Below are 108,481 nucleotides of genomic sequence, written 5' to 3'. Positions count from 1 at the left end.
ACTTGGCAGGGTCTTGGTCCTCACAGTTTGTTGTCCCTATGTCTTGAAAGTATGTGGAACTGGCAGATGTCATTTTGGTCTTAGAAGCTGACTTGTTTGAAGTTCAATTTTAAATTAAGCTCTTAGTTTGTTCAGCTTGGGGGCCAACTTCAATCTTTATGTTGTATTCTCTCATGTTTACTCAAGGAGGCACCAGCATGATATGGTTGTCCTAGGTTACCATTTGTAAAGGCTGAGGGTATGAGATATTGGTTTCCCTCTCTGACTCTTGGAAACTGGCTGTTCTCCATTGGAATGATGCTTTGTGGAGCCATTGCCTTGAGGTGATAAATAACCAGGCACTTAAAATTGGGCCAGGGACAAGGTGCTTGAGTCTCAGGCTCTGGAAATGCTCAGATTGGTGCGAGTATTCAGTCACTCATTTCATATATTCCAGATGTATTTTTATAATCGTGTGTGAGACAAATATATGTATATATCTGCCCGTGTCTCTCAGGAAGTAGGAAACTAGAAATGGAGAATATTATAACCTCAAAACAAACAAACAAACCCCTTGACCTGGGCGGAAAATTAGGTAAGAGACATTTGCTTATCCGCAAATGAATCATAGTAGAAATATGATCTGGTGTCATCGAGAAACCTTGTTTTCTGGTGAGTACCGGGACAATCATAGATCTTTGGGGTGAGGACTAAGTTGACCCCCTTAAGTTTTTCTGCTTAGCAGACAGGTGTGACAAGTTTTGGCGCCTCTCCCCACTGCTGCATAGGTGAGGCTTGTCCTGAGAACATCCCACAGCAATTTGAGGTCATTCCTGAGGCCTTTAGGATGATCCTGTCTCCAGGGCGGAGTCAGCTGGCGGAGACCGGGGACTACTGAGTAGCCGGTATTGCTACCAGGTTAATGAGCTTGACAGGTTCTTTGTCTCCCCCAATTCTTGTCATGGAGGAAGAACAGCCAGGAAATAATTTCAAGTGTAGTGACTATGCTGACCCAGTGGTGAGCCCCTAGACTCTCTGCCAGTCTCCCTGGTGTATAGTTTAGCTTTAACTTTCAAGGATAGGGTGAGCACCTAGTCCAGGGACTACCCCTTGGCTTCCTTTGCAAAGGCTATGTACTCCATCACTGCTCAGCACTCAGACAGAGCCTCTTACCCATGGCTATGAAGTCAGGACAGTGGACAGGCTCCAGCAACAAGGGAAGACAAGCTCTAATCACAGGCCTTTGTTGCGCCCTGGGGCTTAGTTTGGAATACAAATGAAGGGTTTTTTTTTTTTTTTTTTGTCATTTGTATTTTTTAAATGTAAACTTGATTATTTTATTGATAATTTAAAAATAAATTACTTTATATTGATTGTGAAACAGTTCTGGCTCTATTTCCCTGCAAAATAGTGGTTGGGTGCCACCATGTGGTGGTTTTTGTTTAGGTTTTGGAAAAAGGGTTAAAATCCTTAACCATGTGCCAGACCAGATGGAGCAAAAGTTCTAATTTTTGAAAATGGTTTAACTCTCAAAGAATACATTGAACTACATTTGACTTTCAGGTTTAAGGTACTCCCACCAGGAATTTGGGTCACTCGTCGTGGGTATCTGGCTCTAGGAGAGAAAGGGGATAACTCTCATGTGATGGGATCCAGAAGGCAGAACAACATACTAAACACCCTTAGAGATTGCTGTTGATCTAATTTTGAATCTCTCGCCTGAAAGCAATGCTTCTATTCACATCCTGGGTTCTAGAAGCCAGATCCATCTCCCTTTCCCTTCACATCTTCCTCCATGTCTGGATCCACTTTTGTCTTCCTTCCCTTGCAACTCTGCACAGTGACGCTGCTTCTCACATGCTTTTTCTTTCCTTGTCTGGTTGAGCAGAAGAAGATCATGATCATGATCTGCTGTATTATCCTTGCGATCATCTTAGCTTCTACCATTGGGGGCATATTTGCCTGAAAAAGGTGAGCCAGCTGTGGGGAGGGTGGGAGGTACTTTCACTTACGTTTATGTCCAGAGGGCATTTGTTGTTTGTAGCTGGGTTCCCCAGATTTGGGTGGGATTAGGTGGTAGAATAGATAAAGGCTGGAGAGAACTAAGGAAAAGTTTTCATAGAAAAATGTGTTAATAATGAGTTGGCAGTAGATGGGGAGGCAGGTGGCAGTCTGTTCCATAACCAGGGCTGGTAGCAGAATGCTCTGTTTAGAATGCTTTGTAGAAGGATGTTGATTTCCTGCAGCAAAATCTGGGCAGTGGTGTCTGCGAATGGCTAAAGGAGGAAGAATTAGTTCTTGCATTGGAAGCACCCCAAACTCCTTAGAAGGAGAGAGCCAGCCAGTAAATCCAGAGTAAATTAATTTCCTCTCTTTGAGGGTTCAGACTAGTTAGTGCAGACTCGCTGAGTAGACTCTTTGCCACTGCAGGGGAAGGACTTGGTGATCCTGGCTTCGGACATCCTGTGGTATAACCTGTGATTTTCTTCCCCCTCCGTTCTCTCCTGCAGTCCTCCCTGACGGAGCCTCAGTCGGCATTTTTCATCCTTCTTTCACTTCTGTGGTGCCATCACTTCTCCACTGCAGATTCCTCAACAGCTACTCCTCTTTCCATTATGAAACCTATGACACAGGGTGTCCAACAACCACCTGTTGAAAGTTATGCAAAGGTAGACTTAGGACAGTGCAGAACTGGGTCGGGGCAGGGCTGAAGGAACAGTTTGCACAGCAACATGAGACTGGTTAGAAAGATGGGTGTCCAGGAGGGCTGTGGGCTGGAGAATACGTGCCTGTCCAGGAAATAAAACAGAGCCAGGCAGGTATTGGAGCACACCCAGCTCATCAGCACTTCATTTTCTCTTTGATCAACACCAGGCCCTTGTTACGTCTGCTCTTCAGGTTCTTCTAGGTCTCACCTTTGACCAGCCCTCCATCTACTTCCTTCTTCAGGGTCTAATAGTCTGAAGTGAAGATGATCTAACCATAGGCGCCATGCAGGTCTTGCTCACAGCAGCATCCCCAATGCTTAGCACAGTGCCTGCCACTTACAGGTGTTCAAGTATTAGTTGACTTAATTACCTGTAATTAAGCTCTGATTTCTGCTAACGGTTGAGTCCCTGGGTTTTACTCTGAAACCTTTTAAGGCATCAGTGGTAAATGGGTTTGTTAGTATCAGAGGCTGTGTGCAAATACCTGGGAAGGGGCCGATTCACTTATGCAAAAATAGGGCAGGCCTCCCTTTACTGTGACATATAAGGTCCTTTTTTATGGGTGGTGTTGGAGTTGACAGTCTCTCACTCTGCGAAGATTGGATGGCCCCAGGATTGGGGTTCAGTAACTCTGTGGATCCCAAACAAAAGAAACAGGTTTAAACCACAAATGAACTCCCAACAGTCATCAGCACCATACTCGTGAACCGTAACAGAGATGAGAGGTCAAGTCAGAGAGGTGACAGGTGGCTACCACTCCCATCGTTTCTTAGATGGTTCGTGGTGCTGAAACTGATTTTGTTGGCCAGCAATGTGTGTATAAAACTGTCCCAAACAATGGCCCCAATTCAAGGTTCAGATGTGTTCTAATGCAATCTAGTAATTATATTACAAGAGCTTCACTAAAAATACATTAAGAACCACCATGGACAACTCTTGAGGACCATGTAACTGTTTAGATATCTTTGTACTTTTGAAAGTAGATTACTTTGTGGGACTTTTTAAGAAAGTGGGATTAAACTGGTAAGAACAGGTAACTGTATTTGACCTTAGCCAAAAGTGGGATTAAAAAAAAAAAAAAGCTGATATTTCAAGTCAGTGTGCTGTTTTCTACCCACTTTCAAAAGCAAATGGTTTACTATTTTTATCCATTTGTATTTCTTTCAGTTTTATAGGGGATAGAAAACTGCTGGCTAGCTCTGCAAGAGATGAATCTTGTTAAAGACAGACAGGAAGGTGGAACCATGGGGATCTGAAACACATGGGGCCTTTATTCATCCAACAGTACCTAGTTGAGTGCTGTGTGGCACACTGCACCGTCCTAGAACCTGCAGGGAAGCAAAGGTAGAGCCAAACACTCACCCTCCTCAGAGAATTTCAGACCTAGGAAAGGCCAGACAACAACCTTTATCAAAGTTCCTTGTGTTAAAAGGCAACGGTATGTTCCTTACCGTATTGTCCAACATCCCCCTTTGACTTCCAAGATTGAGAGATGGGTAGCTGGACATAAATAAATATCTGTTCAGTCAATTAACGTATGTACTGCTGTTTTTTTTTGCTTTCCAAAAACGTTTGTAACTATTAAAGATAGCAACTAGCTCCTGTACTATAAAAGGTAGTACAGAATTCTCCCACTGTCCAAAAGTAGAGCATTCCTAAACTGAAATGATGTACAGTGAAGATTTGAGAAAAACAGGTACTGATGTAGCTCTTTGGTAAAAGTGAAGCAATGTGAAGCAGACTTTGACAGCAGGGAAAGCCGTGCAGATATTAAATCCAACTTACACCAGAGGTGGGAGATGGAAGCATTTGTTTCAGCCCTGAAGACATTAATCTTACAGCTGGGGAGAACTGGACCCCCTAACAGTCAGTGAAGCCAGCTTCATAATCATTTAAGGATTAAGAATGACCAATGAAAAGTTACATCCTGAGGTGATACTCAAACTTTGATATAAATATAATGCACTTAAAAAAAAATCAACAGATACTCTACAATTTTTCAGAAATCATTTACTCATATACTGTTCCTTGGTTAGATCTCAGAGCCACCCAAAGACTGTAAGGGTAGCCTGAGGGGAATCAAAATGTAGATTCTTTCTCTTGGTAGCCTTTGTACATTTATGTCTCCCATTCTCACTACACACGTTCAGGCATATAGAACTTGCCCCAGTACCGCCCCTTCTGGGTCAAGTCATACGGGCTCAGGACTTTCCGTATCCCAAGCATGTTGGCAGTGGCTATGCGCTCAAAGGTCCAGGGGTTTTGGTTGTTCTGTTCCCGTTCCTCCTGATCTTTCCGCATCTTCTCAAGAGTCTCACGGCTCACGGCCTTTGCTGGGAAGGGCAACTTGTGGGCAACCTGGTCCAGGAAACCTTGTACCTCTTTAAATTCACAACGCCCACCCATCTCTACTATGAGACGGCCAGCCTTCACAGGAGTCACGTAGTGATCAATGGCACCTTTGCCTCCCCCCATGCGCTGTCCCATACCCTTGCGGGTGATGGGCTTGAAAGGGGCTGGTACTCTCCATAAAGCAAACATGTTCTTGGGGTCCATAGAGCGGTTGATTGTCAGGCGCATCATTTCAAAATGCCCCCAATGGAGGTAACCACCACCCAGTGCCTAAAAGTGGATGAAAGAATTAGAAATATGTGAGGACTTAGTTATCATTCATAGTAACTGTAGCTTCAATGATATACATAAAAATAAAAAATTCTACTACGTACCATGGAGGAAAAGCCTAGGGTACAGTAATAAATGAAAACAAGGTGGACCCATTTCAATGGATAACCAGGGAAGGCCTTTTTGAGGAGGTGATATTTATTTAAAAGATTTTATTTGTCAGACAGCAAGTGAGCGAGAGAGAGCACAAGCAGGGGAAGCAACAGGCAGAGGGAGAAGCAAGCTCCCCGCTGAGCAGGGAGCCCTATGTGGGGCTCAATCCCATGACCTGAGCTGAAGGCAGACGCTTAACCAACTGAGCCACCCAGGCATCCTGAGGAGGTGATATATATTTATTATTATTTTTATTATGTTAATCCTACATCATTAGTTTCTGATGTAGTGTTCCATGATTCATTGTTTGCGTGTAACACCCACTGCTCCATGCAGAACATGCCCTCTTTAATACCCATCACCAGGCTAACCCATCCCCCGACCCCCCTCCCCTCTAGAACCCTCAGCTTGTTTTTCAGAGTCCATAGTCTCTCATGGTTCGTCTACGAGGAGGTGATATTTAAAGCTGAGACGAGAATGGCAGGAACTAGTTAAGGGAAAACACAACAGTTAAAGGCAGAGGAATGGCCTGGTGAGTGTGAGCAGAAGCCAGAGTGGCTGGAGTAGAGTGAGGGACAGGGTGTGGACATGAGAGGCTGCCAGGGGCTGATCAGCAGCCTGTGGGAAGGGCTGTAAAATAATCGCTCTGGCTGCCTAATGGGCAATCAATCCTAGTCCACACCCATTTGTGCAGCTACTGACATCAAGTCTCCAGGGAAGCTACTCTAGGAAGGAAACTGCTATCTCACATCCTAAGTCATGGATAGTTTTATTTTCACCAGAGGCCTAAGAAGATTTCATAGTCTGATTATAGGGGCCAATTAGGTAGCCTTCCTTCTCCTGTTTTTACGTAATTTTCACTTGACATGAAAAAGAAAGACACACAACTCAAAGGTCTACTGGGTAGTGCACATCAGTTTAAACAGCAAATGGTGGCAGTTCAATAAAACCTGTAGAGGATGAGAATGAACTCCAAGGGCATGAGATTTTGCTAGTCCTGGCTTCCATCCTGCAGCTGCTTGACAACTCACTTACCAAGATTGCAAAACTGCCTTCTGTGAACTCAGTAGCTTCAGTAGAAGGTCCCCGGATGTCACTCAAGTTCTTAGGTTCCCTTCTCACTTTTGGCACGAGTGGTACCCTTTCAACAAATCTAAGCTTGGGCTTTTCAGGAATGGAAACATCTAAAAGGAGCACAGACAACCAAGAAGAAATAAAACCACACATCTCAAAGGATCCATTTTCTTCCTAGAAAGATTTCTATCAATCAAGTGGAAATCTTAAAGTTACCACTGAAAAGTAATTTTAAAAGTACATTAGGTTTTTCCTGTGGATGCTTTTTTATTGACACTGGAATCTCTGGGTTATGATGAGTATTAATGGAGAGGTTTCTGAACCTTTGAAGATAATAAAGTTTTAACCTTCAAAGGAAATGCTCTCTGCCTAACACTAGAAAAGAGACCATCTGGGAAGGTACAGAGATTAAGACTGTCACAGATAACACTGGCTAACTTTTTTTTTTCCCAATGTTTACTAAGTGCTAGACATTGAGCTGAATGCTTGATGTGTAGTATCTCAATCTTTAAAACAACTTTATAACCCTGATAATTTTTTAAGGCTTCCCTTTTTAAAAAAATGTTGAACTTCTTAAAGTTTAACATACATAATCAAAGGGCCAAATAAAAAATGTACAAGTCAGGGAATTATCACAAAGTGAATGCATAAACACACCCATATTAACGGTCACCCTGCTCAAGAAACAGAACATTAGGCAAGTACCATTTTAAATCTCCATTTTATAAAAGAGGAACCTGAGGCCCAGAGACATTTTATAATCTGGTCTAGGCCATCCAGTGAAAACAGCAAAGCCAGACAGTATGACTTTTTTTTTTTTTAAATACTACACAGCCTCTCTGGATGTTAACAGAGGTGGTGGAAAGAACACTACACTGTACATGAAAATATCTAAGTTCTGCTCTGCCACATTCTTGTTAGGAAACCTACAACCTAGGAATCCTCTGATCTATGCTGTATTTCTACAGGGGCTTTTCATGCTGACACCTGTAATTTCCTACAATGTGCAACAGCTTACTATGTTGAGGGCTGGTGGATTGAAATGCACACCAGACACGGTACATCTTTCTCATATCGGACATTCTGACAAGTTGGGGGAAAAAATTACTAACTTCTAAGTCATTTAAACATGTCTATGGTAAAAAAGGCATGGCTTTATCATGGAGTCAAATATAAAACAGGAATCTTCAAGGAAATACCAAATTATCAACTGGCTAACAGGCTTATAGAAACTGCCACCTGCTCTCCTCCACTTTTTTTTTTTCAAAGATTTTATTTTATTTTTTTAAAGATTTTATTTATTTATTTGACAGAGAGATAGAGAGCATAAGTAGGCAGAGGGAGAGGGAGAAGCAGGCTCCGCGGGGCTCGATCCCAGGACCCTGGGATCATGACCTGAGCCGAAGGCAGCCCCTTAACCGGCTGGGCCACCCAGGCATCCCTCTCCTCCGGTTTCTATAAGTAGTTACAGAGAAATTTAGTGATGCTGTCTCTCACCTCCAAATCCATATGTACTTCCAGAGCATTCAGTAGTTTCACAATTAGTTGTAGAAGATAAAACCCTCAGAGGTCAAGAACACTTTTGTATTTTTTTGTTTGCTTGTTTTTGTTTCTTAAGATTTCCAATATATTAAAGACATGGTAAATTATATTTACAAAATTGTGGTCTATCTTAACGTTTACACTTAACAAGTGAATGCTTTTCACATACAGTTATATGACTGCATACATGTAACATCCTTTAGGGAGAACATCAGAAGTTCAAATTTGATGGCAATTAGCCCCGGCTCGGGGTGGACCAGCGCCACACAGTGGGAGGCCATAGGGGAGATACCCCATTACACAGTTGCTCGTAACAGCAGGGACCTTTGTGGGTCTCTCGTTCTCTGCTATATCCCGACCGTTTACAACACTTCTTGGCATACAGCATGCCCCCGATACATATCACTGAGCAACTGAACGGAGGAGAGGAAGCAGAAGAACTCGCCTACCGTCTTCCAGGTCCCATCAGAGAAAAGACAAACACGAAAGTGACACGAGTTCTCACCCTCAAAAGTCGGCACCGGGAGCAGCGTCTTTAGGCCAGCACTGGCGGGCAGGACGGCCCAAGAATCTACAAAGGCAAATCAAATTAAAATCCGAAAGCGGTTAAGACCTGGGCCTGGTACGACACAGACCAAAGTCAGTCCTGACGGAGTGCCTCGATGATGGGCCGCGGGTTCAGCTCAACGGGCTCACAGGCCCAGCACCAAGCCCCACCCCAAGGAAGCCAGCAGGGGTCTCCGGGCGTCGACCCCCCGCACGAGTAACCGCGGCGGGGGAGCGCGGCCCCTACTCAGCTCTGCGGCAATGGTCGGCGGAGTCGGCTAGGCGCCGCACTCGGGGTGGGGAGGTCTTCTGAGGGACCGAGGGCCGCCTGACCTGACAGCCGCGCTCTCAGGAGCGGCGCTCCGGCTCGAGCCAGCAGCCGCCACATGACCACGCGAGTCCAGCCGCCACGGGATTCCCAAAGCAAACGCAGCGACTCCCTGGACCCGGCTGGGCCGGAAGTTACGTTCGCACGGGTCCGTTCCCCAGAGAGTCCCGGCGGAAGCGGAAGAAACCGGGCCGCGTCGCCTGCGTTCCCGCGCCGGCGTGTGCTAGCCACGCCCAGCGCCGCTTTAGGCTTCTGGACGTCTCCATACACAGAGGCGTCGCTTCCGGGATGCGGGCAGCGGGGTGGGGATTTCTGCGTTCTTCCTCGCTGAGCGCCGTGTTGGAGAAAGCCTGGCTTCCCTGAGCGGGTCGTGTGCCACAGATCAGTGCTTTACGCCGCGTCTCTAGGGGGCAGCTCAGAGACATTAGGAAAAGCCTATTGACTGACCATTGAGCTTGTTGGCGGGCTTAGAGTTATGTTAGGCGTTCAGTACCTCGTCACTGCGTGTGGTCCTTCAAGGAGTTCAGGGGATAAAGAAGTCGTGACACCCATTTGCAGATAACATACCGAGGGTCAAAGGATTTAATTTACTCAGGGTCACACAGCAGGAAGACGGTAAGATCAGAATTTGAGTCTGTGTCACTCCAGGGACCCCAGAGACTGGACTGTATCAAAACTTGATTATCAAGTTAAAATAATGCATGACTCTTCTGGGAGGATGTTGTGAAAGTGATTTTTATCGGTCTGAAACGTTTTAGCATTTAGAACGAGAGAGGATCTTTCCCCAAGCTTCTAGGACACAAATGGGATTAACAAATTGAGACCGATGTCTGTTGCATTTAAATCACGCTAAATCTGTGTGTGGTCTTTCCCCAGAGATTAATTTCATAAATGGCAACAAATAAAACCTGTAATGCTTGCAAAGCTACTGGGAGAACTTTCTCTGTCCACAGTGTTAGGCACTTCTTGATTATCTGCACACTGAAGCTGTCTCAAAAGAGTTAATGGATTTTATTACAGCCAACCATTTCTGTCCTTTTAGAGCAGTTCTGAAAGGGTTTAACTGTCCCGCCTCCCAAGCCAGTGTCAGATTCTAGACAGCTCTTCCCTGCTCCCTTCCACCCAAAGTGGGAGATCTGAATGTGCTCAGGCATTTAAAAATCTCAAGCTGAATATTGCGTAATTTTGTTTTGGATGGAAAGTAAAGTGTCAGAACAATCTCTTTGATTGGTTCTCTAAGTCTTTTGGTGCCCTCCCTCCTCAACTTCCACCTCGTTGTTTATTTTAAAAGAAAAAAGTGAACTCAAAGTTTTACGTTTAAATAGTAACTATGACAAATGATGTCTATTTTTCTTTGCAAGAGTTGTGCCGGCTACAATGGAGGATACAAAGAGGAAAAACCAGTGATCCTATTCTTTAGGAATTTATATTTAGGTAAGGGCAATGTGATGAGCATACAATTGCTAATGTTGAGATATCAGAAGAGAAGTATGAATCAAGCGTTGTGAAAATGGTAGGAGGGACGTGAGGTCTTCCCTGGTCCCTACAAATGATTTTCCCTCCTTCCGGTTCTCACAGCTCTTTATTTACACTTCTTTTCTGATAGTTCCATTGTATTAATTTGTAGGAAACTATTGTTCTGGGATGAAATGATTTGCCACACAGCTAATATGATACAAAGTAGGGATAAAAACCTTGCTGTTCTTACTTTTACTGGAACGGGTTTGCTAAAATCTCCCAAAAGTTGGTCTTCAGACCACCTGCATCAGATGTTACTGAGACCTTCATATAAATATAAGTATCTCGTCTCTACATACTAAGTCAGAAATTCTGAAGGTGGGGTTCAGGGATTCCTATTGTGAACTAAGCCCCATGGGTGATTCTAATGCCTAAGCAAAGTTGAGAATCAGTCCTCTGAGCACTTCGAAAATTTAAAAAAGCAGAGTAGAGCTGCAAAGCATTGTTTTTGGATCATCCAGGTCTATATCCACTGCGATTTGTATTTGTATTTTTTCCCATCTGTATGAAAGTTACCTGGCATCTCACTTCTTAATCTTTCTTATTTTAAAATCACGAGATAACAGAAACCTGTAGCCTAGCCTAGTTCCAGGTCTGGTTGTTGACGTAAATGGCACCCACACATGTGTTGTCTGTGTCTGTGTACGCGTATGTGTGCCCACTATCTCATTTTAATAAAAAGACTGGGTTTTTGCTTACCAGATTCTAATCATAATATCATAGTGTAATACGTCACCATGGAACTTACTCACCCCAGGAAGTCCACAGAACCTTCTCAAAGGGCTAGTTAGTATTAGCTTCTTCATCAGTGTAGCTTCCATATGGTGTAGATCATTTCTAAAAGCAATGATACTGACATGGTGTTTTGGAGTCCGGGAGCAAACAGGAAAGATTTCTTGAGATGTTTTCAGTGCAGAAAAGGTGGTTTTTGTTAAAGCATGGGGACAGGACCCGTGGGCAGAAAGAACTTCACTGGAGTTGTGAGCAGTGACTGAATATGTACCTGCAAGTTGGGAAGGGGTTAGGGATAGTGTCTCTAAGGTTTCCAGGAGCTTGAGGGGTCATTTACTACTGTCTAGTAAAAACTTAGTCAGGAGACCCTTCAAGTGTAGATCAGTGAGCTAATGATGATTGCTGACATATCTTGAGGGTGTAGGGATAAAGGAAGTTTCGAAAGGGATTGATCTTCACCAACAATGTATCAGAGTGCCTATTAATGCACATCCTTGCTGAGTTTTCTTGCACACATTCTTGTTTAGAGCTCTGCCAATATGAAAGGAGAGAAATGATATCCAATATTATGTTTATAACAGGCTGTTAAAACAGGATTGTGTCTGACTCAGCTTTGCCTGAAGCGCCAGTGTATGTGGTAATCCCCACATTCCAGAGTGAGGTGCTGGGCCTTCTGGACAGGATTGATTGATTGATTTTAGATTTTATTTATTTATTTGAGAGAGAGAGAGAGGGAGAGTGTGAGCGATCAGGGGGAGGTACAGAGGGGGGAAAATCTCAAGCAAACTCCATGAGCTGAATGTGGACTTGATCTCAGGACTCTCAGATCATGACCTGAGCCACAACCAAGAGCTGGAACCTTACCGACTGAGCCACCCAGGTGCCCCCAGGCAGGACTTATAAAGGAGGTGGTAGGAAATGGCTTTATTATTCTTAGCTCTCCATTTTCTTTCAGCCTGTAAAAAGCACTGGGAAGATCAAGAAAAGAAGTAGAGACTGGAGATTACATTAAAGATTTCTTTGGACAGATTTGTTGGTATATTGTGAATTCCACTCTCCGTCTCTAATGGCAATGGATTGGGGTGCTCCATCAAGCTTAATAAGAAACATTTCAAGACCACTCAGCTTGATACGGGACCTCTGTTTGAGGGGGATTGATGTTTGGTAAAAGTCTATGTCTGGAGGTTTGATGCAAAGTAGAGGGCTGCCGTTGGGAAGTAGTTACATTTCCATTGGTAGTGGGTCAAAGGTGTGCATACCTTGTTCATCAGATATGGACCCCCATGCAGTGTGCCAGTTTAGAGTTTTCTTACATCCCGTCTAACAGGACCCCACTGAGGAGTAAGGACAAAGAAGCTGGAAGAGATGTGATGATGGATGTCCAGGGCCTGAGGGAAGACTTGTATGCAACCAGCCAGTCATGCAGCAGAGATGAATTTGCATGCATCAGGATATCCTCGGCAGTTAGGGTAGGTTGTGTGTGTGTGTGTGTGTGTGTGTGTGTGTGTGTGTGTGTGTGTGTGTGTGTGTGTTCTCTGGAGAATCCATAAAGCACCCATGAGAGAAAGAGTATACTTTATACTGGGAACTGAGTCAACTACTGTTGGGTGTTGTATCATTTTGCTAGGGCTGATGTAACCAAGTACCCCAAACTGGGGGTCTTAAACAACAGAAGGTTATTGCCTCACATTTCTGGAGGCCTGAAGTCTGAAATCAAGGTGTCAGCAGGGTTGCTTCCTTCTGAGGGCTGCGAGGAAGGGGCTGTCCCAGGTCTCTGTCCCGGGCTCATGGATGGCCATCTTCTCCCCATCTCTCTTCCCATAGTCTTCCCCTTTATGTGTGTCTTTGTGTCCAAATTTCCCCTTTTGATAAGACAGTAGTCTTATTGGATTAGGGCCCACCCTATTGACCTCATTTTAACTTGATTACCTCTGTAAAGACCCTTTCTCCTAACAATGTCACATTCTGAGGTACAGTGGTTGGGGGGTGGAAGTGGGGAGTAGGGGGGTGAAGGGGTAATTGGGGCTCCAACACATATTGATTGGTGGGGGGATGTGGACATACTTCAACCCTTATCAGGTGCTATGCCAGTCAGTCATCCCAGAGAGGTCAGCAACAGAGGTGAGAGATGAGGGGTAGGGAAGGATCCTACATGACTGGTAAAAGTGCAAAGTGAGGAAATAGAGAACTCCCCCCGCCCGCCGCCGTTTTGTTTCTACTACAATCACCCTATCCAGAACAGGACTGAACTAGCAGAGGGATGCAGCTTCATCTTTAGATGGAATTCAGAATTGTGACTATTACACAGTTTTGGACATTTTAGTTACTGAAATCAGAATGTTTTCTTTTTTCCTTCTTAAATCAGAGAAATGAGCAGAAACCTCTCCAGCCTTACAGAGTTGGTTTGGAGTTTGGGTAAGCAGGAGCAGGGTAAGCTAAAGTTGATTTTTTTTTTAAATCTTTTTTTTTTTTAAGATTTTATTTATTCATTTGAGACACAGAGATACAGAGAGAGAGAGAGAGAGAGAGAGAGCGCATGAGCAGGGTGAGAGGCAGAGGGAGAAGAAGAAGCAGACTCCCCACTGAGCCAGGAGCGCGATGTGGGGCTTGATCCCAGGGCCCTGGGATCATGACCTGAGCCGAAGGCAGACGCTTCACCATCTGAGCCACCCAGGCACCCCTAAAGTTGATTTTTTTTAAAGATTTTATTTTTATATAATCTCTACCCCCAACGTGGGACTCGAACTCAGAACTGCAAGATCAAGAGCCACAGGCTCCACTGACTGTGCCCTCCAGGCACCCGTAAGGTTGATTTCCAATAGTATTCTCTGAGTACTACTTCATATAATTTACACACTGGTTATACATTAGTTTGCAATTTTTCAATGACTAGTGATGTTGAACTTTTTCTCCTACCTTTGTTCTCATATTTTTGTCTATTTGTTTTTTCATATGTGTGATTTGCTTATGTACTTTCTCTATATTTCAATTGTACTGTTTCTTTTTTTATAATTCTAAATGCTTATTGTATATTAATTATATTAACCCTTGTTTGTATATGATTCAATTTTTGTTTACAGTGTTCATTATGTCCTGTAATTTTTTTTTGAGGTAGGACCATTCATAATTTTCATGCAGTAAAATCTTCCAGTTATTTTTTTTTAACAGTTTTTGACTGTGATAATATGCTTATAAGGCCAGAAGTAGGGATGTAGTATAATAACTTTTGTCAAGTTGAAAATTCTCATTTAATATGTGATTTCATGGGGTGCTTGGGTAGCTCAGTCAGTTAAGCGTTGGACTCTTGATTTCAGCTCAGGTCATGATTTCAGGGTCATGAAATGGATTCCTGCGTCGGGCTTCGTGTTGAATGTGGAACCTGCTTAAGATTCTCTCTCTCTAATGCATGCTCACTTAATAAATAAATAAATAAATAAATAAATAAAGTAAGTAAGTAAAATCTTAAAAACATATGTGATTTTATCATATGCTAAATTCCCACGTAATATTTTTTAGCATTTTATTCCATTCCCATGTTCTCCCTGATCTGAAACCAGTGCTACACTGTTTTAATTATCATGACTTTATTACATATTTTTATGTTTGATCAAATTCACTTTGCTTTCCAAAAAACATCATGGCTGTTTGGCATGTTTGGTCCTCAAGATAAAATTTGGAACTATTTTGTTCTATTCTCTCTCCCTTTCTATTTTCATTTTCTTGACCGGGATTCTTGTTGTTGTTGTTCCTCTTCTTCTTAGAAATCTCAAGTCATTTGTGCTTCTGAGCAAGATTCTTTGTCATTTCAAAGAATTATAGCTCTAAGTTGGAAGAGGCTAGAGGAAGCTCTCTTTAGTTCCTCTTCCTTATCAGGGAGTGATCTTCAATCGTGAACTTGGTATAGGTCATTCGTATATCTAGTTAAAGGAAAGTACAATTGGGTTTGGTAACAATCTTCCCTTCTCTCCCCTGTATCTTCACAAAAACAGTTACGCAGAAAATTTGACTACTTCCCTGAAGGAAGTTTAGGCTTTACCAGCCATGTCCAGTAGAGGTCGCAAAAAAAAACGCTTATGAAAGTCCCGGAAACCATAACCAAACCCATGCTTGGGCATTATGCGTTATGCAAAATAATGAACACACATAGACTACGCTTTATTACAGTACTTCCTCAAGGTGGAATTGCAACCTGTCATAGAGCCAGTGTCAACCTGCTTGCCTCTCCCCCACCTTTGCTAATACAAATGAACACACCCAGTTAATTGCAAAAGTTGGGGGGCAGTGTTCTCTCTCTCTCATACCCCTTCCTTTCGTTGCCCATTTTATTGTTAAATAAAAAAGGTCATCTTTGTTAAAAGTAATTTTTCCTATTTTCCAGTTGCTCAATTATTGTATCGAATGGAGAAAATGTAAATAGAGAAGTAAACAAAGTCGGTCACCAATAATTCCATCACACAGTTAACCACTCTAATACTCTGGAATGGATGGCATTAGAATGCATCATGAATGTCTTTCTATGTCTGCAAGTATTTATCTTCAACACAAATTTTATTGACATTTAAAAAAAATTAATTTAATACAGGTGCCTGGGTGGCTCAGTTGGTTGAGCATCTGGCTCTTGATTTCAGCTCAGGTCATGGGATCAAGCCCTGGTCCAGCTCCATGCTCATTGTAGAATCTGCTTGGGCTTCTGCCCCACCCCCACTCTAAATAAATAAATAAAAATCTTTAAAGATTTAATTTGTATTGTATATCATACTTCTTTTAAAAAGTTAATTAACTTTTAAAATAAAATATAATTAACATACAGTGTTATATTAGTAGCAGGTGTACAATATAGTGATTGAACACTTTATACATTCCTCAGTGCTCATCACATAAGTGTACCTTTTTTTTTTTTAAGATTTTACTTATTTATTTGTCAGGGAGAGAGAAGACTGAGAACAAACAGGGGGAGTGGCAGACAGAGGGAGAAGCAGGCTTCCTTCTGAGCAAGGAGCCCAATGCAGGACTCGATCCCAGGATTCTGGAATATGACTTGAACCAAAGGCAGACCCTTAACTGACTGAGCCACCCAGGTGCCCCTCCATAAGTGTACTTTCAACCCTCTCCACTTAATTCACCCATCCTCCCCCCTCCCTCCTCTGGCAACACCAGTTTGTTCCCTGTAGTTAAGAGTCTGTTTTTTTGTTTGTCTCTTTTTTCTTTGTTCATTTGTTTTGTTTCTTAAATTCCACATATGAGCCAGTAATTCCTCTACTGGGTATTTACCCAAAGAAAATAAAAACGCTAATTCAAAAAAACATATGCGCCCCTATGTTTATAATAAGCAGCATTATTGACAATAGCCAAATTATGGAAGCAGCCCAAGTGTTCATCCATAGATGAATGGATAAAGAAGATGTGGTCTGTATATGCAATGGAATATTCCTCAGCCATCAAAAAGAATGAAATCTTGCCATTTGCAACAACATGGGTGATCTAGAGGGTATAATGCTAAGTGAAATAAGTCAGTCAAGAGAAAGATAGATACTGTATGATCTCACTCACATGTGGAATTTAAGAATTTCAATGACTTTTAAGTATCCCATCATATGGATCCGCCAGGGTTTACCTATCCATTGCCCTATTGTTGGACATGTAGACCGTTTCCATGTTTTCCATATTATGAATATCATGGCATGTTATGAGAGATCACTTATTCACACTCCTGGAGGGTACCTTCCACTACAGTACAGCGCTGGCCTTTTTCTGGGGTACAGTGAGGTACCTAATAGATATGTTTGGGATGAGGGCTTGGGCTGGTGGTTGGTTCACATCTCCTTCTCCCAGGAGCCCCTGTTACCAGAGGGCAGGCTCTTACTCTGAGCAGCTTGGCGGGGAGACCTGTGACGGGGCAGGTGAATCTTTGCCTTGGGGTCAGTATTAGGAAGTGTACTAAAGCTGCATCTCTAAGGTTTGCTCTCTGATTGCCTCAGCGCACATTTTGATTCTTGTATATCTGTGCCCTATTATGATTCTCTCCTTTGTGTAATTTTCAGAATTGGGATTTTGGGGGTTGAAGTTGAGTATATTTTAGGTCTTTTGATACAATTTTCCTATCCTTCACCAGAAAGTCCGTACCAGTGTTGACTCCTACCAACAGAGATTAGATTTATGATTGTCTTTGAAAACTTAATTTTTCTTTCAAATATATATATATATTTGGGGTGTGGTTATAGATCTATATTTCTATTTAATGTGTGGGTGTGGGGTTTTAGGTCTATATTTATATTTAACATATAAAAATCCATTAAATTTTATATTATATACTAATTATGAGTTATATTTATATATTAAATGTGTGTATATATATAAATTATATAAAAATATACATTTTAAACTTAATTTTACCCAGAATAAATATGAGAAATGGAAGGAGAGAGTATTAACATCATTTACCTTGTTCTAAACCATCTGGGAGTCTCATATGAAAAATTCTGGTCATTTCATTAAGTGATTTGAAAAGTAGTACTTGGTATAAGAAACAAAAATAGGAGTTTTTTTATAGGAGTTTTTAAAATATATCACTTCATTTGTAGACATAAAGGCATCTGTTGTTTAATTAATCGAGAAGATCAGAATGAACTCCAAACATATCACCTGGGCTCTCTCTTCTCCCCTCATCCTAGGTTTAAACAATGACTGGCAGTCATTGTCTTGAGAAGCTGGACCTTTTTTCATGGGTCACAGATGTTAAGACTCCAGGGAAGTTTGAATCATTTATTCTACATAGTGGTTTCCTTGTTTTTACCAGGAGTATGGTAGCATTGTAGATACCCACTTTTTTTGCATAGATTTGAAATAAAGTGAACAAAAATTCCACCGTCCTTTGGAGGTGTTTGAGAGAACCTGAACCCACCTTGTCCTTAGTACTGTGTGAAATTGGCCGTGATGTGCTCATGGTTGAAGGGTTTGTAGTCGGCAACTCCTGGAAACAAGCAGAGAAGAACATGAGGAGGCCATGGTGTGCGTAACCACCCCTACCTCCCAAAGGACCAGCCCATAGTTAGAGGAGTAAAATCATCCCCGAGTGAAATGGGCAGCTTGATTAGTATGGAGGAGCATGAGATTGAGATTTAGGGAGTCCTTGTTTCTAGGCTTAGAGCTGCCATGTGGAGCATCTCTTTGGACAAGCCCCTTAAATTGTGAGAGCCTCCTTTTCCTCATGCCTTAAATTGTACTAATATCTACCCTGAAGAGACACTTTCAGGATTAGGAATAAGGACTGCCAGATGCCTAATATAGTCCCTGGCACATAGTTATTGTGCAATAAAACGACTTAGTTAAGTCGAACTTAGAGTATTCAAGGTAGGAACTCATGTTCACTTTTGAAGATTTTGCAAAAAATAGGGAAGGGCATTGTGTTGAGAATTCTTATGTTTCAGGGCAGAGAAGTTAGATGATGGCAGTATTGATGATTAGCTTTCAAGTCACCGGGCATCGGAAAGATAATTCCACGCCCAGATGTTTTGGATGTCAGAGGCCTGTTTACCATTCTTTCCCCAGAGAAGAAGGGTAATTGGCAGACATGAGAATAAGCCTGATTTAGGTTCCCGGGCAATTCTTGAGATGCAGGTGGTAGGAGAACTAATAATACTAATATTGAGCATTTGTGAATGCAGAAGACATTGAACTTACTCATTTTAAACATGTTATTTCTAATTTTCACACTGACCCAAGAAATGGTTATTACTATTTGTATTTTATGGCTCTGGAAACTGGTTCTGAGAAGACTCATTCCTTGCTTAATGCAGCTAGTAAGTAAGAGAAGGGGCTTCTAGCCCTTCTCTTCTAACCCTTATGTAACCTCAAGATCTTTATTAAATGCATTGCTGCAATTCAACAAATTCTGACTGGCCAGATTTTGTTAAGTACCCGACAGACTCTAAGAAAACATCTCTCCCATCGAAATCTTGGATAATGAAGCATCTTATAAAGCCACAGCCCCAGTTCTGCTGTGACTTTGCAGGGCTTCACATCTCTGCATTGTGCCGATTAACATCCTCTTACCTAGGGAACATCATCCTTAGACAAAACCACACACAGTGCTCTTTAACTTGGAGGATATTTTAGTATTTGTGCAAAATTTTAAAGAATGTTAAGGTTTTGCTGAAGTCTGAGTTTTATTCTTGCCTCTTTCCCCACACAAACATGCATAGACATTCTTCTCTTTGGAGACTTTTAAAAAGCATTAGAGCAAGAAGAAGAATGAATGTTGAGTGAAGCGGTGGGGGAAGGACAGTCATGCTACAGTTTGGAAGTGTGGGCTCAATGATCGCTTGATCCCGTGCTAGGTGCAGGACTTGCACAAGTCCCTTTAACGCCTCCAAGACTTAGTTTCTTTTTCTGTAAAAAAGAGAATTACCGATACCTACAGAGTTGACATGTGACGTATGATATCGCTGCACGAAGAGCTATGTTTCCCACCCCCATATTTGTTTCCCACTGGCTAGGAAGTCACTGTGCTTTTGTTTTATACATTGATGTTTAATTTTTAAACCCTAAGGTGGCCAGGCCATCTTCTTAGATCACATACTACTTTTTCTACCTTTTTAAAAAAAATGTTTTTGTCTCTCACGTTACCTGTTTTTTTCTTTTTCAGCTCTTATTGCTTTAAGTAGGTCAAGCCACTTTTCTTGATCACTGGATGTGTCCCCGTTGGCTCAGAGTGGAGTCAGGATTCTTGATTTTCGAAAAAGCTATTTTAGAAAGCCAGCCACCTGTTCTATTATCATCCATCCATCTACCCATCATCTACCATTCAATCGAGTCACTGTATATATGTGTATGTACATGTATGTGTCATCACTATATACACAAGTATCATATACATACAATCTCACAGTTATTTGATTAAATGAAGGAATTAATTAAATAAGGAAATGAAAGAAAGTAGCCCGCAGACTATGGAAGAAAGTCCCAAATTCCTTTCTCCTTCTCTCACCTTCATTCAAAGGTGTTTTGCCACTAAGGAATTGCCAGTATGTCCGCTCATGAACACTTTCAGCAATATTGTTGATGGAGGAGATGACAAGGCCCCATGATGTCATCGTGGTTTCAAATCTGTAAGAATAAAATCATATGTGATTAACCTCATTTAGGTCAGGCAATAAGGAGTTAAGGTGAAGGGACAGAGACATTCTAAGTGCTTAAGAGATCAGATAAAACCACGCTCAAAAGAGAAATTGCAAATGACTAATGGATATGAAATTACTTCACTTGCAAGTAAATGAAATTAAAATGAATGGGTTTTTTTAAAAAAAAAACCTATCAATAAGCAAATTTAAAATAATGTAAATGCCCAACAATGGGTGAATACTTAACATGACTGATGGGATGAGTATCCAAGATTGACTTTTTTTTTTTGCAGTGATGAAATTGTATTTTTCAATAATTTTAAGTGACATTTAAACTGCTCATGCAATAATTGTTAAGTGAAAATGTGGGACACAAATTTTACACGAAATAACTCTCCCATCCATGTGAGGGATCACAACTATCTATAAGATGCAAAGAAGAAAACCTACAAAATTATAAAGAAATGTCAACAGCGATTATATTGTGGACACACTGTAGATGCTTTGTTTTGTTCCTTTTTAAAAAAATTTATTTAAATTCAATTAATTAACATATAGTGTATTACTAGTTTCAGAGGTGCTTTGTTTTGTTCTTTATGCATCACCCCCCAACTGTCTAGTATATGTATTTATGACATTCACAGTCAGAAAAAGAAAAATCAGGCAAAATTAAAGGTAAGCTCAGAGAAGTAGTAAGGTATATTCAGAGGGTATTTGAAAACTAAGTACTCTTGAAATGCAACTTTTATCCTGACCTGTCTATGGAAGTAGGGGAAATTATGGAGCTGGGCTGTGAACAGCAGGTATAATGTGTTGTACCTAATCCTGTGGAATAGATTCCTCATACCACTCAGTTGTCACTTCCTTGGGCTTGGTCAGTCTTTCTCTCTGGCATCTCTCTGCAGAATTTGGGTCATGTCATCGTTCCTCTGAATGTCTGTCTTCTTTTCCTTTCCAGGACCTGGCATTTTTCCTCTGCTCCTCCTGTGAGCTTAGTCTTCTCCATATTTCTCTACTGCTTCCTCTCCTTGCAAACTATGAAGACATCCCAAGGTTTAATTTTATTTCTTGGGATTTCCTTCTCTATTCTGCCTTTTGCTGACAGGACAATGGAAGGAACATGAGCTTCACAGTCAAGTCTGGGTTCTGATCTTAACTCTATTAGTTACACGTCATGTGATCTTAGGAATGTTACTTAGCCTCTTTGGGCCTATATGGTGCTATCTGTGAAGTGGGCATATAGATAATGGTTTGTTTGTTTGTTTTTAAAGTGGGCTTCATGCCCAACATGGGGCTTGAAGCCACAATCCTGAATCAGGAATCCCATTCTCTGCTGACTGAGCCAGCCAGGTGCCTTGGACTCGTGGCTTTGTTGGGAGCTTGTCTGCTACCTCTGCACGGTTCCCCAACTTCGGTCATAACCTCTGTCAGATGACGGCCCAGCCTCTTTTGTCTACCCTGACCTCTTTTTCTAGGTCTTCCTCTAAACCTCCAAAAGCTCCCTAATGCTTCTGCTTTGAACACCCACAGTTAGACATGTCTGAAGGAATTAAGTCTTTTTCTCTGAAAGACATTCTTTCCTCCTGACACTCCTATCAAAAGTTTGGAAGCTTCTCTTTCTGCGCCCCACCCCCCTTCCAGTGCTCACAGAGCTGAGTGGCATCTTCCTTGGTGTGAGTCTGTTTATCTTAGATGGAGTCTTCATCACCTCACAGATTCATTACCACAGGCAAGCCCCAGTTCTCCTCCTTGTCTCCCATTCTTGAACCAGTTAACGTTTTACAACATGACTTTTCTTACTTAAAAACTTGCAATGCTTTCTCTAATAGGAAGTCCGATCTCATTAGCCTGGTTTTTCAGACTTTTTCCAATATCACCCAGCCTGTCCTTCCAGACGTTCCTCACTTGATTCAGTCCTGTATCCCTATTCTCTTCTCTAGTCAAGCTGGCCTACTCACTGACCTTGCTTATTCCTGTCTCGAATGCTTAATTCTAGCCATTCCCTCTTCCTAGAATACCATCTTCCCCTATCTTCCTTACAGTACTTATTCCTCAAATGGGGTCCAAAGCCACAAACCTTCCTGGACTACTCTAACCCACAGTGGACTCTCCCCCTTTGAATTCCTGTTTGTAAAACTCCATCATATATGTTGACTTGTGTGACTGAATTTTTCCTGAGAGCATGCTAGTTACAAGATTGCAGGCTTCTCAAGGGGTGATGAAATGAAGATCTGTTAAATTATCAGAAGGAAAAAGAAAGTAAGAAAATGAAAGAAGGAGGGAGAGAATGGGAACTCGGGTGGGGTCTGGGGAGAATGGTGAACGCTGCTTGCAGCACTCACTTGAACATGGAATTTCTGCGCTGTGCTTCCTCTAGGACAACAAGTAGCACTGATCCACGTTTCACACTAACGTCGATGGTCACATTGAAGCACAGATCCACCCCCCTCAGCTGGTTATTTATGGTGTATATGACGGTGATGTTGGAGGCTGTGGTGGGAACAGGGCTGGGTTGAGTGGGGAGAGTTGGTTGCACTTCATCACCTGTGAAGAGTGAAGAGGCCACATTTGTTGAAGATTATGGGGTTTCTATTACAGGTGCAAAGATCTCTGTTACTGGCCACTCATCCTAAAAAAACATTTCAAGAAATGGCAATGATTTTGTGTCCTTTGTGGGTTGTTCTGAGGAACTGGTGTGATCTATGAAGCTCTCAGTTCCATTCTAGAGAATTGTTCGTAGCTGAAGAGCTGACAGCCGGTTTTATAGTGAACATCAATTTTGTTAAAAGAATTTATAACCAGAAGGGAGGATGGTTAGCCCTAAGTCATGTATTTTACATGATTGAGTTCTGTGGAGTCATGGGCTTTTTTGGCAACAAAGGTAGTAAGCAAAGGTAGTAAGTTTCAGACCATTTAACAAAACACCTGGGTAACTATAGTGTAGAATCCTAGAAAAGACTCCATGGCCACCTTGTCAAGGTTGGAAAATCACTGGGAAGCAGCCTAAGGAGTTGGGTGAATGTAGCTGTGTTTGGTGTAATTGGGATCAGGCTGCTTGACTGCAGTCTCTATAGACTGTGTACCGAGATGGGCAAAGAGCTTAGCAATCTCTGCTTATCTAGGCAAGTCCATACAGCATAAGCCAAACAGTACTTTATACTAGTATTTGACTAGAAAGAAGAGGTATCTTTGCAAAGACTCGTTATCTCTGGAGTGATAAAATTTTTATGCAGGACTCCCACTTTCTTCCTGCATATTTCTACAACATTTGAATTTTAAGTATCCCTGTATTATATTTTTAATTGGCTAAAATAGAGATATTTAAAATAAAAAGGTAATGTGCCTGGTTTCCAACCCATTCCTTTGGTGTGCCAGGAGCACCAAGGCTTCATATTTAGATCTCCAAGTCTGGTTTTAAATGCAACTCTGTTCTTCTCATAAGTCTCTCAGACCAGGTCAGTGGTCACACTTTCTTTGTTACGCTCTACATGTGCTTCTATGTCTATTTAGTACTTATTTCATTCTTCCAAACATTGTAGTTTTTGTCGACATATCTGTTTCCTGACCTTGTAAAGAGCAGATATCATAAGATACTGCATAATTTTTGGTGTATTTGTCAAGTGAATTAAGGAAATTATATATCATCTGATTGTTAGGAGCATGGACCTCCCCTCTTCACCAGCATCTCACCGAATGCTATTCATATAGTAGGTGCTCACTTAATGTGTACTGAATGACGTAGACATGGGGGCTGAATTTTGAGGGCAGGCTGGTATGGCTGTGTATTAGCACACAACACTTGGGGATGGATAGCAGATGTGGCTTTGCCTACATAACAAGCCTCTATGCCACTTAAAATTGATCTACATATTATTAGTGGCATAAATTGCTACTTTATGACATAAGGAAAGGCAGCTATTAAAGAGTTCTTACCAGGGCTGCAAGACACATGGGGCACGTCCAGGTATGTCTTGCCTTTCAGGGAAGGGAGGATTTGGGCAATGGCCATGGGATTGTGGAATTTCCCCTGCTCAGTCTCCTTAAGTATTGTGTCCATGGTCTTCTGGCAGTTCCACTCCTTGTTAGGTTGCTTAGGTGTCACAGAGAGAGCCTGGGACAGGAGAGAGAGAGGGAGAGAGACTGAGAGATTGATTAGGCATAGCTGAGAGTTGGCCTCTATAAACTTTATAAGAGACTTGATCACTAATCTTGGGGATCAAACAGAATCCAAAACTGAGCTGCCCAAGGCTCGGGACATTGTCTTTCTTGTTCACTGCTGCATCCCCACCTCTTAGCTCAAGGTCTGTCACAGAGCAGTCACACAACAAATATATGTGCACCAATCAGATTTGGGGAACACTATTAGGGCTGTTATATTTACGGCATGTGTATATAAAACAGTTCTTGGATGTAGAACGAAGGTGAGGCCCACAAAGCAAGCTCCAGGGGCAGCGTTAGTCTGGGTCATCTGGCCGTCTTACCATCGTAGTGCTCTTTTGTTTTATGTTGTCCTGAACACCGTTTGGTGGACTCCTCCCATTCTTTGTGATCATGTCAGGACTGTCAGCCAGAGGATCCACAACCCTGGCCACAGGGGTGGACTCATGGCCTGTGCTGGGCTAATCATAGAGTGCCATCCTTTTGGTGACAGTGATTAGTGGGCACACACACTAGCCAGTGTCCTTCCCTGACATACAAACATTCAGAGAGAGAAGCATGTCTTTCTCTCCTGCTGGGGGTATTCAGCTAGGACCACGTAAGTAAGCACTGGGCTGGGACCATCTTCCTCAGTCACTTCGAAGAAGCCATGCAGTAGGAGACAGTGAGGAAAACTGGGGCTGAGTGATGAAAAAAGAATGGCGCCTGAGAGCACAATTTGAGTCCTTTATTCTGCTTAATCCTCAAACCATTTAATCTAGCCCTGGACCTTCTAGTTTATAACGTGAAATAGTAAATCCCCATTTTTTTCTTAAGCCAAAATTATTTGGGTTTTATGTTATTTGCAAAATGATTCTTGATTAATGCACCACGCAAGTCATTCTACTTTGCTGAGATTTATATCGCATGAGTAAAATAGAGATCATAATTTATGCCTACCTTTGTGAGTTCATTTGAAGTTCAGATGTGGGACAGTAAGCAAAAGCATTTTGTAACGTGTGATAAATAAGCTATCATCACCACCTCCCTCCCTCTTAGTGGTGTGCTGACCATGACCCTCAGAGTATGTCAGTGGTTTGAGATTGCTGGTGACTGATTCACCTGAAGCTCAGAATAGGAAATGAGAGAAGAGAGAGTCGAGTCAGAAATGGCTCTGTGAGCCGAAGGCAGTTGATGAACGACCAGTTTTGACAGGCATGACCATCACTGTTGGCTTTGACAACCGTGGACCCTGGCTCTTGCCAGAGGTCACTTTACAGGGTAGTTTGGCTTAAGGGGCATTAGGTAGGTACTCCTCAGCAGCCAGATCTTGTTCACTTGCCATATTCACCTCTCAGATCCCCAAAGCAAGATGTATCCCCTTGGGATAAAACGTTACCGATGCCAACACTCTAGAGAGGAATAACACATTACCCTGTGAGAAGTCATTAATAACTTTGCATGAAGATGTTTATCACATCCTTTTCCAAGTTAAAGCCCCAAGTTAAGAGGAATTTTGAAGGCTTTGGAATATTGATAGAAAGAAGAGAAGAAATTCTGCAGCAGAGGAAGTGCTTCCTGAGTGCCTAGGGAAGCCATGTAGGTGGCCCAGGCCATTTGAAGGGCACTGACATCCTGGAAGAGGGTGAATAAAGGCTGAAAAGGAAGCTTAATATCACTCTTCTGCTGGGAGAGACCATGAACAATTACTGAGCACCACACTGTGCTTGTGATTAAAAAAAAACAAAAAAAACAAAACAGGCGCCTGGGTGGGTCAGATGGTTAAGCGTCTGCCTTCGGCTCAGGTCATGATCCCAGGGTCCTGGGATCGAGTCCCACGTCGGGCTCCCTGCTCCTTGGGAGCCTGCTTCTCCCTCTGCCTCTCTCTCTCTCTCTCTCTCTCTGTCTTTCATGAATAAATAAATAAAATCTTTAAAAAAAAAACAACCTTTACTTACAACCTTGTTTTTATGGGGAAAGTGAAATTCAGAGAAATTCAATATTTGCCGATAGTAGTGGCAGATCTGGGATTCCAACTCAAGTCGTGACATCTTGAGAGCCCTTTGCTTCTCCACACCAGAACATTTTAAATTAGAAAAAAAGTTGTGTATTGGATATCTGGTGATTTCAGACTTCAGGCTGTTTGGGTAAACTCTAGATATGTGCCATAACTTGAGTAGGGAGAGGTTATGTATCCTAACTGATTAGAAATCCATATGACCTGTGATATCAGGGTAAGGATGAAGTCTTGCCTTTCCATAAATAAAGCTTTAGTTCTTAGGTACAGCTTATCAGAGTGTACCCTGTGGTGATAAAATCCCAAACAGAATTCACAAACCAAACTAGCAAAAGCAAACATTTCCCCGTCTGGCATTAAGGAGAAGCAAGTTTATTTTAAGTGAGTCATAGATAAAACCCACCTTATATCCCTTCCAGACTGTTCCTGATATTCCACAAGGCTTTCTAGACCTGAGCCCCAGGATTGTTCTTAGATGATTCAGCCATGGTAAGTCTTTTTTTTTTCCCCATGGCAAAACTTCATTCACCTTGACATGACATGGAAGCTGACATTGTTCTCATTAGTTGCTCCAATACACGGCACATTGGAGTGGGGATTTTGTATTTACTTTTATGTTTAACATAAACTAATTTCTAGTCTGTTTATGTCCTTTGCTAATTTCTAATGTGTGGGACGTCAGGGCCAGTCTCTGCTCCTCTCCCCAGAAGGATTTCTTTCTACCACTAGTCCAGAGGTATATTAGGTTTGGGGCTGGCCATGGTTCTCTCTTTCCTGGGCTTTCTGAGTTGAAAGGGTCATAATGTAGTTTTTCTGTGAATTACATTAGGCATTTCGAGACATTGGAGCACAAACTTCTCAGTTTGGACTAGAGGATTTGGCCACAGATGACCCTTTAATTTCCAATTCTAGTTGGTTATCTCTCCCCACTATCATTAGTATGTCCTCCAAGGGAGGATGCTGCCCTAATCAGCCCTAATCAATGGGGTGGGGGTTGCATTTGGAGATATATCAAGCAGCATCTTATGGAATCTGAGCCTGGGTATCAGTACTAGGGAAACATAGGATTGAGTATGGACAGGGTACCAGAGACACGTGGTTTTGCCATTTAGAGCACTGTGTGAGGTTGAAATGAGATCGAGAGTGTAAAAGAGCTTGACAAGTCAGCTTTAAGTTGTTTTCATTAATCAGTTTGAACACAACCGACATTTTCTGGATCAAGATAAAGGGCTGAAAAGAGAACACGTGACTGGCAAGATGGAATCAGAAAATTCCATTTTTTTGAGGACCTATTTTAATATCCTTATTTTTATACATCAAATTTTCATCAATCTATACTTATTACGAACAAACTGATCATTATCAGTAATAACCTGATATGTTTCTGGGATTTATGATTTTTTCCAAGAAAGAGAAAATAATTCATGTAGTTTTATTTTCACACTTCACCTATGGGATAGGGAGGAATTCACACCTGCATTTTACCAGTAGAGAAACTGAGACAAACACTACAAGGAACCTACTTCAGGTCATACTAGCTGATCTTTCTCAAAGATATTAGAAGAAGCCTGGTCTCTTGATCCTACAATCTGGTCTTATCATATTGGCATGGATCCAACAAAGAGCATGGGTAATGTGTTTACCTGCATGGCAAGGCCAGTACTGTAGATGTTTCCAATGATGCCATTGTCTTTGATCCTCATGCTGATATTCTTCATGGCTTCCTCTAGTACCTGACTGAACAGAATTCTGTAACCTTCCTCTGAACTTTCTGGGATCCTGTTGTACATACAGGTCAGAGCTAAAGTCGCCATTGCTCCTGTGTCTGTGAAGCACGGTTGGAGGGGGGGTGGGTAAGACAACCATCACCACAACAATATGAACAACTAACATTTACTGTGTGCTTATTGTGTTCCAGCTACTTTATCTCCTTTATTCTTCAGGACTGTGAAATAGGACCTATAATTAATTCCTTTGAAGGGATAAAGAAGTGGAGGCTCATAGAGGCCAAGTAATGGCCCAAGGCCTCACAGCTGGTAAGTAGCAGTGCCAGGACCTGAACCCAGATCTATATGACTCCACAGCTCATGCTTTTAATTAATGTAAACTGGCACTTTATTCAATCTCATTTTTTGGTCTCTGTTTATCTTTTAAAAATGTCACTAGTTCTTGAAGGCCCAGCCATCACCACCTCTCAGTGAAACCTTCTTTGGTCTGACCAGTGCCACAGGTGCAGTTTCTTTTCTGAACCTTTTTTTGATGTAGGCTCCATGCCCAGCATGGAGCCCAGTGTGGGGCTTAAACTCACGACCCTGAGATCAAGACCCAAGCTGAGATAAAGAGTCAGATGCTTAACTGAGTGAGCCACCCAGGTGCTCCTCTTTTCTGAACTTTTTTAGCCTGTGTTGTTTGGACCTGTTTTGCAATCTCAGCACTCTCTGCTCTGTTTCATTGTTACCGTGCTCTGTGAGCTCCTGGATGGTGGGAACTTTGCACCCCCCAAAGCACCCAGCACAGGGTCATTTTCATTATTTGCATGGGAAAGTGTATGTGGACTGAATGAGCAAGCTCTGACAGGACAAGACAGAACAGATGAAAGACTTGCCAGATAACTTCCTTCTCTGATCTTCTCCTCCCTACTGTAATCTCCACCTGAATTTGTGTAACCTCATTAAGGATGACAGTGTTGTTGAAACCATTGTTGGCCAAGAAGTCAGATCTCCTGAACTGACAGACACCTTGGCAATGCATGAGGTCCCAGATGGAAAATAGAGGCCAGTCTGCTCTTGAGCCATAGGGAGGGTACTAGAGTACTTGATTATTGGTCTGAAAGAGCCTGAAATGAGAGAGTTTGCCTGAAAGGAGAGAGGTTGCATAGGCAGTGTGGATAACAGGGTGAAAACCTGAGAAATGCTATTGCTTGGAGAGTGGCAAAGAGAAAAGGTGACCATGAATGAAGGGCACATGATAATGTCCTCAGAGAGAGAGGGTGTTATTCAGAGCAGGTATCATGATCTGCAGAAGGGTGGACAGAAAAGGACATGGTGCTGTAGGGGAAAAAGCTTCCCTTCACAAGCAGCCATAAGGTTACAGAATGAAGAAGTAACATGGTTCCAGCGTACCCTTGAAGAGGAGGAGCATGGTGGGTTTAGGGTTCAGAGAGTATCTGTTTACTAGAAAGAGAATATCAGGATGTTATAAGGAGAAACATTGGGAGGAACGGAGAGGGGAATCATCAGTAGTAAAAAAGAGTGGGTTCAGGGGTGCCTGGGTGGCGCAGTCAGTTAAGCATCCAACTCTTGGTTTCGGCTCAGGTCATGATCTCAGGGTCGTGAGATGGAGCCCGGTGTCTGGCTCCTTGTTCAGTGTGAAGTCAGCTCGAGATTCTCCCTCTCCCTCTCCGTCTGCCCCTCTCCCTGCTCTCTGTCTCTAAAATAAATAAGTGATTCTTTAAAAAGAAGAGGTTTCAGGGTAAGACTGAGTCTAGACATTGATTTAATCATTTAAGAATTTGCCTGGGAATAACCGCTGACTTGGGTGACTTGTTTATTATTCCCAGTAGAGATTCTGTCATTGTCAGGCATTTCAAGTATTGTCCTGGGTTCTTTGTTTTACTGTCTCCCCTTCATTTATTCTGTAATTCACACGTCCAACAAATATTTCTTAAGTGCCTTCCATCTGCAGACATTTTCATGATCCTCAGCTCCTCCTCCATGGAAAGCTCCCCCTCCCACTTTCCCCTCCTGCCCCCCTCCCCCATTGAATGCCCTTGATGTTCCCAGCTCAGGGCAGTGTTTGGAAGTGGCAACCAACTCACCCACATTGAAGGGGGAGGAACTGAACCTCAGGTACTTGGCAAAGCGGGCTGCTATGGGTAAGGCTGTCTCTGGGTTCTCCTGGCACAGTGCCAGGACCGCCAGACTGGGCCCATAGAAAGTTGAAGCTGGAGCACTGGAGCCTGGGAAGGAGACAGAGGGTCTCTGTAAGATTAACATTCACCATAATGAGGACGTTTGTGAAAAAGGTAAAAGTCAAATCTTTTAAGTAGAAATTTCTAGAAAACCTGTCCAAAAAGAAAGACTCCACGTTGGCAAAAGCTAACTTGAACATTTCTCAGAATAAGAATATTACCTAGCAGGACAGGAGAATGAAAGAGATAGCTGTCTGCAGGTGATGGTGTAAGTCTGTGGCCCCAGGTAGTGGCCTTCTCTGGTTCGGAATCAAAGTGAGTATCTCTTTGTGGGATTATCTGAGGGATCCTGAGTAGCTTGTGTCTCTTCCCTCACTTTCCACTCACCCATCTTTTTCTTTCTAGGTTTAATATTCTCAGGAAGGACCATTTGCCTCACTCTCCCCTCCCTTCCGATGAGGTCTTACTTGAAGGTGGCCAGGTTTCCATTTGTCTCTGTAGAATTGATACTTTATTCCCAGGGTCTCGGCAGGAGGAGTTGAGGGCCATGATGGTAAGGGCAAGCTGACCAATGGTCAGGTCTGTGGAGGAGAGAACAAAACAGTCACAAAGGTATTCTCAGGGGGAAAGTGTGCCAGGGGCCAGGGCTGAGCTCTCTGCTTCTTGTCCAGATCATTTTGGTTTTTTAATAAGGCGATTAGATAATTTCTTAAAAAGATTTTATTTTTAAGTAATCGCTACACCCAATGTGGGACTCGAACTCACAACCTGGAGATCAAGAGCCACATGTCTCCCCCTAACCCCCCGGCCCCCGAGCCAGCCAGGTGCCTCTAGATAGTTTTTTTATCTGGTTTTTCTTGAGGAACAGAGTATGGAAAAATGCTCAGGGAGTGTTTAATCTGGTGACCACTGTGTGACTTGACAACTTCATCAGGAATCCCTGTTATCTATTGAGAGAAGCAGCAAGAGCACCCATACAAATTCATACCTGAAAATAATTTTAACCTTATTATCTAACTTGATCCTCAAGGCAACTCCTGTGTACAGGTAGGCAGAACAGAGATTTGGTTATTATTATCATCGTTACTATTACTGTTAGTGTCCTTGTTATTAGAATCATCTGCATTTTGCAAACAAAGAAGTGAGGTTGGTCCAGATCTGCGGCCTGTTCAAGGTCACAGAGTTAATAAGTGGTGGAACCAGAGCTGCAAGCCCGCTCTTTTTACATCTGGTCTAGAGCTAATTCTGCTCTCCTGCCCAACTCTACAAATGCTCTCACTTCACACACCTTTCTTTCCAGGTACACAGGGAAAGATGCTTTGGTGATTCAGGTACAATCGCAAGTGGCATTGGAGTTGGGGGTGGGGTGTGGAGTTGGGCTCTGGGGCTGGAGAATCAGGGAGCATGTGGAGGGGCTCTGACTTCTCACCGGCTGTGTCACTGGCCATGAGCTTGTCAGTCAGGAGCTTCTGGGCCTCCACGTTGTAGGCTCCAGCCAGGTTCATGGCAATCAGGATGCTGGGATTTGGGTGGGCTGAGCTGGTCACAGAGCTTTCCATGAGCACTTGTATGCCATTAACCAAGGGCTGCTGTGCCGGGGGAACAGCTGAGGAGAGAAAAGCCATTTACTAAACCCCTAATCCTCTCTCTCTCTCTCTCTCTTTCGTCTCAGAAACGTGTTTCCCGATCTCTCTGTTAGAAGATGGGATTAGTTAGCGTTAGTATTCTCGGGGACACCCTCTGTGGGGGTGATTATTTTTTGGGGGGGAGTGGGTGATTATTAAAGAGAGATGGAGAAAACACAGATTTTTCTTTTGAGGCCAATTAGACCCAACATCTTCTCAAATAACCCTTATATTTATCAAAGTGATTTCTCATTTAGGAAGTCCAAGCAATATGGCTCATGGCCATTTCATATTATTTCTGGCACATTCCTAGAAATCACTGATTTCCTTGTAGTTTTTTCTCACTCTTTTTTTTAAAGTTAATTTTTGGGGGGGTGCCTGGGTGGTATAGTTGGTTAAGTGTCCAACTCTTGGTTTCAGCTCGGGCCCTGATCTTAGGGTCCTGGGATCGAGTCCCGTGTCCAGCTCTGTGCTCAGCGTGGAGTCTGCTTGGGATTCTCTCTCTCCCTCTCCCTCTGCCTCTCCCCACCTCTCTCTCTCTTTCAAATAAATAAATCCTACAAAATAGAAAGTTATTTCTCTTTTGTTTTTTAGGATTTTATTTATTTATTTGAGAGAGAGAGACTGTGTTGACCCCATGGGCCAGCAGGGAGAGGAGCAGAGGGAAGGGGACAAGCCGACTCCTTGTTGAGAGCAGCACCCGACGCAGGGCTCAGTCCCACGACCCTGAGATCATGACCTGAGCTGAAATCACGAGTTGGAGGCTCAACTGACTGAGCCACCCAGGTGCCTCCCCTGTTTAAAAGATTTTATTTTTAAGTAATCTCTACACCCTACATGGGGCTCAAACTCACAACCCTGAGATCAAGAGTTGCATGTTCCTCCAACTGAGCCAGCCAGGCGCCCTCTTTTTTTCTTAGTCTTGCGTGAAAAATATGGAAGACTTGGGATACGACCTGTCCTCAGCGAGTACCAACATCCCCCCAGCAGTGGCACTTGGTCAGAACAGCTCTGAGCGTCTCGCTTTGTGCCACCAGCCATCATTCCTGCGCCAGTATTTCAGTCTCTCTTAAGGTAAAATGCATAGACTTGCCTCTCCAAGAACTTATGCTATTTGGTCAGGAAAGATGAAGCACGCACCCACCCTGACTCATCTACTTTGAACTTATGCAGTGATTGCTGTTTTCAGTCACTTTCTCCTCAGCAGACCTCCGTGTGTGAGGTTCCCCCCTTTCCCTGGGGGAGCTGCTTCCCTGACCTCTCTGGAAGAACCACCATACTCACAGCATGAGCTTTGGGTCCAGGTGCTGGTCCCAGCCACAGCCCAGAGAAGGTTCAGGAGGTGGAGGGTGAACCAGGTCATCCCACTCTCTCTTGTCTTGTCTACAGATCCCATGCACAGATCCCCGTTTTGAAAATGGGGTGTTTCTAAAACCCTTCTTTATATATGCTTCTTTTTGTAAAACAGTCTGCCCTCCTGCCACTCCTGGCCACTCCTAACCACTTATGTTCACCTCTCTTTCTCTGATAGAACTAATTTCCATATGCTTATCTAAGTTCCCTCCTATCAATCCTCCAAGGTGTGTGGAGGTGACTTCTAGGTGGCACAGTCGTAGGAGATGATTGGGGCTGAATATGCAGTGATGGCAATGATGAGAGAGTGTCCTTCACCACAATCCTGGGTCATTACGTCAGGAGCGTGGCTGGTGTGTGAGGGAGCATAAATGGGCCTTCCTCCTGGGCTTTTGTACACCTGCCCAGACAACCTCCTGGCTGTTTATCAGCAACCACTTCATTGAAGGTTAGGCAGTTCCTAAGGCACCGTCTTACTTATGGTTCGAGGCACTTGCTTCAAAGTATGTCCTTTTATGCTCTCAGGTGAGGATCTGCCAGGTGAAGTTGGCCTTTATGCAATTAATAAGTTGCTGTGACCTGGGTCCCAGCCTAGGCTCTTTAAGGTTGTTTGGCTTCAGGCAAGCAATGGACCCGAGTTTCCCAGAAATTGTATGTTTGTTTGTTTGTTTTTAAAATAGGCTCCATGCCCAGCATGGATCTCAGTGCAGGGCTCCAACTCATGACCCTGAGATCAAGACCTGAACTGAGATCAAGGGTGGATGCTTAACGGAACTGAACCACCCAGGCACCCTGCTCAGAGATTGTTTCATCTGATTTCTCTTTCCTTATCTGGGGACAAAGCAGTTTCAAACACCCAGGGCTTTCAGATACTATCATTTTTTAAATTTTATTTAAAAAATTTTTTATTATGTTATGTTATTTACCACACACTACATCATTAGTTTTTGATGTGGTGATCCACGATCCATTGTTTTCGTATAACACCCAGTGCTCCGTGCAATACATGCCCTCCTTAATACCCGTCTCCAGGCCAACCCATCCCCCCCACAACCCTCCCCTCTGAAACACTCAGTTTGTTTCCTGGAGTCCATAGTCTCTCATGGTTCGTCTTCCCCTCTGATTCCACCCCCCCTTCATTTTTCCCTTCCTTCTCCTAATGTCCTCCATGCTATTCTTTATGTTCCACAAATAAGTGAAAGCATGTGATAATTGACTTTCTCTGCTTGACTTATTTCACTTAGCATAATCTCCTCCAGTCCCATCCATGCTGATGCACATGTTGGGTATTCATCCTTTCTGATGGCTGAGTAATACAAGGCAAGAAACAACAAATGTTGGAGAGGTTGTGGAGAAAGGGGAACCCTCTTACACTGTTGGTGGGAATGCAAGTTGATACAGCCACTTTGGAAAAGTGTGGAAGTTCCTCAGAAATTTAAAAATAGAGCTACCCTATGACCCAGCAACTGCACTCCTGGGTATTTACCCCAAAGACACAGACGTAGTGAAAAGAAGGGCCATATGCACCCCAATGTTCATAGCAGCAATGTCCGCAATAGCCAAACTGTGGAAAGAGCCTAGATGCCCTTCAACAGATGAATGGATAAAGAAGATGTCCATATATACAATGGAATATTACTCAGTCGACATCTTGATTGTGGCCTCATTAAGAGACCCTGACCCACAGAAACCGTGAGATAGTACATCTTGTTGTTTTAAGCCATTAAGTTTTAGGGTGACTTGTATTATTAACTAATATGTGGTATATGGTGGGAGATGAGGCCAGAAAGACAGTTTGAGGGCTTCACATGCCATGTGAAGGAGGGGTAGGCACAATTATGCCCTCCCCTCAACCCCACACACCTATCCACATCCTAATCTCTGAAATCTGTGAATATGTTAGGTCACATGATAAGGGGGAACTAAGGTTGCTAATGAGCTGATTCTTACATAGAAGATTATTTTGGATTTTCTCGGTGGACCCACTGTAATCAGAGGTCCTTATAAGTGGAAGAGGGAGGCAGGAGAGTGAGTCAGAGAAGGGGATGTGGTGATGGGAACAGAGGTCGGAATGATACAAGTGCTGGCTTTGAAGGTGGAGGAATGCTGGCCTCTCCCAGAAGCTGGAAAAGGCAAGGAAACGGATTCTCCCCTCGAACCTCTAGAAGGAATGCAGCCTCTCAACACCTTGATTTTATCCCAGTGAGATCCATTTCTGACTCCTGACCTCCAGAACTGTACGATGATATGTTTGTCTTAAGCCAGTAATCAGTGGTAATTTGTTGCAGCAGCAGTAAGACTCTAACACAGGATTAGGATCCCAGCATGGCATTGACCTTGGGTTCCAGAGCCTGCTCGTGACCGTCCTGGGATGAGCCACACCCCCTTGGTGTGCCTGCTCCTTAAACACACATTTCCTTATAAATTGCCATTTATAGCCATGGTTGCTGCAAGACTGATTATGATACAATTGTCTCACTTAGCAAATATCTTCCACAACAGGAACCACACAGGCCATACATTTCTTAACTCATATATTTCGACAGTCTTTGGCTAACTTTTGAGAGAACTAATTTTTTTTTAAGAGACCGCCGGGAGGGGGGAGAGGGGGAGGGGGAGGGGCAGAGGGCGAGAGAGAGAGAGAGAGAGAGAGAGAGAGAGAGAGAGAATCTCAGGCAGGCTCCATGCTGAGCACAGAGCCTGACATGGGCCTTGATCTCATGACTCAGAGCATGACCTGAGCCAAAATCAAGAGTCAGAGGCTCAACTGACTGAGCCACCCAGGCATCCCTTGACTGACACTAATATACTTGTCTGTTTTCTCCTGTGTCTCATTTTCTGGTATCCAAGCACCCGGACTCTCAATGGACATCTGAGAGGTTTATTTGTGTCGATTATTCTCTGCTCCGGCAGCAGAGGGACGTTTATCCCCCGAGGCTCAATCTCAGGTCTGTCATAGTGCTAAGCTTTAGAGCTTCGCATAAGGCAAGGGTGGCCAGAGCTAGGATTCCCTAGGCAACGTCAGTAGAACGTGAAGGGAATGTTATTCCATTTCCCTCCATGTCTGTTTTTGAGATTAAAGGCATTCCTATCAGATAGCAATGTTACTATATTCTACTATGGGACCAGTGGTTAGGAGAAACTGAGTTTGTCTGTTAAGAATGGAGGCTCACAGTGCTACAGGGAAGTGTTAGAAACACAGTGGAGTAAAGTGAGATTTTGTGTTTGATCCAACAGGAGGAATTAAATGAGAATTGCAAAGGAAATGACTTTTTCATGCTGTGATTGCATGTTATTTGATTCTGTGTCAGTGTGCCCATTAGAATATCCTTATACCACGTTTGGGAGACTAGGTCTAATATGTGTGCTTTATTGGTGTTGACTGGTTATTATTGAAAGTGAGCTAGAATCATTGAGAGAGTCAGCAATCTCAAAGGGACCTATTCTAACTTTGTTATTTTGAGATTCAATTTCACTGGTCCATTGCAGGGTCAGTACTTCCTGTTATTTTTTGCTTGAGCTTCCTTATTTTTCCTGATGGACAAAACCAACCATATGTACTGTTTTTTTCCAGGATGCTACCAGTTTTTTTTTTTTTAAGATTTTATTTATTTATTTGACAGAGAGAGACATAGCGAGAGAGGGAACACAAGCAGGGGGAGTGGGAGAGGGAGAAGCAGGCTTCCCACTGAGTAGGGAGCCCAATGCAGGGCTCAATCCCAGGACCCCGGGATCATGACCCAAGCCGAAGGCAGACGCTTAACAACTGAGCCACCCAGGTGCCCCAGGATACTACCAGTTTTTAATCTGTGTTTTTGAGTGTAATTATTAACAGTGTTCACTTTCACTCTTCACAGTGTTGTGGTTGGATGATAAGTCATGCTGTGTATGATAGACAGGAATGGCACTTATAACATTTTGCATATTTATCACCCTAAGCCATTATCCCTCAGTTTTGCCTGTAGAGTCTACAAACAGGCCTGAGAGCTGCTGCCCCAGGTGAACAGCACCATGGACGTCCCCCGTCTCTAACTTAGCTTTTAGGATGAGACACAGACCCAAGGGGATAGAATCCATTGCTGTCTAGTTATCTGTCATACCCAGTTAATGAAGAATAGGGTGGAGTTGGCCCTGAGGGTTGAGGACCAGTACCAGAAAAGCAGTGGTCAAACCTTAACAATAAAGCAGGGTTGCTGGTGGAGGGGAGAAAGCTAAGAGCATCGTGAAGGAAACACAGGAGGAATGAGGGAGACATTGATAAAATAATTTAATTCTGCCTGAAGGCATCTTCCTTTTGGGATTGCTTTATTTAAAGATTTATTTTTTTATTAGAGAGATAGAGATTGAGAGAGAGAGAGAGAGAGAGAGATAAGGAACAGCGGGAGGGAGAGGGAGGAGGGGAAAGAATCTCAAGCAGACTTGGTGCTCAGCATGGAGCTTGCTGAGGGGCTCAATCTCACTGAGATCATGACCTGAGCCAAAATCAAGAATGGGACACTTAACTGAGCCACCCAGGCACCCCTGATTTTTATTTTTATTTTTAGATTTGTTTATTTGAGAGAGAGAAAGAGAGCGTGAGCTGGGGGAGGTGCAGAGTGAAAGGGGGAGAGAGAGTCTTCAAACAGGAGCCCAACACCATTGATCCCAGGATCAATGACCTGAGCCAAAACCAAGAGTCAGCCATTGAACTGACTGAGCCACCCAGGCACCTGTAGGTGCCCCTGATTTAATATATATATATATATTTTTAAAAACGTGAATTCTACTGAAATGAACATCAAAGGTGATTTTTTTCTGCATGTGTATTTTGATGATATGACTATCAGAGTGATTTTTATGGTGAAGTAAAAGGAAAATACATGTGGAGAGGAACAAATGGAACCCAAGGGAGCTAGCTGGAGGAGGGGATGATATTATTCCTGAGACTTTATGGACTGATCTTTTATGTAGAAGTCTCACCTTTCCCTCTTTCTCCAGAGCAGTATTTTTCTCTCTACCCACTGCTTTTCTGAGGTCAGTATGTCCACTCAGTTAGTCCCTTACGTCTGGGCCTCAGAGAGCTATCTCCCTACAGATTTTCTACCTGATCTCATTGGCTGCTGCTTCAACATTAGATCTAGAACCTTATCTCTATTCCCACCTGCTGCCTGAGGTCACTCGCACAGTCAGCAGTGGAACTTTGAGTAGAACTCCACTTAGACACGTGGTCTGGTCTAATCTCCTTTCCCTTCCCTCTTCCCTCTATCAATAATCCCCCTTGAAAATGAACTGAATAGAACATGCTCTTTTTGTATTGCTGTTGATCTTTTATTGAACACACAGAGAGGGGGAGGTTGTTGACCCTTCTTTTGAAATTGGAGATGAGAGAAAAGAAAGGCATGAGGCCAATCTCTGCCTACAAATCCACTGCAAAAGGATTTGATCCAGCTGAGGAAGGTTTGAATTTATTAGTATGTGCTCCAGCGAACCTCCAAATCATCTCCGGCATGGACGACGTAACTACCAGCTCCTGAAAAGGAAGAATAAGTGAATCAAATGATTATTTTTTAAAGATTATTTATTTTAGAGAGAAGGAGAGCCTGAGCAGGGGGAGGGGCAGAGGAAGAGGAAGAGATTCTTAAGCAGACTCTCCGCTGAGTGTGGAGCATTACATGGGGCTTGATCTCACAACCCTGAGAGCATGGCCTGAGCTGAAACCAAGAGTTGGATGCTTAACCAATGGAGCCACACAGGCATCCAATGGGTCAAATGATTTAATCACCAAATTACCAAATAATGGATCTCACTTTCCCAATGCCTTGGCACATTCCTCATCAAAGCTCACCCCCTCACATCTGGATGTTTGGGGCATTGTCACCCTGTGGGGCTTTTTAGCACTCTTTCCCTTACCTTTGCTCAGGGGTTCGCCGTTGCTCAGGAGCTCCCAGTAGGTCCTATCAGTAGTGTTGGCCTTTTTGCCCCGAACCGTGGTGATGTAGGGGCCCCATGAGGTCTCCTCTGCTGTGAAACTGTGGGGACAATAAATGGGTTACAGGAACTTAGAATTTTCAAAGGCAACCTTCCATGGGCATTTCTCAAACTTCAATGTACCTAAGCATCATTTGAAGCCGTTATCAAGAAAAGCAAATTTCCTGGCCCCGTCCTCACATACTTTGATTCTGTATGTCTGGGCAGGGACTAGGAGGAATCTGCATGTGTCATAAACACTCCAGGTGATTCAGATGCAGGCACTCCACAATCTATGGTAAATTAGAGGAATAATGCCTATTTCTGTCCCTGCCTCCCTTCATGGTAGACACTCTGTAGTCAACAACTGCTAATTTTCTACCCGAAGATAGTAACTGTTAAAGGTTGTGTGTGTGTGTGTGTGTGTGTGTGTGTATAAATAAACTTTCTCTATAGCATCTTATATCATGTTGCTAGACAAAGTAAATGCTAATTAGATTTAGGGAGTCAAATGAACCATACCTTTCAGAGGCAAAGTCAATATCTTAATTTTAATATTTGACCTCTTTAGGCCAGCTAACCTTAATCTAGGGGTCCATGAATCTCAAAGGGAGGAGCATGGAGAGACTTAAGGGCATTTGTGAAACCTCTGATTTAAAGGACAAGTTTTGTGTGTATGTTCACCTGTCTGGGATCAGCATCCACAGCAACTCTTCTGATTTTCAAAGGGGTCAATGATTAAAAAATAATGACCCAGTGTTCTGAACACACAATGACTGACCTAAGAGGTTCTCTTTGTTGAAGGCATTTAACTGACAGAAGAGAGATCCCTGGGCCTTATTTACCCATTAAGTGAACATTAATTTAGTACCTACTATGTGCTAGAAGATGAAAAGTCTCACCTTTTCTTAACCCCTGCCATGAGATGTAGATGGACAGCAAAGTACCAATAAAGAAGTGTTTCGAATGTACTTTGTATTTAGGTGCTTATGTATTCTTACTGAGTCTTTCAGAATCACCAAATACCTTCACCTTAGGTTATGTACAGACATACCTAAATAGAGCTGCATTTTCTTTCTGAGCTTGTTCCATCACATTTAAGAAAACAGAACCATTTGCCACAGAGACCACAATGCGATCTTTTGCATTATTGATTACCACAGAGTAATTTACTTTGATTTGTGAGGCTGAAACAGCAGGTGTCACTGATATAGGCTCCTGAGTGGAGATGTGGAAAATATCTGGCAGAGACAGAAAAGCAGAGAATTCCTATTCAGAATAATAAAAATGATGCTAGAGTTTACATACCTATCCAACCCCTTCTTCAGGCCTCCTTTCCTTTATGCAGAAGAGGATTTGCTACAAGGAGCAAAATCATCAACCAAGGGGCAGATTTCTTGTGTGACTAAACCAGATAGGCACCAGCTTGTAATTATATGGTTCGGCTCCACTCCCAGCTATTTAAGCAATTCAGTTGCCCTGTCTCCTGTTTCTCACCGACCCTCCTGAGTTTTCCTTTCCTTTCCTTTCCTTTCCTTCCCTTCCCTCCCCTTCCCTTCCCTTCCCTCCCCTTCCCTTCCCTTCCCTTCCCTTCCCTTCCCTTCCCTTCCCTTCCCTTCCCTTCCCTTCCCTTCCCTTCCCTTCTCTTCCCTTCCCTTCCCTTCCCTTTCCTTTTCTGTTCTTTTCTTTTTTTGCTTTGGTACAGCATACAGTAATGCTTCCCTTTTTTCGGATGCCTTTTTATTTCTTAACATTTATTGAAGACTTATTAAGTGTCAGGCACTGTACTAATCATTTTACATGGCTTATCTTATTCAGTCCTTACAAAAATCCATGTTAGATACATTTATCATTTGCATTTTTTATATTAGTGAACTGAAGTTTAGAGATTAAACATTTTGTCTAAGGTCTCTACACCTGTAAGTGGCTGAACCAGGAATGAGCAGAGATAAAAGTCGTCTTTTTTCATCCCTTGTTGAAAAATCAGTTGTTTGAATAAATGACTCATGATCTGATTTTCTTATAATACTGCCATAATCCTCCCATATTCCTCTGAGCTCCCCGAGGGCTCACTCATTGTGAGTGAGAGTCAGAGACACCATACTTTGCTTAGAATGGGAATGATGCTCAGAACATGTCTAGCTGGCCATGAGAAAACATGCCTTTGGAGGTAGACATCATTGAATCAAGTCTACCTTGTTTATCCATGTTTGAACCACGAACAACATCTACTACTACCCTGTGAAGAACAAATCCTCAGGTGGTTAAAATCACTGGTGACACATGGAGGACCAAGTTCTATCTGGGAACTGTTAGGCTTTAGTGGTTTATCTGGTCACTTTTGGTCCCTAAGAACACCTTAGTCTCGCATGCTTTGGGTAGTATGCTCTTTAGTACTCTACCTGAGCCATAGACACAAGAAAAGTCTTTATTAACATCCAAGTAGGTCTTTCCCATCAGGGCTGGTAAGATTTGAGCTGCAGCAGTTGGCATGCGAAATGCTCCTTGAGAAATTTCTTTGAGCACTCTATCCCATGTTTTTTGGCAAACCCATTGATTTCTGTTGTAATAGTTTGATGAGACAAAGAGAGCCTAATGTGTGAGAGAGAGGGAATGAGAATGAATAAGAGAAACATCAAATGAGGGAAAAGCCTCCATCTAACGAATTCAGTAAATATTTACTGGACATTGACCACAGGGAAGGCACCTTGGACAACTAGGATACCTTCCCTGCCACCAAGAAATTTATAAACTAGTTTGTGGGGAGGCGGGGAATTGCTTAAGAACACAACCGATAATGGCATCGATGAGAACAGGCTGTCTCTAACTATTCATTCCTGTAGCCTTAACACTGGACATACCTGTCCCATAGGAGACACTTGATAATTGCTGTTAACAATCATAAAAGAGCCCCTCAGGTGAATGCCTTAAGAGAAGCATCTAGTGCCATGGTGTTTCAGAAGAGGAAGAGCACATAAACTTTTAGTGATGCTGAAGAAAGGCTTGATAGAGAAGGCAGTACTTGAGGTAGGCCTTGATGGTATGACAGCATTTCAGTAGGAGACAGGAGAGGAGCACTATACCCAGAGGGAAGAGCATGATCAAGGATGTTAGAGTAGGTGCGGCCAGGGCATGGCCTGTCTGTGATGACACTCTCTGCATCTTAGCAAAATTCCCAAGGGATTCCTCCTGGCCTGGGAGGACTGATGTTCAGCAGAGACTCAGAGTGATTGTGGAAGAACAGGTTGGAGAACCGAGGTTGGGGCCACATTGGTGGACCCCTGAGCTTCAGGGTGAGGTGTCTGACATTATTTGCTTAATAAGTCAAATAGCTTCTTTTTTTTTCTTTAAATTTTTATTGTTATGTTAATCACCATACATTACATCATTAGTTTTTGATCAAATAGCTTCTTGAGTAGAAACTATCCAAGCAGCAGATGTAAACTGGAGGGGACAGCATGATGGGGTAGGAAAAGTTAGTAAGGTATCAGAGTGAGTAAGATGAGGACTAAAACAGTTTGGTCCTGCAGACATCGCTCTGTAGTTTCTCGGGGAAGGACAGGTCCTCTTTTCATTTTCTCTGGAAGACCCTTTAAGTTAACTAAGAAGTCAACAAGCATTTGTGGGATATTTAAAAAAAGGATATTTCATTTCCTCTTAAAAACTGTCTTGTAATGGGTTAGCCTGGTGATGGGTATTAAAGAGGGCACATTCTGCGTGGAGCACTGGGTGTTATGCACAAACAATGAATCATGGAACACTACATCAAAAACTAATGATGTAATGTATGGTGATTAACATAACAATAAAAAATTAAAAAAAAAAGAAAAGAAAAAAACTGTCTTGTAGGCAAGCAGTTCTCAAGCCTTCTGTGAATTAACTTCACCCATAGGGTTTTGAAACCAGACCAAGGGCCATGCTCCACCTCTAAGTTTCTATATCGACTGGCTGGTGTAGAGCCTAAACCTTAGTGTTTCCCAAAAGCTCCCCCAGGTGATTCAAATGTGCAGCCAGAATGGGGAACCACTGTTATGAAGTCCAAACTCATCAAGGCAGACAGCAGCATCAATAGCACCAACAGTAAGAGCCACCTGTGTGATTGGACCCCTGTTACACCCCCAGCTTCTTGTAGTTTTTCCCAAGAACCCTGCACTGGCCACGTTGAACACCTTGATCTTCCTAAAATACGTTAAGTTCTTTCATGCCTTTACCTTTGTCCTTGCTGTCCTCTCTCCCTTGGAAAGCCCTCTCATCCTGCATTGGCCTGGCAGACCCCTACTCATTCTAAAGACTCAGTGAAATTTTTTTCTGTAAATCTTCCTTCATCTCTTCTTGTGTCTACTCCTTAGATTTGAGTAAATCAGCGAGTGAATGCAGGAATAAAACCCCAAACTTCAAGGAACATATACAGGACAGAGTAGGTGCTGAGGGTGAGTTTTGAAACCAACTGTTTAGGTTCCATCCATGTCTGAATTACTTTTTGGCTTTGTAATATTAGGCAAGTTACTGATGCTCCATGACTCATGCTCTTATTCAGGGAAATGGAGGTAATATTTTCCCCATTGAGTTGTTGTGTGCATTAATGAGCATGGCAATAAATACTAGCTGGTATTACTGGCACTGGCTCTTACTACTTGAACAACAATAATCTAATTTGGGAAGTAGGAGGAAAGCACTAAATGCTGTTACATGGTGAAGTGTGAGATTGCATTTGATAGAACAACATAGTAGCTTGTAATGGACTCTAGAATTTCCCAAAAAAGTTGTAGTCAGGAAAAGCTTCATGGAAGCATTGGACATGGAAAGGTAAGGATCTAAGGTGAGGAAAATACATTTCCATCAGAGGAGAGGAATTACATAAAATCAGTTAGTATAGGAAAGAGAATGGGTAATATCTTAGGGGCCAAAAAGAAAGGATACGGATATTTCTTTCCTTCCTGACTTCCTTCTCTGTCTCGTGTTTTACCCTCTGACTTACCTGCATAGCTTCTCCTGTACTATCTATGTTTCCAAGGAGACCATTTTCTGTTTTCTGAGACAGAATCTTCCTTATTAGTAACTTTATATGATTATCAATATTGTCTAAATCCTTTGTATCTATTTTGTTCTGCCCACTTGTTATACTTCTTTTCACACAGGTCAGAGCCAGGACAGCCATCGCGCCAGTATCTGCCAGGAAACAAAACATTGGTGATACAGTAACCAACCATTCCAGTTTGCCTTGGACTGAGGGGTCTCCTGGTATGTAGGATTGTCACTGCTAAAAGAGGGACAGATCTAGACAAACTGGGAAGATTGGTCATGCTAATTGATGATGAGAGGGAAGGATTTAAAGATATAGCAATCATCCTTCCAACACTAACCTCTCAAATATTTCAAGATCCCTTCCTTACGTTGAGTAACCCTGTACCTTGTACACAATAACTCACCTGTTGGTCATAGAAACACATATGGATTTGCAGGCACATGCACATGGACAGTTTTCCACTTCTACATCTTGGTTGTTCTCATTTTTTCATCTCTCAGCCATATCGAGAGAATTCAGGATGATACCCCAGAGAAAATATGTTTTTGCAATGTTCCAGTGTTTCTCTTAGGCTAATTAGAAAACAGCACTTAAGAGAATTGTTTTCCAATAAAGCTTCTTAAGGGGGAGGATGAGGCAAAAGTTTGGAAGAAGGGAGGATAAGGTCTTTTTTTCTGGCTTGTTACTTGGTCCTCCCTGGATTCTTTAGGTGTGGTACCTTCCCTCTCCCATAGAAAGAAATCTCATATTCTCCTTACTACCCAGAGGTACTGAGTGGTGATTTTCTTTGGGCTTCTTGGATAAAGATGAGCTTGTGTATCTGGAGCCATAGGGCTGAGCAACAATACTAGCTGCCTAGAAGGGGCTTCTTTTTGGATGTGTAAGCTGACCCAGGAGAAAATTTCTCGTCCTTCTCTATTGGAGATACAGACTTTATTGTCAAAATATTGGACCTTTTCCATGGAGAGCTTGTATTGTCCAAGTAAGCCCACACATCCAATTGGTCCCAATAAATTAGAGAAAGAGGCAAAGTTAAGATAAATGAATTCCACTGTTTTCCTGCCGCTAATACTTATACTTCCTAAAATGTCTTATATTAAGATTCTCACAATCTATCCTTATTTTACAGATGGGAAGATTAAGGTCAGAGTTAACACCCATTGGTTATGTAATTCAAAGAAGAGGTAGGGTAGGAACTGGATCTTTCTACTATAGTACACATCTAGAAAGATGCTTAAATGCCCCACAATATCCATTCTTCTCAAAAAGAAAATTCTTGTCCCTGATTGCTAGGGTAAAGAGGATAAAAAAAAGTCCAAGTACTTACTGGCAGAAAAACTCAGAGGAAAAGACTTACCAGTGATTGTGTCCTCTATGCCAAGGGAATTGGATGTAATGACTCACCTACTGAGAACTGTTTGTGGAAATAGTAATTTTTATTTCCAGGTTTGAAGATTTCAGCAACTTTAGGAACTGAGTAATTCCCACTGAACAGACACAAGGCCAAAACATCCAGGCTGAGCTGGTAGTAGTTAGTCAGTGGATTACCATCATGGTCTTCTGTCAGAGAGGTAAGTAAGAAATACCTTACTCATGGAAAGACTACTGGAGTAATAGATTTTCAATCTATTCCTACTTGCTTAATTAGAATTTCTTTACATTTAAGGAGAAGTGAATAATAGAGGGGGAAGATCACTCATAGAATCAACAAACCTGAGAAATGTAAAGGCTGTTAAGGACCACCAAATTCAACTCAACTCCTTTCATTTTTAACTGAGGAGACTCAGCACTAAAGAGATTAAAATGCCATCTCCATACTCAGGTGGTTACAGAAGTAGGCCTAGAACACAGATTTCCCGCCACTAAGCCTCTTGCACATTCAGTGGAAATGTGTTCAAACTATAAGTAGAAGTAGAAGAAGTAGAGGCCATCTCAAAAGAAGATGGGATCAGAGCAGCTTAATGAATAATAGGATAAATAAAAACAATGTACCTCACTAGCAGCGGTCATGATCAGCCTGTTTCTCCCAGGGATAAAGTACTTTTGGCCATCTTTAGCTCTTCTACTTGTATCATACGCTTTGGTACTTCTGACAGTGTCTTGTGTTGCTCAGCTATTTCTGGTGTATTTCATTATTTGTCTAACAGCCAAGCTTCTGGAGAACAAGAGAACTGTGTTCTGTAAGTTTGTGTGTGTGTGTGTGTGTGTGTGTGTGTGCGTGCGCGCGCACGCACGCGCGCGCATCATCATATGTAAGGCTGATGTAGAGTTGATGCTCATTTGCACCTATTTGAAAAGAAAATTCAAGATGCATGTTGAAGAAGGGAAGAAGGGGAAGTGATCTGCAAAGATTGTGGGATGAGTAGAATGAAGAGAAGGAAAGACCAAAGGGAAACTGTTCAGTTCTGAACCAGTGGAAGAGAGGACAAGGTTGTCCAGGATCTCTGAAGATTTGAGTCTTACCCATATTTTTAATTTCTGCTTTGTATTTATTTCCTAATTTTTTGACCAGTTCAGAATAATTGATAGAAATTCCGTCAGGCCCTTTACATGCTCCCAAAGCCAGTATAGCCAATGCAAGCTGTCCCGAGGTTAAAGATGGCTCTGAAAAGAAAAGTATTCAAGTTTAACAAGGTACATGCTTGTGATTTTTCTTTGGCCTCCTGTCTTTCTCGTGACTTACATTGCCTGTCAGTTCTCTCTTTTTTCCCACTCAGTACAAATATTTTACTGTTCTCTTATTTATTCCCAAAGACTTTTCTAGCAGTGCTGTATAAATGCAAACTAGATCTTAGTCTTCCCCATGCAATCATGAGATGTTTTTGGAATCACACAATCCTTATAAAAATTTTAAAAGAAGAAAAATAGATAATAAAGCCTTGGGATTTATTCTCTGTGGGTGCCATCTTGCCAAGATAGTAATAATTGACTTAGATGTTCTGCCTTAGAGAACATCAAAATTCTCCGGCTTCTCTTAATTCTTACAGTAATATTGTGAGGTAGGTAGTGGTGGCTTAATTTTCCCCTTATTTCAGTTAGAAAGCTAAGGCTCAGTATTGACATGAAGGACTCGGGGTGGGGGGAGCCTGCACTCAACCCCAGTCCTCATCAGGGGCACTTGCATTGGCTTAGTTGGTCAAGTATCTGACTCTTGATTTCAGCTCAGGTCAATGTCTCAGGGTTGTGGGAATGAGCCCTGCATTGGGCTCTGAGTCCTGAGCGTGGAGCCTCCTTAAGATTCTCTCCCTCCCTCTTCTTCTGTCCCTCCCCCTCCTCTCTGAAACAACAAAACAAAAACAAAACCCAAAACCCAGTACTCATCTCTATTAACTTGTGATTCCCTTGCTATTGTCAGCTTTCTTACTTATGGTCCACATCACTGTCTGGTTGTGAACTCAGCTAGCTTATTGAACAGTATTAGTGGATAAGAGTCTATAATTTCTTTTGCTTTTCCTTGTGACCTTTTGAAGAAAAATGTTTTCCAGGACTCAAAGAAGTAAGGCCTCACTGTAGAGCAAATGGCACAGTTGTGCTGTTTTGAGGTATCTTTCTGTCCTCTCAAGTTTTATACAGCTAGGATAGATGTAGCAGGGGAACTTTGGACACACAATTTTGTCCAAAGGTCTCTTTCTGAAGATAATCTTTATGGATCGGTAAGTCTTCTAAATCTTCGAGAGAATGAAGATACTCACCTGTACTTCTCACAGTGAGAATGAATTGTTCAATCAGATGTTGATCTTGGTTTTGGTTCAGGAACCCACCAAGTCGGAGGGACAACAGGACTTTGGCAGCTTGGATTCCTTTGGTATAATTTGAACTGATCATTGTATGTACCAGAGGTTTCAGAGCAGTTTTGTTCTCTTTGCTTACCTCTGTGGCGGGGGAGGGAGGAAATAAGAAATACACACTAAGAAAATATTAAGGAACAGGAACCCTAGGAACAGGGTTGGTATTAAAATGTTTGGTAACAGATATGGCACAGACAGAGCAATCCAGTGGTCACTGGCCGTGTTGCTGGAACAGTACAAAGGTGGGTCTGGAGTCTCTGCTACATCAGGTATTACTCCTTTACCAACCAGCATGGAAGTGTTTCCATGTTGTAACAGCTGTTTCAGCTGTACTAATGTGTACTGACAGAACATCAGTCTTGCCTGGGAGATCTAGTATCATTCACTAATTTTGAGGATGAGGCCTGACCAGGATGTCCTTAAAGAAACCTCTATAACTGAAGGCTTAATGGAGACTAGAATACATGTCTTCTGAATCCCAGTCCTTTCTACTTGCTGGATTGAGTTCTTTCCCTCCTCCATCTTCTTCTAACTCAATCAGGTTAATATTGAGGGAAGGAAGGCAACAGTTCTATGTTATGGTGGTGATTGACCCCAAAGCTGAATTGTCTGGTTGCCCAACCGACCTGACATCAAAATCATTATTTGGCAGCATGCACCTTTCAGAAAACCCTCTAGTCTTAGCCTACAACATGCCCAATTCTCAAGGGAAAGGATGGTGGCGTCACATTCTACTGTAAAAAGAGAGTCTAGAGACCTCAAGAACTGGAGGAAAATTAGAAGAGTTAGTTACCACTTAAAACATTTTTAAATGAACTTTGTTCAGGGGTGCCTGAATGGCTCAGTCGGTTAAGCGGCCAGTTCTTGATTTTAGCTCCGATCATGATCTCAGGATTGTGGAATCAAACCCCGCATTGGGCTCCTTGCTCAGCTCAGAGTCTGCTTGAGATTCTCTCTCTCCCTCTCCTTCTGCCCCTCCCTCAACTTGTGGTCATTCTCTCTCTCTCTGTCCCTTTCTAAAATACATAAATACAACTTTTAAAAAATGTACTTTGTTGACACTCCCCCCCAAAATCCTACCCATCTCCAGATTATCTCTTGGGTTAGTGGGATACTGAAAAGAGCATGAGCTGTTTGTTCAACCAGATCTTGGCTGGATTCTCTGGTCTTAACTTATGACTATGGGTGACTTTTGTAACTTTCCTGACCTTCAATTTCCTCATTTTAAAATTGTGGATATTAATACCTATTTCATAGATATTAGATAAGAAATCACTTAATAACTGTAAATACCACACATATTATATTTTAGCTCAACTGGAGTTTCTATCACTACATTTAGAGAACTGAGGCAATGTGAGTGCTCTTCCCCCCAATGTGGGGCTCAGAATCACCACCCCGAGATCAAGAGTCACATGCTCTATTGACTGAGTCAGCCAGATGCCCTCCATCTTTCTTCTCTTTAAAAGAGAGTCAGGGAGATCTGAACCAGTGGTTGTAGAAAAGTCCTGGTTTGTTACAAGAACAATTGGACAATTGTTGAGTCATGGCTGAGATTTTTGTGGAAGCATCCAGTTCAGCAGAAACAGACTTTTCAGTTCGTGGTCAACCACTCGTCAGTTTCCTTGACCACTAAAGACAGTTAATTATTTTTTACGATGAATTGAACTTCAAAACCTCCACAGAGACTCCCTATTCTTAGGATACAACAAAAGAAATGACAGGCTAGGAAGAAAAATTAGAGTTGGCAGCATTTGTGCTTTAACTTGTGTGAACACAAGACTTTCCGCTGTGGTGTTGACCTCTTCTTGTAGGCTACAGAATATCGGGAGCATGTAGCCACCCATGGCACCACATAGTCATCTTTGGACTGTGTTTAAACTCAGTCCAGGTTAAAGACATAAAAAAGAGAAACCATGCTCCTGAGAGCTATACCAGGCTTCATAACATCACTTCCCCAATTAACCTCAATTTATGGATGAAGCTAAAAAAAATTCAGAAACATTGGATCATTCAGCTTCTACAGGGTCAGACTACACCTGAACCAGTTTTTCTTTCTCCTACTTAGTATTTTTTAAAAGACCCACACAGTCTTGGGATCCTATACCCAGAGGAGAGATGATGGGCTTGTACCCATGTCCTATGGGGATGAGTTGGAGGGAGGGAGATGTGTAGCTTGCAACATCTAAACTCAATAATGAAAAGAGAGAAGTGTTTGTTATTTGAAAGGGATTATTAACAATATTTTTCTGTATAGTTATAAGGGGTTAACCCAAAACCCATGGGTTGAACTTCAAAAAAATAGATTGCCTCTCAAATTCAAAAGAAAACTTTCTATGATCTTGAAAAATTTCTGGGATCCTGAATATTCTATCATTGAAAATGAGGAAGAATAGACAGTTGCTCCGTAGGGTTGTTATGGTGGAGAAAATCTGAATATAGGAAGAAGAGTTAGGCAAGTTAGCATTGAATCTATGACTGCTCTTAAAGCAACATACATTATGGAACTTTCCTCACCATGTCTTTCCACAATTTACATTATTCATAGAGCTCAACCACATATAGAACTGGAATAGGATCTTTTCTCAGGTCACTCCACACAAGTCCTCTGCCAGTAGACTTTAGAAGACTGTCACACCAAGAGTAATTTTAGCCCAATGCATACTCACTGCAGATCTCACATTGTTGCCTTGGAATAAGAGAAAACAAGAGGAGCCCCACTAGGGGCAGCTGGTGGGATTGTCTCATCTCTCCAACAGTGCTCTGGATTGGTGAGAGCTTGTCTGGCTATTTACTGGGTGATGGCAGAGGGTAATGAGAGTTCCTTCTTTAGCTTGCCTCAGCCTCATTCGCTCAAGCAAATATTGCACAATGTTGGGGGTGTGGTGTGGTTAAGTTTATTTGTCCAAGAATTGTGATAAACCAGGAAGAAGACTTGAAAGGTTTGGTCAAGGACGAAGAGGAAATAATATTCTTTGTTTACTATCCCAAACTTTAGGATTCACATTCCTTACTTGCCTTCAGCCCAGTGAGAATAAATTAAATTTCCCTGTTTCCCATTCCACTTTGGTTGTGTTTTATTTATGTCTCTTGAAACATTAGATTTGGGGTGCCTGGGTGGCTCAGTCATTAAGTGTCTGCCTTCAGCTCAGGTCATGATCCCAGGGTCCTGGGATCGAGCCCCATATCAGGCTCCCTGCTCAGCGGGAGGCCTGCTTCTCCCTCTCCCACTCTCCCTGCTTGTGCTCCCTCTCTCGCTGTGTCTCTCTCTGTCAAATAAATAAATAAAATCTTTTAAAAAAGTAATAATTGCTCTATAAAAAAAGAAACATTTGTTGGGGCAAGGGCTTAAAACATATAAAAATGGAAGTAGAATTTGTAAGACTGAAATTGAACTAGGCAAGATGGGGGAGCCTGGTACCTGAGGATCTTTGGCATAGTGGTTTTGATATTTGATTTTCTTCTGTGATAGGTGCCCTTAGGGTTTCATAGCCTAGGAGGAACACCACAGAGATATATATCAAATGTGGATTTTTGTTGTGCTAGGAAAGATGCTACAAGCTCCATGTGAGAAGTGTTGTCTATCATAGGTCTTCCAAGAACTATTAGAGAATACTATCATTTTTGGCCTTAAAATGTTTGCTCTGGTTAGCAAGATGGCAGAATAGAAGGTCCCCTTGCTCATATCCCCCGACAGCAACAATCATTTTAGCCGCCATCCATGGATACAAGTTTCTATGTGGGAGCTTTGGGTTCCAAATAGGAGGTGAGAAACCTCAGTGGAGCCACCAAGGAGAGCTGTATTGAAAAGGCACATTAAAGAAGAAAAACTTGAATTCACAAAAGTTAAAGCACAGAATTAGAATTTGCCAATTCTGATTGTTCTTCCTGGCCTTTTTCCCTTTTGCTCCCTGAAGAGCCAGGCTCACTGACCATGGTTCTGGATACAGACCAGAAAACTGCCTCATCCCCTTGTGGGCTTGGCTATAGCCCTGTTTGGCATTGGTCCTGGGACGTGGAAGGTATCATGCCCACCTGAGCCTTGGGTGATACTGACCTTGTTTAGGGCTGTGGAGCCTGAAGCATTGTGACTTGGCTCCAACATCAGCTGTGGCCTGGGAGAAGTCTTGCCCACCCAGGGACCTAGCAGGAGACACACCCATCAGTGCCTAGGAGGCAGGCTGGCTGATCCTGGTCCAACTGTGGATCCTGAAATGACTCCGTGACCTGGCCCCATCCCCTCTCAGCTGTGGTTCAGGGACAGTCCTGCCCATGCAGGGACCTGTCCAGTGACCCAGCATGAGCCAGGACCATCGTGCACCTGATAATAGGCTTGTGGTTTGCAGACCCAACCGAGACCCAGCAGCAGCCAGGTGACCCAGTTCCAGCCTTGCATGACTGTGATCCCAGAGGCAATCCTATCAGCCCAGGGGCCTGACAGGAGAATGTCTTTTGCATGTCAAAAACAGCCTGTAAAGATGGAGATGTGTTTGCTCCTTCAAACACACAGACACAAACATAAGGCCAGACAGATCACAAAGCAGGCAAATATGACACCACGAAAGAAAATTAATAAATAGACCTACAGACATATAGAAAAAAACAAAGCAAAGAAGCTCCTTGACATTGGTCTTGGCAATGAATGTTTTGGATCTGACACGAAAAGCACAAACAACAAAAGCAAAAAAAATTAACAAGTGGGACTACTTCAAACTGGAAAGCTTTTGCATAGCAAAGAAACAATAAACAGAATGAAGAGACAACCTATATAATTGAAGAAAAAGTATTTATCAGATACCATATACCTAATATATCTATATAACTATATCATATTTCTAATAAGGTTATATTTTGAAAATATATAAGGAACTCCTACAACTCAAAAGCAAAAAAAAACCCCCAAAAACAAAAAGACCCCACCTCCCCCCAAAACAACAACAACAACAAACTTCCAGATAATCCCATTGGAAAATGGGCAAAGGACCTGAACAGACATTTTTCCATAGAAGACACACCAATGGCCAACAGGTACATGAAATGTGTTCAACAACACTAATCATCAGGCAAATGCATATCAAAACCACAGTGAGATATCCCCTCCCACCTGTTGGAATGACTGCTATTAAAGTGATAACACGTGTTGGCATGGGTGTGGTGAAAAGGGAACTCTTGTGTAATGTTGGTGGGAATATAAATTGATATAGTCATTATGGAAAACAGTATGAAGCTTCCTCAAGAATTAAAAATGGAACTACCATATGATCCAGTAATCTACATATTATGCAAAGAGATAGCTGCCCTCTCATGTTCTTTGCAGCATTATTCACAATAGCCAAGATATGGAATCAACCTAAGTGTTTGTCAGCTGTTGAATGGATAAGGAAATGTGGTATGTATATACGGTGTAATGTTATTCAGCCATGAGAAAGAAGGAAATCCTGTCATTCACAACAGCATGGATGGACCTCGAGGATATTATGCTAAATGAAATAAAGACAAAGAAAGACAAATACCATGTGATATCACTTATACATGTCATCTTAAAAAAGTCAAAGTCATAGAAGCATATGGTAGAATGGTGGTTGCCAGGGAATCAGGGAAATGTTGGTCAAAGGGTACAAACTGTTAGGTATAGGGTGAACAAATTCTGGGGATCTAATGTATAGCATCATAGTTATGTTTTATTTAGAGATTAGATTTGATGGGACAAAGGCTTAAAATATATAAAAATGGAAGTAGAAGTTGTAAGCCTGAAACTGGACCCCTCCATTAAAACTGATCTTAATCAGGATCACAAGTCACTTCCACACCAGCGTTTTCTTTTTTTTTAATTCTTTATTGTTATGTTAATCACCATATATTACATCATTTGTTTTGGTGTAGTGTTCCATGATTCATTGTTTGTACATAGCACCCAGTGCTCCACGCAGAATGTGCCCTCTTTAATACCCATCACCAGGCTAACCCATCCCCCTACCCTCCTCCCCTCTAGAACCCTCAGTTTGTTTTTCAGAGTCCATCGTCTCTCCTCACACCAGTGTTTTCAACGTTGACTTAAAATTCTCATTTATCTCACCTGACATTGATTACTCTTTTCTCTTTACTTACTTTACTTGGCTAAAAGTTCATCCTTCTATGGAGTTTTTTTGTCTTTCTTTCTACTGTCCTGACTCATCCTTTTTGGTGTTCTCTTTTTAGTTCCTCCTGATACACCTAAATTTTCTAAAAGTTGTAAATTCTAAGGTTCAATTTCTAAAACTCTTCTTTCTCCTTTAGTAATCTCATTAAATCTCAAAGGCTTTGATATCTCCATACAGGACATAGCTTTAATTTTAGACTGGAATTTGGCCTTGGTCATGTGATTTACTTAGGTCAATAGGAAGTTAGCAAATATGATGAAAGAGGAAGTTTGAAAATTGCTTTTGCATTGAATTCTGTGGTTTGAATCCCGAGACCTACCATATGTATGAACAAGAGCTAGCCAGTTGGAATATGCCACAGAGGAGCTCAAGCATTCTGTTGTCAGTCTGCCAACTGCCTGATGTTGTGTGAGGAGATTTTAGATCTTTTAGCATTGGTTGAACAAACAGGTGAATAAAATAACATGAATAACCCTGGTCAAGATTAATAGAATATCTAGCTAAACCTAGCGCAAATTGCTGACCCATAGATTTGTGAGAAAATGATTGTGTTAAGCCACTAGGTTTCAGAGTGGTGTGTTTTGTAGCAGTAGATAACTGATATTTGATATTTAGAATTTTTTCCAGTTATATAGTTTAAGCTATACTTTATTTTTTTTTGTAAATTTAAATTCAATTAGCCAAGTATATAGTATAAGTTTTTGATATAATGTTCAGTGATTCATTAGTTGTGTATAATACCCAATATGTGAGGTGATGAGCACTGGGTGTTATAAGCAATACTTTAGTAAACTGATCACCTATTTCATTCCTAGGTACCTCCTGATTCATTCGCTGATGTCATAGATCTCTGTGGGTTAAAATATTCCTATTGTTATTCTGGTTCCCTTGCCAATTACAGTAATTGTTCCAACCTTGTCTTGGATGATTATGTACTGTCATCTAATCTGGCTAATTTAGGATGACATTATACCAGCTGAGATCACTGGAATGGCCAAATCTCTCACTATTATTCCCAACATTTCCTTTTGATAATTCATTTCCTAATGTCATCGTGAAGAGAGTATTCTTTGGATTCTCCCCTGAGGAAGAAAGAGTCGAGGTGAATGGGTTGTCCATCAAAAAATCCTCTTCAATATTGCCATCTCTGTAAGCCTTCGATGGTGCATTTTGGGCATCACAGTCTTACTTGTGGAGGTCACTACTGAGTCCAGCTTCCATACTATCAACCAGAAAAAAATGAGATCGAGCCCTGTGTTGGGTTCCATGCTGAATGTGGAGGCTGCTTAAAATTCTCTCTCTCTCGGGGGGGCGGAGCAAGATGGCGGAGGAGTGGGAGACCTGGATTTCGTCTGGTCTCAGGAATTCAGCTGAATAGGGATCAAACCATTCTGAACACCTACGAACTCAACAGGAGATCAAAGATAAGAATAGTAACAACACTCTGAACAGAAAAGCGACCACTTTCTGGAAGGTAGGACGTATGGAGAAGTGAATCCGAGGCGATATTCAGGAGGTTTGACGGCGGGGAAGGGGGCCTCCGGCGGCCGCTTCTGGCAAGTGCTAGAGCCGCGGAGCACAAAATCGGAACTTTTAGAAGTCGGCTCCGCTGAGGGACGTCGCTCCAGTGGCTGAGCGGGGGGTGGAACCCTCGTGGGACAGTGTGGTCTCAGGACCCTCAGGGTCACAGAAAGACCGGGGGAGCCTGAGTGCAGCAGAGCTCTCAGGTATCGGAGCGGGGAAGCCGGCTGCAGAGACGGAGCCGAGGCGCGGGCTCTCAGCTCGGGGTTGCCATAAACTGTGATCCGCGGCCCCAGTCGGGCCACTGCTCCTCCAGCAGGGACCCAACAAGCAGCAGAGCCGGGGAGACTCCCCTTCCTCCCCCGGGAGGAGCGGCGCGGGAGCGCACCGCAGGGATCTGCTGGGTTTAGAGACTCCACATGGGGTCGGGTGCCAGACATAGAAACGCTCGATCACAGGCCGGGTGAGCACGGAGTGCGGCTGGAGACCGGGGAGACGGGAGTGACTGCTTTTCTCTGGGGGCGCACTGAGGAGCGGGGCCCCGAGTTCTCAGCTCCTCCGAGTGGAGATTGGGAGGCCACCATTTTCGCCCTGGTCCTCCAAAGCTGTGCCGAGAGCTTGCAGGGAACCAAAGCTCCTGAGAGCAAACCGGAGCAGCTTGCTTAGCCCCGACTCACAAGGGCGGGGCAATTCTGCCTCCGGCAAAGACATTTGGGAACCACGGCAACAGGCCCCTCCCCCAGAAGATCAGCACGAACAGCCAGCAAGCCAAGACCAAGTTTACTGATCAAGGAGAATGGGAGAACTCAGCACTAGGGGAATACTGCACGTAGAGTTCATGGCTTTTTTTTACCATAATTCATTAGTTTTTCAAAGTTAATTTTTTTAACTTTTTTTTTTTTGAATTTTTCTTTTTCCCTTTTTCAAACAACATCTTATCAATCCCTTTTAAAAAAAACATTTTTTATTTTTCATTTTTAGAGTCATATTTTTATCCCTTCATAGTAGTTACCCTTATTTTTGGCATGTATATATAAGTTGTTCTCTCTTTAAAATTTTGGGATACAATTTCTTCTAACAGATCAAAATATACCCTAAATCACTAGTGTATGGCTTTGTTCTAGTCTCCTGCCTGATCACATTCTCTCCCTTTTTTTTCTTTTTTCTTTTTCTTTTTAAATCTTTCTTTTTAAAAACAACTTCTTATCAAGTCCTTTTATAAAATCTTTTATAATATTCATTTTTACAGTCCTCTGCCATCCCTTCATTGTATCAACCCTTATTTTGTATATATATAAGTCTTTCTTCCTTTAAAATTTTAGCAGGCACTTTCTTCTAACAGACCAAAATATGCCCCAAAGCTAGTGTGTGGCACTGATCTATGCACTAGCCTGATCATATTTGATCATATTCTGTTTTTTTTGCTTTGTTTTGTTCTGTTTTTGTTTGTTTTTATCTTTTTCTTTTTCCTTTTTTTTTCTCTTCTTTCTTTCCCTTTCTTGTCCCCTGGTTTCAGGTCTTTTCTGATTTGTATAGAGCATATTTGCTGGAGATGTTGTTAACCTGTTAGCATTCTGTTCTCTCATTCATCTGTTCTCCTCTGGACAAAATGACAAGACGAAAAAAATCACCTCAGCAAAAAGAAGAGGTAGTACCATCTGCCAGGGACCTACTCAATACTGACATTAGTATGATGTCAGACCTAGAGTTCAGAATCATGACTTTAAAGATACTAGCTGGGCTTGAAAAAAGCGTGGAAGTTATTAGAGAAACCCTTTCTGGAGAAATAAAAGAACTAAAATCTAACCAAGTCAAAATCAAAAAGGCTATTAATGAGGTGCAATAAAAAATGGGGGCACTAACTGTTAGGCTACATGAGGCAGAAGAAAGAATCAGCGATATAGAAGACCAAATGATGGAAAATAAAGAGGCTGAGAAAAAGAGAGATAAACAACTACAGGATCACAAGGGCAGAATTCGAGAGATAAGCGATACGATAGGACGAAACAACATTAGAATAATTGGGATCCCAGAAGAAGAAGAAAGAGAGAGAGGGGCAGAAGGTATATTGGAGCAAATAATAGCAGAGAACTTCCCTAATGTGGGGAAGGAAACAGGCATCAAAATCCAGGAGGCACAGAGAACCCCCCTCAAAATCAATGAAAATAGGTCAACACCCTGACATCTAATAGTAAAACTTACGAGTCTCACAGACAAAGAGAAAATCCTGAAAGCAGCTCGGGAGAAGAGATATGTAACCTACAATGGTAGAAACATTAGATTGGCAACAGACCTATCCACAGAGACCTGGCAGGCCAGAAAGGACTGGCATGATATCTTCAGAGCACTAAATGAGAAAAATATGCAGCCAAGAATACTATATCCAGCTAGGCTATCATTGAAAATAGAAGGAGAGATAAAAAGCTTCCAGGACAAACAAAAACTAAAGGAATTTGCAAACACAAAACCAGCCCTACAAGAAATATTGAAAGAGGTCCTCTAGGCAAAAAGAGAGCCTAAAAGCAGCATAGATCAGAAAGGAACACAGACAATATACAGTAACAGTCACCTTACAGGCAATACAATGGCACTAAATTCGTACCTTTCAATAGTTATCCTGAATGTAAATGGGCTGAATGCCCCAATCAGAAGACACAGGCTATCAGATTGGATTAAAAAACAAGACCCATCAATATGCTGTCTGCAAGAGACTCATTTTAGACCCAAAGACACCCCCACATTGAAAGTGAGGGGGTGGAAAACCATTTACCATGCTAATGGACACCAAAAGAAAGCTGGGGTGGCAATTCTTATATCAGACAAATTAGATTTTAAAACAAAGACTGTAATAAGAGATGAAGAAGGACACTATATCCTACTTAAAGGATCTATCCACCAAGAAGATCTAACAGTTGTAAATATCTATGCCCCTAACGTGGGAGCAGCCAATTATATAAGGCAATTAATAACAAAAGCAAAGAAACACATTGACAACAATACAATAGTAGTGGGGGACTTTAACATCCCCTAACTGAAATGGACAGATCATCTAAGCAAAAGATCAACAAGGAAATAAAGACTTTAAATGAAACACTGGACCAAATGGACTTTACAGACATATTCAGAACATTCCATCCCAAAGCAACAGAATACACATTCTTCTCTAGTGCCCATGGAACATTCTCCAGAATTGATCACATCCTAGGTCACAAATCAGGTCTCAACCGGTACCAAAAGATTGGGATCATTCCCTGCATATTTTCAGACCACAATGCTTTGAAACTAGAACTCAATCACGAGAGGAAAGTCGGAAAGAACTCAAATACGTGGAGGCTAAAGAGCATCCTACTAAAGAATGAATGGGTCAACCAGGAAATTAAAGAAGAATTAAAAAAATTCATGAAAACCAATGAAAATGAAAACACAACTGTTCAAAATCTTTGGGATGCAGCAAAGGCAGTCCTGAGAGGATAGTATATAGCAATGCAAGGTTTTCTCAAGAAACAAGAAAGGTCTCAAATACACAACCTAACCCTACACCTAAAGGAGCTGGAGAAAGAACAGCAAAGAAAGCCTAAACCCAGCAGGAGAAGAGAAATAATAAAGATCAGAGCAGAAATCAATGAACTAGAAGCCAAAAGAACAGTAGAACAGATCAACGAAACTAGGAGCTGGTTCTTTGAAAGAATTCACAAGATTGATAAACCCCTGGCCAGACTTATCCAAAAGAAAAGAGAAAGGACCCAAATCAACAAAATCATGAATGAAAGAGGAGAGATCACAACCAACACCAAAGAAATACAAACAATTATAAGAACATATGAGCAACCCTGTGCCAGCAAATTAGATAACCTGGAAGAAATGGGTGCATTCCTAGAGATGTATCAACTACCAAAATTGAACCAGGAAGAAATAGAAAACCTGAACAGACCTATAACCACTAAGGAAATTGAAGCAGTCATCAAAAATCTCCCAAGAAACAGAAGCCCAGGGCCAGATGGCTTCCCAGGGGAATTCTCTCAGACATTTAAAGAAGAATTAATACCTATTCTCCTGAAACTATTCCAAAAAATAGAAATGGAAGGAAAACTTCCAAACTCATTTTATGAGGCCACCATTACCTTGATCCCCAAACCAGACAAAGACCCCATCAAAAAGGAGAATTACAGACCAATATCCTTGATGAACATCGATGCAAAAATTCTCACCAAAATACTAGCCAATAGGATCCAACAGTACATTAAAAGGATTATTCACCACGACCAAGTGGGATTTATCCCTGGGCTGCAAGGCTGGTTCAAGATCCGCAAATCAATCAACGTGATACAATACATTAACAAAAGAAAGAACAAGAATCATATGATCCTCTCAATAGATGCAGAAAAAGCATTTGACAAAGTAAGCATCCTTTCTTGATCAAAACTCTTCAGAGTATAGGGATAGAGGGTACCTACCTCAATATCATAAAAGCCATCTATGAAAAACCTACAGCAAATATCATTCTCAATGGGGAAAAGCTGAGAGCTTTTCCCCTAAGGTCAGGAACGCGGCAGGGTTGTCCACTCTCACCACTGCTATTCAACATAGTATTAGAAGTCCTAGCCACAGCAATCAGACAACAAAAAGAAATCAAAGGCATCCAAATCGGCAAAGAGGAAGCCAAACTCTCACTCTTTGCAGATGATATGATACTGTATGTGGAAAACCCAAAAGACTCCACCCCAAAACTGCTAGAACTCATACAGGAATTCAGTCAAGTAGCAGGATATAAAATCAATGCACAGAAATCAGTGGCATTCCTATACACCAACAACAAGACAGAAGAGAGACAAATCAAGGAGTCGATCCCATTTACAATTGCACCCAAAACCATAAGATGCCTAGGAATAAATTTAACCAAAGAGGCAAAGGATCTGTACTCAGAAAACTATAAAATACTCATGAAAGAAATTGAAGAAGACACAAAGAAATGGAAAAACGTTTCATGCTCATGGATTGGAAGAACAAACATTGTGAAGATGTCAGTGCTACCTAGAGCAATCTACATATTCAATGCAATCCCCATCAAAATACCATCCACCTTTTTCAAAGAAATGGAACAAATAATCCTAAAATTTGTATGGAACCAGAAGAGACCCCGAATAGCCAGAGGAATATTGAAAAAGAAAAGCAAAGCTGGTGGCATCACAATTCTGGACTTCCAGCTCTATTACAAAGCTGTCATCCTCAAGACAGTATGGTACTGGCAGAAAAACAGACACATAGATCAATGGAACAGAATCGAGAGCCCAGAAATGGATCCTCAACTCTATGGTCAACTCATCTTTGACAAAGCAGGAAAGAATGTCCAATGGCAAAAAGACAGTCTCTTCAACAAATGGTGTTGGGAAAACTGGACAGCCACATGCAGAAGAATGAAACTGGACCATTTCCTTACACCACACACAAAAATAGACTCCAAATGGTTGAAAGACCTAAACGTGAGACAGGAGTCCGTCAAAATCCTAAAGGAGAACACAGGCAGCAACCTCTTCGACCTCAGCCGCAGCAACTTCTTCCTAGAAACATCGCCAAAGGCAAGGGAAGCCAGGGCAAAAATGAACGATTGGGATTTCATCAAGATAAAAAGCTTTTGCACAGCAAAAGGAACAGTCCACAAAACCAAAAGACAACCAACAGAATGGGAGAAAATATTTGCAAATGACATATCAGATAAAGGGCTAGTATCCAAAATCTATAAAGAACTTATCCAACTCAACACCCAAAGAACAAAGAATCCAATCAAGAAATGGGCAGAAGACATGAACAGACATTTTTCCAAAGAAGACATCCAAATGGCCAACAGGCACATGAAAAAGTGCTCAACATCGCTCGGCATCAGGGAAATCCAAATCAAAACCTCGATGAGATACCACCTCACACCAGTCAGAATGGCTAGAATTAGCAAGTCAGGAAACGACAGATGTTGGCAGGGATGTGGAGAAAGGGGAACCCTCCTACACTGTTGGTGGGAATGCAAGCTGGTGCAACCACTCTGGAAAACAGTATGGAGGTTCCTCAAACAGTTGAAAATAGAGCTACCATCTGATCCAGCAATTGCACTACTGGGTATTTACCCCAAAGATACAAATGTAGGGATCCGAAGGGGTATGTGCACCCTAATGTTTATAGCAGCAATGTCCACAATAGCCAAACTGTGGAAAGAGCCAAGATGTCCATCGACAGATGAATGGATAAAGAAGAAATGGTATATAAACACAATGGAATATTATGCAGCCATCAAAAGGAATGAGATCTTGCCATTTGCAATGACGTGGATGGAACTGGAGGGTGTTATGCTGAGTGAAATAAGTCAATCAGAGAAAGACATGTATCATATGACCTCACTGATATGAGGAATTCTTAATCTCAGGAAACAAACTGAGGGTTGCTGGAGTGGTGGGGGGTGGGAGGGATGGGGTGGCTGGGTGATAGACATTGGGGAGGGTATGTGCTATGGTGTGCGCTGTGAATTGTACAAGACTGATGAATCACGGATCTGTACTTCTGAAACAAATAATGCAATACATGTTAAGAAAAAAAAAAGAAGAAGAAGATAGCAGGAGGGGAAGAATGAAGGGGAGTAAGTCGGAGGGGGAGACGTACCATTAGAGACGATGGACTCTGAAAAACAAACTGAGGGTTCTAGAGGGGAGGGGGGTGGGGGGATGGGTTAGCCTGGTGATGGGTATTAAAGAGGGCACATTCTGCATGGAGCACTGGGTGTTATGCAGAAACAATGAATCATGGAACACTACATCAAAAACTAATGATGTAATGTATGGTGATTAACATAACAATAAAAAATTATAAAAAAAAAGATTCTCTCTCTCTCTCTCTGCCGCACTCCACTGCCCCCATGACAGATGCACACACTCTCTCAAAAAAAAAAAAAAAAAACCCCACAAAAAAACAAAACAACCTCTTGGATGGCAATGGGGAGACCTTCATTTTTCCAGTTCTTCCTTCCCCTGATTCAGCAAACTCATTTCAGTATGGACTTGCAGGAGTCTTTCCAGTGGCGGATTAAAAGCTCCTTTGCCAGTGGCTTTACTAGAAATAAAGCCATATTCTGATGAGGGTCTAGTATTAAGAAGCAAGTTCCACTCCTGGTTTTGTAATTTTTTGTTACTCACTTGTCCTGAGTCTTGACCTCTGACTAGTGAGATTCCGTAGAGATAAAATAACATTGGCAGAACTCTGTGAAGTTGAGAAGCTATATAAGAATAGTCACGATTTCAAGGTTTCCGGGTAGATAGCAGTAAATTTCAGCAAAGAGCTATTGGTATCTTGAGGGAAGAGCCAATGCATATTTTGGACTGACCTGGGAACCGTACATTCCAAAAGAAGTTCAGCAGAAATTGATAGATTCTTTGGTATATAGGTAAGCCAGGAATGAAAAATGACCCCATCAAAGAAAACCTGGTGGGAAAAGAGACATTTATTCAGTTGTCACAACATATTTTAATATATTTAAATACAAAATTGGCCACTCAGTGCCTCTACAGATCGTGATATTTAACCCAAAGAAGGTAATTAAATACTCTTTGTCAAAGCAGAGGTACTTAAGTTCATCAGAAAACAGAACACAATGCATGGCAGAAGATTTTGAATGGAATTGGCAGTTGAGGGTCAGTTGACCCTGAAAATTTTATACTAGACTCCTCAAATCAAAATTCTAGGAAAGAAAAATTTTCACAGCTGCTTGGGAGAAACTTTGTTCCACAAGAAGGGGATTTAAAAAAAAAGACCTTTATCATGGGGGTTCTGAAATGCTTTATATGATCTCTGTATTAAAACATGACATTTTCTCTTTACTTCTGGTCTCCAAATCCTTGAAAACACTTAAAGCAAAAGGAAGACAGCTAACTGAAAATTACGTATTTGTGCTGTAAAATTGAGGCTTCTGAACAGAAAACATGTACTCCTCGTCGGGATCTTTTGAAATATGTTTGGTGTTCAATAAATGAAGTATAATTCCTATAAGCATATCAGCCTGGGCTTTATTCTGTAGCTACTTGCATGTATTTCCACCTAACCTTTTTTATAGTCAAAGTATGCTATATACACAGTAAAAAAAAAAAAAAAAAAAAAGATCTATATATATCTGTATCTTTTTTTCCTTCTTTAGTAGAGAGTTTCTCAAGCTGTTGGATTATTGTATAAATTTATTAGCTGCATGGTATCCTATAAGATGGATGAAGCATATATTTCCTGGGATCTCATGATTTGTCTGGTTCAGTGATTCAAATGAAGGGGTGAGACAGAAAAAAAGCAGTTTTAAAAATATGAAATGTTCTCATCTGGATTATATAGCAATGAGGCCCGAATTTAAGTTGTTTCTGGGGTCACTGTTCTAAGCTCCTCTAGTGAAAGGCTGCTTAAGGTAGGAGAGAGGGCAAGTGTGATGATTTAGGCCAGGTTCCTCAACCTCAACACTATTGGCATTTCAGGCCAGATAATCCTTTGTTGTGGGGGCTCTCCTGAGCACTGTAGGGTATCTAGCATCATGTCTGGCCTCTACTCACTAGATGTCAGTAGCACCCCAACACCCTGCCCAGTTTTGACAACTCAAATTGTCACTAGATATTTCCAAATGACCACAAGGTGGGGCGTGGGGAGTCCTCCCTGCTTGATGACTACTGATTTAGGCTGTTGCCAAAGGCTCGAGGAGTGGCAGACGCTTTAAACCACTAAAAGTGTTTCAAATGCCTTTGGATCTCTCCATGGCAGGTGTAGTGGAGTACATCTGAGTAACTAGCATGGCACTGTGGGGAGTAAGGGCTGGTGCCATGGTATGTTCTGGACCAGCACAAACTGCTTCTAGATCATGATACTTACGGGTCATTGAAGAGGATCCAGTGAAGGAACTGTATGCCAACATGTCCAAGTTATTCCTTGCCTGTGACTTGAAGGCCAGATTCTTGGCAGAAGATATTTAGCCCCATGTTTAAAGCAGTGCAAGTTAAGATGAGGTAAATTGGATATATTATACTTATCTTTGGTGTGATAGAAACCTCCTATATCAAAACCTTCCTAGAGCTTCCCTTTATCAGGTGTTGATGCAATACAGGTGCATTTTCAGTACTTTTTTGTGAGGTAGAGAAGAATAAGTAAAGTGTATTTCTAGTTTAGGACCCTCCCAGATCTCTCTTTCCTCCAAGTTCCCATTGTATTTTTAAAAAATAATTGTTATACATTCTATAATTTATTTTATTTTATTATTATTTTTTAAAGTAGGCTCCATACGCAGCATTTGAGTCCAACATGGGGCTTGAACTCATGACCCTGAGATTGAGACCTGAGCTGAGATCAAGAGTCTGATGTTTGACTGAGCCACACAGGCACCCCTACATTCTATAATTAGAGTTGCTTATCCCAGAGCCATTATTGAAAACAAAACAAAACAAAACAAAACAAAACAAAACAAAACAAAACAAAAGGCTTATTAGCCTAGACATCAGCAAACCTGGTTTCTGGCCATGACTTCTTGAGTTTGGTTATGTCACTGGCCTTTGTGCCTCAATTCCTTAAGCTACATAAGTGGAGATGAATCAACCTCATGGAATTCTGAGGATTAGAAACTGAGTGAGAATGCTGGATAATGTATCATGCTATCCATGTAATGGGTGTTCTATTCTCATAGGCTGTAAGCTTCCTAAGAGAAATGTCTTTGAGTTTCTTACTCATTGTCAATTCCTACACATAGTAGGTCCCTCATGAATGAATGAAAACAGCAAAGGTTCAAGTTCTTTCTATGCATCTGCTCAGTCTATGGTACCAATTATCAAGAGCAGTAGCATATTATAATAAGAACAAACATAAAGCGATGCTTCTAAAGATTTTACGAATGGTACTGAAGAAAACAGTTCCTTCTTTTACCTGCGTCACGATTCCACAGAGACTAACAGGATAATCAAATTCAAGTTCATCTGGCTGCACTCGAATTGCCTGACAGCCAGTCCCCAGAAATAATTCATCAGGACCTACCAATTTGTCTCTATAAAACAGTGCTCTTTTAGCTACAGCACAGAAATTGAAACGACTGCATTCCACCAACACTGTTAAAGGAGGCAAAGAAGAAAGAAGACCATCAGCAAGTCTGTTTCAGTGAACAGCTCCAAGAATTTTGAACAGGATTAGGCACCAAGAAGGAAGATCATCTTCAGCTGTAAGAAATGGAACTTCAAGATCTGTGTAAAACACGATTGCCTTCACTGCACTATGGGTGCTCTCAACCTCTCTCTAACAGGCACTCCCCAGATGGCTGGAGTGAACTTGCACAGCACTCCGAATTTTTACCTGAGAAGGAACTGCTGTGGCATGTCTTTGAGCTTCCCCCATGTGGTGAAGGAGCAGAGGGCTGCATCCTTATTAGGGCACTCATGCTAGGAACCAAGCATGGAACCAAGTTCCCTAATACTTAGTGTTCTTAGAAAACTTGAACTTGGTGAAAATAGACCCCATGTTTTAACTTTTGCCCATGGCTGTGTGCTGCACAGTAGCAGGTGTGCAATAAATATGGAGAGAATGGAGTGATTTTTTCAGGGTCACAGAATACAGAGCTGGGACTGTAAATCACACTCAGTCCTTGCTCTTTGGACTATATCACGTTACCTTGGGGGATCTGATCGTTATACCTAAACTAGACTTCTCTCCTGACTTTGAGTCATCCCTCCAATTAGCTAGTAGCCATCCGAGTGGATATTTGAAATAGTCCTCTCAAAGGTACATGTGCCATACAGAAGCCCTGATTTACCCTACTCCCTGTTTGCTCTCCCTCTCAGTCAATAGCACCACAGTCCATCCACCTAGGCACCTAGGGCCTGTCTCTCTCATCCAGTTTCAGATGGGCCATCTACCATCTGGTCTCCAGATGTGTGAAGCGACTCTGAACTTGAGGCCCGCAGCTAATAGCTTCCTATGTCATCTTTCTACCATTGGCCAAATTTCAGATCAGGATGCTCTTCACTTTATGAAATAATATTCCAGAATATATTTTCTAAGACATCCAGTTCATTGAACATGCAAAATAGAAGGCCTTATGGTGTATTAAAATACATTAAACTCTTTTTGAAGTGGTTTGTGCATTTTATCCTAGAGAGCCTTTTTTTCTCAGTCCTATTTGATATAGTGGAATTATTTTGGCAAGACAGTCACATGATGGAAATGGGACATGGTGTGATGCAATGACATTATATGAGTTGTAAGAGGAGCCAGTGTTTGATGTGAGAGACAGGGGAAGGGCAAAGTGGCAATTTCTGGGTTCACCCAAGGGCCTGATTCTGAGGTGGTCACACTTCTAGAGCCTGCCAGCATTCACAGGTGGTAACACAGGCCCTTGTTAGCGTTGGGTAGGTCTGGGATTCTGCTAGAGGTTAAACAGTTTGGAGAAGCCACAAGATCAAGTCTTAGAAATAATGCAAAAAGCATCCCAGTTGGATTCTGGAGTGCTCTAACATGCAACCATCCCTATTTGAGTGTTGTCCCACTACATGACCTGTGACCTCTTCAACCTTTAGGTTCCTCAGGTGAATAATGGTCCTCATGCATCACCATGGATTGTTTTGCCAGCTCTGAAAATGCTTCACAAATGTGTGGGTAGCAACTTGTATTTGGATTTATACTCTGATGATACGATTACATTGAAATTTTATTCTACATCTTGAAGCAAGTGAGTCTACTCTCAAACTGTGGTTCATCACAACCAGCGTATCTGTAGAGGGGCAAGGTCCACGGTTCCACTGGCAGAAGTGCTCCTTTGAGGGTTAGAGAATTCAAGTTTTATTTTTCCTGTTTTCTATTTAATCTGAAGAGCTCTGACCGGGTTTTCAAAAATAAGTGAATTATTTGCTGAAAGAAAGGTATGCTGGACACTGCATACTGAGTTGTATTTTATTGTATCCCTGATGGAAAGATGCTGCTGGATGGTGTTTTACAAGATTTGTTAATTGCTGCCGTGTTGACAAGCCCCTTCTTCTGGAAGTGCAGCCCCTAGACCTGGCAGGCATCGAGGGTTACGGGGCCTTGCAGGAGGGCGCCAAGGCAGCACTGAGTGCTCGCGCAGCAGTGTCTTGTGATGCTGTTCTATCTGGGAATGAAGTGCTGCTGGGAATATTATGATGCACACCTTGCATGATCAGGAACCTTAGTCAGGTGCAGAAATGGTCTGTGGCTGGAGTGTCTGGAGGCTGATGATCTGGGGAATCCAGCAGAACCACATGTCCAAGGGAAACTCTGGTGTCTCCTGAGGGGGCCACGCTTATTAGTCTCTCTTTCCCTCTTCTTTGTTTTCACTCTCTATGTTTGTTCCTTCCCCTTCACTGCTTTTCTTTCCGACTTCCCTTTCCTCCCTCTCCCATCTCCCCCCCTCTGCTATTCTCACTCCGGGTGTGGCTGACTGGTCTGCCTGATAGGGTTTATTGGCCCTGTCCTCTGACTTGTCTTCTTGGGTTTTCCTGACTCTTCTCGACTCTGGTCCACAGCCTCGCATCCCAGATGGGCAGATATGTTCTTCTCAGGGAGCAGGGTGTGTGGGTTTTTGGTGACTGCTCTGGATGCTAGTTTATCTGGCCATGCAAAGGGCACTCACCCAGCAGCAGAAGACATTTTAGTCCTCATGTTGTCCCACAAACCCAGAAGGTGGGCAGCTTTCACCAGGGAGTTCTGCTAAGCTTGTATCTCAGTTGTGGGAATGTTCTTCCTCTCCCAACAAAGGCTCTTGTTTTTGTGATTCTAGATTGAGGAAACTCGGCAAAACATTGACGAGCTCTCCTAGCATATGGAGGAGATTAAGACACTACAGTATCTTCTTGTCTGCACCGATTCCAGAGCCAAGTGAGTGTTCACTTAGACCTGAGTCACCCAGCAATGGCCCTTGGCTTTGGGGCTGAGCCAGTTTTCCTCCCTCTTGTGAGCAGCAGGGGGTGTGTGCACCACACCACACTGTGTGCACGTCGGATCCTCTCCATTCCCCTTTCCCTGCCTGAGCTCACGCGCCCAGCGCATCCGGCTCTTGTCTTCATGGCTCCGTGGAATCCATGTGGCCACACTCTCCTCTCCTTGCCATCCAGCCCCTCTCATGACTGCAGTGACGCTGACTGCTTCTCACGTCCCTCATCTCTGACCCTCGGCTGTACCTTTGCGTGTGCTATGTCCCCACCTGAGAAGCTTTTCCCCCACCCCCATCCAAATCCTGCCAGATCAAGGCCATCTTTTTTCCATGAGCTGTTCCAGCGTGGGTCACATTCCCTTCAGTCTCTCCTATCCTGAGACTCCCATTTGTTACTGCCACCTCTGCAAACTTCCACATTTTTAGAGTGGGGTTTCGGGCTGTATTTTAGGTTCCTTAAGGACAAGGAATGAGCTAGACGCTATCATTTTGATAGAAATTGTTACTTGGATCCCTAGGACCTGAAGGTTAAAGCTGGAACGTTTCAGCGGAGAACCTGGGGATGGTCTTAGTCTCAGGCCTTCCCTCCTCCACACCCTTTCCTCCTGCCACCCTCCCCCACGTCACCCGCACTTTAGCCGGACTGAGAGAGCAAGAGAGCACAAATGGGGAACAGTAGAGGGAGAGGAAGAAGCAGGCTCCCTGATGCGGGGATCGATCCCAGGACCCTGCGATCATGACCTGAGCTGAAGGCAGATGCTTAACCATCTGAGCCACTGAGGTGCCCCTCCCCAAATGGTTCTTGTTCTGGAAGCAGGACTGCATTTGAAAGAGCGCAGAACCAAAGTGTGCTGCCGGCTGCCAAGTCGTTGTGTGACTCGGTGCTTTAACTTAGTCCCTTGACTCTTCTCTCACTGGTCCCGTTTCCCAGCCCTACGTCTATGTGAACACTAATGCTGGAGCTATCTAGGTGCAGGACATATTATTATTCAGTCTGCAGACATTTCTTGGGGGGCCAGGTCTCCACCCCTTCAGTTTAGACCTTTGTTCAGTGAGGCGAGGTCATAGACTAAGTTCCCCTGGGGCCCAAAAGGTCTCTTTGTTCCAGGGTACAAATACTGGTGATTTTGCAAAGGAGAAGCCAGTAGGCCTTGACGTGGAGAGGTGGGCAAGGAATAAAAATAATGGTGAAGATTGGAACACAGGCACAGGGGGCTCTTGAGCGGATGCATTGAGTTATAAGCAAGGGAAGTTAGGAAGGTCAGGTTGGGTAAGAACTCAAGGATTTTGGCAGCTGTTGGATTTGGAAGGGAGTCTGGCAGCTTTAGAAAGCAAGCCAAGGGTTGTGCCAGTAAAACACAGCTAGTCGTGTGGATGCAGGGCTCTCCTTTGGCCCCAGGATTACCGTGTGAGGTCAGGAAGGCAGGTGAACAGATGCTGAACACATGCCTTGGAGAGGTCAGCAGACTCTCCTGATGGTGTGAAGTTAGGAAAGCAGGAAGTTGAGTCTCATACCTGGTCTTTTGCTTCCAAGTCCAATGCTGCCACAGACTGGGCATATGGGGCCGGGGGTGTGGGCTCTATAAAAGTGTGGGATCCCTGGCCATCAGCTCCTGGGGGCTCACTGCACTTGGCATGGTTCCCACAGCACTCCGTCCTGTCCCAGAAGTTTGTGGAGGTGATGACCAAATACAACGAGGCTCAGGTGGACTTCCGTGAACGCAGTAAAGGGCGAATCCAGCGGCAGCTCGAAATCAGTACGTGTTTGAAGTTGGTGCGCGCCCCTTCGCCTTTCCCTGCCACGGGGCTATCTGTCCCAAGTCGGGAGAACTGGGAGAGTGAGAAGCAGCACCCCTGCTTGTGGCTTCTGTCTGCATTTGTGCCCAAGTCCAGGAGAGGCCTTAGGACACCAGCACACCTGGTGCCCCATCATGGGCTACAAGGTGGCATGACACTTGTCAGGCCCAGGTCTTTTGATTCCTGTGGGTGCCAGCATTTCCTCACATGGAGGGGAGGCACTTGCTGACAGTTTCTCTCCTGGGGACTCATGATATTTTTTGTTGTGTCTTTGACAGCAAAGAACATTTATGAGATTATAGGATGGCGCTGGGTGTTGTGAGGAATAGACTGATTATAAAAGTCATGACCTTCAGGGACTTGGGGTGCTGCAGGGTGCCAAGGGCTCCAAGTGGAGGAAGTATGTGAACCAAGATGTCATCAGAGAAAAGCAGGTGTGTTTAGGAGTGCTGCCACTGTCCAGCCTTGGAAGAGGGATCCCTTGGGAGAAGCACTGTGGGGTTAGGTGGAGGAGGGAGGGCTCGCCCGCAACTAGCTTCTGGTCCTCCTGGGCACAGTGAACGGGCCAGTCAGCTTTTTGAGCTAGGAAGAGATGTGGTCAGATATGTGCTTCAAGAAGGTAACCACCTGTAATGCTAAGGTCGTTTGGATTATGGGAGAAATCAGAAGCAGGACAGGTCAGGAGCTCTTGGGGGTATGTTGTACAGGGCATGGTCTTTTAAGTGAAGTTACCTTGTTCCTGGTTTTCAGGGGACTTTTGAATTGGTGTGCTTTGGTCTTATATTTGATGCTCTACTTCTTTTGTTACAAAGCTGGCAAAAAGACTACAGATGAGGAGCTGGAGGAGATGCTGGAGAGTGGGAAACCTGCCATCTTCATTTCTGGGTTGAATGTCCAGGAACTGGAATGCAAGTCCCTCTCGTGGAGAGGGGAGACTGCCGTGGAGCTCTCTGTGGTTGGTGAGGGAAGGTCTGCAGGTGCAGGGAGGCAGGGAGGCCAAAGGCTTGGCCAGAGTGGGAGTGGGGCTGTGGCAGGGGTGCTGGCTGATGTTTGGTCTTTGTGTGGCCTGTTGCAGATCATTGACTCTCAGATTTCCAAGCAAGCCCTCAGTGAGATCGAGGGGCGGCACAAGGACATTGTGAGGCTGGAGAGCAGCATCAAGGAGCTTCATGACATGTTTATGGACATCGCCATGCTGGTGGAGAATCAGGTAACCGGCAGTGGGCACCACCCTGGGGAGAGGGAGGAAAGCTCAGGTCCTCCTGAGAAGGGCGGACTGGAAGGTCGGTGAGGTGCGGTGGGGGAATCATCGGGAATCCTCTTGATGGAGTGGCGGGATCCCAGTGTCCCAGGAAAGGAATGTCCTCCCGAGTGCCCACTCACCCTTGTTCTCTTGCCTGCTGCTTTGGCCTCACTTCTGCTTACTGTGGGGTTTGATGTGCTCAGTCAAGTACTACCTCCTTCCGCCTGTACCTCTTGTTTCCCTTCTAAGTGGGGATGTGGGTTCTTTTATATTTAAATTTAATTTAGTTAATTTTTAAATTTAAGTTCAATTAACCAACATGTAGTACATCATTAGTTTTTGGTGTGGTGTTCAGTGATTCATTAGTTGCTTATAACACCCAGTGCTCATCACATCACATGCCCTCCTTAATGCTCATCACCCAGTTACCCCATCCCCCATCCCCCTCCCTTTCCACAATTCTCAGTTTGTTTCCCTGAGTCAAGAGTCTCTCATGGTTTGGCTCTGTCTCTGATTTCTTTCCATTCAGTTTTTCCTCCCTTCCCCTATGGTCCTCTGTGCTATTTCTTATGTTCCACATATGAGTGAAACCATATGATAATTGCCTTTCTCTGCTTGATTTATTTCACTTAACATAATACTCTCCAGTTCCATCCATGTTGATGTAAATGGTAGGTATTCATCCTTTCTGATGGCTGAGTAATAGTCCATTGTATATATGAATCACACCTTCTTTATCCATTCACCTGGTGAAGGACATCTTGGCTCTTTCCACAGTTTGGCTATTGTGGACATTGCTGCTATGAACATTGGGAGGCAGTTGCCCCTTCTTTTCACATCTGTATCTTTGGGGTGAATACCCAGTAATGCAATTGCTGGGTCATAGGGTAGCTCTATTTTTAACTTCCTGAGGAAACTCCATACTGTTTTCCAGAGTGGTTGTTCCAGCTTGCATTCATACCAACAGTGTAAGAGGGTTCCCCTCTCTCCACAACCTGACCAACATTAGTTGTTCCCTCCTTGTTAATTTTAGCCTTTCTAACTGGTGTAAGGTGATATCTCATTGTGGTTCTTATTTGTATTTCCCTGATGATAAGTGAGGTGGAGCATTTTTTCATATGTCTGTTGGCCATCTGTATGTCTTCTTTGGAGAACTGTCTGTTCATGTCTCCCATTTCTTGACTGGATTATTTTTTTGGGGGGGTGTTGAGTTTGAGAAGTTCTTTATAGATCTTGGGTACTAGCCCTTTATCTGATATGTCATTTGCAAATATCTTTTCCCATTCCATGGGTTTTATCCTCTTAGTTTTGTTGACCATTTCCCTTGCTGAGCAGAAGCTTTTTATCTTGATGAAGTCTCAGTAGTTCATTTTTGCTTTTCTTTCCCTAGCCTTTAGAGACGTGTCTTGGAAGAAGTTGCTGTGGCCGAGTTAGAAGAGGTTACTGCCTGTGTTCTCCTCTAGGATTTTTATGGACTCCTGTCTCACATTGAGGTCTTTCATCCATTTTGAGTTTATCTTTGTGTCTGGTGTAAGAGAATGGTCCAGTCTTATTCTTCTGCATGTGGCTATCCAGGTTTTCGAGCCCTATTTATTGAAGAGACTGTCCTTTTTTCCATTGGATATTCTTTCCTGCTTTGTCAAAGATTAGTTGACCAGAGAGTTGAGTGTCCATTTCTGGGCTCTCTATTCTGTTCCAATTGCAGCAAAAACCATAAGATACCTACACATAAACCTAACCAAAGATGTAAAGGAACTGTAATATACAAATTACAGAACACTTATGAAAGAAATTGAGGAAGACACAAAGAGATGGAGAAACATTCCATGCTCATGGTTGGAAGAATAAACATTGTTAAAATGTCTGTGCTGCCCAGGGCAATCTACATATTCAGTGCAATCCCTGTCAAAATACCATCAACATTTTTCACAGAGCTGGAACAAACAATCCTAAAATTTGTATGTAATCAGAAAAGACCCCAAATAGCCAGGGGAATGTTGAAAAAGAAAACCAAATCTGGGGGCATCATACTGCCTGGGATTTCAAGCTATGTTAAAAAGCTGTGATCATCAAGACAGCATGGTACTGTTACTGGCACAAAAACAGACACATAAATAAGGGGATGTGGGTTCTTAATGAGGATGCCTTAAAACAGTCTCCTGATAGGAACAGTTTCATGGGTGACACTGAAAAAAGGATTGTTTCCCCACTTCACAGTGAAAAGTTAACTTTCACAGAGGTTTTAATTTTTTCCATTTTTGTCTTTTCTTCTGTAGGTTTTTCCAAAAATTTTGACACTTTTTGCTAAGAAACAGGAACGGGTTACAAAATTAGGGAGATACAGTAGAATAATATTTGTAGGAATACTTGAAACCCTCATGGTTTGACACCTTATTCTGTTCCTGGGTGTGTTTGCTCAGGGTTGTAAGTCTCTGTCACCTGCATAGGGTGTTGGCTCCACATGGTCAGGTGGTTGCTGGTTCTTATGATGAAGTCAGAGACGCCACAGGGTCCAGGTGTGCCGCCATTACCATGAACTTCCAGCTGTTCTGCCCTCCTGGAAGGGACTGAAAATGGCTTCCATTGTGGAAGGTGTGCAAAACCTGCCTGAAGCCCGAGCACTGCTTGGCTGGTTTCTGACAGCCGTCCCCTGCTCAGGGCCCAGGTGCCTTTCCTCTGCTCCCTTCTGGCCTTTGAGACCATTCCTTAAGTTCCTCCTTCCCCGCTCTTTTTTGTTCTCTCCTTGCGGCCTTGCCGAGGACTTGGTTTGAGAGTCAAGTGATGGTAAGTGCCTTTCTCTGCTTATAGAGTGCCGTAAAGCAACGGGTTGGGTTGAGGCAGGTCAAGGTAGGTAAGGGGTGTTCCCATCCTAAGATGCCCAGAATTAACTGGAGCAACCAAACTTCCCCATTAGGAAGTTATCACTGGGAGATGTTTGGGAATCTCACCAAGAACCACTGTCTTTTAATAACCACAGAGATGTAAGATGTAACCAGACAGCTTACGTAAACCCAATGTCTGTCACCTTAGGGGCCTGGGAGTTTATCCTGGAGAAAGCAGATGTTCCCAACCTTAGGTGTTTACGGATCAGCTCCTGTTGGCCAGGACTGTTCTGAAGAACTAGGCGACAAACTTGCCTCAGGCCAAATGAACTTGGTTCAGGTCTGCACAACTAGGAAGAGGCCAGCATCCCAGTTACTATGCCCTAAGATATTCTTATTTTGGTTCCTCTCCTCATATGCTTAATTAAAAACAGAATGGTGGTGGTGGGATCTGTTAGAACATGTATTGCCAGGCATCTCGACAGTGTGCTCCAGGTGCTCCATGCGGTGACTGTCCCAGAGAAGTAATTTACTGAGTGTTGCTTGAGTGAGTGACCACCACCAGGGACTGGGGAGCCATAGGTAAGCCCATGTAAGATGGAGCATGTGCCCCACAGAAGACTTCTGGATGCTCCTCTTTGCAGTGGGGATTATAACTGAGAGTCCTGTCCCCATGTGAGCTCCAACGTGGGTTTATGGGGTGTGACTCATGTCTGTTCTTTGCAGGGTGAGATGCTAGATAACATAGAGCTGAATGTCATGCACACAGTGGACCATGTGGAGAAGGCACGGGAAGAAACAAAAAGAGCCATGAAGTACCAGGGTCAGGCCTGGAAGGTGAGACTCTCCGGCTGCCTTCAGAGAAGAGAGTCCATTCTGCTTGCTGTCTCTCGCTCTTTCTCTCTTCCCTCTGCCTGTCTCTGTTTCTGCTGCCACCACCCTTTGCATCTGGGGAAAGGGAGCCATGATTGACCGTATCGAGAACAACATGGACCAGTCAGTGGGCTTTGTGGAGCGGGCCGTGGCAGATACCAAAAAGGCTGTCAAGTTTCAGAGTGAAGCTTGGAAGGTGAGCACCTTAGTCTCCACTGGTCTGGCTTGCTTCTCCTCTCTCTCTGGTCCTCCCCACCTGTGTCCTTGATCCTATGCCTTCCCTTTCTGTCCTGGCCTCATCCCAACACACGTCAGCCTTTCCCAGAGAGTGGCTGTCCTTCCTCCCTTGGTGTGCCTTGCATGGATCTGGCTCACATGCTCTCTCCCCAAGAACCCACACTTGAAGACAGTTCTGCAGGTGGATGCGTTGCCCAGTGTTGCTGCTAGACTTCTCCTGGACGGAGCTCATGATCCTTTCAGATGTTACACTTGACTCCTCTGTTCTTCAGAATCTTGTTTAGTCTCTTCCACTCCATTAACCAAGCCCGCCCACCTTTTCTCCACTGTGAATCCAGTGCTGTGTTGATCGCCATGCAACATTACCTCCTATTTTATGGTGCACCTGTTATTCCTACTTATATGTGAAACAGTTGAGGGTCAGAGGTTAAGTGATTGGCTTCAAGGCATCTAGTAAGTATAGGAATAGGATTCAAATTCAGTTTCCTTCTTGCTCTTTCCCCCACACCAGCATATTTACCCCTCTTCTGGTGCCCCTGTTGCTTGAGGACTTTTAAACTTCTCTGTTGTGGTAGCCAGCTCTGGTGGCTTGTGCTTTTTAGACTGTTCTTTGCTGACTATTCTCCTGGGCGCTGATACTTTTGTTCTTCAGTTCTTTGATTTTCTTCCAACTTTACCTATTGCTTGTGCAGGGATTCAAGGAGTTGGGAAATTATTTAACCCGATGAATCCAGGTTGGCTCAATATAGGACTGCCATCCTGCTTTCTGATCCCCAGTCGCTAGACTGGGCCTGATGGATGGGCATGTGCTTTAGGGGAGAGAAAGATAGAAATTTGAAATTAGGACTATTCAAAAACATACACTTCTTCTTGGAAAGGAAAAATTGGCTACTTGATACCTTGGCCTATTGCTGTTTTGGAGACCCTGTGGTAGTTGATTTTTTATCTGTCCACATGTGCAGAATTTAAGTGTGAGCCAAAAGCCCACAGAAGCTCCATATTTCCATCTGCTGGCCTCGATAGCCAGGGAGTCATTTAAGATCTATAAAATATCCTAATAGGATGAATGTGTTTATGTAGAGCTGTAGGCTTCTTATTTGGGTTGATAAGAGGCTTTCAATGTAGAGGTGGGAGAGGTTGGGTTTTGGATGAATTGTGTTTTGGTTGTAATAATGATTTGTTTCTCTTATCCTCTCCAGAAATTGATAACTATCATTGTGGTAGTAGTGGTGTTGCTGGGCATTTTAGCATTGATTATAAGACTTTCCGTTGGGCTAAGTAACTGCGGCCCGAGTGGTTGCTGCGCTGAAATTAAGTAAATGGAAGGTTCTCAGGGACTCTGGATTGGCTCCCTCTTGAGAAACAGACCTGGGATTTCACATGGCAGTGCTCCATCCTTGTGATTGTCCTTGGACACACACACACTGAGCTCTCTCAGACTTTCCATCACCTGTGCCTTCTTTCATCTCCTTAAAATACTCTTCTGGGCTTCTGGCCCTGGGGAAAGTTCTCTTCGGGGCCGGGCTCCTGTTGGTTCCTCTCCTGTGGACTCTATCCCAGCTCTTTGTCTTACATTGTGTGTTGCCACCTATCTAGGAACATCCGAGCACCACACTTTTGCTCCCTTTGCTCAAGAAGCGTGGTTCTATTTGGGTACAATCTGTGTCCTGCATCTGGGGTTCATTAAATTCTTGCTGACTTTAACAGATGTTGGGCTTTACTTTCTATGTCCTTTTTAGTGTAAACAAAGCTTTGGATTGGGGTTTGGGGTGGTGGGGTTTTATTTGTGGCTGATGGGTTGAATCTTGACTGATACAGCAGTTAACATTTTTGAGTGTTGAGTCATGCCAGGCCCTGTATTGAACACCTCATACACATGTCCTTGAATCCAGACAGCACCCTCCTGATGTAGGTGGTGTTGTTACACATCTTTTACGGACGAAGAGACTCAGGCCTAAAGAGATGTTAAGTCACAGGGCCAAGTTTGAACACACAGCTGATGGTGGGCACTTGGTCAGAACAGCTCTGAGTGTCTCTCTTTGTGCCACCAGTGATCATTCCTGCGCCAGTATTTCAATCTCTCTTAAGGTAAAATGCATAGACTTGCCTCTCCAAGAACTTATGCTATTTGGCCAGGAAAGATGAAGCACGCACTCACCCTGACTCACCCATTTGGAACTCCTGCAGTGATTGCTGTTTTCAGTCACTTTCTCCTCAGCAGACCTCCGTGTGTGAGGTTCCCAACCCTTTCCCTGGGGGAGCTGCTTCCCTGACCTCTCTGGAAGAACCACCATACTCACAGCATGAGCTTTGGGTCCAGGTGCTGGTCCCAGCCACAGCCCAGAGAAGGTTCAGGAGGTGGAGGGTGAACCAGGTCATCCCACTCTCTCTTGTCTTGTCTACAGATCCCATGCACAGATCCCCGTTTTGAAAATGGGGTGTTTCTAAAACCCTTCTTTATATATGCTTCTTTTTGTAAAACAGTCTGCCCTCCTGCCACTCCTGGCCACTCCTAACCACTTATGTTCACCTCTCTTTCTCTGATAGAACTAATTTCCATATGCTTATCTAAGTTTCCTCCTATCAATCCTCCAAGGTGTGTGGAGGTGACTTCTAGGTGGCACAGTCGTAGGAGACGATTGGGGCTGAATATGCAGTGATGGCAATAATGAGAGAGTGTCCTTCACCACAATCCTGGGTCATTACATCAGGAGCGTGGCTGGTGTGTGAGGGAGCATAAATGGGCCTTCCTCCTGGGCCTTTGTACACCTGCCCAGACAACCTCCTGGCTGTTTATCAGCAACCACTTCATTGAAGGTTAGGCAGTTCCTAAGGCACCGTCTTACTTATGGTTTGAGGTCCTTTTATGCTCTCAGGTGAGGATCTGCCAGGTGAAGTTGGCTTTTATGCAATTAATAAGTTGCTGTTACCTGGGTCCCAGCCTAGGCTCTTTAAGGTTGTTTGGCTTCAGGCAAGCAATGGACCCGAGTTTCCCAGAAATTGTATTTAAAAAAATTTTTTTAAAGTAGACTCCACGTCCAGCACGGAGCCTAATGGGAGCTCCAACTCATGACCCTGAGATCAAGACATGAGCTGAGATCAAACGTCAGATGCTTAACCAACTTGAACCACCCACGTGCCCCACCCAGAGACTGTTTTATTCGATTTCTCTTTCCTTATTTGGGGACAAAGCAGTTTCAAACACCCAGGGCCTTCAGATACTATCTTTTAATTTAAATAATTAGAAAATGTGGATCAATGAACTATATTTAAATATTAAGTATATATATATATTTCAGAAATGCAGCTATATTAAAGCAATGTATACCTCCCTATAACATACAACTAGAAATAATATCTTGAGATTATGAAGGGAGGGGCTAATTTTTTTTGTAACTACTGGATTTTAAGCGGCTTCTTTTAGGGGGACATTCTTCAGTGGCTCCCACCTTAGAATAAAATTCAAAGTCCTTTCTAATGACAAGGCCCCGTAAGTTCTGGCTCCTGGTTGTCTTGTGGACCTCCCCTCCAACTGCTTTCTCCCTTGCTCCGTCTGTTCCAGCTGCACTGAGCTACTTGTTGCTCCCTGAACCCATCACCTGCCTTTGCATTTGCTGTCCCCACTGCCCAGAACACTCCTCCTCCCAGTATTCTCACAGTGGCTCCCACACTTCCTTCATGTCTTTGCTCAAAAGCCAGTTTTCAGAGAGGTCTTCCCAGACCATCTCTCTCATGTAGAAGACAGCCTCACCCCCATGGACGCCCACTGTGCCCCTTACCTGCTATGACTCCTCACCCTCTGTCACACTGTGCATGTGGTTTTACTGTATGTCTTCCTCTCCACTCAAATGTCCACTCCGAGGAGGAAGGGTCTTTGTCTCTTGTTCACTGTTCTATCTCCAGCCCTTGAGTTACTACCTAGTTCACAGTAGCAACAGAATACATAATTTTTAGATGAGCAAATTAATGAACAAATATGACATGGACTTTAAAGCATTTTTTTTTCTTTCTTGGGGGAATGTTGGTGGTTTTGTGAGATGAAAGCACAGGACACATATTGGAGTGCACCAGACAGCTTCTAACATGGCTCCAAGTTCCCACCTCCTGGTAGTCACACCATTGTGAAATCCCCTTCTCCAGAGTGAGGGCCTCACTTCTCATGAATGTAATACAACAAAAGTTATAAGATGAGGTGGCAAAAGTCCAACTTCCCTCTTGCTTGCCATCTCTCTCTGGCTCTTCTTGCTTCTTGCTTTGAGAAAGCCAGCTGCCACATTTTGAGCTGCCTGATGGAGAAACCTATATGGCAAAGAACTGGGAGCAGCCTCCAGTCAACAGCCAGGGAGGGAGGAATCCTGTCAACAAAGATGTGAATGAGCTCGAAAGCTGATTCTTCCCCAGTTGAGCTTTCAGAGGAAGCCTCAGTTGACATCTTGATTGTGGCCTCATTGAGAGACCCTGACCCACAGAAACTGTGAGATAGTACATCTTGTTGTTTTAAGCCATTAAATTTTAGGGTGACTTGTATTATTAACTAATACATGGCGTATGGTGGGAGATGAGCCCAGAAACCACAGTTTGAGGGCTTTGCATGCCATGTGAAGGAGTGGTGGGCACAATAATGCACCCCCCCCCCCACATATCCACATCCTAATCTCTGAAATCTGTGAATATGTTAGGTCACATGATAAGGGGGAACTAAGGTTGCTAATGAGCTGATTCTAACATGAGATTATTTTGGGTTTTCTCGGTGGACCCACTGTAATCAGAGGTCCTTATAAGTGGAAGAGGGAGGCAGGAGAGTGAGTCAGAGAAGGGGATGTGGTGATGGGAACAGAGGTCGGAATGATACAAGTGCTGGCTTTGAAGGTGGAGGAATGCTGGCCTCTCCCAGAAGCTGGAAAAGGCAAGGAAACGGATTCTCCCCTCGAACCTCTAGAAGGAATGCAGCCTCTCAACACCTTGATTTTATCCCAGTGAGATCCATTTCTGACTCCTGACCTCCAGAACTGTACGATGATATGTTTGTCTTAAGCCAGTAATCAGTGGTAATTTGTTGCAGCAGCAGTAAGACTCTAACACAGGATTAGGATCCCAGCATGGCATTGACCTTGGGTTCCAGAGCCTGCTCGTGACCGTCCTGGGATGAGCCACACCCCCTTGGTGTGCCTGCTCCTTAAACACACATTTCCTTATAAATTGCCATTTATAGCCATGGTTGCTGCAAGACTGATTATGATACAATTGTCTCACTTAGCAAATAACTTCCACAACAGGAACCACACAGGCCATACATTTCTTAACTCATATATTTTGATAGTCCTTGGCTAACTATTGAGTGAACTTTGTTTTGTAAGGGAGAGTGGGATATGGGGGTGGGAGGGGGAGAGGCAGAGACAGAGAGAGAGAGAATCTTAAGCAGGCTCCATGCTCAATGTGGAGCCTGTTGTGGGGCTCAGTCTCACAACCCTGAGATCATGACCTGAACCTAAATCAAGAGTTGGACACTTAATTGACTGAGCCACCCAGGTGCCCCTTGAATGAAACTTATTAATTTATTTGCCTGTTTTCTCCTGTGCCTCATTTTCTGGTATCCAAGCACCCAGATTCTCAATGGACATCTGAGAGGTTTATTTGTGTTGATTATTTTCTGCTGCGGCAGCAGAGGGAGGTTTCTCGCCTCAGACAGTCTTAGTTCTGTCATAGTGCTAAGCTTTAGAGCTTCTCATAAAGCAAGGGTGGCCAGAGCTAGGACTCACTGGGCAATGTCAGTAGAACGTGAAGGGAATGTTACTCCCTTTCCCTCCATGTCTGTCTCTGCAATGTTACTATATTCTACTGTGGGACCACTGGTTGGGAAGAACTCAGCTCTGTCTGTTAAGAATGGAGGCTCACGGGGTGCCTGGGTGGCTCAGTTGGTTAAGCAACTGCCTTCGGCTCAGGTCATGATCCTGGAGTCCCGGGATCGAGTCCCACATCGGGCTCCCCGCTCAGCAGGGAGTCTGCTTCTCCCTCTGACCCTCTTCCCTCTCGTGCTCTCTATCTCTCATTCCCTCTCTCTCAAATAAATAAATAAAATCTTAGAAAAAAAAAGAATGGAGGCTCACAGTGCTACAGGGAAGTGTTAGAATCACAGTGGCATAAAGTGAGATTTTATGTTTAATCGAATGAGAGGAATTAAATGAGAATTACAAAGGACATGACTTTTTAATGCTGTGATTACCTGTTATTTGGATCCCTGTCAGTGTGCCAACTAGAATATCCTTATACCACATTTGGGAGAATAGGTCTAATACAAATTGTGTGCTTTACCAGTGTTGACTGGTTATTATTGAAAGTGAGCTAAAATTGTTGAGAGAATCTCAATCTCAAAGGGACCTATTCTAAATTTGTTATATGGAGATTCAGTTTCATCAGTCTACTGTAGGGTCGATACTTTCTGTTATTTTTTGCTTGAGCTTCCTTATTCTTCCTGATGGACAAACCAACCATATGTACTGTTTTTTCTGGGATACTACCAGTTTTTAATCTGTCTTTTTGAGTATAATTATTAACAGTGTTAATAAATTTTACTGTTTACAGCAGTTGCGGTTGGATGTTAAGTTGCATGGTCACACTGTTTATGATAGGAATAGCAGTGATAACATTTTGCATATTTATCACTATAAGCCATTATCCCTCAATTTCACATAGTTTGTAGAGTCCACAAACAGGTCTAACAGCACTTCCTCATGTAAACAGTGCCATGGAGGTCTCCCATCTCTAACTTGGCTTTCAAGATGAGATACAGACCCAAGGGGATAGAATCCATTGCTGTCTAATTATCTGTCATACCCAGTTAATGAAGAATAGAGTGGAGTTGACCCTGAGGGTTGAGGATCAGTACCAGAAGGCAATGGTCAACCTTAACTATAAAGCAGGGTTGCTGGTGGAGGGGAGGAAGCTAAGAGTATCATGAAGGAAACACAGGAGGAATGAGGAAGGCATTGATAAAATTATTTAGTTCTGCCTGAAGGCATCTTCCTTCGGGGGATTTCTTTATTTAAAGATTTTATTTATTTATTCATTTTAGAGAGAGAGAGTGTTTGTGAGCAGGGTAAGGAGCAGAGGGGGAAGGAGATGGAGGTGTGGAAGGAATCTCCAGCATACTTGGTGCCCAGTGTAGGGCTCACCCTGGGGCTCCATCTCACAACACTGAGATCATGACCTGAGCTGAAATCAAGAGTGGGACACCTAACTGTCTGAGCCACCCAGGCACCCCTAGGTGCCCCCTGATTTAATATATATATTTTTTAAAATGTGAATTCTACTGAAGTGAACATCAAAGGTGAGTTTTTCTGCATGTGTATTTTGATGATATAAATATCAGAGTGATTTTATGGGGAAGTAAAAGGAAAATACATGTGGAGGAACAACAAATGGACCCCAAGGGAGATAGCTGGAGGAAGGGATGATATTATTCCTGAGACTTTATGGACTGGCCTTTTGTGTAGAAGCCTCATCTTTCTGTCTTTCTCCAGAGCAGTATTTATCTCTACCCACTGCCTTTCTAAGTGGACTGCAATATGTCCCCTCGGTTTGTCCCTTATATCTGGGCCTCAGAGAGCTATCTCCCTACAGATTTTCTACCTGATCTCATTGGCTGCTGCTTCAACATTAGATCTAGAACCTCATCTCCATTCTCACCCACTGCCCAAGTTCACCCACACAGTTTGCAGTCGAACCTTGAGTAGAAATCGGGTTAGACATGTGGTCTAATCTCTTTTCCCTTCCTCTTCCTACAGTGGTCTTCCCTCTATCAATAATCACCCTTTAAACTGAAATCATTAGAACATGCTCTTTTTGTATTGCTGTTGATCTTTTATTGAACACACAAAGAGAGAAGGGGAGGTTATTGACCCTCTGTTGAAACTGAGATGAGTGAAAAGGATGGCATGAGGCCAACGTCTGCCTGCAAGGCCACTGCAAATGATTTGATCCAGCTGAGGAAGGTTTGAATTTATTAGTATATGCTCCAACGAACCTCCAGATCATCTCCTGCATGGACAACATAACTACCAACTCCTGAAAAGGAAGAACGAGAAGTGGGCCAAATGATTTTTTTAAATGATTTATTTATTTTAGAGAGAAAGAGAGCAGGAGCAGGGGGAGGGGCAGAGGGAGAGGGAGAGAATTTCAGGCAGACTCCCCACTGAGTGTGGAGCCCTACAGGGGGCTTGATCTCACAACCCTGAGATCATGGTCTGAGCTGAAAGCAAGAGTCTCACTTTCCCAATGCCTTGGCACATTCCCCACCAAAGCTCACCCCCTCACATCTGGATGTTTGGGGCATTGTCACTCTGTGGGGCTTTCTAGCACTCTCTCCCTTACCTTGGCTCAGGGGTTCGCCATTGCTCAGGAGCTCCCAGTAGGTTCTGTCATTATTGTTGGCCTTTATGCCCCGAACAGTGGTGATGTAGGGGCCCCATGAGCTCTCCTCAACTGTGAAACTGTGGGGACAATAAATGGGTTACAGGAACTTATAAATTTTCAAAGGCAACCTTAATGGGCATTTCTCAAACTTCAGTGTACCTAAGAATCATTTGAAGCAGTTATCAAGAAAAGCGGATTTCCTGGCTCTATCCTCAGATACTTTGATTTGGTAGGTCTGGGTGGGGACTAGGAATCTGCATGTGTCATAAACACTCCACAAGATTCTGATGCAGGCACTCCACAATCTATGCTAAATTAGAGGAATGATGCCTGTTTCTGCCCCCGCCTTCCTTCAGAGTAGACACTCTGTAGTCAACAACTACTAATCTTCTATCCCAAGATAGTCACTGTTGAAGATACTAAAGCAGCAGAAGAAAATGTTAACCTCATGTCCTATAGGCAACATAAATTAGTAGGTTTTCTCTTAGGAAAGAAGAACAAGAAAGAACAATTAAATATTTCCTGTTGTCTTTATTAAAAAGTGACATGGTCAGTGTCTGTTTCACGTTCCCTGGTCACATTTCTCTGACTTCCTGGGAGCCTTTGAAAGCAACCTTTATAATATTTACATATATATATATGTATATCACTACATACATATACACACATATATGCATATATGTAATTTTCTCTATGGAATCTTACATCATGTTACTGGACAAATAATTGCTGATTAGATTTAGGGAGTCAAGTGAGCCATACCTTTCAGAGGCAAAGTCAATATCTTAATTTTAATATTTGACCTCTTTAGGCCAGGAAAACTTAATCTAGGGGTCCATGAATCTGAAAGGGGTGGGAGCATGGAGAAGCATTTGTGAAACCTCTGATTTAAAGGACAAGTTTTGTGTGTATGTCTACCTGTCTGGGATCAGCATCCACTGCCCTCATCTGATTTTGAAAGCTGTCAATGATTCAATAATAATGACCCAGTATTCTAAACACAAAATGATTGACCTAAGAGGTTCTATTTTTTTTAATGTTTTTTTAATTTATTTATTCATGAGAGTCAGAGAGAGAGAGAGAGGCAGAGGCAGAGGGAGAAGCAGGCTCCCCGCCCAGCAGGGAGCCCGAATGCGGGCCTCGATCCCAGAACCCTGGGATCATGACCTGAGCCGAAGGCAGACGCTTAACCATCTGAGCCACCCAGGCACCCGAGGTTCTATTTGTTGAAGGAATTTTACTGACAGAGGAGAGATCCTTGGGACTTATTCACCCATTAAGTGAATATTAATTTAATACCTACGTGTGCTAGAAGATGAAAAGTCTGGCCTTTTTTTAATCCCTGCCATGAGATGTAGATGGACAGCAAAGTACCAATAAAGAAGTGTTTCGAATGTACTTTGTATTCAGGTGCTTATGTATTCTTACTGAGTCTTTCAAAATCACCAAATACCTTCACCTTAGTTTACATACAGACATACCTAAATAGAGTTGCATTTTCTTTCTGAGCTTTTTCCATCACATCTAGGAAGACAGAACCATCTGCCACAGAGACCATGATGTTATCTATTTGATTATTGACTACCACAGAGTAATTTACTTCGATTTGTGAGTGTGAGACAGCAGGTGTCACTGATATAGGCTCCTGAGTGGAGATGTTGAAGTTATCTGGCAGAGACAGAAAAGCAGACAAGAATTACTATTCAGAATAATAAAAGTGATGTTTGAGTTTATATACCCATGCAACCCCTCTCCCAGGCCTCTAAGGAGCAAGAATCATCAACCAAGGGGCAGATCTCTCATGTGACTAAACCAGATATGCACCAGTTTGTAAATGAGTGTATTTGGCTCCACTCCCAGCTGTTTAAGCAATTCAATTGCCCTGTCTCCCGTTTCTCACAGAGGCTCCTGAGTTTTGGGGGTTTTGTTGTTGTTTTTGGTTGTTTTGTTTTGTTCTGCTATTGTATTGCATACAATAATGCTTCCCTTTTTTGGGGTACCTTTTTTATTTCTTAACATTTATTGAAAACATATTAAGTGCCAGGCACTGTACTAATCATTTTACATGGCTTATCTTACATTCAGTCCTTACAAAAACCCACGTTAGATACTATTATCATGTGCATTTTTTTATATTAGTAAACTGAAGTTTAGGGATTCACATTTTTTTTGAGGTCCCTAAACCTGAAAGTGGCTGAACCAGGAATGAGCAGAGATAAAAGTCAAGTCTTCTTTCATCCCTAGTTGAAAAATCAGTTATTTGAATAAATGATTCATGCTGTAATTTTCTTATGACACTGCCATATTCCTCCCATATTCCTCTGAGCTCCCCGAGGGCTCACTCATTGTGAATGAGAGTCAGAGACACCATACTTTGCTTAGAATGGGAATGATGCTCAGAACATCTGTCTAGCTGGCCATGAGAAAACATGCCTTTGGAGATAGACATCATTGAATCAAGTCTACCTTGTTTATCCATGTTTGAACCAAGAACAACACCTACTACCTTGTTAAGAACAGATCCTCAGGTGGTTATAATCACTGGTGACACATGGAGGATCGAGTTCTATCTGGGAACTGTTATGCTTTAGCGGTTTATCTGGTCACTTTTGGTCCCTAAGGACACCTTAGTCTCGCATGCTTTGGGTAATATGCTCTTTAGTACTCTACCTGAGCCGTAGACACAAGAAGAGTCTTTGTTAATGTCCAAGTAGGTCTTTCCCATCAGGGCTGGTAAGATTTGAGCTGCAGCAGTTGGCATACGAAATGCTCCTTGAGAAATTTCTGTGAGCACCATATCCCGTGTTTTTTGGCAATCCCATTGATTTTTATTGTAATAGTCTGATGAGACAAAGAGAGCCTAATGTGTGAGAGAGAGAATGAGTGGGAATGAGAATGAACTACAGAAAAATCAAATAAGGGAAAAGCCTACATGTAACGAATTCAGTAAATATTTATGGGTCATTGACCACAGGGGAAGCACCTTGGACAACTAGGATACCTTTCCTGCCACCAAGAAATTTATAAACTAGTTTGGGGGGAGGCGGGGAATGGCTTAAGAACACAACCGATAATGGCATCGATGAGAACAGGCTGTCTCTACCATATTCACTCTTGTAGCCTTGACACTGGAAGAATACCTGTCACATAGAGGCGCTTGATAAATGCTGTTAACAGACAATCATAAAAGAGCCCCTCAGGTGAATGCCTTAAGAGAAACATCTAGTGCCATGGTCTTTCAGAAGAGGAAGAGCACATAAACATTTAGTGACGCTGAAGAAAGCCTTTGTGGAGAGGCAGTACTTGAGGTAGGTCTTGACAGTATATAGGCATTTCAGTAGGTGACTTGAGGGGAGGAGTACTATACTCAGAGGGAACCGTGTGATCAAGCGTGCTAAGATAGGTGCGGCCAGGGCATGGCCTGCCCGTGATAACACTCTATATTTTAGCAAAATCCTCAGAGGATTCCTCCTGTCCTGGGAGGCTGGTATACAGGGGAGACTCAGGGTGACTGTGAAAAAACAGGCTTGAGAATGAGGTTGGGGTCACATTGGTGGATCTTCAAGCTTCAGGGTAGGTGTCTGACATTATTTCCCTAACAATGGGGAGTACAATAGATTCTTGTATAGAAACTATCCAAGCAGCAGATGTAAACTGGAGGGGACAGCATGATGGGGTAGGAAAAGTTAGTAAGGTATCAGAGTAAGACAAGGACTAAAATGGGCTGGGCCTGCAGACATCATTCTGTAGTTTCTCAGGGAAGGACAGTTCCTCCTTTCATTTTCTTCAGAAGATCCTTTAAGTTAACCAAGATGTCAACAAGCATTTGTGGGATATTAAAAAAAAGGATCCTATTTAATTTCCTCTTAAAAACTGTCTTATAGCCAAGCAGCTCTCAAGCCTGCTGTAAATTAACATCACTTATACGGTTTTGAAACCAGACCAAGGGCCATGCTCCACCTCTAAGTTTCTGGTGTGGAGTCTAAACTTTAGTGTTTCCCAAAAGCTCCTCCAGGTGATTCAAACTTGCAGCCAGAATGGGCAACCACTGTTTTATGAAGTCCAAACTCAGCAGGAAGGCAACAGCCTCACCAGCACCAACAGTAAAAACAACCTGTGTGATCAGACCCCTGTTACACCCCAGCTTCTTCTGGTAATTTTCCCCAAGGCCCTGCGCTGGCCACATTGAATACCTTGATCTTCCTAAAATATGTTATGTTCTTCTGTACCTCTGGTCTTTGTCTTTATTGTCCTCTTTCCCCGGGGGGAAGCCCTCTCATCCTGGGGTGGGTGGCAGACTCCTACTCATACTAAAGACTCAGTGAAATTTTTTCTATAAATTTTCCTTTGTCTCTTCTTGTATCTACCCCTTAGAGTTGAGTAAATCAGTGAATATGCAGGAATAAAGCCCCAGACTTCAAGGAACATATACAGAACAGAGTAGGTGTTGGTGTTGAGTATGAGTTTTGATACCAGCTGTTTCATTTCCATTCCCATCTGAATCACTTTCTGGCTTTGTAATGTCAGGCAAGTTACTGATACTCCATGACTCATGCTCTCATTCTGGGAAATGGAGGTAATAATATTTTCCTCACTGGGTTGTTGTGTGTGTTAATGAGCATGGCAATAAAGACTAGCTGGTATTACTGGCACTGCCTCTTAATTACTTGCACAACAATAATCTAATAATCTAATTTGGGAGGTAAGAGGCAAGCACCAAATGCTGGTATATGGTAAACTGTGAGATTACGTTTGATAGAACAACATAGTAGGTTGCAGTGGACTCTAGAATTTTGTAAAAAAGTTGTAGTTAGGAAAAGCTTCATGGAAGCATTGGACATGGAAAGGTAAGGATTGAAGGTGAGGAGAATACATTTCTGTCGGGAGCAGAATCACATAAAAACAGTTAGTATAGGAAACAGAATGGGTAATATCTTAGGGGACCAAGAAGAAAGCTATTTCTTTCCTTCATGACTCTCTCCTCTGTCTCCTGTTTTACCCTGACTTACCTGCATAGCTTCTCCTGTACTATATATGTTTCCAAGGAGACCATTTTCTTTTTTCTGACACAGAATCTTAGCTATCAGTGACTCCATATGATTATCAATAGTCTCTAAATCCTTTGTATCTATTTTGTTCTGCCCACTTGTTATACTTCTTTTCACACAGGTCAGAGCCAGGACAGCCATCGCGCCAGTATCTGCCAGGAAACAAAACATTGGTGATAGGGTGACCAACCATTCCTTGGACTGAGGGGTCTCCTGGTATGTAGGATTTTCAATGCTAAAAGAGGGACAGATCTGGGCAAACTGGGAAGATTGGTCATGCTAGTTGATGATGGGAGAGAAGGATTTGAAGATATAGCAATCATCCCTCCAGCACTAACCACTCAAATATTTCAAGATCCATTTCTTATGTTGAGTAACTCCATACTTCATACTCAATAACTCACCTGTTGGTCATAGAAACACATGGATTTGCAGGTGCATACACATGAACAGTCTTCCACTTCTACATCTTGGTTGGTTTCATTTTTTTCATCTCTCAGCCAAATTGGCAAAGGAATTGAGATAAGTCAGAATGATACCCCAAATAAAATATGTCTTTGCCATGTTCCAATGTTTCCATTAGGCTGATTAGCAAATAGCACTTAAGAGAATTGTTTTCCAATAAAGCTTCTTAAGGGGGAGGATGAAACAAGAGATTGGAAGAAGGGAGGATAAGGTCTTTTTCTGGCTTGTTATTTGGTTTCCCTGATATTCTTTACGTATGATACTTTCCCCTTCACATAGAAAGAAATCTCACATTCTCCTTGTTACAGAGATACTGAGTGGTGATTTTCTTTGGGCTTCTTGGAGAAAGATGAGCTTGTGTATCTGGAGCCATAGGGTTGAGCAACAATACTAGCTGTCTAGAGGGGGCTTCTTTTTGGGTGTGTAAGCTGACCCAGGAGAAAATTTCTAGTTCTTCTCTATTGGGGATACAGACTTTATTGTTCAAAATATTGGGCCTTGTCCTGGAGAGGTTGTGTTGTCCATGTAAGCCCACACATGCAAAAGGTCTCAATAAATTTGAGAAAGAGGCAAAGTTAAGATAAATGAATTCCACTGTTTTCCTTTCTCTAATACTTATACTTCCTAAAATGTCTTATATGAAGATTCTCACACTCTATCCTTATTTTACAGATGGGAAAAATAAGGTCAAAGGTTAACATCCATTGATTATATAATTCAAAGAATGGTAAGGTAGCAACTGGATCTTTCTACTATAGTACACATCTAGGAAGATGTTTAAATGCCTCCCAATATCCATTCTTCTCAAAAAGAAAATTCTCTTCCATGATTGCTAGGGTAAAGAGGATTAAAAAAAAAAGTCAATGTATTTACTGGTAGAAAAACTCAAAGGAAAAGACTTACCAGGGACTCTGCCCTCTATGCCAAGGGAATTGGGTGTAATGACTCACCTACTGAGAACTGTTCATGAAAATAGTAATTTTTACTTTCAGGATCCAAGATTTTAATAACTTCAGTGATTGAGTAATTCCCACTGAATAGACACAAGGCCAAAATGTCCAGGCTGAGCTGGTAGTAGTTAGTCAGTGGATTACCATCATGGTCTTCTGTCAGAAAGGAAAGAAATACCTTACTCATGGAAAGAATACTGGAGTAATAAATTTTCGATCTATTCATATTTGCTTTGTTTGAATTTCTTTACATTTAAGAAGGGTGAGTAATAGGGGGGGAAGATCGCTCAAAGAATCAGCAAATCTGAGAAATGTGAAGGCTGTTAAGAGCCACCAAATTCAACTCAATTCCTTTCATTTTATGACAGAGGAGACTCAGCACTAAAGAGATTAAAATACCATTCTGATACTCAGGTGGTTACAGAACTAGGAGTAGAACATAGATCCGCACCCCCCCCCCAAGCCTCTTGCACTTTCATTGGTAATGTGTTCAAACTGTAAGTGGAATAGAAGTAGAGGCCATCTCAAAAGAAGATGGGATTAGACAGGCTTAATGAATAATAGTATAAATAAAAACTGCACCTCACTAGTAGCCGTCATGGTCAGCCTATTTTTCCCAGTGTTAAAGTACTTTTGGCTTTAGTTCTTCTACTAGTATCATATGCTTTGGTACTTCTGACAGTGTCTTGTGTTACTCAGCTATTTCTGGTGTATTTCATTATTTGTCTAAAAACCAAGCCTCTAGAGAACAAGAGAACAGTGCCGTGTGTGTGTGTGTGTGTGTGTGTGTGTGTGTGTATGTGTGTGTGTGCATCATCATTTGTAAGGTTGATGTAGAATCGGTGCTCATTTGAACTTATTTGAAAGGAAAATTCAAGACGCTGGGGTGCCTGGGTGTCTCAGTTGGTTAGATGTCTGCCTTCGGCTCAGATCATGATCCCAGGGTCATGACTGAGCCCTGCATCAGGCTCCCTGCTGAGCAAGGAGCCTGCTTCTCCCTCTCCCTCTGCCTACCACTCCCCCTGTGTGTGTGTGCTCTCTCTCTGTCAAATAAATAAAAATCACAATCTTTAAAAGAAAAAAGAAAATTCAAGACACATGTTGAAGGAGGGAAGAAGGGAAAGTGATCTGCAAAGATTGTGGGATGAGTAGAATGAAGAGAAGGAAAGACCAAAGGGAAACTGTTCAGTTCTGAACCAGTGGAAGAGAGGACAAGGTTGTCCAGGATCTCTGAAGATTTGAGTCTTACCCATATTTTTAATTTCTGCTTTGTATTTATTTCCTAATATTTTGATCAGTTCAGAATAATTGATAGAAATTCCGTCAGGCCCTTTACATGCTCCCAAAGCCAGTATAGCCAATGCAAGCTGTCCCGAGGTTAAAGATGGCTCTGAAAAGAAAAGTATTCAAGTTTAACAAGGTACATGCTTGTGATTTTTCTTTGGCCTCCTGTCTTTCTCGTGACTTACATTGCCTGTCAGTTCTCTCTTTTTTCCCACTCAGTACAAATATTTTACTGTTCTCTTATTTATTCCCAAAGCAGAGACTTTTCTAGCAGTGCTGTATAAATGCAAACTAGATCTTAGTCTTCCCCATGCAATCATGAGATGTTTTTGGAATCACACAATCCTTATAAAAATTTTAAAAGAAGAAAAATAGATAATAAAGCCTTGGGATTTATTCTCTGTGGGTGCCATCTTGCCAAGATAGTAATAATTGACTTAGATGTTCTGCCTTAGAGAACATCAAAATTCTCCGGCTTCTCTTAATTCTTACAGTAATATTGTGAGGTAGGTAGTGGTGGCTTAATTTTCCCCTTATTTCAGTTAGAAAGCTAAGGCTCAGTATTGACATGAAGGACTCAGGGGGGATCCTGCACTCAACCCCAGTCCTCATCTGGGGTGCCTGGGTGGCTCAGTTGGTTAAGTGTCTGACTCTTGATTTTGGCTCAGGTCATGGTCTCAGGGTTGTGGAATTGAGCCCCGAATTTGGCTCTGAATGCTGAGCATGGAGCCTGCTTAAGATTCTCTCTCTTCTTCTCCATCTGTTCCCCCCTCCCTCTTTAAACAAAACAAAGCAAAAACAGAGAAAAACAAACAAACAAAAGCCCCCAGTCTTCATCTCTATTTCCCTGTGATTCCCTTGCCATTGTCAGTTTTCTTATGTGTGGGTCACATCCTTGTCTGGTTGTCAACTCAGCTAGCTTATATAATAGTGTTAGTGAATGAGAGTCTTTAATTTCTTTTGCTTATCCTTGTACCTTTTGAAGGAAAATGTTTTTCAGGACTCAAGTAAGGCCTGGACATAGAATAAATGGCAGAGGATTGATGTTTTGAGGTACCTTTCTGTCCCCTCAAGTTTTATACAGCTAGGATAGATGTAGCAGGGAGACTTTGGACACACAATTTTGTCCAAGGATCTGTGGCTGGAGAGAATCTTTATGGATAGATAAGTCTTCTTCTAAATTTTCCAGAGATGTAGGTACTCACTTTTATTTTCCACAGCGGTATTGACTTGTTGGATCAGCTGTTGTTCTTGGTTTGTGTTCAGGATCCCACCAAGTCTGAGGGACAGCAGGACATTGGCAGCATGGATTCCTTTGGTATATTTTGAATTGATCATTGTGCTTATCAGAGGGTTTAGAGCAGTATAGTATTCCTTGCTTACCTCTGTGGCAGGGTAAGGAGGAGATAAGAAATATACATTAAGAAAATATTAAGGAACAGGAACACTAGCAATGGGGTTGGTATTAAAATGTTAAGTAACAGATATGGCACAGACAGAGCAATCCAGTGGTCACTGGCTGTGTTGCTGGAACAATACAAAGGTGAGTCTGGAGTCTCTGCTACATCAGGTATTACTCCTTTACCAACCAGGATGGAAATGTTTCCATGTTTTAACAGCTGTTTCAGCTGTACTAATGTGTACTGACAGAACATCAATCTTGCCTGGGAGATCTAGTATCATTCACTAATTTTGAGGATGAGGCCTGACCAGGATGTCCTTAAAAACAAACAAACAAACAAACAAACAAACAAAAAACTCCTTAATTGAAGGCTTAATGGAGACTAGAATACATGTCTTCTGAATCCCAGTCCTTTCTACTTGCTGGATTGAGTTCTTTCCCTCCTCCATCTTCTTCTAAATCAATCAGATTAATACTGAGGGAAACAACACAACAGTTCTATGTTTCAGTGGTGATTGACCCCAAAGCTGAATTGTCTGGTTGCCCAACCGACCTGGCATCAAGATCATTATTCGGCAGCATGCACCTTTCAGAAAACCCTCTAGGCTTAGCCTACATTTTGTCCAAATCTCAGGAGAAAGGATAGGGAGAGTCACATTCTACTGTGGAGGTAAAAAGAGAGTCCAGAGACCCCAAGAACTAGAGGAAAATTAGAGGAATTAGTGACCACTTAAAACATTTTTAAATGTACTTTGTTCCGGGCACCTGAGTGTCTCAATTGGTTGAGCAGCCAACTCTTGATTTCAGTTCAGGTCATGATCTCAGGGTGGTGGGATTGATCGCTGGGTTGGGCTCTGTGCTCAGCTTAGAGTCTGCTTGAGATTCTTTCTCTCTTTCTCCTTCTGCCCCTCCCCCTGCTCATGGTTGCTCTCTCTCTCTGTAAAATAGGGCACGTGTTGTAATGAGCACTGGGTGTTATATGCAAATAATGAATCATTGAACATTACATCAAAAACTAATGTACTGAATGGTGACTAACATAACATAATAAAAAATATAAATAAATAAAAAAATTTTAAAAACTGTACTTTGTTAACACTCCCAAGCAAGAAAAAAAATGTACTTTGTGAACACTCCCAAGCAAGACAAAACCTACCCATCTCCAGATTATCTCTTGGGTTATTAGGTTACTGAGAAGAGCATGAGCCCTGTGTTCAATCAGACCTTGGCTGGATTCTGTGGTACTTAACTTACCACTATGGGTGTCTTATGTAACTTTCCTGACCTGTTTCCCCATTTTAAAATTGTGGATAGGGGTGCCTGGGTGGTTCAGTTGTTAAGTGTCTGCCTTCGGCTCATGTCATGATCCCAGGGTCCTCGGATCAAGCCCCGCATCGGGCTCCCTGCTCAGCGGGAAGCCTGCTTCTCCCTCTCCCACTCCCCCTGCTTGTGTTCCCGTTCTCGCTATCTGTCTCTCTGTCAAATAAATAAACAAAATACTTAAAAAAATAAAATTGTGGATATTAACACCTATTTTATAGATATTGGACAAGGAGTCACTTAACAAACTGTAAAATACCAACATATTATCACTTTTAGCTTAGCTGGAGTTTTCTATCACTATATTTAGAGAACTGAGGCAATGTGAGTTCTCTACCGCCCAATGTGGGGCTCAGAATCACCACCCCGAGATCAAGAGTCACATGCTCTACTGACTGAGTCAGCCAGATGCCCTCCATCTTTCTTCTCTTTAAAAGAGAGTCAGGGAGATCTGAACTAGTGGTTGTAGAAAAGTCCTGGTTTGTTACAAGAACAATTGGACAATTGTTGAGTCATGGCGAGATTTTGTGGAAACATCCAGTTCAGCAGATTTTCTGGCACTGAAACAGAGTTTTCAGTTCCTGGTCAACCACTCATCAGTTTCCTTGACCACTAAAGACAAAGTTAATTATTTTTTACAATGAATTAAACTTCAAAACCTCCACAGAGACCCTCTATTCTTAGGATACAACAAAAGAAATGACAGGCCAGGAAGAGAAATTAGAGTTGGCAGAGTTTGTGCTTTGGCTTGTGTGAACACAAGTCTTTCTATTGTGGTGTTGACCTCTTCTTGTAGGCTACAGAATACCAGGAGCATGTAGCCACCCATGGCACCACATAGTCATCTTTGGACTGTGTTTAAGCTCAATTCCAGGGTAAAGACATAAAAAAGAGAAATAATGCACCTGAGAGCTATACCAGGCTTCATGACATCACTTGCTTCAACACCTTTCCCCAATTATCCTCAACTTATGGATGACGCTAAAGAAATTTAGGAACATTAGATCATTCAGCTAGTAAGGGGTCAGACTACACCTGAACCAGTTTTTCTTTCTCCTACTTAGTATTTTTTAATAGAATCATACAATCTCAGTATCCTATACCCAGAGGAGATGATGAGCTTATACCTGTGTCCTGTGGAGAAGAGTTGGAGGGAGGGAGACGTGTAGCTTGGAACATCTAAACTCAATAATGACAAGAGAGGTCTTCATTATTTGACAGGGATTATTAACACTATTTTTTTTTCTGTGTAGTTATAAAGGGTTAACCCAAAACCCATGGGTTGAACTTCAAAAAAATAGATTGCCTCTCAAATTCAAAAGAAAACTTTCTATGATCTTGAAAAATTTCTAGCATCATGAATATTCTGTCACTGAAAATGAAGAATAGACAGTTGCTTGGTAGGGTTGCTATGGTGGAGAAAATCTCCATATAGGAAGAACAGTTAGGCAAGTTAGCATTGAATCTACGATCCCTCTTAAAACCACATACATTATGGAACTTTCCTCACCATGTCCTGCCACATTTTACATTACTCATAGAGTCCAACCACAAATAGAACTGAAACAGGGTCTTTCTTCAGGTCACTCTAAACAAGTTCCCTGCCAGTAGACTTTAGAAGACTATCACAGTAGGAGTAATTTTAGCCCAACACATACTCACCGCAGATCTCACATTGTTGCCTTGGAATAAGAGAAAACAATAGGAGCCCCACTAGGGGCAGCTGGTGGGATTGTCTCATCTCTCCAACAGTGTTCTGTAATGGTGAGAGCTTGTCTGGCTATTTATTGGGTGATGGCAGAGGGTAATGAGAGCTCCTCCCTTAGTTTGCCTCAGCCACTTTCACTTAAGCAAATATTGTGCAATATCAGGGGGTGTGGTCAGATGTATTTGTCCCAAAATTGTGATCAGCCAGGAAGAAGACTTGAAAGGAAAAAGGAAGAGGAAATAAGTGTTCTTTGTTTCCTATCCCAAACTGTAGGATTCATATTCCTTACTTGCCTTTCAGCCCAATGAGAATAAATTAAATGTCCCTGTTTTCCATTCCGCTTTCCTGGTGTTTTATTATGTTTCTTGAAACATTAGGTTTGATGGGAAAGGGCTTATAAAAACATGTAAAAATGGAAGTAGACGTTGTAGGACTAAATTGAACCAGGCAAGATGGGGGAGCCTGGCACCTGAGGATCTTTGGCATAGTGGTTTTTGATGTATGATTTTCTTCTGAAACCCTGAGAGTTTCATAGCCCAGGAGGAACACCACAGAGATATATATCAAATGTGGATTTTTGCTTTTCGGGAAAGGTGATACAAGCTCCATGTGAGAAGTATTGTCTATCATAGGTCGTCCAATAACTATTAGAGAATACTATCATTTTAGCCTTAAAGTGTTTGTTACGGGTCAGCAAGATGGTGGAATAGGAGGTCCCCTGCTTATAGCCCCGCACAGAAACAATCATTTTAGCAGCCATCCATGGACACAAGTTTCTATGTGGGAGCTTTGTGTTCCAAGTAGGAGGTGAGAAACCTCAGTGGAGCCACCAAGGAGAGCTGTATTGAAAAGCACACCAAAGAAAAAAGACTTGTATTCACAAAAGCTAAAGCACAGAATTTACCAACTCTAATTGTTCTTCCTGGCCTGTCCTTTTCCCTTTTGCACCCTGAAAAGCCAGGTCCTGGATACAGACCAGAAAACAGCCTCATCCCCTTGTGGATTTGGCTGTAGCTCTGGTTAGTATTGGTCCTGTGAATAGCACCATCAGCCAAGGGACCTGGAAGGAATCATGTCCACGTGAGCCTTGGGTAATAGGCCTGCTAACCTTGTTTAGGGCTGTGGAGCCTGAAGCACTGTGATCTGGCTCCAGCATCAGCTGTGGTCTGGGAGCAGTCTTGCCCACCCAGGGACCTACCAGGAGACACACCCATCAGTGCCTAGGAAGCAGGCTGGCTGACCTTGGTCCAACTGTGGATCCTGAAATGACCCTGTGACCTGGCTCCATCCCCTCTCAGCTGTGGTTCACGGAAAGTACTGCCCATGCAGGGACCTGTCCAGTGACCCAGCAGGAGCCAGGACTATCATGCACCTGATAATAGGCTTGTGGTTTGCAGACCCAACTGAGGACCCAGCAGCAGTCAGGTGACACAGTTCCAACCTTGCATGACTGTGATCCCAGAGGCAATCCTATCAGCCCAGGGGTCTGACAGGAGAAGGTCTTTACATGTCAAAAAAAGTCTGTAAAGATGGAGAGATGTTTGCTCCTCAAACACACAGAGACAAACATAAGCCTGACAGATCACAAAGCAGGCACACATGACACCACTAAAGAAAACGAATAAATAGACCTAACAAACATAGAAAAATACAAAGCAAAGAAGCTCCTTAAAATTGGTCTTGGCAATTTTTTTTTGTTTTTATTTTGTATCTGACACCAAAAGCACAATTAACAAAAGCAAAAATTAACAAGTGGGACTACTTCAAACTGGAAAGCTTTTGCATAGCAAAGAAATAAACAGAATGAAGAGGCAACCTATGGAATGGAAGAAAAAATATTTATCTGATACTGTATATCTAATAAGGTGTTCATATTGAAAATATATAAGGAACTCCTACAACTCCATAGCAAGAAAACAAAAACAAAAAAACCAAATAATTGCATTGGAAAATAGGCAAAGGACCTGAATAGACATTTTTTTATTATGTTATGTTAATCACCATACATTACGTCATTAGTTTTTGATGTAGTGTTCCATGATTTGTTGTTTGCATATAACACCAAGTGCTCCATGCAGTACGTGCCCTCTTTAATACCCACCACCAGGCTAACCCATCCCCCCACCCCCTCCCCTCTAAAACCCTCAGTTTGTTTCTCAGAGTCCATAGTCTCTCATGGTTATCTCCCCCCTCGATTCCCCCCCTTCATTTTTCCCTTCCTGCTATCTTCTTCTTCTTCTTCTTTTTTTAACATATAATGTATTATTTGTTTCAGAGGTACAGATCTGTGATTCAACAGTCTTGCACAATTCACAGCGCTCACCATAGCACATACCCTCCCCAACGTCTATCACCCAGCCACCCCATCCCTCCCACCCCCACCACTCCAGTAACCCTTAGTTTGTTTCCTGAGATTAAGAATTCCTCATATCTGTGAGGTCATAGGATAAATGTCTTTGACTGGCTTATTTTGCTCAACATAATACCCTCCAGTTCTATCCACGTCGCTGCAAATGGCAAGATTTCATTCCTTTTGATTGCTGCATAATATTCCATTGTATATACATACCACATCTTCTTTATCCATTCATCTGTCGATGGACATGTTGGCTCTTTCCATAGTTTCGCTATTGTGGACATTGCTGCTCTAAACATCGGGTGCATGTACCCCTTCAGATCCCTACATTTGTATGTTTGGGGTAAATACTCATTGGTGCAATTGCTGGGTCATATGGTAGCTCTATTTTTCAATTTTTTGAGGAACCTCCATACTGTTTTCCAGAGTGGGTGCACCATCTACATTCCCACCAACATTGTAGGAGGGTTCCCCTTTCTCCACATCCCTGCCAACATCTGTCGTTTCCTGACTTGTTAATTTTGGCCATTCTGACTGGTGTGAGGTGGTATCTCATTGAGGTTTTGATTTGGATTTCCTGATGCCGAGCGATGTTGAGCACTTTTTCCTGTGTCTTTTGGCCATTTGGATGTCTTCTTTGGAAAAATGTCTGTTCATATCCTCTGCCCATTTCTTGATGGGATTATTTGTTCTTTGGGTGTTGAGTTTAATTTTTTTTTTAATTTTTTATTGTTATGTTATCACCATACATTACATCATTAGTTTTTGGTGTAGTGTTCCATGATTCATTGTTTGTGTATAACACCCAGTGCTCCATGCAGAACGTGCCCTCTTTAATACCCGTCACCAGGCTAACCCATCCTCGTTTAGTAAGTTCTTTATAGATTTTGGATACTAGCCATTTATCTAATATGTCATTTGCAAATATCTTCTCCCATTCTGTCGGTTGTCTTTTGGTTTTGTTGAACGTTTCTTTTGCTGTGCAAAAGGTTCTTATCTTGATGAAATCCCAATCGTTCATTTTTGCCCTGGCTTCCCTTGCCTTTGGCGATGTTTCTAGGAAGAAGTTCCTGCGGCTGAGGTTGAAGAGGTTGCTGCCTGTGTTCTACTTTAGGATTTTGATGGACTCCTGTCTCACGTTTAGGTCTTTCAACCATTTGGAGTCTATTTTTGTGTGTGGTGTAAGGAAATCGTCCAGTTTCATTCTTCTGCATGTGGCTGTCCAATTTTCCCAACACCATTTGTTAAAGAGACTGTCTTTTTTCCACTGGCCATTCTTTCCTGCTTTGTCAAAGATTAGTTGACCCTAGAGTTGAGGATCCATTTCTGGGCTCTCGATTCTGTTCCATTGATCTATGTGTCTGTTTTTGTGCCAGTACCATACCGTCTTGATGATTACAGCTTTGTAATAGAGCTTGAAGTCAGGAACTGTGATGCCGTCAGCTTTGCTTTTCTTTTTCAACATTCCTCTGGCTATTCGGGGTCTTTTCTGGTTCCACACAAATTTTAGGATTATTTGTTCCATTTCTTTGAAAAAGGTGGATGGTATTTTGATGGGGATTGCATTGAATGTGTAGATTGCTCTAGGTAGCACTGACATCTTCACAATGTTGGTTCTCCCAATCCATGAGCATGGAACGTTTTTCCATTGCTTTGTGTCTTCCTCAATTTCTTTCCTGAGTATTCTATAGTTTTCTGAGTACAGATCCTTTGCCTCTTTGGTTCGATTTATTCCTAGGTGTCTTATGGTTTTGGGTGCAGTTGTAAATGGGATTGACTCCTTAATTTCTCTTTCTTCTGTCTTGTTGTTAGTATATAGGAATGCCACTGATTTCTGTACATTGATTTTATATCCTGCCACTTTACTGAATTCCTGTATGAGTTCTAGCAGTTTTGGGGTGGAGTCTTTTGGGTTTTCCACATACAGTATCACATCATCTGCAAAGAGTGAGAGTTTGACTTCCTCTTTGCCGATTTGGATGCCTTTGATTTCTTTTTGTTGTCTGATTGCTGTGGCTAGGACTTCTAATACTATGTTGAATAGCAGTGGTGAGAGTGGACATCCCTGCCGTGTTCCTGACCTTAGGGGGAAAGCTCTCAGTTTTTCCCCATTGAGAATGATATTCACTGTGGGTTTTTCAAAGATGGCTTTTATGATATTGAGATGTGTACCCTCTATCCTTATACTCTGAAGAGTTTTGATCAAGAAAGGATGCTGTACTTTGTCAAATGCTTTTTCTGCATCTATTGAGAGGATCATATGTTTTTTGTTCTTTCTTTTATTAATGTATTGTATCATATTGATTGATTTGCGGATGTTGAACCAAACTTGCAGCCCAGGGATAAATCCCACTTGGTCGTGGTGAATAATCCTTTTAATGTGCTGTTGGATCCTATTGGCTAGTATTTTGGTGAGAATTTTTGCATCCATGTTCATCAAGGATATTGGTCTGTAATTCTCCTTTTTGATGGGGTCTTTGTCTGGTTTGGGGATCAAGGTAATGGTGGCCTCATAAAATGAGTTTGGAAGTTTTCCTTCCATTTCTATTTTTTGGAAGAGTTTCAGAAGAATAGGTATTAATTCTTCTTTAAATGTTTGGTAGAATTCCCCTGGGAAGCCATCTGGCCCTGGGCTTCTGTTTCTTGGGAGATTTTTGATGACTGCTTCAATTTCCTTAGTAGTTATAGGTCTGTTCAGGTTTTCTATTTCTTCCTGGTTCAATTTTGGTAGTTGATACATCTCTAGGACTGCATCCATTTCTTCCAGGTTATCTAATTTGCTGGCATAGAGTTGCTCATAATATCTTCTTATAGTTATTTGTATTTCTTTGGTGTTGGTTGTGATCTCTCCCTTTCATTAATGATTTTATTTATTTAGGTCATTTCTCTTTTCTTTTGGATAAGTCTGGCCAGGGGTTTATCAATCTTGTTAATTCTTTCCAAGAACAAGCACCTAGTTTCGTTGATCTGTTCTACTATTCTTCTGGTTTCTATTTCATTGATTTCTGCCCTGATCTTTATTATTTCTCTTCTCCTGCTGGGTTTAGACTTTATTTGATATTCTTTCTCCAGCTCTTTCAGGTGTAGGGTTAGGTTGTGTATTTGAGAACTTTCTTGTTTTTTGAGAAAGGCTTGTATTGCTATATACTTTCCTCTTAGGACTGCCTTTGCTGCATCCCAAAGATTTTGAACGGTTGTGTTTTCATTTTCATTGGTTTCCATGAATTTTTAAAATTCTTCTTTAATTTCCTGGTTGACCCATTCATTCTTTAGTAGGATGCTCTTTAGCCTCCACGTATTTGAGTTCTTTCCGACTTTCCTCTCGTGATTGAGTTCTAGTTTCAAAGCATTGTGGTCTGAAAATATGCAGGGGATGATCCCAGTCTTTTGGTACCAGTTGAGACCTGATTTGTGACCTAGGATGTGATCTATTCTGGAGAATGTTCCATGGGCACTAGAGAAGAGTGTGTATTCTGTTGCTTTGGGATGGAATGCTCTGAATATATCTGTGAAGTCTATTTGGTCCAGGGTGTCATTTAAAGTCTTTATTTCCTTGTTGATTTTTTGCTTAGATGATCTGTCCATTTCAGTGAGGGTGGTGTTAAAGTCCCCTACTATGATTGTATTGTTGTCGATGTGTTTCTTTGCTTTTGTTATTAATTGGCTTATATAATTGGCTGCTCCCATGTTAGGGGCATAGATATTTACAGTTGTTAGATCTTCTTGTTGGAAAGATCCTTTAAGTAGGATATAGTGTCCCTCCTCATCTCTTATTATAGTTTTTGGTTTAAAATCTAATTTGTCTGATATAAGGATTGCCGCCCCAGCTTTCTTTGGGTGTCCATTAGCATGGTAAATGGTTTCCACCCCCTCACTTTCAATCTGGAGGTGTCTTTGGGTCTAAAATGAGTGTCTTGCTGACAGAATATTAATAAGTCCTGTTTTATTATCCAATCTGATAGCCTCTGTCTTTTGATTGGGGCATTTAGCCCATTTACTTTCAGGGTAACTATTGAAAGATATGAATTTAGTGCCATTGCATTGCCTGTAAGGTGACTGTTACTGTATATTGTCTCTGTTCATTTCTGGTCTATGTTCCTTTTAGTCTCTCTCTTTGCTTAGAGGACCTCTTTCAATATTTCTTGTAGGGCTGGTTTCGTGTTTGCAAATTCCTTTTGTTTTTGTTTGTCCTGGAAGCTTTTTATCTCTCCTTCTATTTTCAATGACAGCCTAGCTGGATATAGTATTCTTGGCTGCATATTTTTCTCGCTTAGTGCTCTGAATATATCATGCCAGTCCTTTCTGGCCTGCCAGGTGTCCGTGGATAGGTCTGTTGCCAATATAATGTTTCTGCCATTGTAGGTTACACATCTCTTTTCCTGAGCTGCTTTCAGGAATTTCTCTTTGTCTCTGAGACTCGTAAGTTTTACTATTAGATGTCGGGGTGTTGACCTATTTTTATTGATTTTGAGGAGGGTTCTCTGTGTTTCCTGGATTTTGATGCCTGTTTCCTTCCCCAAATTAGGGAAGTTCTCTGCTATAATTTGCTCCAATATATGTTCTGCCCTTCTCTTTCTTCTTCTTCTGGGATCCCAATTATTCTAATATTGTTTCGTCTTGTGGTATCACTTATCCCTCGAATTCTGCCCTCATGATCCAGTAGTTTTTTATCTCTCTTTTGCTCAGCTTCTTTATTTTCCATCATTTGGTCTTCTCTATCACTAATTTTCTCTTCTGCCTAATTTATCCTAGCAGTTAGAGCCTCCATTTTTTATTGCACCTCATTAATAGCCTTTTTGATTTTGACTTGGTTAGATTTTAGTTCTTTTATTTCTCCAGAAAGCGTTTCTCTAATATCGTCCATGCTTTTTTCAAGCTCAGCCAGTGTCTTTAAAATCATAATTCTGAACTCTAGTTCTGACATCCTACTAATGTCTGTATTGATTAGGTCCCTGGCAGTTAGTACTAATTTTTTTTGAGGTGATTTTTTCCATCTTGTCATTTTTGTCTTCCAGAAAGTGGTTGCTTTTCTGTTCAGAGAGTTGCTGCTATTTTCCTCAATCTCCTGTTGAGTTCGTAGGTGTTCAGAATGGTTTGATCCCTATCTAGCTGAATTCCTGGGACCAGATGAAATTTAGGTCTCCTACTCCTCCACCATCTTGCTCCTCTTACTTCCTGAATAGACATTTTTCCATTGAAGTTACACCAATGGACAACAAGTCCATGAAAAGGTGCTCAACACCACTAAACATGAGGCAAATGCATAGAAAAACCACAGTGAGATATCCCCTCCCACCTGTTGGAACTGCTGGTTTTAAAGTGAAAACAAGCACTGGTATGGTGTGGAGAATAGGGAACCCTTATGCAATGTTGGTGGGAATGTAAATTGATATAGTCATTATGGAAAACAGTATGGAGGTTCCTCAAAAATTAAAAATGGAACTACCATATGATCCAGTAATCCTGCACATATATCCAAAGAGATAACCGCACTCTCATGTTCTTTGCAGCATTATTCACAATAGCCAAGATATGGAAATTACATGTTTGTCAGCTGATGAATGGATAAGGAAAATATGGTACATATATACAGTGCAATATTATTCAGCCATAAGAAAGAAGGAAATCCTGTCATTTGCAACAACATGGATGGACTTTGAGGATATTATGCTAAATGAAATAAATCGGACAAAGAAAGACAAATACTTTATGACATCACTTATACCTGGCATCTTAAAAAGTTAAAGTCATAGAATCAGATGGTAGAATGGTGGTTGCAGGGGCTGTGGGCTGGGCGAATTGGGAGATGTTGGTCAAAGGGTACAAACTGTAAGCAACAGGGTGAACAAATTCTTGGTATCTAATGTACAGCATCATAGTTATGTTTATTTATGTCTCCTGAGAGATTAGATTTGATGGGGCAAAGGCTTAAAATATATGAAAATGGAAGTAGAAGTGGTAAGTCTGAAATTAGACCCCTCTACTAAAACTGATCTTATCAGGATCACAAGTCACTTCCACACCAGTGCTTTCAATGTTGACTTAAAATTCTCATTTATCTCACCTGACATTGATTACTCTTTTCTCCTTACTTTACTTGGCTAAGAGTTCATCCTTTTATGGAGGTTTTTTTTTCTTTCTTTCTACTATCCTCACGGATCCTTTTTGGTGTTATCTTGCTGGTTACTCCTAATGCACCTAAATTTTCTAAAAGTTGTAATATTCTAAGGTTCAATTTCTAAAACTCTTCTTTCTCCTTTAGTAATCTCATGAAATCTCAAGGTGGTGCCACTTCATGTCCCTCAGCTTAAGTAGTACTTCCTTAGGGATGCTCTATCTGCACCCACAGGCTAGGTTTGGTTCCCCTGTTATCTAATCTCTTGGCACTCCATACTTTCCCTTGTAACATTTGTAAAAGTTCCAATCAGTCACTTGCAGAATTATTTCTTAACTGTGTTTTGTTTAATGTTCTTGTCCTTGCCAGCTTGTGAGTTTCTCAAAGGTAAAGATAAGTCTTTCTTATTCACTGTTGTATTTCCTGCTGTATCCTGAGGTTGTCAAATATTTGCTGAAAGGAACCACCTAAGATCCTTAAGGCAAATGATAAATTAGTAACATGTATTGATCGATAATCTCAGAATAAATGTTCCATGTTTATAAAATGGAAAACCAGAAAATAAAAGTAAATGATTAGTGTGGCTTCTATCAGGATTGAGAATGAATTCGGGATTTAAGCATTTGGGTTTGGAGTCGAGATCGCCCAACTCTGAACTATGCTAGAGCTGCCTATTTAGTGTTTCTTTCTCTAAATAAGCAGATCTACTTTGAGATCATCTCTACTTCTTTTGTTTCACCTCTTTCTGAGCTGACAAGCAAGAGTTATGTAATTATGGTTATTTGCTTGATTTACTAAAGGTGAACATTGAGGAGAGAGCCAAGAACCATGATGTCTTGTAAAAACCACTGCCTTCAAGGCTTGTCAGCAGAACAAGACAAGGTCCTAAGAGCTCCCGGGGAGATCAGAAGATACCCAGCACAAGCTACTCCGAGCTGAGTGCCAAGGGCTGCAGGTCTGTTTCTCCCTAGCATGTTTGGGGACTGCAGCAGGGGTACAGATATAGATATCTGCCATATCTATAAAGGTTAGAAATAGGTTGAGGAAGCTTCATCAAGATAGGTTCTGCCCTCCTGTTTTGACAAATCAGCTTTCATAATGAGATAGACAGATTGAATTTAGCATCCTCAGCCTCAGAGTTCCATGCTGGAGCACTGCAGTGTGGTTCAAGCCACTATCCATCACTATTCCACTCCCCTTCCTGTGGCCCATGGTCTGGTTTCTCCTCTTTTTAGCCCCACTCTGATGGACTGCATGTGTGTGGATACTACAGATGACATGGCCAAGCTCTATCCACATTCCCAGTACACAGTGGCCCTTTGGCCACCCACTGGGCCCAGCAGTATGTATACCTGGGCGGGTAGACTCAGGAATGGGCTCATGCAGGCCTTGGATGTGAGCTCAGGGCCATTCGGGCAGGTAATTCTGGGGGCTTGGGTTCTTGGGGGCTTGTCCCTTGGTACCACACATCTTTTTCCCCAAGTGAGAGGCACAGTGGGGAAGCCTAGAGTGAGTTTCTTCTGTGAGCAGAAGTCCCTCTTGGTAGAACTGGGGTGACACAAAATGCCATGGTAGCAATGAATTTATCCGATCTCTTTTCTCCCGTTATAACGTGATGTCTAGAGGGAGCTAAAGCTGAAAGGGAAGTGTGAAATGCTACATTGGGTGAAGGTTTTCTCCCCCCTCTTTTGGAAAGGCTTTGTTCAGACTGCTGATTCTGGAACCAGGCCCAATGCTTATGGTGGTTGGGCTGGTCTCTCTGTTTTCCTTTAGGTCATTCTTGAGCCTCAAAAGACCACAGCTACCAGCACAAATAACATAAATGTTTTACAATGTTTTATTATACACATGCTGGAAATAGCAGGGGAATATATGAAAAGAAGCAGGATTTGGATTCATTTTTGGAATCCTCGTTGATTTGTCAAAGATGACATTTATTGAGTCGCTCCTAGGCACATCTGATTTCTTTTTTGGAATCATGATCATACACTTGAAATCAAACGGCACGGAGGATTTATAATATTGGTGATTTTAAAAAAAGGCTCGAAGATAAAACAGATGAAAGTGAAGCTAATTGAAGGAGAATTGGAGGCCTGCTTCACTCCCTCCTCATCAGCAGTCCTAAGGACCTGTTCAAGGTTTTCCAAAGTGTGGGTTTCCATGAATCACCTGTGGGCAATTGTTAAAATGTGGATAGACTCTGGGAACTTACATTTCCAGCAAGAACCTGCAGTGATTCTTATGTATTCCAAGGCTATGACTGATCCCACAGGACTGCAGTGGGGTTAAGACATGACATCTGTCTTTTTCAATAGGATTTCAGATAATTTTGAGAAAGTTTGGGAGCCATTGAACAGGGTGCTCCTTAAGGTGATGTTAGCTGAGTCAGTGGATCCAAGTGTAGTCCTGGGAACAGCAGCATCAGCATCACCCGAGAACATTCAGAAATGCAAATCCTGAGGCCTCATAAGAATCTGAAGAAGAATGTCCTGGAGCACAGCCCAGCAATCTGTAGTTCAACAAGCCCTGCAGGTGATTCTGAGAGTTCTGATGCTTCTGAAGTTTGCAAACGTCCTAAATGCCTTTCCCCAACAATTCAATAAATACCTGTTGACAATCCCTGAACATTTTGTTCTCCCAGGAATTTTGGAGGGCCTGGAGAAGTCAGAGTTCTCAAAGACTTGGTGGTGGCACTTTATTTGTACACCTGGTATCTGCACTGAAGTGATCAGGGGAAGGTCAAGGTTTAGGAGGTAGAAAGAAATTTTTCTTTCACTATAAAAATAGTGACTTTCTTTTTTAAGTAGGCTCCATGCCCAGTGTTGAGCCCAAACAGGGCCTGAACCCACAACCCTGAGCTCAACACCCAAGCTGAGATCAAGAGTTGGACACCCAACAGACCGAGCCACATGGGGCCCCCCAAAATAGTGGCTTTCATAAGGAGTTTTTATTGTGTTCTTTGTACTTTTTATATCTTCCAAATATGAAGCAGTTTGGATGAGCAAAAACACAATACATATATTCCTGAAACATAAAAGCAATCAGCAGAGTGATCTGTAAGTGCCCTCAGCTGGGGGTTGGTGGGATTGGCTATAAAATGATCTGCAGCATGCAGGCCAGGTGCCTCCAATATCCTGTGTTTTGGTCCCTGGTTGGGAGCTGACATCATGAAGGATTTTGTGGGATCACAATTATTTTTACTTTTGTGCATGATTTTAGCTTTTTGTGAGCAAGATCCAGGTACAAGAGTGGTCCTCATGCTTTGTTGTTTGAAGGCGTATTGTCTGAGAGCTTCCTGGCCTTTTATGGTTTGCTATTTTAAGGAGAAGTGACTTGCCAGTTTGGTTTGCTGACTTCTGTAGTGAGACTGCTTTCTCTCTTTTGCCCTCTTCCTCCCCCCAAAGCGAGTGATTTATCTCCTTTATCCTCATACTTGGGAAAGAGCTAGTTTTTATTCTTCCTTCTAGATGTAGGTATTTCCCACTGTGGAACCCCCTCCATCCTCATCTGCCCCACGTGGGGAAAACGTTTCCCTGTTGTTCTGCCGTGTCCTACCCTGATCTCCCGATCTACCCCTGAGCCAGCTGCACACCTCTAGTCATCTCTTGTCCCCTCCCTAAGTGACTGTGTGTTAGCTCTAAATCAGGTTGTGGAAAACAAAGCCCTTCATTTTTTTCACTTCTCAGTTCTTATTTTTCCTGAGTCATAAAGTTATCTTTTAACATCTGTTGTTT

At 42.5% G+C, this 108,481-nt stretch overlaps 5 protein-coding genes across 7 annotated transcripts; 1 reads left to right on the top strand and 4 right to left on the bottom strand.

The window, feature by feature from the left end:
* Positions 1-4,682: 4,682 nt before the first annotated feature.
* MRPL16 (mitochondrial ribosomal protein L16) lies at positions 4,683-9,105 on the bottom strand. The gene is made up of 4 exons (XM_028117938.2): positions 8,958-9,105; positions 8,584-8,649; positions 6,498-6,646; positions 4,683-5,309 (listed from the first exon to the last, which is right to left on the bottom strand). The coding sequence occupies exons 1-4, from the start codon at positions 9,010-9,012 to the stop codon at positions 4,824-4,826; spliced, it is 756 nt and encodes a 251-aa protein (XP_027973739.1). The 5' UTR covers positions 9,013-9,105; the 3' UTR covers positions 4,683-4,823.
* Positions 9,106-18,110: 9,005 nt separating this feature from the next.
* Positions 18,111-33,373, bottom strand: CBLIF (cobalamin binding intrinsic factor). The gene is made up of 9 exons (XM_028117836.1): positions 33,295-33,373; positions 31,815-31,991; positions 30,853-30,966; positions 30,293-30,433; positions 28,119-28,300; positions 24,255-24,432; positions 22,664-22,865; positions 20,189-20,307; positions 18,111-18,172 (listed from the first exon to the last, which is right to left on the bottom strand). Exons 1-9 carry the CDS (start codon positions 33,371-33,373, stop codon positions 18,111-18,113), a joined length of 1,254 nt encoding a protein of 417 aa, XP_027973637.1.
* A 5,275-nt stretch (positions 33,374-38,648) lies between these two features.
* On the bottom strand, positions 38,649-50,936 carry LOC148162603 (transcobalamin-1-like). 2 transcript variants are annotated; one of them, XM_088017603.1, is made up of 9 exons: positions 50,793-50,936; positions 48,028-48,207; positions 46,799-46,939; positions 45,740-45,895; positions 44,288-44,478; positions 41,712-41,901; positions 40,364-40,550; positions 39,253-39,371; positions 38,649-38,872 (listed from the first exon to the last, which is right to left on the bottom strand). In XM_088017603.1, the coding sequence occupies exons 1-9, from the start codon at positions 50,869-50,871 to the stop codon at positions 38,811-38,813; spliced, it is 1,305 nt and encodes a 434-aa protein (XP_087873729.1). In that variant the 5' UTR covers positions 50,872-50,936; the 3' UTR covers positions 38,649-38,810. The 2 variants fall into 2 exon arrangements, with proteins under 2 accessions (XP_087873729.1, XP_087873730.1); XM_088017604.1 differs by having other exon boundaries at positions 45,740-45,892.
* Positions 50,937-70,366: 19,430 nt separating this feature from the next.
* LOC114220282 (syntaxin-3) lies at positions 70,367-77,006 on the top strand. Its single transcript, XM_088017477.1, has 5 exons — positions 70,367-70,472; positions 71,325-71,404; positions 71,588-71,722; positions 75,304-75,414; positions 76,887-77,006. The coding sequence occupies exons 1-5, from the start codon at positions 70,397-70,399 to the stop codon at positions 77,004-77,006; spliced, it is 522 nt and encodes a 173-aa protein (XP_087873603.1). The 5' UTR covers positions 70,367-70,396.
* Positions 77,007-83,526: 6,520 nt separating this feature from the next.
* On the bottom strand, positions 83,527-96,359 carry LOC114220170 (transcobalamin-1). Of its 2 annotated transcripts, none has more exons than XM_028117845.2 (9): positions 96,231-96,359; positions 93,052-93,231; positions 91,812-91,952; positions 90,563-90,718; positions 89,109-89,299; positions 86,770-86,959; positions 85,581-85,767; positions 84,058-84,176; positions 83,527-83,751 (listed from the first exon to the last, which is right to left on the bottom strand). In XM_028117845.2, exons 1-9 carry the CDS (start codon positions 96,307-96,309, stop codon positions 83,690-83,692), a joined length of 1,305 nt encoding a protein of 434 aa, XP_027973646.1. In that variant the 5' UTR covers positions 96,310-96,359; the 3' UTR covers positions 83,527-83,689. The 2 variants fall into 2 exon arrangements, with proteins under 2 accessions (XP_027973646.1, XP_027973647.1); XM_028117846.2 differs by having other exon boundaries at positions 90,563-90,715.
* Between the last annotated feature and the right edge of the window lie 12,122 nt (positions 96,360-108,481).

This window comes from Eumetopias jubatus, unplaced genomic scaffold (genome assembly GCF_037043125.1).
Source record: "Eumetopias jubatus isolate StellerSeaLion01/CBP00866 unplaced genomic scaffold, mEumJub1_p1.0 scaffold_13, whole genome shotgun sequence".
NCBI classification, from domain to species: domain Eukaryota; kingdom Metazoa; phylum Chordata; class Mammalia; order Carnivora; family Otariidae; genus Eumetopias; species Eumetopias jubatus.
Note: the sequence above shows the minus strand (reverse complement) of the source record. Positions and strands in the feature narration are given on the sequence as shown.

What these genes read in the sequence shown, in the direction of transcription:
- MRPL16 (XM_028117938.2), bottom strand. Translation starts at nt 9,012, where the DNA reads ATGTGGCGGCTGCTGGCTCGAGCCGGAGCGCCGCTCCTGAGAGCGCGG. An exon ending in CCCGGTGCCGACTTTTGAGG is followed by an intron (nt 6,647 to 8,583) that starts GTGAGAACTCGT and finishes TGCTCCTTTTAG; the next exon opens with ATGTTTCCATTCCTGAAAAG. An exon ending in AAGGCAGTTTTGCAATCTTG is followed by an intron (nt 5,310 to 6,497) that starts GTAAGTGAGTTG and finishes ATCCACTTTTAG; the next exon opens with GCACTGGGTGGTGGTTACCT.
- CBLIF (XM_028117836.1), bottom strand. Translation starts at nt 33,373, where the DNA reads ATGACCTGGTTCACCCTCCACCTCCTGAACCTTCTCTGGGCTGTGGCT. An exon ending in CATGGCCAGTGACACAGCCG is followed by an intron (nt 30,967 to 31,814) that starts GTGAGAAGTCAG and finishes TCTCCTCCACAG; the next exon opens with ACCTGACCATTGGTCAGCTT. An exon ending in GTACTGGCCTTGCCATGCAG is followed by an intron (nt 24,433 to 28,118) that starts GTAAACACATTA and finishes CTCCTGTCCCAG; the next exon opens with GCTCTCTCTGTGACACCTAA.
- LOC148162603 (XM_088017603.1), bottom strand. Translation starts at nt 50,871, where the DNA reads ATGAGACAATCCCACCAGCTGCCCCTAGTGGGGCTCCTCTTGTTTTCT. An exon ending in GTACAGGAGAAGCTATGCAG is followed by an intron (nt 41,902 to 44,287) that starts GTAAGTCAGAGG and finishes CTCACACATTAG; the next exon opens with GCTCTCTTTGTCTCATCAAA. An exon ending in CGGCGAACCCCTGAGCAAAG is followed by an intron (nt 38,873 to 39,252) that starts GTAAGGGAAAGA and finishes CTTCCTTTTCAG; the next exon opens with GAGCTGGTAGTTACGTCGTC.
- LOC114220282 (XM_088017477.1), top strand. Translation starts at nt 70,397, where the DNA reads ATGACCAAATACAACGAGGCTCAGGTGGACTTCCGTGAACGCAGTAAA. An exon ending in CCAGCGGCAGCTCGAAATCA is followed by an intron (nt 70,473 to 71,324) that starts GTACGTGTTTGA and finishes TTTGTTACAAAG; the next exon opens with CTGGCAAAAAGACTACAGAT. An exon ending in CCATGCTGGTGGAGAATCAG is followed by an intron (nt 71,723 to 75,303) that starts GTAACCGGCAGT and finishes TGTTCTTTGCAG; the next exon opens with GGTGAGATGCTAGATAACAT.
- LOC114220170 (XM_028117845.2), bottom strand. Translation starts at nt 96,309, where the DNA reads ATGAGACAATCCCACCAGCTGCCCCTAGTGGGGCTCCTATTGTTTTCT. An exon ending in TACCGCTGTGGAAAATAAAA is followed by an intron (nt 91,953 to 93,051) that starts GTGAGTACCTAC and finishes TTTTCTTTTCAG; the next exon opens with AGCCATCTTTAACCTCGGGA. An exon ending in GAAAATGCAACTCTATTTAG is followed by an intron (nt 84,177 to 85,580) that starts GTATGTCTGTAT and finishes TTGTCCCCACAG; the next exon opens with TTTCACAGTTGAGGAGAGCT.